Raw genomic sequence first — 141,412 nt, forward strand, 5'->3', positions numbered from 1 at the left:
GGGAAAATAGAATTTTAAAAAGACAAAAAGGAAAATTGAAGAGATGAGAAAATTAAAGGTTACAAAACAGTCTAATACAAGTTCTTTGCGGCAGTTACCGTTATCTTATAAATTCATTTATATTTCAAGGTATGTGATTGCTTGATTATAAATAATTCCAGTAGGAGGAACAATGATTTTTTTATATGCAGTAGATGGCTGTACATTTTATAAATTTAGAATTGTACTTCATCATTTCATGGTCTTAATACAGTTATGCCAGCTTTTAACATTTTTCCCCCAAATAAGCTTAATTATTTTTACTTGAAGAGAAAAAATTGCAAAATCACTCTCCACATTTGGGCAATCATATCCCCAAAGCTCTGTTCCTTTGCACTGCTCTCCATCACCATGGAGAGGATAGCTGGAGCCCTAACATGTGTTTCTTGCTGCCCATTTTTTTGGCCTTGAGCAAAAGAATGTCTAGGAACTATTAAGGTACCCACACCATGCACGAAAAGAAACCTACCCTGTTTTTGGACTCAGGATAAGCAAACTAGGATCAGAGTGACCATTAGCAAGACCACTTGGCATTTTAGCAAAGACACTCAGGTGTTTGTATTCAGAAAAGGGAGTTCAAGCGAAAAGAGGAAAGAGAAAGCTGATAAACACAGCTCAGACTCAGGAGCCCTCAGCTTGTCAAGAGGGCCTGAGGAAGTCACTCCCCCGGAATAGCGACTTCTAAGGATGTCAGTTGTTGCCTCTTTCTAGAGCTAGGTAGTGGTGTAGACTAATTTCAGTTTCTAGTTTCAGAGGGGGTTGAATGCAGCAAAACAAGTGTTTCTTATTTAAGCCCACCTACGTACCTACGGACAGCTGGAAGAGGTATTTTTCTAACAAACACTTTGCAGAATTAGTTCTGCCTTGTTAGGAGATGCTTGGTAAATTTGTGCGTGGGTGAGGCGCGTCTTCCCCGTTTCAGGTGTTTCTCTTCTGTGATTAAAGAAGGAGAAAGGTAGGGACTCTGACCACTAGAGGGAGCATGGTATTTATAGACCTTCCCAAGCGCGAGACTCTTCCAGCCGGAGCCGTGCTGATCGCTTCGTCAGGCCTTGCGGAGGCCACAGAATCCTGGAGCCGCCTGCGTGCCCTACAGATGGTGCCATTTATCGTGTGCCACGACGTGGAAAAGGTTGGAAAGCACGACTTTCGTGCCATTTTTGAGGCGCAGATTAAAACCAGCTATGGATGAGTAAAGAACAATTCACATTGATTTTTATTGCCGGGAGATTATCAAAAGGTAAAAATATCCTGACAATTTCAGAAGTGTTAAATGACAGGACGGGGTTTTTCCCTTCTCCTTAATCTCTTCCCAGCCCTACTGTTTTTCTAGAGGGTCTCTGGTAAGCCTGAGAAAAGAGACAGAGCCGGTTAGCGTGTTAACACATTGAAGTTCTGCTGTGTCCGGAACGACCTAGACTTTTCCTCTAAGGATGCAAAGGACTTGTAGTTACTGACTTAACCCTTCCAGGGGAAGAAGAAAAGAACTGTGCTTGCCTCTCTGTGTATAGTCAGAATAGTCAGAATCGTCGGGTAAATGCTACCAAGCTGCACTCCCAGGTGGCTGTGTTGATTGTGCGAGGTTAGCTGTCTCCCCATGCCCACTTCACACCCGATATTTTTTTCCCAATTGATAGGACAAAAATGGTTTTTGCATTTGCTTACTACCAAGGTTGAAATCTATCGTCTTATATTTATAAACCTTTTGGATTTTTTTTTCTTCTCTGAATTGCTGAATTTTCTTCTCTGATTTTTTTCTTCTCTGAATTGTCATATCCTTTGCCCATTTAAAATATTGGGTTCGGGGCTTCCCTGGTGGCACAGTGGTTGAGAGTCCGCCTGCCGATGCAGGGGACACGGGTTCGTGCCCCGGTTCGGGAAGATCCCACATGCCACGGAGCGGCTGGGCCCGTGAGCCATGGCCGCTGAGCCTGCGCGTCCGGAGCCTGTGCTCCGCAACCGGAGAAGCCACAACAGTGAGAGGCCCGCGTACCGCAAAAACAAACAAATAATAATAATAAATTGGGTTCTGTTTTTCTTATTTAATTGTAGGTATTCTTTAATCTGGAATTAAATCTTTGTCTTTCACTTGTTTTTTTTCACTTTATGGTGTCTTTTTTTTAAATTGAAGTTTTAAGTTTTCAGCATAATCAAATTTATTATAATTTTTTCCTTTTATGGCCAACATGAAGCTTCAGAAGAAAGTTGGACTGTGTTTATGAAAGTCAGGAAGATTCTGGAACATCAGGTGGAGTTCTTAGGAAGATCCCAATAGAAGGCAGACTAACCCCACCTCCATCTGGACTGACAGGAGGTAGGGAACAAATGGTAGGACCACTGAAATAGCCTGGGTGGAAAGCTGGTGGGTTCTGGAAGCAGAAAGTGGGTGCTGGGGGAGGGAGAGGCGTCTATAGAAACACGGCTAGACTTCTCAGAGACTAAGAGACAGAGGTGGATTTTGGAGGATTTACTAGGCCCTCCTGGAGATGTAAGAATTAAAAATACGGAGAGGGTACTTGGCCCAGGCACTTGCCTGCTAAAGGGCTTTATAGCAAGCTTTGGCTTTGCCTTATACAAATGATTCTAGTCTCATCACAAGCCAGAGGTCTTCTCTAGGAAGAGTCAAGAACTTATATATGTTTTTAAAGGCAGTGGAGATGGGGAGGCCTACTGGCTTCTGTGGGCCAACTTCAGGCATCTCAGGAAGCAAAAGAAACTCCCGAGATTCTTCTAATTGTTAATTCTGAAGGAAGGAGGGAAAGCGGGGACTATACTATAGGGAATCAGAGAAAACCACACAGGGCAACTCCCATCAGCTAGCAGAATACCTTGGAGCAGGTGAGGCAGAATTGGCCTTGTAGGTGTGAGAAGAGATGTTAATAATCCATTAAAGGCAGTAGGAATCAGAAACCTATAAGCCTCACCTGTCCAGAAGAGACCTTCCATTTGAGGTCATGGGGTTTTCTTTGGCGGGAATCCTTTATGACTGACTGGTGGCAGAGTCTACCTACACAAAGGTGCACTCCCTTGTTAACTGGAAGAGGTGCAGAAGTGCTGAGAGGCTGCCAGGAATGGACAGGGGGTCCAGACTGACCCAGCATTACCTCAATCTCTACTTGGCTCCAGGCCATAAAGCAACTCCTGGCTGTCTTCTAGATGGGGTGGGGGGTGGTGAAAAGCTGTCACAAGGGGAGCCATGCCAAGAGTTGTTGGTCCCAAATAACTGCCTTTTACTAGTCATTCTATGAGCTAATACTTATAAGGTCTCTGTGGCTTGAAAATAGAAAGTCACTGATACTTGGGATACCCTGTGATGCGCTTGTTAATTTCCAAGCACTTTGCGGAGGTGAGAGAAGTTGTAGGCATGCTGCATTGCCGTGCCAGGGATCCCTGGGCTCATAGCAACAGGGGAGCTGATTATAACCAGCTCCCAGAACTCGCTGTTGTTGGCAATAGGCTAAGGAAGGTATCATACACATGCTTATGTCCCCTTTGTATGGTACAGCCCTTCAGTGTTCCCCAGAATTCCTGGGAGCGGTGAGGTCAGGGTATTAAGAGCAGGGTAGTGCTTTGTGCTCCCCCAGCACCCAACCTAGAAATGGAAAGAAGGTTAATATGGAAGTTGAAGGCTAGGAACAGGCATGTCATCTCACTACACCTGGGAATTATAGAAGCATAGACATTTAATGAGTGTTGGAAAGAGTTTGGGCAGAGATCCATGGTTTAAGGTAGTGCTGTCCAATAGAACTTCCTGTGATGTAAATGTTCCACATCTGTGCGGTCCAGTTTGGTGGGCACTAGACACTATTGAGCTGTTGAAATGGGGCTAGTGCGACTAAGGAGCTGAATTTTAAATTATACTTAATTTTAATTTATTTAAATGTAATTTAAATTAAAATTGAAATAGCTTTGGCTGCCATATTGGACTGTACAGATTTGAGGGACCATATTAAGACATTCTTAATTAATGCCATTATCTGATTTTTTTTTTTTTTTGCGGCATGCGGGCCTCTCACTGTTGCGGCCTCTCCCGTTGCGGAGCACAGGCTCCGGACGCGCAGGCCCAGCGGCCATGGCTCATGGGCCCAGCTGCTCCGTGGCATGTGGGATCCTCCCAGACCGGGGCACGAACCCGTGTCCCCTGCGTCGGCAGGCAGACTCTCAACCACTGCGCCACCAGGGAAGCCCCATTATCTGAATTTTAAAGTTCTTAGGCATTTTAAATAGTCTCCCAGTGGTAGAGTCTGTGTATGAATTACAGGTACTGAACAAGCAAACTTAGATTGATCAGTTCATTGTGCCCTGAGTTCAGGATGCCCTCAACTGCCAAACAGAACTAGCGTGTCAGGAATAGGCGTTCCCAGATGCTCACGGTGGAGAAGAAAAGACAGCTCACATTTGCCGGTACAGGGAGTCGCTGGAGAGTGGTTGGGATATGACATAGTTGGTGGTGCTACTGTGGGTAACGATTCAATGATGTTGAAAGGGCTTTGGAAGAGCATGAGAAACAGGTCCCTGAACTGGTGGCTCTCCTGCAGGAAGTAAGAAATCTGTCACTTGAAAAGCATCATTTCTCTTGCACTTCAGAGAAGTATGTGAAACACATCACTTTTAATGAGCATCGGATTCGAATAGATTTCTTCCCTGGTCCATCAGCTGCTGAGAGCTAAGGCTATGTTTTGAGTTTAATGGGTATGATAGGTGGTTTGTTAGAGACAGTCCTGAAATCACCCACCATTCACCAATTTGACTCGAGTAACTTGGCAGCAGGAGGACCTCTTCTGGGTCTGGAAAGAGGGCAGAGCACGTGGCTGTGGATGAGGAGCAACCCCAGTGCTACCAGAGGCTTTGCAAACCCCCCAAAGTCTTGCTTATCACACACCTTTTTATTTCAGGAGGATTTGGGGGAAAGAAACCTGTCGCATTTGCCATAGTTGCTCATCTGACAGTGAGGAGGCCTTGTGTATCTTCTGTGAGGTTCAGACTAAAGTGGTCTATCCCATCTGTAAGCCAGGACCCGTGTGGGTGCCAACTGACTGCCCGGAGGTGGGGGCCTCATCGCCATACCAGGTGGGCCACAGGTGCAAGACACAGGTAGACGAGGAGGAGAAAACTCAGTGGGTATGTGGTTGGCTTGTTAATTTTGTTTATAAAATAAAGGACTCTTTTTTCAAGTTGTTTTTTTTAAAATTTATTTTATTTTTGGTTGCGTTGGGTCTTTGTTGCTGTGCGTGGGCTTTCTCTAGTTGCGGCGAGCGGGGGCTACTCTTTCTTGCGGTGCGTGGGCTTCTCATTGCGGTGGCTTCTCTTGTTGCAGAGCATGGGCTCTAGGCGCACAGGTTTCAGTAGTTGTGGCTCGCGGACTCTAGAGCGCAGGCTCAGTAGTTGTGGTGCACGGGCTTAGCTGCTCTGCGGCACGTGGGATCTTCCTGGACCAGGGATCAAACCCGTGTCCCCTGCATTGGCAGGCAGATTGTTAACCACTGCGCCACCAGGGAAGCTCTCTAGTCTTTTTTTTTTCCCTATAGGTTTTCTGTTTGGGGTGTCATTCTTAGAAATGTCTTTCTCTCCACAAGATGACAAAACTTTCCACTCATATAATCTAGTACTTTTATGGTTTTGTCCCCACCTTTTAAAAATGTGGTTAAATGTACATAACATGAAATTTACCATTTTAGCCATTTTTAAGCGTATAGTTCTGTGGCATTAAGTACATGGACATTTTTGTGCAACCATCACCACCATCATCTCCAGAACTTTTACATCTTTCTCAGCTGAAACACTGTACCCGTTAAATGAGAGCTCTCTATTCTCTCTCCCCCAGCCCTTGGTAACTGTCATTCTACTTTCTCTCTATGAACTTGAATTTGACTACTCATATAAGTGGAATCATACTGTTTTGTCCTTTGTGACTGGCTTATTTTACTTAGCATAATGTCTTCAAGGTTCATTCACGTTATAGTATGTGTCAGAATTTCCTTCCTTTTGAAGGCTGAATAATATTCCATTCTATTATATACCAAGTTTTATTTATCCATTCATCCATTGATAGGCATCTGGGTTGTTTCTACCTTTTGCTATTGTGAATAATGCAATGAACATTGGTGCACAAATTTCTGTTCAAGGTCCTGCTTTCAGTTCTTTTCAGTATATACCCAGATGTGGTGTTCTTCCCCTTTAAGTGTAAAATCCATCTGAATATAAAGGCTGGTACTGAGGTAGGATGAGGTGGAAACCCACCCTTGTTTAACTAAAAGGCTGACTAACCAGTCTGTGTCTCGATTGACTTTACTGAATAATTTTTTACCACTGTTTTGAAATGCCACCTGCAATGTCCACTCTGCTTGATTAGCACAGTGACTCAGTCCAGTGGGACACTCAGTCACAAGACCAATAGGCCACACCTGGCATCAGCCTCATTTAGATCTATAGAAGGATACAGGACAGGAATTACAGCATGTCAGCAGAACAGCATCAGATGTGTCATCACCAGGGGTCCTTACAGAGTCCAGGAACTAGACTTTTGGCCTCCAAGGAGCAGCACAGGTATAACGGAACAAAGCCACACAAGAACCAAGACCACCATAGGAACCAGTATTGTTTGTAAAAGCTCATGAACATCACTTCCAGGGCCCTGCATGGAAGTATGCACTCGCTCACAGAGTGAACCTCATAGTGAAGCCCCAGGGCCCTGCTTCCCACCAGGCGTTATAAGCCTCCCAGTCTAGGTGCAATTTACTCATTAGGGGGTCATTTTTACTATAAGCTATGCTGCCTGGTAACACAGCTGACACCCTACCCTATTAGGTTTCCAGGCAAATAATGCTGGGAGAAGGTGAATCCAAGGTCTTTTCCTTTTGGAAAAGGAGAAAGGGTTTTGTTAACTCTTTATTCACACCATCTTAATTACATAGCAAATTCAAATGGTGACTATTTCTGGACTTTCTGTTTTGTTCCATTGAACTGTTTGTTTCTGAGCCAGTACCAAATTATTTTAATGATTATAACTTTACAACACATTTATTTTCTTTTTTTGAACTTAATTTTTATTTTATATTGGGGTATAGTTGATGTACAATGCTGTGTTAGTTTCAGGTGTGCAGCAAAGTGGTTCAGTTATACATATATCCATTGTTTTTTAGATTCTTTTCCCATATAGGTTATTACAGAATACTGAGTAGAGTTCCCTGTGCCATACAGTAGGTCCTTGTTGATTATTTTATATATAGTAGTGTGTATATGTTAATCCCAACTTTCTAAATTATCTCTCCCCTCCACATGTTCCCTTTGGAAATCATAAGTTGGTTTTCAAAGTCTGTTAAGGCTGTTTCTGTTTTGTAAATAAGTTCATTTGTATCATCTTTTTAGATTCCACATATAAGTGACATCATATAATATTTGTCTTTCTCTGTCTGACTTACTTCACTTAGTATAATAATCTCCAGGTCTGTCCATGTTGCTGCAAATGGCATTATTTCATTCTTTTTTATGCCTGAGTAATATTCCATTGTTGTATATATGTACCACATCTTTATCCATTCCTCTGTCGATGGACATTTAGGTTGCTTCCATGTCTTGTAAATAGTACTGCAATGAACATTGGGGTACACGTATTTTTTCAAATTATGGTTTTCTCTGGATATCTGCCCAGGAGTGGGATTGCTGGATCATATGGTAGTTCTGTTTTTAGTTTTTTAAAGAACCTCCATACTGTTCTCCATAGTGGTTGTACCAATTTACCTTCCCACTCACAGTGTAGGAAGGTTCCCTTTCTCCACACCCTCTCCAGCATTTGTTGTTTGTAGACGTTTTGATGATGGCCATTCTGACCAATGTGAGCTGATACCTCATTGTGGTTTTGATTTTCATTTCTCTAATAATTAGTGATGTTAAGCATCTTTTCATGTGCTTTTTGGCCATCTGTATGTCTTCTCTTTTATTCCACTGAACTGTTTGTCTATTTCTGAGCTAGTACCAAATTATTTTAATATTTATAACTTGATAACACATTTATTTTCTTTTTAAAAATGGCTTATTTAGTGAAAGTATAATATACTTAGGGAAAAGGGCTCAGATCATAAGTGTAGGGGCCAGTGAATTATTTCAAAGTGAACACAACCATGAAATCACAACCCAAATCAAGAAATAGAATGTGACCAGCTCCCCTACAGGTCACCTATACTCATTGCTGGTCAGAATGTGCGGTTTGAACTGTGTCAATCTAATTACGCTGGAACTACATTTTCCAGAATTCCTTTCTCTGAGTGGTTCCATGTTAAGGTTGGCCTGGGGAGTGTGTGTGTGTGAGTGTGTGTGTGTGTATATATATATGTAATTTGTTTGTGCAGTTGACTGTTCCCCCTAACCCCACCCCACTGCATTAGAAAATCCATGTGCTGCTATCTCTGCCTCAAAGACAAAGGAATTGATAGATGCCTCACTCAAGGGCAGGAAGGTAAAACCGTTTGTATAGAATCAGGGCTCAAATCCTAGTTTTTTTGATTCCACATATTGTGATCTCTAATTGAACACAAACTTTTCCCCACACTTAGTTAATTTAAGGTTTTGTAAAATGAAAATACAGGTGCTATATTTATTGAAAATATTTGCATGCAACTGGACCTGTGCAGTTCAAACCCATATTGTTTAAGGATCACCTATGTGTATATATACGCACACATATATATATGTATATATAATTTTATATAATATATTTTATAAACATATATATTATAGATAAAGTGAAATCTGTATTTTTATATATATTTGCTCTTGTTAAAAACTCTCAATTCCTATTTTCTTGAGTATTTTTATCTTCAATGGATGTTGATTTTTATTGTAGGCTTTTTCAGCATCTATGAAAATAATTGATTTTTCCCATAGATTTTTAATATTTTTCCCTTTTGGTTTTTAATATGGTGTATGATATTAACAGATATCCTAATATTGAACCAACCTTGCATTCCTAGAATACATCCCCCTTGATTATAGTATATTGTTTTCTTGGTATGGTGTTGAATTCTGTTTGTGGATTCTTTAGTATTTTTGCATGAATATTCATGAGTGATATTGCTCTGTAGTTTTTTTTTTATCATCTTTATCAGGTTTAGGTATCAATGTTATACTTGCCTTAAAAAAGGTATTAGGAAGTTTTCCTTCATTTTAATGCTCTGGAATAATGATGAAGCATTTGGGTACCAGACTTTGAAGGTTTGGTAGAATTCCACGTTTATGTTAGGTAATTTCTTAATAACTTTCTCTATTTCTTCTACAGAAATTAGTCTGTTTAAGCTTTCTATAATAAAGGGCATCAATTTTGATCATCTGTATTTCCCTAGGAAATTATCCCTTTCATCTAAGTTTTCAAATTTATTTGCAGCAAGATGTGCAAAGTAGTCTCTCATGACTTAAAATTTCTTCTGTTTCAATGGTTATTTCTACCTTGCATTTTTCAGTATTTATGCCTTTTCCCTTTTTAATGATCAGATTAACTAGTGGTTTTGTCTATTTTGTTAATTTTTTAAAATAGGATTTTAATTTATTTACTAGATCTATTTTTTAAATTTTCTATCATCGATTTCTGCTTTTATCTTTATTCCCTTCTTTGTATTTTCTTTTGGTTTACTTTGTTCTTTCACTACTTTCTATGAGCTTGAAACTTGATTTATTGGTTTTCAGTTTTTCATTTTTAAATTCATTCAAAAATTTTAAATTCATTGATAAAAATGTTTAGTGCTATGAATTTTCTTCTGATCACTGCTAATATTTTGGTAAGGATTTTTGCACCTCTATTTATCAGGGATATTGGCTTGTAGTTTTCTTATGGTATCCTTGTCTAGTTTGGTATCAGGGTAAGGCTTGACTCATAAAATGAGTATTGGAAGTGTGCCTTCCTCTTGTAATTTTTGGGAGAGTTTGACAAGGATTGGTATTAATTATTCTTTGAATGTTTGGTAGAATTCACCAGTGAGGCCATCTGGTCCTGGACTTTATTTTGTTGGGAGGGTTTTGATTACTGATTCAATCTCCTTATTCTTCAGTGTATTCAGATTTTCTATTTTTCATGATTCAGTATCAAGAGTGGTATATTTCTAAGAATTTATTCTAGGTTGTCAAATTTGTTGGTGTGTAATTCTTCATCGTAGCCTGTTATGACCTTTTGTATTTCTGTGGTATCTCTTTTTTTCTTGGTGGGTCTAGCTTAAAATTTGTCAGTTTTGTTTATCTTTTCAAAGAACCATCTCTTAGTTTCATTAATCTTTTATGCTGTCTTTTTAGTCTCTATTTCATTCATTTCTGCTCTGTTCTTTATTTCTTTCCTTCTACTAACTTGGGCTTCATTTTTTTCTTTTCCTAATTCCTCGAGGTGTAGTGTTAGGTTGTTTATTTGTGATTTTTCTCATGTCTTGAGGTAGGTGTTTATTGCTATAAACTTCCTTCTTAGAACTGCTTTTGCTGTATTCCATAAATTTTGGTGTGTTTTATTCCCATTTTCATTTGTCTTAGGTATTTTTTATTTCTCTTGTGATTCCTTCTTTGACCCACTGGTTGTTCCATAGCATGTTGTTTATTCTCCACATATATGTGAGTTTTCCAGTTTTCTTCTTGTAATTAATTTCTACTTTTGTACCACTGTTGTTAGAAAAGATGCTTGATATGATTTCAGTCTTCTTAAATTTATTAATACTTGTTTTGTGGCCTAACATATGATCTATCCTAGAGAGTATTCCAAGTGCCCTTGAGAAGAAGGTGTATTCTGCTGCTTTTGGATGGAATGTTTTGTGTGTATCTGTTAAATCTATTTGATCTAATGTGTCATTTAAGGTCTATGTTTCCTTATTTATTTTTCTGTCTGGATGACCTATACATTGATGTAGGTGAAGTATTGTAGTCCCCTGCTATTATTGTATTGCTGTCTATTTCTCCTTCTTTTTAGTCTGTTAATATTTGCTGTATATATTTAGGTGGCTGTTATGTTGAGAACCTAAATATTTATACCTGGTATATCCTTTTGCTGGACTGACCCCTTTATCATTATCTCCTTCTTTGTCTCTTATTACAGTCTTTGTTTTAAAGACTATAATATTTTGTCTGATATAAGTATAGGTAACTCAGCTTTCTTTTCGTTTCTGTTGCATGGAATAACTTTTTTTATCCCTTCACCTTCAGTCTGTGTTCTTACAGATGGAGTGTCTTGTGAGCAGCATAGATGGGTCTTAGTTTTTGTGTTTTTTTAATCCATTTAGCCACTCTTTGTCTTTTGATTGGAAAATTTAGTTCATTTACATTTAAAGTAATTATTGATAGATATGTATTTATTGCCATTTTGTTAATTGTTTTCTGGCTGTTTTGTACTTCTTCTCTGTTCCTTTCTTCTCTTGATCTCTTCCTTTGTGGATTGGTGACTTCCTTTAGTGGTATAATTAGATTCCTTTCTCATTATCTTTTGTGTATCTACCATAGGTTTTTGCTTTGTGGCTACCATGAGGCTTATATATAACAACTTGTAATAGTCAATAAATTGAGAACAAGTTTGAACATATTTTGAAGTTCTACCTTTTTATGTACCCCCAAAGTTTTATATTTTTGATGTCACATTTTACATCTTTTAATCTTATGTATCCCTTAACTAATTATAGTTATTTTTACTACTTTTTTCTTTTTAGTTTTATAACTGAATGATCCACTACATTTACCAGTGATATTTATACTTTCATATGTTTTTCTGTTACTAATTGGTGCCCTTCCTTTTCAGCTTAAAGAAATCCCTTTAACCTTTCTTTTTTTTTTTTGACTGGCAAATACTTTCAAAGGTTTATTGTCAGTAAGCATTTCTTTTAAGGCTGGCTTCATGGTAATGGATTCCTTTAGTTTTTGCTTGCTTGGAAAACTCTTCATCTCTCCTTCAATTCTGAATAATAATTTTTCCAGGTTAAGTATTCTTGGTTGGAACATTTTTTTTCTTTTAGCACTTTAAATATATTGTGTCACTACCTTCTAGCCTGTGAAGTTTCTGCTGAAAAATCTGTTCAGAGTCTTATGGGAGGGTTCCCTTGTATGTAACAAACTGTTTTTCTCTTGCTGTTTTAAAGATTTTTTCATTGTCTTTCACTTTTGAAATTTTAACTGTAATGTGTTTCAGTGTGGATCTCTTTGGGTTCATCTTTTTTGGAACTCCCTAGGCTTTCTGGATCTGGATATCTATATCCTTCCCCATGTTAGGGAAGTTTTAAGCCATTATTTCTGCAAATAAGTTTCCTGCCCTTTTTTCTCTCTCTTCTCCTTCTGGGACCCCTTTAATGTGAATGTTAATATGCTTGATGTCCCATAAGTCGCTTAGGCTATCTTAACTTTTTTTCATTCTTTTTCTTTTTGCTGCTCTGATTGGGTGAGTTCCACTGCCTGGCCTTTGCGTTGACTGATCCTTTCTTCTGCTTCATCTACTCTGCTGTTGAACCCCTTTAGTATATTTTTCAGTTCTGGCACTGTGTTCTTCAGTTCTGTGACTTCTATTTGGTACTTTCTTATATTCTTCCTCTCTTTATTAAAGTTCTCACTAGGTTCATCCATTTTTCTCCCCAGTTTGGTGAGCATTTTTATGACCATTATTGAACTCTTTATCAGCTAAATTACTTATCTCTGTTTCATAGGTTTTATCTTCTTCCTTTATTTGGAACATATTCCTCAATTTCTTCATTTTACATGACTCTTTGTTGGTTTCTATATAGTAGATGAAACAACTACCTCTCTCAGTCTTGAAGGAGTGACCTTGTGTAGGAGATGAACATTATCATTCAGCCCTGCCCCAGCTCTTTGTTGTCTCTCAATCCTTTGTGACTGTCCACACGGCCTATTTTATTTTTAATAGTTCCCAGTAGTTGAGGGTGTGCCAAGACCTGTCAGTGTTCCAAAGAGGGGTATTTCAGTCAGCACCTTGATTCAGGCAGATCTAGAAGCCAGACCTTCAGGCAGCAGCTTTTAAAGCATGCAAATATATACAGTCCTGTGGAACTGCAAGCCATAAGTCCTGCTGGCCCCTAGAGCCAGGTGATCTGGAGGTGTCCCCTGGGCAACAGCTGCAAAAATCTAGGCTCCAGAGGAGTGTATAAGTTCCTTTTCTGGGGGTGAGGCAGAGGGAGAGAGTGTAGATGGTGTCCTCCTGCCCATATTTCTTGAGAGCACCTCCACATGCCTCTAAATGCATGCTATATCTGAATCCTGTCCCTTAGGCCAAAGCTCCAGGACAAGTAAATACCTCTTTCACAGGAAGACCAAGGGTGTGTTTCAGTCTTCTGTCTGTGCAGTGCCCTGGGGGTGGCAGTCTGCCAAGAATTCTCTCTTCTATTGTTACAGTCCTGTGGAACCCAGGAATGTGAGCCCCTGTGGCTACCAGAGCCAGGTGATAAAGGGATGTTTCCTGGGTGGCAGCCACAGAAACCAGGGCACCAGAGGTAAAAACTGGGGCACTAGTCATGTGTAAGAGCTCCTGCCCAAGCAATACTGGCATGCTGGAGTGCCAGTACATGCTCTGGAGGGAGAGCATGAAGGTAGTGCCTGCCCTCTGCAGTCTCTAGAAAGGTTTACAGTCAGCCCTTGGTGTGTTTTTAATTAGAAGCCTCGCCCCTATGCTGCATCAGTGATGCTAAACTTTTAGGCCTGTTTCATAAGAAGATTGAGCTCCTGGCTCTCCTGAGCTCCTTGCCTCTTGCTGTGCCCTAAGGGTGGTAGCTGTTTAAGAATTCTTTCTCCTGGCTATAGTTCTGTGGGACCCATAGTGTAAGCCACCAGAGCCAGAAAATGTAGAGGTGTTCCCTGGTGGCAGCTGCAAAAATTGGGGCACCAAACAAGGGTGGTATAAGCTCCTTTCTGGAATATACCAGAAAGCTGGAGTGAAGCAGGGGGAGAGCACAAAGATTGTGCCCACCAGCCTCTCTTACCCAAGATCACCTCCTAGAAATGTGCCAGACCAGTAAAGCCTGCCACTCAGGTCAGAGCTCCTGGACGAGCAAATAGACGTCTTTCTCAGAAACACTGTGAGTATGTTTCAGTAGCCTATCTTTGCAGTGCCCTGGGGGTAGTAGTCTGCCAAGAACTGTCTCTGATTGTTACAGTCCTCTGGCACCCAGGAATGTAAGCCCCCAGGCCTCCAGAGCCAAGTGATCAAGGGGCATCCTGTGGGCGGCACCCACAAAAACCAGGCACCAGATGCATATAAAACCTCCCCTCTGGGAGACACTGACACTCTGGAGCACAGTAGAGAGAGAGAGAGCGAAGAGAAAACAAAGGTCTAGAGTGGGGAGAAAAGATGGTACCTCTAGGTTTAGCAAAATTAAAGTTTTAGTGAGGATGGCACTCCCTGGTTGGAGGGTAGAGATGACACCTGCCAAGGGGTGAGAAAAAAAGGCACCCACTGGCTTTAGCAATGCAGAGGGAGAGTGTGCAAATGGTGCCCACCATCCTCCGTCCCTGGAGAGTATTGCAGCACATCCCACCTTCTGGTGGATGCTTTAAGATTGGCAGTTGAATCTCTTGTAAAGTTGAAGTGCTTTTCAAATGGCTGCTTCTGTGCTGGGCCCTGTGGTGAGTGAGTTCATGCAAGCCCTTCAAGGGCCATTTCTCAGATTGCTGCAGCCCTTTGGGTCTCATGGACATGAGCCCTGTTGGATTTCAAAGCCAGATGTTTTGGAGGCTTGTCTCTCATGTGCAAATCTTAAAAGTTGGGGTGCCTTTTTGGGGGTACAAACCCGTCACTCCTCAGGGAGCAGCTCTGGGTTTATAAGTTTCCTCCTGATTGTGGATTGCCATGCCAGGGATGGGGTTTGTGAGGAAATTGGATCTCAGCCTCTCCTACAGCTTTGATGTGGCCTTTTGCTCATTTTCCCCATGTAAAGGAGATGCTCAGCTAGTTTTCAGAGGAAATTGTCCCATATATAGCTGTAGATTCAGTGTGTCCGTAGGAGGAGGTGGGTCCAGAATCTTCTTACATCATCGTCTTGAACTGCTTCCCTTGCTTGTACTTTTTAAAAAGCTGTTAGTCCAGTTTCCTTATTTAACCTTTGGCTATCTGGTTTATCAAGTTTTTGTTTATCCTTTAATACCCTCCTGTGGCCTACATAGCAATAGTATTATTCGATTTTTGTATTTCCTTCTTGCCATTTTTGTAGTTGCATTTCTGCTTTGTCATAATATGTAACATTTGTACATCAGTTTTCCATTGTCATTCTGACCTTTGCTTCATATATTGCTTTATATATATATATATTTGTGTGTGTGTGTGTGTGTGTGTGTGTGTGTGTGTGGTACACAGGCCTCTCACTGTTGTGGCCTCTCCCGTTGCAGAGCACAGGCTCCGGACACGCAGGCTCAGCGGCCATGGCTCATGGGCCCAGCCGCTCCACGGCATGTGGGATCTTCCCGGACCGGGGCACGAATCCGTGTCCCCTGCATCGGCAGGCGGACGCTCAACCACTGCGCCACCAGGGAAGCCCTGCTTTATATATTTTTAAATGCTCACGCCATCAGTCCTTTGCCTGAAATTTTCCCAGTTATCACTGGTTGGATGAGGCTCATCCTTAATACAGAGGTTGTTCAAATAAGGCCCACAGGCCAAATATGGCCCATAGCCCATTTTTATATGGTTTATGAGCTAAGAATTTTTCTCCTTATTTTTAAAGGGTTGTATAAAACACACACACAAACCAAAGAATAATGAGTGACAGAAACCATATATGACCCTCAAAGCCCATAATATCTACCATCAGGCCCTTTACAGAAAAAGTTTGCTGACCTCTGCTCTTGCAAATTTCTTAAGAAGGGCTGATGGGTACAGAATTCTCTAAGTTTTTATATGTTTCTAACCAATTTTCTTAGTCTTGCTATTTGAAGGACAGTGTTGCTGGATATAAAATCCTTGGTTCACACATTCTTTGAGTTTTTTTTTTAACACATTCTTAGAGTTTTAAAAAAAACACTACTTGTATTAACTTTTTATTGCTGCTACCTTAAACCCTTAAAATAATACACACTCATTATTTCATAGTTTCTGTGCATCAGGAATACAGACACAGCGAGGGTAGAGTCTCACTCAGGGTTTCACAGGCTGAAAGCAAGGTATCAGCAAGGCTGTGCTTCTCTCTGGACGTCTAGGGAAGAATTTGCTTTGAAGCTCAACCTGGTTGTTGGCAGAATTCAGTTTTTTTTGCAGTTTTAGGAGTGAGGTCAACATTTCCTTGCTGATTTTCAGCCGGGGGCTGCTCTCAGCTCCTAGAGGACACCTGCATTCTTTGCCACGTGGCCTTCTCCATCTTCAAGCCAGCAAGGGCACGTGAAATCTTGTGCTTCAAATCTCTGACTTCCCCTTCTGTAACCAGGTGGGGAAAACAGTTTTTAAAAGACTCACGTGATTAGACCAGGACTTTCTTAAAGTCAGTTGTAACATATAATTGAATCATGAGTAAAATCACCATTTTCACAGTCCCAGGGATGGTGTAGGCATGCATATCAGAGTGTAGGAAATCTCAGGGCCTTAGAATTCTGCCTACCACACTGCTGCACTGTTGCTTTGCTTGGTGTGTTTGTTTTTAAATGTCTATTGCCAGTTTCTTTTGCCTTTTAAGTTATTTGATCTTTTTGCCTGTAGACTTTGATAACATTTTGTCTTTGAAATCTAATAGTTTTATTAGAATATGTCTCAAAGTTGATCAGTTTTCCCAGGGTACCCGCAGCATCCTTATTAATGTAGATTCAGGTATACATTTATTTTTTCTATTTTTGGAAAGTGTGCTTGGGCTGTAGGTTAAAATATTTCTTCTATTCTACTGTTTTTTCTTCCTCAGGGCCTCCAATAACACGATTATTATTCCTTCTTTGCCTATTTTCCATTCCATTTACATTTTCTCTGAACTTCTTTATACAATTTTCATTTTCTTGGTTGTTCTCCTGCCTTTCTTCAATGACTGTTATTTTCATCTGAATCTGTTCTCCCTTGAGCATCTTGTAACTTATTCCTCATTTCTGAGACAATTTTGTCTTTTTCTTCCATTTCTTTCCTGAGTTTAAACAACTTGCCTTTTACTTCTGATTTTTGTCCATTTCTGGTCTCAGTTTTTGAATTTGTTTCCCAGTGGTTTATCGTGTCCTCAAAAGTTTGTCTGAAATACATTTGTTTGGAATGTTCACTTTTCGTGTCCTCCTTCACGAATGCTTATTGGAAATTTTCCTCAGTTGAAATGTAGGGAATTTCACTTCCTGACTTTCTGCAGTAGCTCTGTACGGACTTAACTTTCCTCTTGTTCACAGGTATGGTATTTTATGCTTCTCTTTTTTCTTACTGGCCCTAAAATTTTCCTTTTTTCTCTTTCCCCTTAACAATTTCAAAAGAGGGCTTCTCCCTTTTGCCTTTTTTACTCCTCCAGAATCTATGCATTTTGATGACTGCCCCCTTAAATCATGCCTGTACCTTTTAAATCATGTATGTACTTTGAAGTTCCTTTCCTGTAGTTCATGTTCTGATCTGCCTGGACACTTTTTAGTATTTCCAGATTTAAGGTGCATTTAGTCTTTGTGGTGGCAGTTCCAGATCAACCTCAGACTCCTTCCCTAGTTTCCTTTTTCTGTCTTCACTGCAGTTATTCTGGTCTACCTTTGTCTGCCACAGAGCCTTTTATTGAGGGAAGTGGGGCAGAAGTGTGAGAGAGCCACGCATGGGGATTTGGTGATTTTTTTTCCTCCTCATTTTACTTAATTATTTTGAAGATTTGACATTATCTGCCTTCGAGTTATATAGAGTATGGTTTTGTGTAGAATTTACTTTTTCTTTCTTGTTTCACATTGCTTGTGAAGGGAATATTAGGAGGCAGACAGTTAAGTAGCTGCCACGTCTTTAGTTACATGAAAGCCCCTATACACAGGTTACTAACGAAATAGTTTTAAAAGCTTCAGGAAGAACATGACAGCTCGTGGCTGTCCCTTAGTGCTCTGGAGGAAAGCGAGTGTCAGTATGAGGACCCTATCTGCTACTCAAAGCTCTCTGGCTGTAGTGTAAATGAAGTTCACTAGTGACCTTGGTGTATTTTCTCCACTTACAAACTTTTGACATCTGTGGTTTTGATCTGGTCCACCTCCATTTCCCCTTTCTTCTGGAAATATCACTTAGATTTCCTTTGGGGACCACCCTCAGTTGCAGAGATAGACACATCTCACATTGAGACCTAACCAGTCAGTATATATATAATTCATCTTTCAATTCACAGTGATTGGTTGAAGGTGGCGTTGAACCAATCCTTCCAATGAGACTCAATCCTGATCTCTTATTAGAACTATATAAGAAAAGAAAAACACTCTGCTGGGGTTGGTAATCAGGAAATATTCCAGTCTGTTTTAGTCTTCTATATATTGTTCATCGTTTCTGACCATTTAGAAAAGGGATTACATTAGCAAATGGTTTACAGACTCCCTATTGCCCAAGGAAATCCAAGGTGGAGAAAATATTATAGTGTGGTGCCACCACAGAGCCACCTTGCTCAATGAAGTGAGAGATCACCAGAGACAAAAGCACAGAATAAACACTCTTGAGAGGAGAGATGTCAAATATTATCAAGTAGTCAAATTTCTTAGAAAATCTCCTCTTTTTTTCGAAAGTATTCTGGGGTAGACCCCACAGCTGAAGTAAAGGAGGACTAGTCCTCCCTTTTTGTTAACAGGCTCAAATATAAACTAGGGAACTTAAGAAGAAAAATTAAAATGTGAAACTATTTTTAGAAAATATATAATATGTGGCCAGGTGTTTTTAGAGAGGCTTAGAGAGTAAACAAACTATGGCTCTCTAGATAAAATTGACCCCTGAGATAAAAACTAGACCAAAAGGTCTTCTGTTAAGAATTGGAAGCCTGTAGGTAAAGAAGCCAGGAGAATAGTGCAAGTGAAAGGAGCACTGAAATAACAATGGTTCAATACTGGCTAAGAAGCTGAAGGACAGTCCAAAATCTGTCTCATCATGGCTGCTCTGAGGGAGACCTGAGTCCACAACAGTTCCTCGTCCTTTCTCTAAACTCCCAAGTGGAACAATATAGCATTCTTGTGGATGTTAGTGTTCTCTACCCTTAATCCTGCTACTCTGGAACATCAGATCCTCAGAGGAGTTTTGAAGTTGTCTAAAAAGCAAAACGACTTACAGTGAGAGAGAGAGAGAAGAATTTTGTCTTAATGTAAAAATGACTGACATGATAAAAGATGATGAAGAATTTGAAAATGTATAGTAATCATAGAAGCTTGAGAAGAAATAAACTTTATTTGATTTGGTCTACTAGAACCACTCTAAAAACTGAGAATTTACAATAAGTCTCAACCCATATCTGATACTTTGGGATCTCTGTTGGAGAAATACTCCTTTATTCTTTGTGGCACCTACAGATTTAATAGGCAGGATCTACTTCCAGAGAAAATATACTGCAGCCCTTTCACGTTATCAGATTTTAGCTGATGTGACATTAGAATACCTACACTAGCCTAAAGAAATGACTCAAGGAATTACCAAAGATACTTACATGTGGAATCCCCCCAAAAAAGGTCAAACTCATAGAAACAGAGATTAGAAAAGTGATTTCCAGGGGTTGGGAGGTAGAGGAAATAGGAAGCAGTTGGGAAAAGGGTACAAACTTTCAGTTATAAGATAATGTATAACATGATGATTGTGGTTGAAAATACTGTCTTGTATAACTAAAATTTACTAACAGAGTAGAAACTAAATGCTGTCACCAAATTTTTTTTAAAAGATGTGAGGTGATGGATGTGTTAATTAGCAAGATGAGAAGAATCTTTCACAGTGAATATCAAATTATTACAATGTATACTTTAAATATCTTATAATTTAATGTCAGTTATACCTCAATAAAGCTGATGAAAAAAATTACCAAAGAAATAGCTATGGTCTCAGAATCCCCAAGGGTAAAAGACTTTACAGACAGGCTAACTGGAACAAAGTCAATTAGAGTTCAGATTGATTCTTCCTACATTTTCATAAATCTCTTTTTGTACTGACATGAAAAAGTTAGGCCGTGCTCTAGGGGTGTTAAAAACATGGCACTGCCTGTCCCTTAAATCAGTAGAAGCCATGGCTTAGTCTCCTTGCTTCAGAACAATTACAGTCTTCAAGAAATTAGTCAAAGGATCTTCAGATCTTGTGTTAGGCTCACCTTTAAATCTGTTGTTACCACATGCAGTAAATCTCTATTGCTAAAGGAAATCACTCATCATTTTCCTACTAGTTAACTAAATAATTATAAACTATTGCCACTTTCTTTTTCCCATATTACCATCTACTGGTATAATATTCTTTGAATATACAGAATAGTTACAATAATTGTTTTAATGTCCTTGTCTGTCAACTCTAATATTTGTGTTAGTTCTGGGTCAATTTTGATTTTCTCATTATGTTCCTGCTTCTTTGCGTGCCTGATAATTTTGCCAGAAAACGTGATTCTACCTTGATGGGTACCATTTTTTTGTATTTTTCTAAATATTCTTAAGCTCTGTTTTGGAACGCAGTTGCTTGGAAATGGGTCATTTGGAGCCATGCTGTTAGGATTTGTTAGGAGCAGAGCTGTGTTGACTCCAGGGCTCACTATTCACTACTACTGAGGCAAGGGGCCCTGTTGTATACTACCCAGTGCCCGTAAGTCACGAGGTTTCCAATTCTGGCTGGTGAGAACTGGTACTGTATGTGTGTGTGTGTGCGTGTACGTGTGCATGCACGTGCATGCTGGGCACTGTCACTTCTAACCCTTTTGGATGGTTTTTTTTCCAGCCTTAGGTAGATTCCTCAAAGGCATGCGCTAACCAGTACTCAGCTCAATACTCAGAGAGGACCTTGTGGACATCTCTGAGATGCTCCCTCTGTGCAGCTCTCTCCTCTCCCATACTCTGTCCTGGAACGCTTGCAGCCTGTGTCTCCCTGGACTCTCAATTCTCGTTCCTTAACCCAGGGAACCCATCCTAATTTCCACTCCTTGCATCATAGCCTGAACTCCCTCAAGGCTGTAAGTTGAGGCAACAATAGGGCTCACCTCACTTGTTCCCTTTCTCTCAGGGATGAGAGTGCTTTGTTGCTTGATGTCCAGTCTCTTAAAAACCATTGTTTCATATTTTGTCTGTTTTTTTGTGATTTCAAATGAAAGTAGAGGGTCACAATAGAAGCTAGTATATATGATAGACACTCTAAACGTACTATAGAAACACTTCTAAAGTATCATAGAAATACTTTAACAAATCATCACACTAAACAGGCAGTTTTAACTATAATCTTGACTAGAATTGATCACCAATCTAACTCTATAATTCTCCTCTTGTTCTGGATGAGGACATAAATATTCTTGGCATGTGACTGTCGCGACAACACTCATTTGCAACCCATTAAGATCATCTCTCCTGTGCAGCAATTGGGATCTTTGTTCCTATGCATAATTCAGGACCAAGGTTTTCAGTGCCACCCCAGGACCAAGGTTAATTGTTCTATGGGGCTCTTATTAGGCTGTTTCAAGATTCTGACTCCCCAATACCATCAAATTGACAATACCTCCTTACCTCCAAAGGGATAAATACTATAGGAGTTAGACAACCTAAGGAGGCTTTTACCAGCCTGCCAGTCAGTGGGTCCCTCACTCTTGAAAGTCAGACACAGAAATGGACGCCCTCCAGGAAACTTGCCTCTGAATGTCAATTAATCAACAATAGTCTCACTCAAGTACTACACATCTACAGTTGATGTCAACCTACTTAAACCTCTGAAACTCTTCCAATGCTTGAACTCCATGCTTCCTCAAAACCCTATATAAGATCAGCAGTTTGCTCTGATCAGGGAGGCCACTGTCTGACTAACTTCTCTCTCCCCTACCACAGTAAGCAATAAATTCAGCTGTGTTTTTTTATTTTTTAGTATTTTGTTCTATTTTATTATATTTATTTATTTTGGGCTGCATTGGGTATTCGTTGCTGCATGTGGGCTTTCTCTGGTTGCGGAGAGCAGGGGCTACTCTTTGTTGCAGTGCGTGGGCTTCTCATTGTGGTGGCTTCTCTTGTTGCGGAGCATGGGCTCTAGGCGCGCGGGCTTCAGTAGTTGCAGCATGCGGGCTCAGTAGTTGCAGCATGCAGGCCCTAGAGCGCGGGCTTCAGTAGTTGTGGCACATGGGCTTAGTTGCTCTGCAGCATGTGGGATCTTCCTGGACCAGGGATTGAACCCATGTCCCCTGCATTGGCAGGTGGATTCTTAAACACTGCGCCACCAGGGAAGTCCCCAGCTGTGTTTTTTTTAAATTAGATATTGAGTGGTGGGCTCATCAACCTCTGAGAGTCTTATATTTGATATTCTAATTTTATAATTGCTCACTTGATTTAGGTCCTAATACTATTACCAGCAGCTACCATTACTTGAGCATCAATTAAGCCAGGTATTATGCCAGCTGTTTACATACTTTAAATCTGGATTACTTAATCTGAAATGAGAAGATAAAGCTGAATTTATTGCTCACTATAGTAAGGGAGAGCTACATTGGTCAGGCATAATCTCCTGGAACAGAGTTGAATAAACTTCTTTGTAAATGTCCAAGGAAGCTGCAAATACAACCTCTGAGATATCTTATATACCAATAGAGATATGGTCTTATAAAAGGTGGGCTAGTAATTACCCAGCATAGAAGGGTATATGTTTACTAGACAGTGGGAGAGTTTTTACCACTTTTCAGGTGATCGTATTTCCAGGGAATATCTACTAGATGTTAGACTAGGACATTTCACTGAAATAAAGTATCATATCATTTAGTTGCCAAATCATCCAGTACCTCATTAAATGCTTTTTGATAAAATTTACTTAAAACAATAGCCAAGTATCATGCAACAGCATCTCCTATCATACAACACATTAATATAAATTTATTGGGGGGAAAATGGGGAAAGGGACAAAAAAGATGGGGTGGTTCTATATTGATATCAAAGAGTACATAAAAGGATAAACTCAGGTCCAAAATCTTCAGTCCACATCAAAGACTTCATGTTCTGATGACGTTGGGAACAGCCCAGCCCTAGTTGCTGGGCTCAGGGAATCAGGGTGATGTAGCTGTTCTAAGTGAAGAAGCTCCTCTGTCAAGGACATCACTTTCTCTTTAGTTCAGAATGACACTTCTTGGGCACAAGTCTAAGATTCTGTTTATTCTCCCATCGATGTAGAGCAGACTGATTGGATATGCCGTTGTGCCTTTTGTCTTGGTCCTGTTGGAAAGAACACACACCCCAAAACTGTTAGAAACTAACTGCAGAGCTGAGGACCTATTTTGTCTTTATGGATGTCATTTTTCAAGATAGGTGGTTCTAAACTAGACAGCTTGGGAGAGGTAGAACTTTTAAGAAAGAAATTCAGTTCATTGGTTTTCCAAACAGTAGTTAAAAGAAATCTACAGATTAGTGGAGAGTAGCTGGATGAAGAGAGAACTTGTGTAGTTAGAAATCTGAGAAGGAACAAATCCAGAATTGCTTAAGACAGCCAAATATTCCACCTTTTCCTGCCACCTGTCTTCCCTCTGCAACCGGTTTTTGGTCAGCTCAAGTTGTAGGCCATCGAGTCTGCAGTTAAACCAGCGCTGAGCTTCTTCCAGGTTAGCTGTTATCTGCACATACAAATGTTCTCATTAAAATTTACAACAAAGGAACACTTAATCTTTTTGTGCATTAGTTCAAGAGACTCTTTCTTTTTTTTTTTTTTTTTTTGCGGTACGCGGGCCTCTCACTGTTGTGGCCTCTCCCATTGCGGAGCACAGGCTCCGGACACGCAGGCCCAGCGGCCATGACGCACGGGCCTAGCCGCTCCGCAGCGTGTGGGATATTCCCGGACTGGGGCACGAACCGGTGTCCCCTAGCATCGGCAGGCGGACTCTCAACCACTGCGCCACCAGGGAAGCCCGAGACTCTTTCTTTTTACACTGTATAATTTAAAAGCTTTATTTCCCCCCACAATTAGCAAATGGCTTCATATTAGTTAAACTGGAAGTTTTCTTCCTATAGTTGCCAGTTCAAGAGACTTTACTTAGGGCTTCCCTGGTGGCGCAGTGGTTGAGAGTCTGCCTGCCGATGCAGGGGACACGGGTTCGTGCCCCGGTCCGGGAAGATCCCACGTGCTGCGAAGCGGCTGGGCTCGTGAGCCATGGCCGCTGAGCCTGCGTGTCCGGAGCCTGTGCTCCGCAACGGAAGAGGCCACAACGGTGAGAGGCCCACATACCACACACACACACAAAAAAGACTTTACTTAGATATTAAAAGACTCAAATTCTAACTGCATGGTCTTTGCAACCTGTTTGCATAATACACATCCTCCTATAGATGAGAGAATAATTGCTGAATATGGAGTTAAACAATGAATGCAAACCTGATTTTCATGCATTTGTTAATATTTCCTGGATGTGAACTGAGATGAGAGGGCTCAGGAGAAAGTTACGATAGGAGTGAAAGTACAAGATGGCATTGAAAATTCATGTGGTAGTTCAAACCACACTTTGAGTTCTGTTCTCTAAGACTAAACACTTCTCCAAAGTCCCTGAACTGTAAAGCCTAGATTTTCCTGCTGTGCTTTATAAAGGTAATACAGTGAATTAGTAAAAACACTGGACCAGCTTAGTGTAAATGGTATTTTTTATTTCCTTTATAAAAATATTTTATACTTTAGCTCCTAAGCACAAATTTCCAAATGATCTGTGAGACTTGAAAACAGTCCCTCTAATAGTCTGCCTTTGAAGATGATCTAGAATCAGTATTCATTTACTTCACAGATGTTTATTGAGAGCCTATATGTGCCTGGCACTTTTCTATGTATTTGGGATATTTTGTTATTTTGAAGGTAGAGCCAACAGGTTTTTATTATATATAAAGGTTGCTTCAAAATAGCTGTAGAACATATCCTCTAGAATAAAAAGGAAAATGACTGTTTTTCCCCCTTTGATTATTTATGTTTCATGGACAGCATTTTCACGTTTTGACTCTGAGGTCTCAGAGACTACTGTATTTCTCTCTTGCTTGGGAGAAGGCAAGTTCGATGAGAGCAGGGGCTTTGTCTGGCTTATTCACTCTATATCTCCATCACCTAACACGGCACCAGCCATATAATAGGTCCTTTATAAATTTGTGCTACTATGTACTTGTCCCATATTAACCAGGTCACAGTGTGGCTAGAAAATAGTGAGATAAGAAACCAGAGCTCTGCTTGTCATTTAACTTTTAGAAAGCTACAAAGCTAAAGTATTTTCCAGGTCTGTTTGTGCATCCTGACGACAGACACACTCCCATCCACCCCCAAACCAAACCCCACTTTGCTCTATCAGAAGTTGAGGGAAAGATGCTTGAAATGACATTCATTGTACATCATGTCTCCTCTTGTATGGTGAATGAGAATAGAGCCAACATTTATTGAAACTTACTCCAAGCCATCTATCAGAGTAACAGTGGTAGGTAATAACTTCCTGACTACTATAGAAGTGGTACCTGATGAGTTACAGAAAGTAAATGTAACTTCCTTAAGGGCCCAGTAAGTGTCATTGTTGGCAAACTCACAAGAGAGGAGTCCATATTCCTTTTAATTAATTAATTTTTTAAAACATCTTTATTGGAGTATAATTGCTTTACAATGGTGTGTTAGGTTCTGCTTTATAACAAAGTGAATCAGTTATACATATACATATGTTCCCATATCTCTTCCCTCTTGCGTCTCCCTCCCTCCCACCCTCCCTATCCCAGCCCTCTAGGTGGTCACAAAGCACCGAGCTGATCTCCCTGTGCTATGCGGCTGCTTCCCACTAGCTATCTATTTTACATTCGGTAGTGTAAATGTCCGTGCCACTCTCTCACTTCGTCCCAGCTTACCCTTCCCCCTCCCTGTATCCTCAAGTCCATTCTCTAGTAGGTCTGTGTCTTTATTCCCGTCTTGCCCCTAGGTTCTTCATGACCTTTTTTTTTTTTTTATAGATTCCATATGTATGTGTTAGCATACGGTATTTGATTTTCTCTTTCTGACTTCACTCTGTATGACAGACTCTAGATCCATCCACCTCACTACAAATAACTCAATTTCACTTCTTTTTATGGCTGAGTAATATTCCATTGTATATATGTGCCACATCATCTTTATCCATTCATCTGTCGATGGACACTTAGGTTGCTTCCATGTCCTGGCTATTGTATATAGAGCTGCAATGAACATTGTGGTACATGACTCTTTTTGAATTATGGTTTGCTCAGGGTATATGCCCAGTAGTGGGATTGCTGGGTCGTATGGTAGTTCTATTTTTGGTTTTTTAAGGAACCTCCATACTGTTCTCTATAGTGGCTGTATCAGTTTACATTCCCAACAACAGTGCAAGAGGGTTTCCTTTTCTCCACACCCTCTCCAGCATTTATTGTTTGTAGATTTTTTGATGATGGCCATTCAGACTGGTGTGAGGTGATACCTCATTGTAGTTTTGATTTGCATTTCTCTAATGATTAGTGATGGTGAGCATCTTTTCATGTGTTTGTTGGCCATCTGTGTCTTCTTTGGAGAAATGTCTCTTTAGGTCTTCTGCCCATTTTTGGATTGGGTTGTTTGTTTTTTTGTTATTGAGCTGCATGAGCTGCTTGTAAATTTTGGAGATTAATCCTTTGTCAGTTGCTTCATTTGCAAATATTTTCTCCCATTCTGAGGGTTGTCTTTTGGTCTTGATTATGGTTTCCTTTGCTGTGCAAAAGCTTTGAAGTTTCATTGGTCCCATTTGTTTATTTTTGTTTTTATTTCCATTTCTCTAGGAGGTGGGTCAAAAAGGATCTTGCTGTGATTTATGTTATAGAGTGTCCACTTACATTTAGGTCTTTAATCCATTTTGAGTTTATTTTTGTGTATGGTGTTAGGGAGTGTTCTAATTTCATTCTTTTACATGTAGCTCTCCAGTTTTCCCAGCACCACTTATCGAAGAGGCTGTCTTTTATCCATTGTATATTCTTGCCTCCTTTATCAAAGATAAGGTGACCATATGTGAGTGGATTTATCTCTGGGCTTCCTATCCTGCTCCATTGATCTATATTTCTGTTTCTGTGCCAGTACCATACTGTCTTGATAACTGTAGCTTTGTAGTATAGTCTGAAGTCTGGGAGCCTGATTCCTCCAGCTCCGTCTTTCCTTCTCAAGATTGCTTTGGCTATTCGGGGTCTTTTGTGTTTCCATACAAATTGTGAAACTTGTAAGTTGCTTTGCGTAGTATAGTCATATTCACAAATGTTGATTCTTCCAATCCAAGAACATGGATCTGTTTGTATCATCTTTAACTTCTTTCATCAGTGTCTTATAGTTTTCTGCATACAGGTCTTTTGTCTCCTTAGGTAGGTTTCTTCCTAGGTATTTTATTCTTTTCGTTGCAATGGTAAATGGGAGTGTTTCCTTAATTTCACTTTCAGATTCTTCATCATTAGTGTATAGGCATGCAAGAGATTTATGTGCATTAACTTTGTATCCTGCTACTCTACCAAATTCATTGATTAGCTCTAGAAGTTTTCTGGTAGCATCTTTAGGATTCTCTATGTATAGTATCATGTCATCTGCAAACAGTGACAGCTTTACTTCTTCTTTTCTGACTTGGATTCCTTTTATTTCTTTTTCTTCTCTGATTGCTGTGGCTAAAACTTCCAAAACTATGCTGAGTAATAGTGGTAAGAGTGGGCAACCTTGTCTTGTTCCTGATCTTAGAGGAAATGGTTTCAGTTTTTCACCTACTTTCTGGAGGGTTTTCATCATCAATCGGTGTTGAATTTTGTCAAAAGCTTTCTCTGCATCTGTTGAGATGGTCATATGGTTTTTCTCCTTCAATTTGTTAATATGGTGTATCACATTGATTGATTTGCATATATTGAAGAATCCTTGCATTCCTGGGATAAACCCCACTTGATCATGGTGTATGATCCTTTAAATGTGCTGCTGGATTCTGTTTGCTAGTATTTAGTTGAGGATTTTTGCATCTATGTTCATCAGCGATATTGGCCTGTAGTTTTCTTTCTTTGTGACATCTTTGGCTTTGGTATCAGGGTGATGGTGGCCTCGTAGAATGAGTTTGGGCGTGTTCCTTCCTCTGCTATATTTTGGAAGAGTTTGAGAAAGATAGGTGTTAGCTCTTCTCTAAATGTTTGATAGAATTCGCCTGTGAATCCATCTGGTCCTGGCCTTTTGTTTGTTGGAAGATTTTTAATCACAGTTTCAATTTCAGTGCTTGTGATTGGACTGTTCATATTTTCTATTTCTTCCTGGTTCAGTCTCGGAAGGTTGTGCATTTCTAAGAATTTGTCCATTTTTTCCAGGTTGTCCATTTTATTGGCATGGAGTTGCTTGTAGTAATCTCTCATGATCCTTTGTATTTCTGCAGTGTCCGTTGTTACTTCTCCTTTTTCATTTCTAGTTCTATTGATTTGAGTCTTCTCCCTTTTTTTCTTGATGAGTCTGGCTAATGGTTTATCAATTTTATCTTCTCAAAGAACCAGCTTTTAGTTTTATTGATCTTTGCTATTGTTTCCTTCATTTCTTTTTCATTTATTTCTGATCTTTATGATTTCTTTCCTTCTGCTAACGTTGGGGTTATTTTGTTCTTCCTTCTCTAATTGCTTTAGGTGTAAGGTTAAGTTGTTTATTTGAGATGTTTCTTGTTTCTTGAGGTAGGATTGTATTGCTATAAACTTCCCTCTTAGAACTGCTTCTGCTGCATCCCATAGGTTTTGGGTTGTCATGTTTTCATTGTCATTTGTTTCTAGGTATTTTTTGATTTCCTCTTTGATTTCTTCAGTGATCTCTTGGTTATTTAGCTGTGTATTGTTTAGCCTCCATGTATTTGTATTTCCTACAGATTTTTTCCTGTAGTTAATTGATGTCTAGTCTCATAGCATTTTGGTCAGAACAGATGGTTCATACAATTTCAATTTTCTTAAATTTACTGAGGCTTGACTTGTGACCCAAGATATGATCTATTCTGAGTGGTCCATGAGCACTTGAGAAGAAAGTGTATTCTGTTGTTTTTGGATGGAATGTCCTATAAATATCAGTTAAGCTCATCTTGTTTAATGTATCATTTGAAGCTTGTGTTTCCTTATTTCTTTCCAGTTTGGATGATCTGTCCATTGGTGAAAGTGGGGTGTTAAAGTCCCCTACTGTGATTTTTTTACTGTTGATTTCCCCTTTTATGGCTGTTAGCATTTGCCTTATGTTTTGCGGTGCTCCTATGTTGGGTGCATAAATATTTACAATTGTTATATCTTCTTCTTGGATCAATCCCTTGATCATTATGTAGTGTCCTTCTTTGTCTCTTGTAATAGTCCTGATTTTAAAGTCTATTTTGTCTGATATCGGAATTGCTACTCCAGCTTTCTTTTGATTTCCATTTGCATGGAATATCTTTTTCCATCGTCTCACTTTCAGTCTGTATGTGTCCCTAGGTCTGAAGTGGGTCTCTTGTAGACAGCATATATATGGGTATTGTCTTTGTATCCATTCAGCCAGTGTATGTCTTTTGGTTGGCGCATTTAATCCATTTATATTTAAGGTAATTATTGATATGTATGTTCCTATTACCGTTTTCTTAATTGTTTTGGGTTTGTTTTTGTAGGTCTTTTCCTTCTCCTCTTGTGTTTCCTGCCTACAGAAGTTCCTTTAGCATTTGTTGTAAAGCTGGTTTGGTGGTGCTGAATTCTCTCAGCTTTTGCTTGTCTGTTAAAATTTCAATTTCTCTGTTGAATCTGAATGAGATCCTTGCTGCGTAGAGTAATATTGTTTGTAGGTTTTTCCCTTTCACCACTTTAATTATGTTCTGCACTCCCTTCTGCATTGCAGAGTTTCTGCTGAAAAATCAGCTCTTAACCTTATGGGGATTCCCTTCTATGTTATTTGTTGCTTTTCCTTTGATTAATGTGTCTTGGTGTGTTTCTCTTTGGGTTTATCCTGTGTGGGACTCTCTGTGCTTCCTGGACTTGATTGACTATTTCATTTCCCATGTTAGGGAAGTTTTCAACTATAATCTCTTCAAGTATTTTCTGAGTCCCTTTCTTTTTCTCTTCTTCTTCTGGGACCCCTATATTTCGAATGTTGGTGTGTTTAATATTGTACCAGAGGTCTCTAAAACTGCCCTCAATTCTTTTCATTCTCTTTTCTTTATTCTGCTCCCTGGCAGTTATTTCCACCATCTTATCTTCCAGCTCACTTATCCGTTCTTCTGCCTCAGTTATTCTGCTACTGATTTCTTCTAGAGTATTTTTAATTTCAGTAACTGTTTGTTTGCTCTTTAATTCTTCTAGATCCTTGTTAAATGCTTCTTGTAATTTCTCCATTCTGTTTCCGAGATTTTGGATCATCTTTACTATCATTACTCTGAATTCTTTTTCAGGTGGCTTGCCTATTTCATCTTCACTTATTTGTCTTGTAGGTTTTTACCTTGTTCCTTCGTCTGTAACATTTTTTTTTTTTTTTGTCGTTTCATTTTTTTTTGATGGGTGGTGCTGTATTCCTATCTTACTGGTTGTTTGGCCTGAGACATCCAGCACTGGAGTTTGCAGGCAGTTGGACAGAGTCAGGTCTTGGTGCAGAGATGAGGACCTCTAGGATGCCTCACTCCCATTAATATTTCCTGGGATTTGAGTTTCTCTGTTAGTCCAGCAGACTTGGAGCTCCCACTACAGGAGCTTGGGCCTGACCTCTGTCCTGGGAACCAAGATCTTGCAAGCTTTGTAGCACTGTAAAAAAGAAAAAGGAAAAAAAGGAGCAGAGCAGAGCAGCACAATATCAAAGAATAAAAAAGAAAATAAAATTAGAAAGATAAATATATTAGGAAATATAAAACTATAATTGAAACAACTGCAACAAGGTAAAATAAAACCACAACAGAAAAAGGAAATAAAAAAGGGGGAGGGTACAAGCCAAAAGGAGAGAACAACAAAGTATAAAGAATAAAGTAAAATTAGAAAAATAAGATTAGGAAATATAAAAATATAAGAGAATCAACAATGAGTCAACAAGGTAAAACAGAACCCCAATCTAAGAGAGGAAAAAAGAAAAAAAAAGCCTTGGCTACAGGGTGGGGTTTAGGCAGGGGTGGAACTTAGGCAGGGGTGGGGTTTAAGGTGGGGCAGGACCTAGGCTCAGGAGCCCCATAGCAGGAAAAGGCCCTGGGGGTGGGGCCTAGGTGGGGTGATGTTCAAGTGTGGGGCAGGGCCTCTGCTTAGGACCTGGGTGGAAGGAAAGGAGGGCCTCTGGAGTGTGGAGTTCTGGAGTTTGGAGGTAAGGCCCTGAGTGAGGGTGTGTGGGTGGGGTTTAGGCCCAGTGCCTTGGAGGGGGGTCTGAGTGGGTCTCTGAGTGTAGAGGTGGGGCCTTGGTCAAGTGTGAGGCAGGGCCTCTGCTTAGAACCTGGGTGGAAGGAAAGGAGGGCCTCTGGAGTGTGGAGCTCTGGAGTTTGGAGGTAAGGCCCTGCGTGAGGGTGTGTGGGTGGGGTTTAGGCCCAGTGCCTTGGAGGGGGTCTCAGAGCGGGTCTCTGAGTGTAGAGGTGGGGCCTTGGGTGGGGGTGTAGGGGCAGGGCTTGGGCTCTGCACAGTAGGAGAGGCTCCGAGGATTAGGCCCAGGAGCCCAACAGGGAAAGCACTGGCCCTGTTTCCCTCCATTCCTCTGTGCCCTCCCCCACTGTCTCCTCCAGGGTCTCCCCCTTTGCTGCTGGACCCCTAACCGTGGGTGGGTCCCACTGGGTGTAGGAACTCCTCCCCTCCCCCAGCCACCCCTCAGGGGTGCTGGTCCCACAGGTCCAGCCTTTACTTTTGCTCCCTCTTCCCTCCCACTCCCTCAGGACCTGCACAGCTGGAGGGGGCCTCAGTGGGCAGAGGGTCAGGCCCAGGATCTCAGCAGGTTCCCAGGGGCCCAACTGGGCAGGGGAAACCTGGCCCTGCTCCCTTTTGATCCTCTGCCCTCCCAGTGGTCCCCAAATTTCCCCCTTCAGGCATGGAATCCCTTCCCTTCCCCCAGCCGCCTCTCAGGTGCCAGTCCCATCCCACCTCTGCTTTTCCTTCCCCCCCCCCCCCATGCCTCATGTCCTACCTGGTCTCTGGGGGTTCCTCCCATCCCCTTAGGTGTCAGTGGTCCCCCACTGGTGCCTGGTAGGTGCCCTAGTTGTGAGGAGACGCGAATTCCACGTCCTCCTAGTACACCATCTTCACTCTGCCCCCCCCCATATTCCTTTCAATATACCATTCTGACAGTCATATTATCATGTAATTTAATGGCTACAAAAAGGATAAACTGGCAGCAATGTCACTGTGATACCTTTAGCTTAAGAATCTCTTCTTTTTTGAATTTTATTTATTATACAGCAGGTTCTTATTGGTTATCTATTTTATACATATTAGTGTATATATGTCAATCCCAATTCCAGGGACTTCTGGAATTTCAGGGACTTGGATTACCAAGTTAACATTTGTCAAAATCAATATTTTAGCGTTCTATGATGTCTCATCAAGACACAGAATCTTAATCTGAAACTATTCTTTATAACAGAAGCTATACTGAGTAAGGTATTGGTTCTTGCCTTTTGCACTCCTGACAACTATGTTACTGAAGGATATCACACTGACTTGTGTTTCAGGGTCATCGTGTCTGAGGAAGCTTGTCTAAGTCTTCATGTCCGTGGGTCTGGCTCACCTGCTCTGATTCCACACTAGCTTCTTTCAGTTTATTCTCTGTTGCCTCTTTACATTTCTTCAGATGTCTAATAGTTTCTTCCAATTCCTGAAAATGTGATACAAAGACTTTTTACAAACTCCCAATGTACTATATATGGAAGAAAAAGCTTCAATATTGTAGTAAATGAGCAACCAAATTATGAAAGTATGATGGGGTACTTTCTAACTCCAGGTGCTACCAGACTATAAGATAAAAACTATTATTTTCAGTTTAACCTACGGTATACATTTGTGTATATGATTACAGATTTTGATTTACAGATTCTGCTGAGAAAAGGTGATTAACATCTCTTTCCAGAACTGGGGAATACTTTTCATAGCAGACAATCTCTGTTGGAAAGCAAGAGCTTGATGGTCTCTTGAAGTCCCTTTTCCGTAATAAAATGTGCTTTTCATTAGGTTGGGAGTAGATAAAAGTCCTGTAACAGCAACAGATGTATCTGAGCTACGGGGAAGAACCAAGGGGTGTAAAGTTCCTGAAACACTATTAAGTTCAGAAGTCTTACTTAGTAACTAGTACTTTGCATATGTGAGCTTTAGCCGTTCTTTAAAAATGAGTATCATTTTTATTAAGTTGAACATGAAGACGAGGTGCCATAGTCAAAGCTCCAGGCTTCATTCCTAGATATGATTCTAAGGACTTAGCTAAGATGAACGACTTGTAAGCTTGTCTTCTACACAGCCTAGAAAAGCCAGGTGCCCTCATGCTGGGTTTTGCACATGGCCTTTGCTGGTAATCTTTGAGATGAATCTTAGGAACCCTTTTACCTGGCACCGATGCTCCAGCTCCCGCCTCCTCTTCCACTCTGCCTCGAGTCGCAGCTCTTGCTGTTTATTCCGAGCTGACAGATCATATTGGCTCTTGGCCAACAGCTGCATCTCCTTCTGTAGGTTAGTCATTTCAGATACAAATTTCTGGATACTCAGTGACTGGTAGGGCACAAAGAGGGAGACGGTTGGTGAACCTGTCCAAGTTTGGCATTTCATGTGAATGGTAAACAGAGTGTGTGGAAATCATCTACCTGTTCGTAGTTTTTTTTCTGATATTGATCCTTAATTATCTCCATTTGCCTCAATTCTGTTTCTATTTGCTGAAAGTAAATGTGGAAATAACATAGAAAGATGATCAGTGGAAAAACTGGCTTGCTCTTTTTGCCTATAGGCTAACAGAAAGAATCCCACATGAGATCCACAGTTACCAGTTCCTGCTGGGCTCTCCTTCCCATCCAGCCCCCTGACCCCGAAAGAGCAAAGTCTTGTACAATCACTGTGGAAGAGACAGCTGGGGAGCCAGAATGTGACACTGGCAGCTAATGAGAAACCAAACACTGATGCAGCAGTATCTCTGCGGGAAAAGTCTCCCCCCACCTCCCCCCAGGCAATCTGCCCACTTCCCAGGTGTAGATGTAATTCCCAGAGAACCCATGGTGGTGGTAGTGCTCTGAAACCATCCTCCCCAGACACCACTGCCTGCCTGGATCCTCATCAGATACTAAGGAGGTGAGAGGAGAGTTAGGGTTTCTCATACAACCTTCATCCTCTCTATATTCTGAGCATTATTCGCCTTAGCTGACAAGTGGAGCTTAATTTGGGCCTTTTGACTCTTTATTTTCTCCTTGCTGCTGTTCAGTGTCTTTTCCAACTCTGTAAGTTTCTGCCGCAGCTCTCGGTTGGTCCGGGATACCTCCACTGATCTGAAGTTGGCTTCATCAAGGGCTTTCTTCAGCTGTGGGATACAAAGGGAAAATTAGAACGTTTTAACCTTCCATTCAGTAAGAGAAGCTTATGTTTAGCTGTGTCCCTATATTTTGTTCTCTTTGGACCTTTCTTTTAAAAAGGAGGTTAAGTGATGGGACTTCCCTGGTGGTCCAGTGGCTAAGACTCTGTGCTCCCAATGCAGGGGGGCCGGGTTTGATCCCTGGTCAGGGAACTAGATCCTGTGTGCCACAACTAAAGATCCTGTGTGCTGCAACTAAGACCTGGCACAGCCAAATAAATAGATATTTAAAAAAGGAGGGTAAGTGAGGCAATAATAAGTAGATTTGTGGAGAAACACTCTCAGTGATTTTCATAGTTTTTAACACTAAAGAACACAATTTTTCTTAGAACAGATAATGTAAATGTATGTTCATCATTTGCTTTCTAAGAGCATGGCTTTGGAATCAGACAGAAGTTAAAATCTCAGCTTCACCACACACTAGTCAAGTAGTTTCCGATAATTAACTTCCCTAAGCTCAGGTTCATCACTGGAAAAGTATGTGAATAGCCTACTTCATAGGATTCATGTAACAGTTAAACAAGATGAGGCAGAGAAGGAATATAGAGCCTGGCACACACTAATTGCTCAGTGCTCATTGCTATGCTTTAAAGGTTTTTTTTTTTTTTTTTAAAAAGCTTAAGCTCGTCTCTTTCTGTCACTTGTGACCTCATGTATGGAGAAGTGGAAATAAATTATATGGCAGTTTATGTAAATACACCTATCAGTTATTGACTATCCTTGCATGTATTTTTATAATATTGCTTTTTTTTCTATTGAGGTATAGTTGATTTACGATATTATATTAGTTTTAGGTGTATGACATAGTGATTAAAAATTTTTATAGATTATACTCCAGTTATTATAAAATACTGGCTATATTCCCTGTGCTGTACAATATATCCTTGTAGCTTATTTACACAGTTTATAGTTCTTATGAATATTGCTTTTTGTTTAGAAATTTTAATAAACTTGTCTAGTGGAAAAATAACATAGTGATTACTATTAAAAACAAGACAACAGGCCCACAATGAAGTCACTTATGCTAAGCCTTATGTCACCAAACTGAGACTTAATTACAGTTTTGCCTCTTCCAGAAAAGGACTCTTAAACCAGTCAATCAGGAATCGCCCGATCAGCATTAGTTGAGTAATCTGCCTGACAGACCCCTGCCATCCCTTAAAGGAAGTAACTCTGCTGCTAGTAACTAATCTACTTTTTTGCCTATTTTGCCTAGTATAACTTCTTGTTCCTGCTTCCCTCTGCCTATAAAAGTCTTTCATTTTATACAACTCCTCAGAGCGCCTTTCTATTGCAATTGATTGCATACTGCCTGATTCAAATTGATTTTTGTTCAAATAAACTCTTAATTTTATTATTCTTCAATTTATCTTTTAACATTACTTAAATCATTTTACTGAGTTCCCCCTCCTCCTCATATGCCCTTAAATGAGTACCACTTGATTTTTAGGAAGAAGAGATGGCAGCTGAGAAGGGAGAAGATAGGAGGAGGGTGGTATTCTCTGTGGCTGGTAAGTATTTAACTCATGTCAAAGAAAAAAGTCAAAATTATTTGTTACATTTTCTTTTATACTAGCTCATTCTCTCAGATCCTAACCTCACACTACAGTGTTAGTCTTTTATTATCACCCAACTAAATTTCTGTTAGATATTCCACCATTACCTCAATCACAGCTTTGTCAAAACTGGGTAAGCCCTAAAAACTAACCCTCAAAACCACCCTGGAAAGCAATTGTGATGATTTCCATTTTGACTGAGGAAACTGAGACTCAGAAGTGAAGTCATCTGCACAGATAGTAAATTTACACATTGCTAATAAGAGGCAGAGCTGGGAGTCTTAAACAGTGCACCCTGAGCCCACTCCTGCCACTAACTGCTCAAGACATCACACTCATACTGTTCCTTGGTCGGTCTCTCCTGCACAAGTTCACCATCTTTACTGATCCCTGTTAAAAGGATTTAAACTTTTAAGTATTCTGAACAACTCTCTCTGAATAAAGGTACTTTTAATTTCAGTGCCCATTTTTGTTTCCCACAGAAATTATTTTTATAATATTTTTTAACACTTATATACAGTGCTTTTTCAGTTTACAAAGCACCACGTAAATAGTTGAATCTGATTTTGTGACTGTGCACTGTCAAGTGCAATTGCTAACTGCGCTAAATTTGGCAAAATACAGACCGGCCACCCCAAACAAGTCTTGGAATTATTTTAATTACTCCCTCCCCTTTGCTTATGATACATTTAGTGTCTGATTTTTCTATTAATTAAAATGGATTTTTGATGTGATTGATTGTTCTCTATTTTCAACAGAAACACTTTGCTTGGCTCTAATCATCTGAAGCCCCAAGTAACTGCTCTAGTTCCCTTGAGCCTCCATGTTTCCAGTTTCTCTTCATTCTTACCTACTCTCCACTGCTAATAGACTAACCTACCTAAAATCGTGCTCATAGCCTTCTCAGAAACCTACAGTGCTCTACTTTTACCTAATACTTTCCATCCAACATTCTGGTAGTCAAGGCCGTCTACCAGCTGGTCTCATCTAAGCTAACCCCTTTTTCTCAGAAATTTCCTAAAGTCTCGGCTCTGATCAAGAGAGGCAAATCCTTTTTCTTTGCTCACATGTCCTATTTATTTTGGAAACTAAGCTTTGTTCATCCTCTTACACAGAGAGTGTCACAGCCCTGTCAGCTCTGCCAGTCTCAACCCTGTATAATTTCGTCAAGCTTCCCTTCTTCTTCGATCACCCAACCAGCCTAAAACAAACTTTCCCTTACTTTTGAATTCCTTTAAAATTGTACACAGCTTCTAGCTATCCAAGAAACATCTTCTGCTGTCTTCCTAGTTGTCTCATGTAAAGAGTGGAGATGACAATTAAATAAGGGGTCATTTAGCACAGACCACATCTTCTGCTGTTTTTACTTGTGCCTCTCAGGAGGAGGTAGGTGCATGATGGATGCTAGTTAAGTGAATTGAGGAGACAGGTGACTTGCCATCTGTCTAGCAGATGGCGGTCTCCTCCTTCCTCTTTCCCACTCAGTTATTATTCTCCAGTGGGAAGGCTGTCATCAAGGCATTCCTTCATTGGGCAGATAACTGTATATCAGAAACTTTTTGTGTGTTAATTTACAAACAGCATAGAGATGTATCTGGCTTGCTGGCGACAGGGGGATTGGAAGAGCCAACAACTGTAGCCATTCTCGGAAATCCTGTAGCTGGTTCTCCTCTTCAAAGGCATTCACCTAGAGGGAGACTTTCGTCACTTGCCTCCATACCTCAGTCACTTCCCGTTGTGCTGCTTTCTTTGCAGTTTCTCTCTCAATTTGAAACTGCTTTCTTAGAGCATCTATGCGTTCAGCATGCAGTTCTGCTTCTATTTTGGATTCTTCACTCATCTGTTCTCTGTTTTGAAAAACAGAGATGATGAATCACCTTTAGAAAACATCTTAGTAGATGTCATTTACCAATGAGAAGCAGATAAGTCACCAGGTAAAAATCACTGATCTGGAACTCATTAACAGAAGAAGAAATAAGCATTTACCTACAGCATTAAAAAACAAAAAGTCATTCAATAGAAAGAGATCCACCCAAAAGAGTGAAACACATACTCTTGTTTTAACCAATACTGAGTAGTCCTGAGCCAGCAACATTTCACCAGAATATAAAATTTGTACAGATTACAAATATGAAAAATACCCTCTTTGCTTTAGCTTATACTTGCCTGCTATATCAGTATGTTCACTACGTGAAAGGAATAAAGATCCACGTGCACAATGCATTTCCCTTGGGTATAAATTTTCATGGGATGTTATTAATATCTAAATCCTATTTGCCTAGATAAAGTTTAACAAAAAACTTTAGTGGCTTGACCTGAACTTGATGGGTTTGACCTAACTAATCTCAGGACAAAATTGAAAACAATGAATGGTTTAGTAGCTGCTTAAATGGAATTATCCCACTCCTGGAGGGGTTATTCCCATCCATGCTTCTGTTTCTCCTTTTACAAATCATACTTTTAAAGGACGCATAAGCTTCTGATAGAAAAGGTTTGGCAGAAACACGTAAGTGTCCCTTCCAACTTGGTTTAAACCTTCATGTACGGAAGAAGACCGACAGTAGACGAGGGAAGAGCTGAAAAGGAGCGTACCCCGGCCAACTAATATCTGCTCTGCTCAAGTATGCCTGCTTCCTTCACATGGCTCTGCTGGGAGTACTAGCTCAATAGGGAAAAAGGCTTTAACTGGTTTATGTGAATTAGCCAAGCTTACTCTCCCAGAGGCTCTCCCTAAGTTCACTGCGACTGTACTGCCCTTACTTGAAGGTTTCCAAAGTCTGTCGCTCAAGTTCTTTGCTCTCCAGTTTCTCTTGAACACGCTCCAGCTTTGTTTGCAGATGATTATTTGTCTGGAGAGCTTGCTCCAGGCTCATAGCCAGTTTCCTGTTGTCTTCTCTAGCTACATCTAGAGCTTTCTGTAGAGGCTCCATCTGAAAGAGAGAAGAATGATTGTTTTTAATTCCACTGTAACAGACACAAGAAGTCCATAACACTGTATATTCACTCTTTAAACTGTGAAACAATAATTGTTTGGAACCAGAACCAAAGACTCCAGATGCCTGGAATATATGTGTGAGAACTTATTACAGACAGTCCTTAGGAGACTCCTAGAAGGTGATAGGAAGGGTATGCTCCACTGGTCACTAGAGAGTTTTGGAAAACAGAGCCAACTTATTTATCCTAATTTCTAAAGTTTTAAACCAGTTAAACTCCTCCCTTCCTGAGCCTATGACCCTCTGGTCTCACTGCCTAGACAGATAAGAACTGGCAACTGTTCCCTGTATATCCTTCTAGAAAAAGCTTTTTATAGGAAATATCTCTATTTTATATGTGTGCATACGTGTAGATACATATTCATGTGTGTATACACCTATAAACACATGTGAGTATGCCTCCTTATTTAGTGGGATCATTCTAGCTACTTCTGACTAAAGTTATGTTGTTTTCTAAGCCCTTTAACTTCACTTATGCATTAATACATGAAAAGAATGCAGACCATATAAGACAAAGAGAGTTAGGCATAATCATGGTCCTGGTTTGCCAATAAATGGTTCACTGTAAGATCGCAGACCCATTTCCCATTTGGAAATATGTCACTGTTCAAAACTCAGACTTGAATGGAAAGGAAATTTACCCGATTGTTTTACTCCGTTTTTCCAAAATAGCAATATCCCAATAAAATAAAAAATATCAACATTATCATCTATAAAAACCTGGCTTCTACCTCACTGTTGTGCTGGGCCTCCACGACAAGGATTCTGGCCTGCCACTGGTCCGCTTCTGCTTCCAGCTTCTGTACCCGCTGTTGATTTAGAGCCCTATAAATGAAGGGCACAGGGAGAGTGACCACAGAAAAATACCATCTAGGAATGATACCACTGGGAGTTACAGGACACCCTCCAGGAAGCCCAAATGGCATATGTAGTCGGCTACAGATGCTCAGAATATCTGAGAGTTGGCAGGTGACAATTAGTAGCCTCAGCTTCAGAAACTAATTTTCGTATGGATTAAAAACTTGTTCCATTTATGATTCAATTTGGCTTTATATATTAAACTATCAGTACATGTTAATGACTAACTTATGGGCTGGTAACTTTATACTATATATATTACTAGTACAAAAATATATCACCTCTATATGGACTGGCTTGCTGTTGAGATTTCTGCTTTTTACCTAGAATTTTATTGTGAATAGTAAACTATTTTTAATACCATCCCCTTGACTTTTTTTAAGTTCAGAGGTAATACAGATTCATAATATGTAAAAAAACAAGCACAATGAAGAATATAAAACTCACTTGTTCTCCCATAACATAGAGGCAATATGCACCACTAATGTATTACAATATGTCTTAGAGGTCTGATTAAACCCAAACCATTTGTTCATTAACCTAAAAGGGAAACTTTTATGTAATTTTTGAAACATTCAAAGGAGTTCACTTATAAAACATGGCTAAAAGTAGTTCTCAGAATGATTCATCTAAAATAAATAGGATACTAATAAATGGATAATTAATTCAAACAGAAGTAGACGCTTGGCTTTAATCTTGACAATTACCGTTCTGTAGACCCAAGGGCAGGTATAAATGGTGTAGAAAACAGCAAGGATAAAACAGCATATATCACATGAATTTCTAGAATACATACTTATTTACATCACTACAAAATATGAGAATTTTTGGATATCATTTTTATTTATAATTCCAGATTTTCCTGAATTTGCTAGTTCTTTAAATACCATTTTACTACTTTATTTTCACAAGGGAATCAATATAAAGTGACTGTTTCTTGACTGCACTCTGTTCTTTACTACAAGGCAGCAGAAAAATACAAGTACAAAGACAGAAAAATAATCTCTGGTACCTTTCTTTCTTGAGGCCTGCAATCTCTGAATCCCTCTGCCCAAGCTCTGTTTGCACTTTTTCCAGAGCGCCTTGCATCTTACTGTGAGAAGCCAACACATTCTCCAACATGATTGTAACTTTGCAGTTGTCTTCTTTAGCTTCTGCCAGTTGTCGCTGAAAGTTTCCCACCTAATAGAAAATGAAATAAGACAAAGATATTTGATCCTTTCTGGTTATTCTTCTGCTGAGTCCCATGACTTCTACAAGAGTATGGAAACCAGGTCTGGTAGAATGCTAAGAAGAATAATTAAAGTATATTTTATATTTATTTTGTTTAAGTTATTCTGACTTTGAGAAAGAGAAAACTAGACCCTAGATCATATGGATCCTATGAAGAACTCTGCAGTGCATCCTAACTATTGTCGTGTCCAGCACATATATCAACTAGAGACATAAGGACCAACAGCTTCTTGGGTCTAGAGGGGGGTCCCAGACTGGCCTGTGCTAGCCCTCCTCAGCTATCTTACCATGGAGTCAGAAGAAAATAACACATTTGAAGCCCATCAGAATTATCTGAGGAAAAAGGACCATAAGAGAAAGTGGAAGCTGCTGAAGAATGATGTGACTCACAGCCCTCTTCAGAGGGGCAAAATCTAGCACCTGCTGTCAAGAAGTTTGGGATGTTACCCCTCTTCCCACTAAGTACACACACTGTTAAGCAGAAAGCATTTGGTAATTTGACTTAATATAAAATCTTAGCAGTGTTGTATCACATTAATAGAACATAAGTAGGTGGTTATTAATACCAAGGTCAGATGTGTTTCAACAGAAAAAAATAGGACTTTTGATTAAGACAGGAAGAAAAAAAAAACCATTGGGAGTTAAATCATGTATTTTTAAGGGAAATATTTTAGAGCTCTTCTAAAGTTATCCTTTTTTAGGGAAAAAAAATCCTCCTCTGATCAATCCTCATTCCTTTTTTACTAAAGGTAACAAGAAAAGAAAGAATATGGCTCATGAAAGATTTCAGAAGCGCTTCATTTCAGTAACAGACTTCAGAAAGGACTGATGTCTTGCCTTCTTGTTCCCCCTGTCCTCCAAAGCTTCGAGGTCACCTTTCAACTTCTGAGTCTCTTTCAGGGCTGCAGCACGAACCTTCACAACTCGTGAGAGCTCCCCTTCATTCTTTTCAAGAATGGATTTCACCTTAGTGGAAAAAAAGAAATGATAAATGATTCTCCTAAAGCACAATCAATCAGCAATTAGAATAAGACAGCAATTTAGAAACCAAATTTAAAATGTTTAATTAAATATGCTTATATATTATTGTAAATAAAAACTAGCTTTAGTAGCTGTTTTTCCCCTTAAAACTACAAAGCAAAAAAAAATCTGTTAATAAACATGGGCAAATCTCTAATATATGTCAATCTCTATGAAAGCACAGAATGAAGGTGAGGGAGATAAGACAATGATGCTAAGATGAAAAACGGGAGAAACTGATTATCACAGAATTTGAAAATACAACGTAAATTAATATCATAAAAGCAAAGGTGAAGAAGCACTAAATAGTGTCAAGAAAACAGTGTTACAGAAGTGTTCTAAACAGTGTCCTAATCCTAATTAGAAGTATTAGAATTTTACATCTCTGAAATACTTTTAGCATATCTACAGTTATTTCAGATGATCATACTATTCTAAATACTACTCTTTTAAAAAATACTTTATCTTGAAATACAGACTCACAGGAGGTTACAAAATTAGTGCAGAGCCCCCATGCACTCTTTTCCCTGCTTCTAATGATGACATCTTATATTGTAGTTCAACATTAAAACCAGGAAACTGACTTTAATGAGATTAACTAGACTACAAAACTTACAATTTTCACCATTTTTTTAACCTGCATTCATCTGTGTATGCACACATACACACAGCTCTATGTAATCTGATCCCATGCACATATTCCTGTGATCACGACAATCAAGATACAGAACTGCTCCATTGCCGCAAAGAACTCACTGTGCTACTTCTCTGTGTTCACACCCTCCCCCAAACTCATCCCATGTCCCCTGGCAACCACTAATTTGTTCTCTATCGCAACTGTTTTTGTCATTTCAAGAATGTTATTTTAAACATTTAAAAATAATTAATTTCAGTATAATACATTCATATTTTTTAAAACAGCCTTACTGAGATATAGTTGACATACAATAAGCTATGTATATTTAAAGTGTACAATTTTGATATATGTATAAACCATAATCATGATAATGAACACTTCCATTATCCCAAAAGTTCCCTTATGCCTTTTTGTAATTTCCCCCACTTCTATCTCTCCCTGTTCCTACACATCCACCCAAGGCTACCACTGACCTGTTTTCTGTCACAATCAAATTCACTTTTATTTCCTAGAATTTTATATAATGAAATCATATTTTATGTACTCATTTTTGAATGATTTTTCACTCAGCACAGTTATTTTGAGATTCACTCAGTCTTCTTTATGTTGCTGAACAGTGTTCTGCTGAACACTTGAGCTGTTCCAGTTTTAAGCTATTACAAGTAGAGCTGCTCTGGGCAGTTGTATACAGATCTTTGTGCAGACATACGCTTTCATTTATCTTTGGTAAATGCATAGGAGTGGAATGGCTGGGTTGTATGGTAGTAATATGTATCACTTTTAAAGAAACTACCAAACTATTTTCCAGAGTGGCTGAGTGATTTTACATTCCCTTCAGCAATGTATGAAAGTTCCTCCACATCTTCACTAACACTTGGGGTAATCAGTTTTTCAATTTTAGACATTCTAATAGTGTGTGGTAGTATCTCACTGCAGTTTCAATTTGCATTTCCCTAATAACTGATGTTTAACATCTTTTCAAGTGCTTATTTATCATCCATATATCTTTTTTGGTGAAACGTGTGTTCAAATACTTTGTGCCTTTTTTTTTTCGGATTGTCTTTCCTTCTTAGTGAGTTTTGAGAGTTTTTAATAAACTGTGGAGACAAGACCTTTATCAGATATGTGATTTGCAAATGTTTTTTCCCCCAGCCTGTAGCTTTTCTCTTCATTTTCTTAACAATGTCTTTGAAGAGCATACGTTGTCAATGTTACATTTTTTCCTTTATGGATCATGCTTTTGATGTCAAACCTAAGAAATCTTTGTGTAATCCAAGATCACAATGGTTTCATCCTATGTTTCAGAAGTTTTACAGTTTTAGGTTTTACCTTTAGGGCTTTCATCCATTTTGAGTTAATTTTTATATATGGTAAGAGGTATTCTGTTTTTTTGTTTTTGCATATGATACCCAATTGCTTTAGCACATTTGATGAAAAGACCATCCTTTCTCTACTTTTACTTCTGTTGAAAATAAAGTGTTCATAAAATTATTCTGGATGGGTAGAACATTCACATTACTCTTAAGGTACAAAAGGATAAAGTGAAAAGTCTCCCAGCCACCCAGTTTCCTTCCTCGAAAATAATGTTGCCAATTTATTACGATTCATTTTAGAGAGACTCTATTCAAAAGTGAATACATATGTATACTTCATCGCCCCAATCCTTTTGCACACAAATATTAAAATACTCTGTATACTCTTCTGAGCCTTGACTGTTTTAACCTAATAATAGATATGTTATGATTAAGATAAATATATCTTCAAACAGTATTCCAGACTATGGGTATACCATGGTTTATTTAGCCAGCCTCTTACTGATGGAATTTTGGTTGTTTCTAGTCTTTTGCTAATAACAAACAATACTTCAGAAAGTAACCTTGTAAACATGTCTTATGTATAAGCTAGTGTATCTGTAGGAAAAAGTACAACTGTGGGCGTAAAGTGATAAACAAAGCCAAATTGCCCTCCACAGGAAAAGGGCACTCCAAACAGCAGCAAAGAAGAATGCCTTTCACCCACATCTTCCTCAATATTATACTTCCTTATAACTTTTAACGTGTAACATTAAAAATACTTTAATTTCTTCTGCAAGGATTCAAGAATAGTACAAAAGATGCTAACTTATAAGGTTTTGAAAACCTACTGGATTTTGTTCTAGAAAAGTACATTAGGAAGAATATAGTTTTTATAATTTTACCAGTGTTTATAAAATATTTATAAATATGAAAAGGCCACTAGCAAAAGTGCTTACAAAAAGGGTCTAAATAGTAGTTAACTCTAGAAGACAATCTATAGTACTTTCTATTTTTAAATATCAAACGAAGATGGATGCTCTAGTAAGTTTTCTTTGGAAAGTATTCTCCAGTGTTCAAGTTCTCGGGGCTTCTATTTATGTATTTCTACTTTAAAATCAGGCTTTACCCATTTTACTATAAATGTTAAGACTATTAGCATTAATTTTTAAAGTGAAAATTAGAGTAAAAATCTCAATGGTTACTCTTAAGCCAAATATGACATTTCTGTGTCCAAAACAAAAATTAAGTATGCAAGAGCCAGAATGATGGTTTTGATCTACATCATCAGTTTTTCCTGTTTGTGAAGAAGTTCTTTCCTTGTTGTTACTCACACCTCCAAATGTTATCTTTCTATATGTTACTACTTTTCTTCATCGTTGTATAAATCTGAAATTTCCTTATGATTTAATTTGTGGCCTTCACTTACCGAATCCCGGTAAAGAAAATTTGGTGACTCATCATTTAATGGTCTTGAGGCAAGAATGTCTATTTTACCTTCCAGTCTTCCCTCCATGGTTTTAATGGCATTCAAAAGAGTCTTTAGAGAGATCCTAGAGTCTCCGATCTCCTGAGAAGACCTCACAGAAGCCAGGGTAGGTGCAAAGGTCACATGGCGTGTAGGGTTTGGCCTAACACTGGGCAAACCAGCTGATGAAGTTCGTTCCTTTATATTGTTGACATGGGGCCTATAGCTTTCAAGGAATTTTGAAGATGCAGGCCTCTCTGGAGACTTCCTTCTTCTTGGAGGCATCACCAATTTAAAAAGACAAAATCAACTAAACCTAGAATTATTTTTCAGTGAGTGCCCCCTTTACTATGAGAAACAACACAACGTTCTAAATGAAGCTGGGATGGAAAATATACCTAAAAATGTGTTCGTTTGCTTTCAGAATGAAGAAAATACTAGTGTAAAGTATGTCCTAGTGAAGAAACAAAGCGTATCTAATGAGGTCCCCTTTACCAGTAGAGTCAGATTGTTAGAACCCTAGCAGCCTTCCATTTGAAGACACATTCTAGTTGCTTGGTTACCAAGGATATACATACACAAACATTATAGTTAAAGAAGTTAGACATGCTTACAGTGTTAAAAATTAAAAATAAATAATGTGATAAATTTGTAAATCATTGAAATGAATCACTTTCTTTTAGTAACATATTCCTGGATTATTTTCTTCACTAAATGTTTTATATATCTTCTTTGTCTAATTTTCTCTGTTCGTATGTTAAATTGTTATGTGACCTATGAACGGTTTTCAGTCTCAATAGCCACCATGCTAACAAGTAAGCACCTTCACTACTAATACCTCTTTCAAGTGCGCTATTGCAGGTATATCTTGTTGGCAATGAGTTCTGCGTTTGCCTGTAATTAAAAACCCAAAGAGGGCTTCCCTGGTGGTGCAGTGGTTGAGAGTCCGCCTGCTGATGCAGGGGACATGGGTCCGTGCCCCAGTCCGGGAGGATCCCGCGTGCTGTGGAGTGGCTGGGCCCGTGAGCCATGGCCGCTGGGCCTGCGCGTCTGGAGCCTGTGCTCTGCAACAGGAGAGGCCACAACAGTGAGAGGCCCGCGTACCGCAAAAAAAAACACAAAAACCCAAAGATACTTGTTCCTCACGTCTGCCGAAAGTTTTAAGGCTCAAATTAAAAAACCACTTCCTCTATGATATTCTCGATGCTTTCATCATGATGATGTTCCCTATACATGCTCACAATACAATCTATTTTGTCTCTGAAAGGCATAACCTTCTGTTCTATAATAAAGTCTGCTGAGTACATTCTTAATCCTGCAATTAGAGCATAAGCAACTTGAGTGTCCCAATACTGCTTCAGGCATCTTTATGAATTCTTCTGTGGTTGAGTGGAACCTTGTACATCAAGGGTGTTTAAAAATATTTTTGATAAATTGAGTCAAGTGAGAGAATATTCATCTTTCTGGGATCATATGGTGAGGTGGGGAGAAAGGCACCAATTTCTTAAAAGCTAATTAAAACAACATAGAAGCAATCTGTTTTATAGCTATTAATCACACCTGAGCATATTTGCCCTCTAGTGCCTTACTGAACTTGCATAGATGGTCGTTCTGTGAACTGGTTTCAGTAAAAGAATGTAGTTGTTCTTCTAGCTGCTTAACTTTTATCTAGAGAAAAAACAGAAGAATAAAAAAACAAGTCTCATTAATGAAATATATATATATACTCCAAAACAGAAAAAAAAAAAGATGTCACAAGTTATGCAAAAAGAAAACCCACAGAAAATCCTTAAAACTTGTAAAAAGCAATCCTAAGGTTTTCTAATGATGCTGTTTTGTTTTTGTTTTTGCGGTACGTGGGCCTCTCACTGTTGTGGCCTCTCCCGTTGTGGAGCACAGGCTCCGGATGCGCAGGCTCAGTGGCCATGGCTCAGGGGCCCATCCACTCCGCGGCATGTGGGATCTTCCCGGACCGGGACACAAACCCGTGTCCGCTGCATTGGCAGGCGGACTCTCAACCACTGTGCCACCAGGGAAGCCCTCTAATGATGCTATTTCAACTAAAATCGCTATTTCAACAAATAAAAGTAGGCTATAGCCCTATACATGTACTGAGATAATTCATTTGGTTTATAGCATTTATGGAAACTCCAAATTAACATGACTCATGAATATAACAGTGAGACGTTGTGGGTAAAATATTTCAATTTTAAAGGAATTGTGGTATCTAGTATTCAAAACCCTTTCTGAGTACGGATAATTAGAATTGTCAATATGTAAGGAGACAAGAGTCTTGTGTTTACCCACAGAGAATTACGAAAGTTGAATTAACAGAGTTCTTATAGGCTGAATTATATTTGAAAACTAACTCATAAAGCTGGCTACTCACATCTTTCACTTTAAAGAAAAGATGATTTGGGGGAATAAAATCATTAATATTTACTCACAAATCTCCAAATTGTGTGTATTTCTACATTTTCTTCCTCTTATTCCCAACCCTCTCAATACAAATCAACAGTTAACATTACTGAGCCTATCTCTGAATCAGAAAAAATTTCATCCAAAATTTTTAATTTAAATAAACTTTTTCCTCTCTCAGTATCTTTTCTTGTTTCCCACCTCTGAAGGGCAAACTCCTCTTGGTTGTAGCCACTGATTGTTGTCAAGAACTGTTAAAATTTGAGTGCTAATACTTAGTTTTTTTTAGAAAGGCTACATGAAAACACATTTTGTCTCAGGAAATCTCTCTTGTTCCATCAGAAGAATCCTTCTTTTTCTCATCTTTGCCTGTTTCTGGTGCTCTTTTCCACAGTGTACAGTATAAAACATGTTCCATGGCTCCCCCTTAAGTGTATTCACTTAAGGTTCAGAATTAGAATGGCTGCCTCTAAAGGGAGGTATTGATGCAACACTTATTCTCATTTTAAACGTAAGCAGGGCTTCCCTGGTGGCGCAGTGGTTGAGAGTCCACCTGCCGATGCAGGGGACACGGGTTCGTGCCCCGGTCCGGGAGGATCCCACATGCCGCGGAGCGGCTGGGCCCATGAGCCATGGCCGCTGAGCCTGCGCGTCCGGAGCCTGTGCTCTGCAACGGGAGAGGCCACAACAGTGAGAGGCCCGCGTACCGCAAAAAAAAAAAACAAAAACAAAACAAAAACAAAACAAAATAAACGTAAGCAAACTGCTGTTAACCTTAGAACTCAGTGGAAAATACTGATGAACACTCAAGAATTTTAGATTTGCCTCTCTTCAAACAAAACACAGGATATCCTTATTCCACAATATTTCTCAGGTAATTTACGCTACCCCCAGCCTCAGAGTACTCAATAAAATGCCCTGAAACCTGTCAGATGGCATGTTCTCATCTATAAAGCACTTTAATTTTTATACTGGGTTTATTTTTTGGAAGGATTTCTAATTCAGGACACTGAAATGGGGAAGAACACAAAAGCAAATAAATCCTGCTGCCCTCAGAGATCTGATGTTTCTGTGTCATTAAAATCCAAGTAGTTTCCATAGCTAGCATACCAGGCAGTCTCGGAAATACCAGTATTTCGGTCAAGGTCATATCCTCCTATTGTTTCAAATTATCTAAATATATATAGATACATATTTTTAAAAATTGAGGTATAGTTGATTTATAATATTATGTAAGTTTCAACTGTACAACATAGTGATTCACAATTTTTAAAGATTATACTCCATTTATAGTTATTATAAAATATTGGCTATATTCCATGTGATGTACAATATATCCTTGTAGCTTATTTTATACAGTGGTCTGTACTTCTTAATCTCCTACCCTAATATTGCCCCTTACATATATTTTCTAATATAAAATATAACACTATAGAAACTGTGAGACACCTAAGAATGGATGAAAAGGAACTTATTTTTATGTGTTTTATAATTCAAGTATTCTAAATTAATGCTATTAATAAATTTCCTAGGTTTTTTTCTTCTTCGATACATATAAGTTGGAAATAAAGTAGGACAAGCCTACAACGTTACCCCAAAGTTTGAAATGAGCTACAGAGTTGAAACAACCTAAACTGCCAGAGTTATGTATTTTGACTAGAAGTATGAAAATACATTCATAAAACTGATAATTTCAGCACAGCACCCTTAATAATATTCATATAATTCCATGAAGCAATTCAAACCAAAGAAGTACAACAACAAACAACATTGATGAATCTCTCAATTATAATGCTGGGTGAAAGAAACAAGACACACAAAAAGTATATACTGTATTATTATACAAAGTTCAAAAATTAATCTGGGGTATTAGAAGTCAGGATGATGGATAGTAACATCATGGGGAATGGTGACTGAAAAAGGCTATGAAATGGGCTCTGGGTGCTGGGAATATTCTGTGTGCTGGTCACATGTTTACCTCTACTTTGTGAAAATCCATTAACTGTACCCTGTGTACTTTTCTGTATAATATGTTATAGTTCAATAAAAATTTACTAAAACAAAACAAACAAAGCCTTTAAATAATCTCTAAATTAAGGTCATAAATGCAGCTGCTCCTAAGGGGCTAGGCAGCTAACATAATATTTGAATCCAGTTGGTATAAGAGTGATGGGGCCAGTGGTAGATTAAAGTGAGCATAAAGCACTAACTAACATATGTTTAAAGACAAGAAAAAGGTGTTGGGCTTCCCTGGTGGTGCAGTGGTTAAGAATCCTCCTGCCAATTCAGGGGACACGGGTTCGATCCCTGGTCCAGGAAGATCCCCTATGCTGCGGAGCAACTAAGCCTGTGCGCCACAACTACTGAGCCTGTGCTCTAGAACCCGCGAGCCACAACTACTGAAGCCCGCGGGCCTAGAGCCCGTGCTCCGCAACAAGAGAAGCCACCGCAATGAGAAGCCCACGCACTGCAATGAAGAGTAGCCTCAGCTCACCGCAACTAGAGACAGCCTGCATGCAGCAATGAAGACCCAATGCAGCCAAAAATAAACAAATAAATAAAATAAATTTATAAAAAAAAATGTTGGAAATCTTTCAGGCATATATAGCAACATCCCTTCTATTCATCACTCAACTTAAAAAGAATAAAACATTACTAATATAGTTGAAACCCTCTGTGTAGCCTAATCCAACTAAATCTCTTCCATCCTGGAGTTAACTACTATCCTGAATTTGATGTTTTATCATGCTTATTCCTTTTTAATAATTTTACTATAAATGTATCCCTAAACAGTATGTATTATTATTATTTATTATTTTTTTTTTTTGCAGTATGCGGGCCTCTCACTGTTGTGGCCTCTCCCGTTGCGGAGCACAGGCTCCACGGCCATGGCTCACAGGCCCAGCCGCTCCGCGGCATGTGGGATCCTCCTGGACCGGGGCACAAACCCCTGTCCCCTGCATTGGCAGGCAGACTCTCAACCACTGTGCCACCAGGGAAGCCCATGTAGTATTATTTTATAAGATTCATCCATGTTAACACATGTCACTCTACATCTTCTTATATAGACTGCTTTCTAAACTGGTATAATTACTTTTAGGAGAAATTTGACAAACTCTAGTAAATTTCAATTTATGTACATCATACAACCCAGCAATTCTCATCCTAAGAATTATACCTAGAATAGAGAATATTTTGGATGAGTACAAAGACATGTGCAAGAATTCATCACATCAGCATTATTTGCAAACAACTGAAAACTGTCTAAATATCCATCGACATAAGAAAGGATTAGCCAGAACGGTGAGAGGCCCACGTACCGCAAAAAAAAAAAAAAAAAAAAAGAAAGGATAAATACATTTGGGCATATTTAGATAATGCAATAGTATACAGCACCATATATGAAATCAAAATCATGTTTGAGTGTGAGGCGACAGTTTCTGACAGTCTGCATTAACACCTAAAACCCGGTATTTACATCATTAAGTTAATTTTGACAACGCAATATTTTATCTAATATGGTCCATATGTAATATTTTAATCGATTATAATCCAATTGAGAGAACACACAGCAGACTATTGTTTTGATTACATTTAATATGTAGCTCTTCTTTTAGATTATCTTGCGAGAGTAATATGCTATACATTTACAATAGCCAAGACATAGAAGCAACCAAGATATCCATCGATAGATGAACGGATAAAGAAGATGTGTGTGTGTATATACACACACACACACACACACACACACACACACACACACACACACACACACACAATGGTCTATTACTCAGCCATAAAAAAGAATGAACTGGGGCTTCCCTGGTGGTGCAGTGGTTGAGAGTCCGCCTGCCGGTGCAGGGGACACGGGTTCGAGCTCCGGTCTGGGAAGATCCCACATGCCACGGAACGGCTAAGCCCCGTGAGCCATGGCCGCTGAGCCTGCGTGTCCGGAGCCTGTGCTCCGCAACGGGAGAGGCTACAACAGTGAGAGGCCCACGTACCGCAAAAAAAAAAAAAAAATGAATGAACTAATGCCATTTGCAGCAACATGGATGGCCCTAGAGATTATCATACTAAGTGAAGTAACTCAGAGAACGAAAAATACCATATGATATCACTTATATGTGGACTCTAAAATATGATACAAATGAACTTATTTACAAAACAGAAACGGACTCCTAGGCATAAGAAACAAACTTATGGTTACCAAAGGAGAAAGTGGGGGGGAAGATAAATTAGGAGTTTGGGAGTGGCAGATGCAAGCTACTGTGTATAAAATAAACAAGGTCCTATTATGTAGCACAGGAAGCTATACTTTTTAAAAATAAAGTATAATGGAAAAGAATATGAAAAAGAACATATAGGGCTTCCCTGGTGGCACAGTGGTTGAGAGTCCGCCTGTCGATGCAGGGGACACGGGTTCGTGCCCCGGTACGAGAAGATCCCACGTGCCGCGGAGCGGCTGGGCCCGTGAGCCATGGCCGCTGAGCCTGTGCGTCCGGAGCCTGTGCTCCACAACGGAAGAGGCCACAACAGTGAGAGGCCTGCGTACCGCAAAAAAACAAACAAACAAAAGAACATATATACACACACATATATATAAAACTGAACCAGTTTGCTGTACACCAGCAACTAACACAAGATTGTCAATTAAAAAAAAAAAAGAATAAGTGCTATATAAGAGCACTTTCCCTTGGGCTGATGAGGTCAGTGCCTTTTGGAATGTGCCAATCCAAGGCATGACATAAAAACACCAGTGAATCAATAGTTTCAAAAGTGTTTCACCTTTCAAAGGCTATCAAAAAGCTTCAGCCCTTATTACAGGAATATGGGCAGAAAAAAAGGTATGTATTTTCCTTAAGATTATAAGGATGATCTCTAACATGTAATCAAGGTTTAAAAGGTTTAGATAGGTAACATCAGACTCACTAATAAATCTTAAAATGTATTCCACTCCTAGCTAAAATTTGGCTTCAAGGGTTTAAGATTCGGCTATGAGTATTTAAGATTTTTCTCACACACTTAAAAATATACTTCATTTCTCTTGGGAAAGCTAAAAGCAGGTCAAAATCATGGGCCACAGCTTCTACGAGATGATTAGTGTCACAAAGGAGAAAGTATATACCCAGCCTATTACACTGATCACCTTTCCCAGTGAGAAGTAAATAAGAGAGGTGTACTTCCCCAGCTCATTTCATAGGTGAATAAGATGAAACAAGAAAATTAAGACTTGTGCAAGGTTACACAAGTATAGATGATTATATTTAACTGCATCGCTGCCTCTGGAAAATATTAATTAAAATCACACAAATAGTGGCCAAATAGCTTTATCTTTTTATTGGACAACATACTGCTTCACAACCATGGTTTATCAACTGCCTTTCAGATCACCTGCCATTTCTGGGCTGGATCTTGTCTGCTAACCCTATGGTAAGTCCCTTGGGCAGATGAGATAAGATTAACACTGAGGTGTTCGGCAAATCTCTAGGGAGATTACTTATTCAGTCAGCTCTATAGCTGCCAAGCCTAACCAGACTTCACTTCATACCATTCAGTCCAGTGGTGCTCAACTATGGTTGCACATTGGAATCACCAGGGGTTTAAAAAGTATTGATTGAAGCCTACGACTTACTCCCTGAGATTCTGATTTAATTGCTCTGGGGTGCAAGCCCGGTCATGGGGAGTTTCCCCTTTATATTTTATTATGAAAAAATTTAAATATACAGAAAAATTGAAACGTGCATACACCTGCCATTCAAATTCAACCATTAACATTTTTATACTTACTTATCATATATCCATCCATCATTTTCTCTATCAATCTATCAAACTATTTTCTTTTTTCTTTTTTTAATGATTCATTGCAAAGTAAATGGCAGATATCATATACTTCCTAGCATGAAGAGTTTTTTAAATTCCCCAGGGGAGCCTACTGTGTAGCTAAGGCTGAGAACCACTAATTTAGACTTCAATGTTTCTACTGAAGTTGGTTTAAGGCAGGTCTAGCCTTATTAGTGGCAAGCTTCCTGCTCTGAGGACACTTTAGGGACAAAACTCACATGGAGTGAAAGAACAGTATCATCTCATGCACAAGTCAATTCTATTGCCTTGCATCTCAATTTCCAGGTTATTTCTTTTTAGGAATGTTATAAAAATTCTGCAAAAAGGAGAACATATGCGATGGAGGGCATCAAGATGGTGCAGTAGGATGATGCTGAGCTCACCTACCCCTACAAACAAATCAAAAATACATCTATATGTGTAGCAGCTCTCAGTGAAAACAAACTGGAGACTGGCAGAAAGATGTCTACAACCAAGGCTGCAAAGAAAGATCCACAGAGTTTGGTAGGAAGGGAGAAGTGATCAGGTCGGGACCTATGTCCCTAGTAGGGATACAGAAGAGGAGGGGATATCACAGGTTCAGAGATCCTCCCTGGGGATTTTGGGGCTTGAACCACATATTAGGAACCCCAGTCCTGGGGACCAACAATGGAAAGATGAATCCCACTAGCTGGTTTGAAAATCAGTGGGACATACCAGCAAGCTGTAAGAAACTGAGACTCTGCTCCTGAAGAGCGCACACATGCTTGCTTACTCCCAGGAACAAGGTAGAGGAAACAAATTAAAAATGGCCTGGGGCTCTGGCCGGTGTCCCAAGACCACCCCAATAGCTGCCCTAGCCTGCACAGATGCCAGCTCCAGCCCCTCTTGCTCTGGAGCAGCTCCCCACTAGGTAAAGGCTGCCACTGTCAAGGAGGATAAGCACTTGGGGGAGATGGAGCGGTTCAGACTGGGCCCTGCATCTGAATAGGGTGAGGGCAATCATTACCAGTGTGTGCAGAAGTGTTGGGGCAGGAGCTACTTGGAACTCCTACTGATGTGCTGGGACCATCCCAGTGCACACCCCAGCCCACACCAGGCACCTACTCTGGACCCTTTTGCTCCGATGCAGCTGCCCACTAGGGCGAAGGCTGCCACTGCTGGAGGGGAGAGGGAGTGCACACTTAAGAGGGAACAAAACCAGCCTGGACCTGACCCTTAGGGCTTCTGCTCCAGCACCTTGATACCTGGCCCTACACCTGATAGGGTGGCTATAGCCATTGAGCATAGGAGAAGAGCCAGCTCACACCTGGCTCTGGCTCTAGCCCCTCCGTCTTTGGAGGGTAGGAGGAGACCCTCCCTACCTCCCACCAAGGTGGTAACTGCCAGCACACCCTGGGGGAAGAGGTAACCTGTGCTCACTTCAGATTCAGCTCTCCCAACAAAGCCACTGGACACGAGCAGAGTGCACAGGGACTCCCACACAAGGACACCCCTTTAAGTTTGGGATAAGTAACTTTTACCTAGAGATACAGAAAGTTAAACAAAATGAGAAGATAAAAGAATTTATTTCAAACAAAAGAAAAACACCCCTGAAAAAACAACTAATGAAATAGAGATAAATGATTTACCAGATATAGAGGTCAAAGCATTAGTAATGAGAATGCTAACTGAACTTGGGAAAAGAATAGATGAACAGAGTAAGAATTTTAACAAGGGACTAGAAAATATAAAAAAGAACCAGCTGGAGCTGAAGATCATAATAACTGAAATGAAAAGTACACTAAAAGGAATTAATAACAGACTAGGAGATACAGAAGAATGCATAAGTAATCAGGAAGATACAATATTGGAAATCACCAATTCAGAAGAGCAAAAAGGAAAACAAATTTTAAAAAATGAGGATAGTTGAAGGAACCTCTGGGACAACATTCCCATTTTAGGGGTCCTAGAAGGAGAAAAGCAAGAGAAGAAGGTTAAAAATGTATTTGATGAAATTATGGCTGAAAAAATTTATTCCTGAGGATGAAGAAAGAAACAGATTTCTAAGTATAGGAAGTACAAAGAGTTCCAAATAAGATGAACCTAAGAAGACCCACACCAAGACATATCATAATTAAAATGGCAAAAGTTAACGAGAGAATTTTAGAGGCAGCAAGAAAAAAAAATAAAGAGTAACATACAACGGAACCTCCGTAAGGCTATCAGCTGATTTTTCCATAGAAACTTGGCAGGTCAGAAGGGAGTGGCATGATATATTTAAAGTATTGAAAGGGAAAAACCTACAAGCCAGAATACTCTACCCAGCAAAATTATTATTCAGAATTGAAAGAGAGATGAAGAACTTCTCAGAGAAGCAAAAACTAAGAGAGTTCATCTAACTGATGTTACAAGTGTTAAAGGGTCTTCTCTAAGTGGAAAAGGCTACAACAAGAAGAATTTATAGGAAAGGTAAATCCCACTAGTAAAGGCAAATATAAGGTAAAGGTTGTGGATCAACTACTTAAATAAGCTAGTACAAGATTAAGAGACAAAAATTATAAAATCAACTATAACTACAATAAACAGTTAAGGGATAGACATGAATATGTAAAATATGACATTGAAAACACAAAATGTGGGGGAGGGGAATAAAAAATGTAGCTTTTTAAAAGTGTATAAATGTATCTGAACTTAAATGACTATTGGTTTAAAATAAGCTCTAGGTCAACATATATGAACTCCACAGTAACCACAAGTAAAAAACCTACAATAGATACACAGAAACTAGAGAAAAGAATACAAGCACACCACTAAAGAAAATCATCAAACCACAAGGGAAGGAAGTAAAAGAAGATAACAGAGAAGAACTAGAAAAACAACCAGAAAACTAGTGACAAAATGGCAATAAGTACACACTTATCAATAATCACTTTAAATATCAATGGATTAAATGCTCCAGTCAAAAGACATAGGGTGGCTGACTGGATAAAAATGAAGACCCATCTATATGCTGCCTGCAAGAGACTCATCTCAGAGACACACACACAACCTGAAAGTGAGGGGATGGAAAAAGACAGTTCATGTAAATGGAAGAGGAAAAAAATGCTGGGGTAGCAATACTCATATCCGACAAAGTAGACTTTAAAATAAAGTCTATAACAAAAGACAACAAACAGCATTATATAATAATAAAGGGATCTGTACAACAATAGTATTAACTTTCATTAACATATATGTACATAATATAGGTGAACCTAATCAGGAGCATCTAAACACATAGAGCAAATATTAACAGACATAAAGGGAGAAAATGACAACAATACAATAATAGTACAGGACTTTAACACGCCACTTGCATCAATGGACAGAAAATCAATAAGGAAACAGTGGTCTTAAATGGCACATTAGACCAGTTGGACTTAATAGATATCTACTGGACCTTACATCCCAAAACAGAAGAATACACATTCTTTTTAAATGCATATGGGGGTTTCCCTGGTGGCGCAGTGGTTGGGAGTCCACCTGCCAATGCAGGGGACTCAGGTTCGAGCCCTGGCCTGGGAAGATCCCACATGCTACGGAGCAACTAAGCTCATGCGCCACAACTGCTGAGCTTGCGCTCTGGAGCTCGCGTGCCACAACTACTGAAGGCCGTGCGTCTAGAGCCCGTGCTCCACAACAAGAGAAGCCACTGCAATTAGAAGCCTGCGCACCGCAATGAAGAACAGCCCCCACGTGCCACAACCAGAGAAAGCCTGCACACAGCAATGAAGACCCAATGCAGCCAAAAATTGAAAAAAAAATAAATAAATAAAGTTTAAATGCATATGGAATGTTCTCCAGGATAGATCACATGCTAGGCCATAAAACAAGTCTCAACAAATTTAAGAGAACAGAAATTATATCAAGCATTTTTTCTGAACACAATGGTATGTAACTAGAAATCAACTACAGGAAGAAAAATGGGAAAACCACAAACATGTGGAGACTACACAACATGATATTAAAACCTATGGGTAGGTAAAGAAATCAAAGAGGAAATCAGAAAATACCTTGAAACAAATGAAAATAAAAACACAACTTGCCAAAATCTACAAGATGCAGCAAAAACAGTCCTAAGAGGGAAGTTTATGGCGACACAGGACTACCTCAAGAAAAAAGAAAAATTTCAAATGAACAACCTAACACACCATCTAAAGGAATTAGAAAAAGAATAAAGCCCAAAGTCAACTAAAGGAAGGAAATAATAAAGATCAGAGAGGAAATGAATGAAAAGGAGACTAAAAAAAAAACACCAATAGAAAAGATCAATGAAACTAAGAGCTGGTTTTTTGAAAAGATAAATAAAATCAATAAGCCTTTAGCCAGGCTCTTTAAGAAAAAATGACAGAGGACACAAATGAACAAAATAATAACTGAAAGAGGAGAAATTGCAACTGATATCACAGAGGTACAAAAAAACATCAGAAGAGAATACTATGAACAACTATATGCCAACAAACTGGACAACCTAGAAGAAATGGATAAATTTCTAGAAACATACAATCTTCCAAGACTGAATGAGGAAGAAAGAGATAATCTGAACAGACTGATCACTAGTAGTGGAATTGAATTAGTAATCAAAAAACTCCCAGCAAACAAAAGTCCAGGACCTGACAGCTTCACAGGGAAATTCTATCAATAACAAACATATAAAGAAGAGCTGATACCTATCCTTCTCAAACTACTCCAAAAAACTGAAGAGGAGGGAACACTCCCAAATTCATTCTATGAGCCCACGATTACCCTGATACCAAAATCAGACAAAGACACCACAAAAAAAGAGAAAATTATAGGCCAACATCTCTGATGAATATAGTTGCAAAACTTCTCAACAAAATATTAGAAAACTGAATTCAACAATTATAAAAAGGATTATATACCGTGATCAAGCAGGATTTATTCCAGGGATGCAAGGATGGTTTAATACCTACAAATTGATAAATGTGATACACCACATTAACAAAAGAAAGGATAAAAATCACATGATCATCTCAACAGATGTAGAAAAAGCATTTGACAAAATTCAACAACCATTCATGATACCAACTTTCATCAAAGTTGGTATAGATGAAACATATCTCAACATAAATAAAGGCCATTTATGACAAACCCACAGCTAACATCATACTCAATGTTGGAAAGCTGAAAGCTTTTCCTCTAAAATCAGGAACAAGACAAGGATGCCTACTCTTCCCATTTATATTTAACACAGTATTGGAAGTCCTAGACACAGGAATCAGACAAGAAAAAGAAACAAAAGGCATCAAACTGGAAGGGAAAAGGTAAATCTGTCACTATTTGCAGATGACATTATACTTATATATAAAACCCTAAAACCTCCACCAAAGAACTATTAAATTAATTCAGTAAAGTTGCAGGATACAAGATTAATATACAGAAATCTGTTGCTTTTCTATACTCTTACGATGAACAATCAAAAAGAGAAAGCAAAACAATCCTGTTTAAAATCACACCAAAAGAATAAAATACCTAGGAATGATCTTAACCAAGAAGGTGAAAGACCTACTCTCCAAAACTATAAAACACTGGTGAAGGAAATTAAAGATGATATAAGGAAATGGAAAGATATCCCATGTTCACAGAAATTTTGGTAAAATGTCCATACTACACAATCTACAGATTTAATACAATCCCTATCAAAATACCCATGACATTTTTCACAGAACTAGAATAATCATAAAATTTACATTGAACCACAACAGATCCTGAATAGCCAAAGCAATTCTGAGAAAAATGAACAAAGTTGGAATTAACATATTCTCCCTGACTTCTGACTATATTACAAAGCTACAGTAATCAAAATAGTATGGTACTGGAATAAAAAGAGACACATAGATCAACGGAAAAAAACAGAGTCCAGATAGAAAACCACACATATATGGTCAATTATTTTACAACAAAGGAACCAAGAATATACAATGGGAAAAAGGTAGTCTCTTCAATAAACTGTGTTGGGGAAATTGGACAGGCAGTTGCCAAAGAAAGAAAATGGACCACTAACTTATACCATTTACAAAAATTAACTTCAAATGGATTAAAGACTTGAATGTAAGACCTGAAACCACAAAACTCCTAGAAGAAAACACAGAACACTCTTTGACATACATTGTAGCAATCTTTCTTTGGTTCTGTCTCCTAAGGCAAAGGAAACAAAAGCAAAAATAAAACAAATGGGACCTAATTAAGCTTAAAAGCTTTTGCACAGCAAAGAAAACCATTGGCAAAATGAAAAGACAACCTACTGAGTGGAAGAAAATGTTTGCAAATGTAATGACTCATAAGGGTTTAATATCCAAACTATATAAACAGCTCATACAACTCAATATCAAAAAACCCAAACACCCCAATTAAAAAAATGGTCAGAAAACCTGAATACACATTTCTTCAAAGAAGATGTACAGAGGGCCAACACGCACATGAAAAGATGCTCAACATTGCTTATCATCAGGGAAATGCAAATCAAAACCACAATGAGATATCGCCTCACACCTGTCAGAACGGCTTTCATCAAAAAGGCCACAAATAACAAATGTTGGCAAGGATGTGGAGAAAAGAGAACCCTAGTGCAATGCTGGTGGGAATGTAAATTGTTGCAGCCATGTGGAAAAAAGTATGGAGGTTCCTCAAAAAACTAAAAACAGAACTACCATATAATCCAGCAATTTCTCCCAAGTATATATCTGGAGAAAATGAAAATACTAATTCAAAAACCCCAATGTTCAATAATAGTGGGGGACTTTAACATCTCACTTACACCAATGGACAGATCATCCAAACAGAAAATTAATAAGGAAACACAAGCATTAAATGACACAATAGACCAGATAGATGTAATTGATATTTATAGGACATTCGATCCAAAAACAGCAGATTACACTTTCTTCTCAAATGCGCATGGAACATTCTTCAGGATAGATCACATCTTGGTTCACAAATCAAGCCTCAGTAAATTTAAGAAAATTGAAATAATATCAAGCATCTTTTCTGAGCAAAACGCTATGAGATTACACATCAATTACAGGGAAAAATACATAAAAAACACAAACACATGGAGGCTAAACAATACGTTACGAAATAGCCAAGAGAGATCACTGAAGAAATCAAAGAGGAAATCAAAAAATACCTAGAGAAAATGACAATGAAAACACGACGATCCAAAACCTATGGGATGCAGCAAAAGCAGTTCTAAGAGGGAAGTTTATAGTAATACAATCCTACCTCAAGAAACAAGAAACATCTCAAATAAACAATGTAACCTTACACCTAAAGGAACTAGAGAAAGAACAACAAACAAAACCCAAAGTTAGCAGAAGGAAAGAAATCATGAAGATCCACAGCAGAAATAAATGAAATAGAAACAAAGAAAACAACAGCAAAGATCAATAAAACTAAAAGCTGGTTCTTTGAGAAGATAAACAAAATTGATAAACCATTAGCGAGACTCATCAAGAAAAGGAGGGAGAGGACTCAAATCAATAAGATTAGAAATGAAAAAGGATAAGTTACAACAGACACCGCAGAAATACAAAGTATCCTAAGAGACTACTACAAGCAACTCTATGCCAATAAAATGGACAACCTGGAAGAAATGGACACATTCTTCGAAAGGTATAACCTTCCAAGTCCGAACCAGGAAGAAATAGAAAATATGAACAGACCAATCACAAGTAATGAAATTGAAACTGTGATTAAAAATCTTCCAACAAACAAAAGTCCAGGACCAGATGGCTTAACAGGTGAATTCTATCAAACATGTAGAGAAGAGCTAACGCCCATCCTTCTCAAACTCTTCCAAAAATTGCAGAGGAAGGAACACTCCCAAACTCATTCTATGAGGCCACCATCACCCTGATATCAAAACCAGACAAAGATACTACGAAAAAAGAAAATTACAGACCAATATCACTGATGAATATAGATGCAAAAATCCTCAACAAAGTACTAGCAAACAGAATCCAACAACACATTAAAAGAATCATACACCATGATCAAGTGGGATTTATCCCAGGGATGCAAGGATTCTTCAACATATGCAAATCAATCAACGTGATACACCATAGTAGAAATTTGAAGAATAAAAACCATATGATCATCTCAATAGATGCAGAAAAAGCTTCTGACAAAATTCAACACCCATTTATGATAAAAACTCTTCAGAAAGTGGGCACAGAGGGAACCTACCTCAACAAAATAAAAGCCATATATGACAAACCCACAGCAAACATCATTCTCAATGGTGAAAAACTGAAAGCATTTCCTCTAAGATCAGGAACAAGGATATCCACCCTCACCATTATTATTCAATGTAGTTTTGGAAGTCCTAGCCACAGCAATCAGAGAAGAAAAAGAAATAAAAGGAATACAAATTGGAAAAGAAGAAGTAAAGCTGTCACTGTTTGCAGATGACATGATACTATATATAGAGAATCCTAAAGATGCCGCCAGAAAACTACTAGAGCTAATCAATGAATTCGGTGAAGTTGCAGGATACAAAATTAATGCACAGAAATCTCTTGCATTCCTATATACTAATGATGAAAAATCTGAAAGAGAAATTAAGGAAACACTCCCATTTACCACTGCAACAAAAAAAATAAAATACCTAGGAATAAACCTACCTAGGGAGACAAAAGACCTGTATGCAGAAAACTATTAAGACACTGATGAAAGAAATTAAAGATGATACCAACAGGTGGAGAGATATACCATGTTCTTGGATTGGAAGAATCAATATTGTGAAAATGACTCTACTACCCAAAGCAATCTACAGATTCAATGCAATCCCTATCAAATTACCAATGGCATTTTTTACAGAACTAGAACAAAAAATCTTAAAATTTGTATGGAGACACAAAAGACCCCGAATAGCCAAAGCAGTCTTGAGGGAAAAAAGCGGAAGTGGAGGAATCAGACTCCCTGACTTCAGACTATACTACAAAGCTACAGTAATCAAGACAATATGGTACTGGCACAAAAACAGAAATATAGATCAATGGAACAAGATAGAAAGCCCAGAGATAAACCCATGCACCTATGGTCAACTAATCTATCACAAAGGAGGCAAAGATATACAATGGAGAAAAGACAGTCTCTTCAATAAGTGGTGCTGGTAAAACTGGACAGCTATATGTAAAAGAATGAACTTAGAACACTCCCTAACACCATACACAAAAATAAACTCAAAATGGATTCGAGACCTAAATGTAAGACCGGACACTATAAAACTCTTACAGGAAAACCTAGGCAGAACACTCTTTGACATAAATCGCAGCAAGATCTTTTTTGACCCACCTCCTAGAGAAATGGAAATAAAAACAAAAATAAACAAATGGGACCTAATGAAACTTAAAAGCTTTTGCACTGCAAAGTAAACCATAAAGAAGAAAAGACAACCCTCAAAATGGGAGAACAAATCAACAGACAAAGGACTAATCTCCAAAATATATAAATAGCTCATGCAGCTCAATATTAAAAAAACAAACAACCCAATCCAAAAATGGGCAGAAGAACTAAATAGACATTTCTCCAAAGAAGACACAGATGGCCAAGAAGCACATGAAAAGCTGCTCAACATCACTAATTATTAGAGAAATGCAAATCAAAACTACAATGACATATCACCTCACACCAGTTAGAATGGGCATCATCAGAAAATCTACAAACAACAAATGCTGGAGAGGGTGTGGTAAAAGGGAACCCTCTTGCACTGTTGGTGGGAATGTAAATTGATACAGCCACTGTGGAGAACAGTATGGTGGTTCCTTAAAAAAGCTAAAAATTACCAGGTGATCCAGCAATCCCACTACTGGGCATATACCCAGAGAAAACCATAATTCAAAAAGACACATGCACCCCAATGTTCCTTGCAGCACTATTTACAATAGCCAGGTCATGGAAGCAACCTAAATGCCCATCGACAGACGAATGGATAAAGATGTGGCACATATATACAATGGAATATTACTCAGCCATAAAAAGGAATGAAATTGGGTCATTCGCAGAGATGTGGATGGACCTAGAGACTGTCATACAGAGTGAAGTAAGTCAGAAAGAGAAAAGCAAATACCGTATATTAACACATATATGTGGAACCTAGAAAAATGGTACAGATGAACCAGTTTGCAGGGCAGGAACAGAGACACAGATGTAGAGAACAAACATATGGACACCAAGGGGGGAAAGCAGCTGGGGGGGGTGGTTAAAAAAAAAAAAAAGAATTCTTTTTTACACTTCAAAAAGTTAAACATCATCCTGAATAGGAAAATCTACAGAGACAGAGAGTAAATTAGTGGTTGGCAGAGGCTAGGGGAAGGTGAGAATGGGGAATGACTGCTAGTGGGTACAGGGTTTCTTTTTGTCACGATGAAAATGTTCTGGCATTAGACAGTGGTAATGATTCCACAACTTTGTGAATGTACTATAAACCACTAAATTGTACACTTTAAACGTGAATTATATGTCAATAAACCCATTATTTTAGGGGGGGAAAAAAAACCAACGTTCATAGCAGCATTATTTACAATAGCCAAGATATGGAATCAACCTAAGAGTCTATCAACAGATGACTGGATAAAGAAGATGTGGGAATATATATATATATATTCTCTCTCTCTATATATATATATACATATGTGTATGTATATATACACACACACAGATATATATATATATATAGAGAGAGAGAGAGAGAGAGAATATTATTCAGCCATAAAAAGGAATGAAATCTTGCCATTTGCAACAACATGGATGGACCTGAAAGGTATTGTACTTAGTGAAATAAGTCAGACAAAGAAAGACAAATATTATATGTTAACACTTATATGTGGAATCTAAAGAATAAAACAAAGCAATGAAAATAACAAAACAGAGACAGACCCACAGAAATAGAGAATAAACTACTGGTTATCAGTGGGGGGAAGGAAGGTGGGAGGGGCAAAACAGGGGTAGGGGATTAAGAGGTACAAACTAGTATGTATAAAATAAATACGCTACAAGGACTGATTGTTCAGTACAGGGAATATAGCCAATATTTTATAATAACTTTAAATGGAATATGATCTATAAACTATTGAGTCACTCTGTTGTACACCTGAAACTAATGTAATACTGTAAATCATCTATACTTCAATAAAGAGAGAGAGAACATAGGCTTTCTACATTGGCAGCAAATGACCATGCATAAAATAATTATAATAAAGTTTTATACTGTCACAGAATGAGCCTTGGCTTCACAATTTTAGGTTTCAGTATTATATTATAGGTGTGTAGATAGAAGTCACCTGGATTTGAATGAGGGACCAAACTTAGGGAGGCTTAAAAACTTGTCCAAAGTTATCGAATTAGTAAATGACAGAGCTAAGTCCTCTCAAAATCCAGCAAAATTTAGCTTGACAACTGGCATTAAAAAATTAGAAAACAAAAATCAAAAAATGAAATCTCATTACCTGTAGTCTTCCCTTTTCATAGGCCAGTTTATTTTTACTCTCAGTAATTTTTCCCAAGACATTTTCCACCTGCTGTTGGGCAAGCTGATAAAGCAAACACAGGTATCAGTACCTCTAGGCATAGAATGAATAATCATTTTCTTTCTTAAACAAGTATTTATACCCTTACTATTTCTAAAGTAATGAATCCAGGATTCATATTTATTTGCTATTGCTACCTCTTAGTCTGTCTTTAGACAGCTGATCATAGTGTAATATGAAACATGTAGAGAGACTGCTAATGAAAATATGAGTGCCTTAGGACTCACAGTTGTTCTTTGTTTCCTAATTCTCTTTTTGCTATGTCAAGTATTCCTTTGTAGTTGCAACCTAACCCAGATGTGGGGTGGTTTTATCAGTGGTTGCAGATATGCAATTTGTGGATTATATGCGGTCGGCCCTCTGTATCCACAGGTTCCACATCCACTGGTTAAACCAACTGTGGATCAAAAATATTCAGGAAAAATAAATTTCCAGTAAGTTCCAAAAAGCAAAACTTGAATTTGCCACACATGGGCAACTGACAACTATTTAAATAGCATTACATTGTGTTAGGTATTATAAGTAATCTAGAGATGATTTAAAGTATATGGAAGGATGTGCATAGATTATATGCAAATATCACACCATTTTATATAAGGGACTTGAGCATCCACAGATTTTGGTATCTGGAGGGTCCTGGAACCAATCCCCCACAGTTACTGAGGGATGATTGTAGTTATTTAAGACAATGGGAGCTACAAATGATCACAACCATTTGGTCAATAGCAGACATCTCAGTTACCATAGTAAAAGGCAGTAAAAAAAGAAAAAAAAAAACTGAAAAAAACCAAAAGAAATGTTTGTCGGAAACTCCAACATTGTTCGATCAAGTACTCAACACAATGTTATCTAGGACAAACATTACTGAAGTCTCTATATTTCATGAAATTACGTATTTAATCATTCAAACAGCCTTTAATAATGAGTTATTTTTTTTTCCTCAGACTTTGTCAGAGGAAGTAACTATAAAATAGTTTTCCCTTGATTAAATTTTGAACCTTACTGGTACTTCAGGAACACTATTAGTGACTGAATATAGAAGTTTTCACCTTCCATAATCAATTTCAGTGTTACATCTTAATAACAGGAAATACTGATATTTGCCATATGTCAGAATCATCTTCATAAGTCCATTGTAGGAATAATACACACACAAGCAGATGTGACTAAGAACACGAATTCTTAATCACGTAGGCCAACCAGCTGCACTATGGGTCATTTCCAGTAAATTTTAAGTTCAAAGTCTTAATAATGTTGGTAAATATCCTAAGTTGACATAATCACTATTTCTGGTTTACATTTGCTTAATTTGTGAATAACAGAACAAAAGGGCCTTTTCAGCATTTAAAGCCAAAGAATTTAGATTTTTGTTTTATATTCAACTTTGGGCTAGTCTGTAAAGATGAAACCATGTATGTTGGGATATTAATTTACACAAGAGACATTCCTCACTATCTCCAACACTGTTACAGCTATTCTTTACTCATCTCTTTGTAGTGCACTTTATTTCATTTTAAATATTGTGAATATTTTCCAAATAAAAGTAAAAACACATTCCAAACTAGATTACTGTATAACATGTAACTCATTTCTTCCTCTGTTCAAAATATTTTCATGATAGCATATATTCTCTTAAGAGGTCACATTAATCTGGAGCATTGTTTTCTCCTTGGTAGTTGTCTTGGCTAGAAGAATTAAGCCATTTTAGACATTCTAGACTCGATAAAAACCTATGGAAAAATTATAAGTAGTGATTAGTCCCACTGTAAAATTATGCACATTCATTTTAAAATTTAAACCCAATATTAGATCAGTGGGTAATTAACTATTATGGCTATCTAGGCATTTGTCCTATCAGATCAATATTTATTTCATACTTACTTATACATATTCATACTTCCGGTTTTTTAAAGTTTCACTTTTTCAAAAAAAGTTTTTTTAAATAGATCTTTATTGGAGTATAATTGCTTCACAATACTGTGTTAGTTTCTGTGTTAGTACAACAAACTGAATCAGCCATATGCATACATATGTCCCCATATCCCCTCCCTCTTGAGCCTCCCTCCCACCCTCCCTAACCCACCCCTCTAGGTCATCGCAAACCACCGAGCTGATCTCCCTGTGCTATGCTGCTGTTTTCCCACCAGCTATTTTACATTCGGTAGTGTATATATGTCGATGCTACTCTCACTTTGCCCCAGCTTCCCCCTCCCACCCTGTGTCCTCAAGTCCATTGTCTATGTCTGCATTTTTCTTTAAAGGAACTAATTTATTTATTTATTTATTTATTTATTTTGGCTGAGTTGGCTCTTCACTGCTGCGCGCGGGCTTTCTCTAGTTGCGCTGAGTGGGGGCCACTCTTCCTTGCGGTGCGCGGGCCTCTCATTGTGGTGGCCTCTCCCGTTGCAGAGCACAGGCTCCAGGCACGCAGGCCTCAGCAGCTGTGGCACACGGGCTCAGCAGTTGTGGCTTGCAGGCTCCAGAACAGGGCCCAGCTGCTCCGCGGCATGTGGGACCTTCCCAGACCAGAGCTCGAACCTGTGTCCCCCGCATTGGCAGGCAGATTCTCAACCACTGAGCCACCAGGGAAGTCCCTCTATGTCTACATCTTTATTCCTGTCTTGCAACTAGGTTCATCAGTACCATTTTTTTTTTTTTTTTTTAGATTCCATATATATGTGTTAGTATATGGTATTTGTCTTTCTCTTCCTGACTTACTTCACTCTGTATGACAGACGCTAGGTCCATTCACTTTTAATCGTTGTGTGTTGCTCCCACTAAAGCAAAGGAAAATATTTTTTTAAAGCATTCAGGCCAATAAAGTATTGGTTTCAAAATAACCTAAGGAAAATGTAGACTGCTATCAATAAATAGGAGGCTAGTAATAATATATTATCATAACATTAGTCATCAATTTTCTGTCTGTGGAAGACATACAGTCCTCCTTTACCACAATATTTTTCATTTTGGAAACTATGATGTAAAATCATCCCATGAACGCAACATTTGGGATTATGTTTTGATCAAGCCTTCAGCGGAAAATATATCACAAGGATGGCCAATAATGCTACAAAAACAAAGCTACACCATAACCATAAAAGCTGAATTATTTAAAATTTAAAATTCAGTTCCAAGTCCTATAAATCAAAGTGCCCAATGTGTTGCAAAATGTAGGTATAGCTTATAAAAAGTCAAGAGCCAGATTTAACCAAAAATATGCTAGCTATTACAAATAAAAACACTCAAAAATAACTTTGCTTGCCTTCTTGGAATGTGGAAGCCTTTTTATTTTTTTAAATAACTTGGATAGTCTGGGTCTCTTATAAAATGTGTCCAAGAATTTTTCAAATAATGGCACTTTTTTCCTCAATAAAATTCCCTCTTTTAGGCAAAGGCATAAAGAATTCTATTACTCTTTCAAATACACTTTTAAAATAATTTCCCCTTTTTGCCACCAAAGAAAACACTAATGCACTGATAAGTGAAAACTAAGAAAAACCAAAATGTGATACTGTTTGACACAAAATCACTTATTTAAATTTATGACAAACAAAAATAAATTGTTCCAGTTGCTAAAGGAAAGTAGATGGTAAGGCAGTAACTTAAATTACTGTTTTCAGATTATTTAAATAGGCCCTGTACTTAAGAAAATTGATGGAACACCAGAAATTAGAGAGAGACCACTTAAATGAGTGAATATCTCAGATTCTGAGTTGTGGAATGCAGAACTCAATGTAACCTTTGCTTAAATAATCTTGGCAATATACTATAAAGATTATTAATATACAGAGCAAAACAGAAACTGGAGTATCACCTGAGAAACAGCATACAAAGAAAAATACTAATGGTTAGAATATACATTTTAACTCAAGCACAAAAACATCACTCCTTGGAAAAGCAGGAAGCTAACACAGAAAGAATTATCTTAAGATATGAAAGGTAGGTTGACAAGGATCAACAGTAAGCCACAAAGTGATTTCTAAAATAATTTTAAACATCTGGGTAAGCTCTAAAAGTTAGCAGAAGCTGTTAGAAGGATACATAAAACCAAGAGATAGTAGCATCTTGGTAAAGCTGTTTTATAAGTAGATTGTTAAGTAGGAATTTTATTCAAAATGTTTAACAACCAGTATGACATAGGCCCCCGCAAATGGAACCAACTCTGTCACCCTCACAAGTATACACTGACTGAATGCCACCCTAGTTTTGAGAAATACTACATTTAATACATTGTTTAATTTCAAGTCATTATAATCCTAGTTGTGTATGCAACTAATTCTACTTCTGTCTGGTGCTACCATTTGAAAATGTGTGTTTAAAATACAAATGAGAAGTGGGGCAAATAGTCATTTAACTTGAATCCAGGAATAATAACTTTTTCACATTTGGATCTTTTCTCATTGCATTTCCCTGCATGCCTGCCTGTGGTAACGGACTTAAATTACACCATCATTCATAGCAAACAGACTTGTGGTTGCCAAGGGGGAGGGGAGAATGGGGGAGGGAGGGAGTGGGAGTTTGGGGTTAGCAGATGCAAACTATTATATATAGAATATATAAACAACGAGGTCCTACTATATAGCACAGGGAACTATATTCAATATCCTGTGATACACCACAATGGAAAAGAATATTTAAAAATATAAAAGTATAACCGAATCACTTTGCTGTACAGCAAACATTAACACAACATTGTAAATCAACTATATTTCAATAAAAAATTTTAAAAATTACACAGTCATTAAAGTCTGAAATGGCAAACATAAACCTAAAATTAGGAAGTGTGAGAAAAAGAAGAAATGATATTTATACAAGTATACTGTATATGCTGGCCCTGTGAGGGGCACTTTACTCACAGTATGACATTTAATCCTCACAGCCTGGTAAGACAGACATGACCCTCTTTGTGCTCTACCGAATCAACATTTCTTAAACACCTATTATGGATTAGGCGCTATGGTAGGCAAGAGAGTATACAGATGAGTAACTACTCTTCTTGCATTAGAAGAGAGTGAAGGCAGATACATATGCAGGTCAATTTCTAACTTAGTAGTTAGAAATGTAGTAACTATTTTGATATGCGTATGCACAGTAGAACCCCACAGTTAGGGGAGATCCCCTTGGCGCTGAAGGCCATAGAGGTTAAGAACTTGCCCAGGTCACACAGTAAATGGAGCCAAGTATTGTAACCAGGTCTGAATTTAAATCTGTGGTGTGGCATACACAACACACTCATATGTATATCTCTAAAAATCAGTAAGAGGTTATACTGGAGGGTAGTTTTTATTGAGAATTTCAAGTGTTAATTCTCAAAGAACAAAAATATACTGCCGGCATTGAATGGCAATAGGTTTAATAACATTGCTCGGATTGAAAAAAGAAAAAAAAAAGTTCTTAACCTCTCAAGACTCATACAGCCAAGTGAAGCACTTCCAGGCAGGCTTGGTCAGAGAAGGTTCTATGCATAGACATATAAGCTGGAATTGAGGTATGGGATATCACTGGGAGACCTTAATCAAGAGGTGCTGTGGACAGGCAAGAATCAACATTGAGCAAATCACTTGCAAGACCCGTCAAAGTCACTAATAGGATAAGGCCACAGTCCTGCTCACTGGCAGTAGAGACATGAAAGAATCATGCAGACTGAGATATGGTCTTCCAGAGAGACCCAAACCAGGTGGGTGGATAAGCCCAGCTGAGGCCTGGCCAACAGGAAAGGACATGGATGAATCTTTAATCTTGGGGGAGGGAGGCATGGTTTGAGACAGTACCAGGAATTAGAGCTAATGCACCTTGCTGCTCTGATAGGAACTTATAAGCTTTCTTCTGAGACAGTTGAGATACTAAGAATTCAATAAATGTTAGCAATGCTCTACATGCTTTACATGTATTAACTTACTTAACCTCAACAACCTCCTAATAATAGTATGATTATCCCCATTTTGACAGATTAAGAAACTCAGGCTCCGAGAGGTTAAGGATCACACCCAAGGTCACAGCCAAAATTGAAACACAGATAGTCTGGCTCTAAAGCCATGAAAATGTAAGAGTATTTATACATATATTTTTAATTTTTATTTATTTATTTTTGGCTGTATGGGGTCTTCGTTGCTACACACGGGCTTTCTCTAGTTGCAGTGAGCGGGGGCTACTCTTCATTGGGGTGCATGAGCTTCTCATTGCAGTGGCTTCTCTTTGTTGCAGAGCACAGGCTCTAGGCACGTGGGCTTCAGTAGTTGTGGCACGAGGGCTCAGCAGTTGTGGCCCGCGGGCTCTAGAACGCAGGCTCAGTAGTTGTGGCGCACGGGCTTAGTTGCTCTGTGGCATGTGGGATCTTCCTGGACCAGGGCTCGAACCCGTGACTCCTGCATTGGCAGGCAGATTCTTAACCACTGCACCACCAGGGAAGTCCCAGGATTTAGATTTAGTCTCTGTAATTTTTTATAGTTGAAGCAATGAGCAGCTTATGACAGAGTTTGAAAGAATTTATTTCGGATTAAGGCAGACTTCACATCAGCGCCTTCTTTGGAATTTTGAAAGATGATTTGCATGTTACAGAAGCAATGGCTAATTCTTTCTCAAGTATTCAGAAGCACATGGGAAACTTATTAGCTGTTTAACATAACAATCATCTCTTTAAATCTCCTTCACCTGGCGATGTTTTAAGACTCCTACCATTTATTTGTAATGGATTGACCTTGTCAAATAGCTTTTAGGAATCCAACTTACTATTGATTTCCTAACGGATGGAACTGTCAGAAAGAGAAAAAAAATACAAGTTTGTTCCTCACAATTTATGGAAAAGAAAATATTTTAAAACGTTAGAAATATGGGTGCTTTTCAGCATTATAGATCCTCTGTGTAGGCAGACATTTAAAGGCTGTCTTAAACTCTTGTTTTCCTAAATCCTCTATTGTCTGAATACCATAGGGCTCTCTGACATATTTAACCTGCATTATTCAGACTTGTGATAATTATCAAAAAAAAAAAAAAGAAGAAGGAAACCCATCTCCTGATTTCTGATTGTTTTCTAAAACTCATAGTCATTAATTGCTACTTTAGACTGACTTTTAATACCCCCAATGGTAATCAGAAGTTGCTTGCTCAAGTTCTAGGGAAGCAATTTGATCTGCCAGTTGCTTATTCTTTTCCTCTAGAGTCTGCAGGTTGCAGGTTAATGCATTTATGTCTACCTTTAGACGAAAAAAGAGAAAAGAATTCTATGCCAGATCCAAAAATATTATCTTGTTTTTAAAATGACATTTTTAACTGTAAAATAAATGGCATCTTATGAACATGTTTCACTGCTTTTTAGTTGTCTTTAGCCGGAGAGTTATTACAAATTGCATAGTGTACATTTACTAGAAGTGAAAGTCCTTCTGGTACTTGGTACTTATTTATATATTAACTCAAGCATATAAATATAGATGCAAAAATACTCCAAAAAATATTAGCAAAATGAATCCAGCAATATATAAAAGGAAAACAAATCAGGACTAAGTGTAGTTTATTCCAGTAATACAAGGCTTGTTCAACATTCAAAATTAATTACTATAATTCACCACATCAATAGGCTATACAAGAAAAACCACATGACCATCTCAATAGACACACCCAGAAAAAGCATTTCACAAAATTCAAATTAATTTATGATAAAAACCCAGTAACCTAGAAATGAAAGGGAACCATCTCTATGTGATAAATTATGTCTGTAAAAACCTACAACTAGTATCAGTATTGGTGGAAGACTGAATGTTTTCCCCTAAGACTGGGAAAAAGGCAAGGATATCTGCTTTTGCCATTCCTATTCAGTATCATACGGGAGGCCTTAGCTGGTGCAACAAGGTAAGAAAAAGTAATAAAAAGCATAGAAATTGGAAAGAGAGAAATAAAACTGTCTCTACTTACAACAGACATGATAGTCTACATAGGAAATCCCACAGAATCTACAAAAGAAATCCTAGAATAAGTGAGTTTAGTAAGGTTGAAGGATACAAGGTCAAATCAATTGTATTTCTATATATTAGCAACAAACAATTGGAAACTGATATTTCTTAAAAGTTCCATTTATAACAGTACCAAAATCCATGAAATTCTTAGGTACAAATCTAAGAAAAAAATATGTCCAATATTTGACATGCTGAAAATTACAGTATGCCGACAAGATAAATCAAAAGCCTAAATAAAATGGTGAGACTTACTGTGTCCCTGTATTAGGAAGATACAATATTGCTAAGATGTCAATTCTCTTTAATCCCAATTTAAATTGTGTGGGATAATTTATCAGTGTCCACCCTTTGGTGGGGTCTAGACTGTGAGGCTAAAAAAAAATGCCCTGTAAGAAATGCTAAAGGGAGCTCTTCAGGCTGAAATAAAAGGGGATTAGATAATAACTGGAATCCACATAAAGAAATAAAGGGTACCAGAAAATGTAGCAACATAGGTACATGTAGAAGACATATAAATATGTAGTTTTTGTTTGTAACTCTGTTATGTATAAATCAAAAATATATAGTAAAAGAAAGGTTAAGGGAATTAAAATAGTGCACCAGAAATATCTGCTTAACACAAAGGAAGGCAGTACTGGAGAAACAGAGGAACAAATATCACATAAAACATACAAAAAAATAGTAAAGTAGCAGATGTAAATCCTACCTTATGGGTAATTATGTTAAATATTAATGGATTAAACACTCCAACTAAGAAGCAGAGACAGGCAGAATAAATTTTTTTAAAGACCCAACTGTATGCTGTTTATAAGAGACAGACTTTAGATCCAAAGACACAAATGGGTTGAAAATAAAAGGATGGAAAAAGATATATGATGTAAACAGTAATCTGAAAAGAGCTGGAGTGGCTACACTAACATGAGACAAAGTAGATATTAAGACAAAAATCTGTGAGATAAAGAAGGACATTATATACTGAAAAAAGGATCAACCCATTAAGAAGATAACATTTATAAATGCAGTTGCATCTAACGACACAACCCCAATGAAGCAAAAACAATACAGCAAAAACTGACAGAACTGAAGGGAGAAATAACAATTCAACACTAACAAAGACTTAATATCCCTCTTTCAATAATAGGTGGAACAGTTAGATGATCAATGAAGAAACAGCTGATGACTTGAACAACACTATAAAGCAACTGGACCTAACAGACATCTTTAGAACACTCCTCCAAACAATAATAGAATACACATTTTTCTCAAGTGCACATGAAGCATGCTCTAGGATATACCACATGTTAAACCATAAAACAACTCTCAATAAATTTGAAAGGACTGAAATTATATAAAGTATGTTCTCCAGCAACAATGAAATAAAATTAAATGAATAAAAGAAGGAAATTTGGAAAATTCACATATATGGGGAAATTCAACAACATATTTCTAAATAACCAATGGGTCAAAGAGGAAATTACAAAGGAAATTAAAGAATATTTTGAGATGAATGAAAATGAACATATAACATGATAAACAAAATGTATGGTATGCAGCTAAGGTGGTGCTTAGAGGGAAATCTGTAGCTGTATAAACTTATATTTAAAAAAAGAGAAATATCTCATATCAATAACCTAAGCATCCATCTTAAGAACCTAGAAAAAAGGGGCTTCCCTGGTGGCGCTGTGGTTGAGAGTCTGCCTGCCGATGCAGGGGACATGGGTTCGTGCCCCGGTCCAGGAAGATCCCACATGCCACGGAGCGGCTGGGCCCTTGAGCCATGGCCGCTGAGCCTACGTGTCTGGAGCCTATGCTCCGCAATGGGAGAGGCCACAACAGTGAGAGGCCCGTGTACCGCAAAAAAAAAAAAAAAAAAGAACATAGAAAAAGAAAAGCAAACTCAAAGCAAGCAAAAGGAAGAAAATAATAAGGATTAGAGCAGAAATAAAACAGAGGCTAGAGAAAAACAATAGAGAAAATCAGTAAAACCAGAAGTTAGTTCTTTGACAAGATCAACAAAACTGACAAACCACTGTGGTATTAGCCAAGAAAAAAAAATAAAGAATACACAAATTGCTAAAATTAGAAATGAAAGAAGAGACATTATACTGAACTTCCAGAAATAAAATAGGGGCTACTATGAACAACTGCATGCCAATAAATTACATAGCCTAGATGAAATGGACAAATTCCTAGAAAGACCCAAATGACTGAAACTCAAAAAAAAAAAACAACGTAGAAATATGAATTGAACTATAACAAATAAAGAGACTGGATCAATAATAATAATAATTGAAAACAAAACACTCCCCACAAAGAAAAACCTAGAACCAGATGGTTTCACTGTTGAATTCTACGAAACACTGAAAGAATTAACACCAATCCCTCACAAAGTCTTCTCAAAATAGAAGGAGAGGGAACACTATCAAATCATTTTAAGAGGCCAATATTATTGAATACCTTGATACCAAAACCAAAGACGTCACAAGACAAAAACCCAAAAAAACTATGGGATAACCCTTATTAATATAGATTTTTAAATCCTCAGCAAAATAATAGCAAGCCAAATCAAACAACATATGAAAAGGTTTATACACCATGATCAAGTGAAATTTATCCCCCAAAGGAAAACCTGGTTCAACATTTGAAATCAATCAATGTAATACACCTTAGTAATAGAATAAAGGACAAAATCCACAAGATTATTCCAACAGATATAGAAAAGGCAACTGAACAAGTTCAACATATTTTCATGATAAAAATTCCCAACAAACTAGGAATAGAAGGGAATTTCCTCATCCTGATCATGGGCATTTAGGAAAAGCACACAGCTAACATCATACTTAATGGTGCCAAACTGAAAGCTAACCCTCTAAACTCAGGAGCAAAACAAGGATGTCTGCTCTCATCACTTCTATTCAACCTCTCATGGCTGGAGGTTCTAGCCAAAGCAATTACACAAGAAAAAGAAACAAATGGCAACAAATTGGAAAGGAAAAAATAAAACTATCTCCATTTGCAAATGGCACAATCTTATATAGAGAAAATATATACTCTATTGTTAAGATCACAATACTCTCCAAATTGACCTACAGGATCAATACAAACCCTATCAAAATTCCAGCTCCTCTTTTTTTGCAGAAATGGGAAATCTGATCCTGAAATTCATATAGAAATGCAAGGATCCAGAATAGCCAGAACAATCTCAAAAAAAAAATAAAGTTGGAGGACTCACACATCTCAGTTTTAAAACTTATTACAAAGCTACAGTAATCAAGACCATGTGGTACTGGCATATGTACGGTCATATATATCAATGCAATGGAATTGAGAGTCCAGAAATAAGCCCATGCATCTATGGTTAACTAGATTTTGACAAGGGAGCCAAGATCATTCAATAGAAAGAACAGTCTTCCAACAAATCGTCCTGGGATAACTGGATATCCACAGGCAAAATAATGAAGTTAAACCTCTACCTCATACCATATATAAAATTTAACACAAAATCAATCAAAGATCAAAATGTAGTCTGTAAAACTATAAAATTTTTAGAATAAAAAATGGGTGCAGGATGACAGTTGCAAGATGGGGGAGTGGAAGGACATGAGCTCACTCCTTCATACAAAAACACCAAAATCACAACTAACTGCTGAACAACCATAGACAATAAAACACCAGAACCTACCTAAAGAGATACCCTACATCCAAAGACAAAGAGGAAGCCACAACAAGATGGTATGAGGGGCACAACTGCAATAAAATCAAATCCCATACCCACTGGGTGGGCGACCCACAAACTAGAAAGTAATTATACCTGAAAAGTTCTCCCACAGGACTGAAAGTCCAGAGCCCCATGTCAGCCTTCCCAGTGTGGGGGCCTGGTAAGAGGAGGAGGAGCCCCCAGAGAATCTGGTTTTGAAGGCCAGCGGGGTTTGATCGCAGGAATTCCACAGGATTGGGGAAACAGAAACTCCACTCTTGGAGGGCACAGACAAGGTCTCATGTGCACCAGGACCCAGGGAAAAATAGCAGTGACCTCATAAGAGACTGGGCCAGACCTACCTGCTAGTATTGGAGGGTCTCCTGGAGAGGCAGGGGAGGAGCTGTGGCTCACTGCAGGTACAAAGACACTGGCAGCAGTAGTTGTGGGGAGTAATCATTAGCATGAGCACTCCTGGAGGGAGGCTGCCATTTCCTCCCAATGACCTAGCCCCACCCAACAGCCTGTAGGCTCCAGTGCTGGGACGCCTCAGGCCAAACAACGAACAGGGCGGGAATACAGTCCCACCCATCAGCAGACAGGCTGCTTAAAGTCTTCCTGAGCATGGCCCTGCCCAGAGGGACAAGAACCAGCTCTACCCACCAGTGGCCAGGAAGCAGGAAGCCTGCACAAGCCTCTTAGACAGCCTCATCCACCAGAGGGCAGACAGCAGAAGCAAGAAGAACTACAATCCTGCAGCTTGTGGAATGGAAACCGCAATCACAGAAAGTTAGACAAAATGAGACGGCAAAGGAATATGTCCCAGATGAAAGAACAAGATAAAACATCAGAAGAACAACTAAGTGAAGTGGAGATAGGCCATCTACCGGAAAAAGAATTCAGAGTAATGATATCGAAGATGTTCCAAGATCTCAGGAAAAGAATGGAGGCACAGACTGAGAAGATACAAGAAATGTTTAAAAAAGACATAGAAGAACTAAAGACCAGACAGAGATGTACAATACAATAACTGAAACGAAAAATACACTAGAAGGAATCAATAGCAGAATAACTGAGGCAGAAGAATGGATAAATGAGCTGGAAGACAGAATGGTGGAAATCACTGCCATGGAGCAGAATAAAGAAAAAAGAATGAAAAGAAATGAAGACAGTCTAAGAGACTTCTGGGACAACATTAAATGCACCAACATTCACATTATAGGCCTCCCAGAATGAGAACAGAGAGAGAAAGGACCTTTGAAAATATTTGAAGAGATAACAGCTGAAAACTTCCCTAACATGGAAAAGGAAACAGTAACCCAAGTCCAGGAAGCAAAGAGACTCCCAGGTAGGATGAACCCAAGGAGGAATATGCCAGCACACACAGTAATCAAACTGACAAAAATTAAAGACAAAGAAAAGATATTAAAAGCAACAAGGGAAAAGCAACAAATAACATACAAAGGAATTCCCATAAGGTTATCAAGTGATTTCTCAGCAGAAACTCTGCAGGCCAGAGGCAGTGGCAAGATATATTTAAAGTGATGAAAGGAAAGAACCTAAAACCAGGAATACTCTACCCAGCAAGGCTCTCATTCAGATTTGAAGGAGAAATCAAAAGCTTTATAGACAAGCAAAAGCCAAGAGAATTCAGCACCACCAGACCAGCTTTGCAACAAATGCTAAAGGAACTTCTCTAGGTGGAAAAGAAAAGGCCACAACTAGAAACAAGAAAATTATGAATGGAAAGCTCACCAGTAAAGGCAAACATACAGTTAATGTAGGAAATCATCTGCACACAAATATGATATCAAAACCAGTAACTGTGAGAAGAGGAGAGCACAAATGCAGGATATTGGAATTGCATTTGAAATTAAAAGACTAGTAACTTAAAGCAATCTTCTTTATATATAGGCTGCTATATCAAAAGCTCATGGGAACCATAAGCCGAAAATCTGCAATAGATACACACAAAAAAGAAAAAGGAATCGAAACACAACATTAAAGTTAGTCATCAAATCACAAAATAAGAGAACAAAAGAGGAAGGAAAGAAGAAAGACCTACAAAAACAAATCCAGGGAATTCCCTGGTGGTCCAGTGGTTAGGACTTGGCACTTTCACTGCCATGTCCCAAGTTCAATCCCTGGTCAGGGTACTAAGATTTCACAAAACAAGGAGTGCAGCCAAAAAAACCCACAAAAAAAACCAAAATCCAAAACAATTACGAAAATGGCAAGAGGAACACACATATTGATAATTACCTTAAATGTAAATGGATTAAATGCTCCAACCAAAAGACACGGAATGGCTGAATGGATACAAAAACAAGATCCGTATATATGTTGTCTATAAGAGACCCACCTCAGATCTAGGGACACATACAGACTGAAAGTGAGAGGATGGAAAAAGATATTCCATGCAAATAGAAATCAAAAGAAAGCTGGGGTAGCCATACTCATATCAGACAAAATAGACTTTAAAATAAAGACTGTTACAAGAGATAAAGAAGGACACTACATAATGATCAAGAGATCGATCTAAGAAGAAGCTATAACAATTGAAAACATATATGTACCCTATACAGGAGCACTCCAATATATAAGGCAAATACTAACAGCCATAAAAAGAGAAATTGACAGTAATACAGTAATAGTGGGGGACTTTAACACCCCACTTTCATCCAAGAACAGATCATCCAGACAGAAAATCAATAAGGAAACAAAGGCCTTAAATGACACATTAGACCAGATGGACTTAACTGATATTTATAGAGCATTTCATTCAAAAGCAGCAGAGTACACATTCTTCTGAAGTGCACATGGAACATCCTCCAGGACTGATCACAAAGCGAGTCTTGGTAACTTTAAGGAAACTGAAATCATATCAAGCATTTTTTCCAACCACAATGCTATGAGATTAGAAATCAACTACAAGAAAAAACTGTAAAAAACACAAACATGTGGAGGCTAAACAATATGTTACTAAACAACCGATGGATCACTGAAGAAATCAAAGAGGAAATAAAATACTAACAGACAAATGAAAACCAAACCACAATGATCCAAAATCTGCAAAAGCAGTTCTAACAGGGAAGTTTCTAGCAATAAAATCTTACCTTAGGAAACAAGAAAAATCACATATAAACAACCTAACCTTACACCTAAAGCAACTAGAGAAAGAAGAACAAACAAAACCCAAAGTTAGTAGAAGGAAAAAAATTATAAAGATCAGAGCGGAAAGAAATGAAATAGAGACAAAGAAAACAACAGAAAAGATCAATGAAACTAAAAGCTGGTTCTTTGAGAAGATAAACAAAATTGATAAACCTTTAGCCAGACTCATCGAGAAAAAGAGGGAGAGGGCTCAAATCAGTAAAATTAGATATGAAAAAGAAGAAGTTACAACAATCACCATAGAAATACAAAGGATCATAAGAGACTGCTACAAGCAACTATATGCCAATAAAATAGAAAACCTAGAAAAAATGGACAAGTTCTTAGAAAAATATAATCTCCCAAGACTGAACCAGAAAGATATAGAAAATATGAACAGGCCAACCACAAGCACTGAAATTAAAACTGTGCTTTATAAACTCCCAACAAACAGAAGTCCAGGACCAGATGGCTTCACAGGCGACTTCTTTCAAACATTTAGAGAAGTGTTAACACTTATCCTTCTGAAACTATTCCAAAACACTGCAGAGGAGGGAACACTCCCAAACTCATTCTATGAGGCCACCATCACCCTGATACCAAAACCAGACAAAGATACCACAAAAAAGGAAAATTACAGGCCAATATCATTGATGAACACAGATGCAAAAATCCTCAACAAAATACTAGCAAACCAAATCCAACAATACATTAAAAGGATCATACACTACGATCAAGTGGAATTTATCCCAGGGATGCAAGGAATTTTCAGTAGCTACAAATTAATCAGTGTGATACACCACATCAACAAATTGAAGAATAAAAACCATATGATCCTCTCAATAGATGCAGAAAAAGCTTTTGACAAAATTCAACACCCATTTATGATAAAAACTCTACAGAAAGTGAGCATAGAGAGAACCTACCTCAACATAATAAAGGCTGTATATGACAAACCTACAGCTAACGTCATACTCAACTGTGAATAGCTGAAAGCACCTCCCCTAAGATCAGGAACAAGACAAGGATGTCCACTCTCACCACTTTCATTCAACACAGTTTTGGAAGTCCTAGTCATGGCAATCAGAGAAGAAAAAGAAATAAAGGAACCCAAACTGGAAAAGAAGAAGTAAAACTGTCACTGTTTGCAGGTGACATGATACTATACATAGAAAATCCTAAAGATGCTACCAGAAAACTACTAGAGCTCATCAATGAATTCAGTCAAGTTTCAGGATACAAAATTAATACACAGAAATCTGTTGCATTTCTATACACTAACAATGAGAGATCAGAAGGAGAAATTAAGGAAACAATCCCAATTACCATCGTATTAAAAAGAATAAAACACCTAGGAATAAACTTACCTAAGGAGGCAAAAGACCATTATTCTGAAAACTATAAGATGCTGATGAAAGAAATCAAAGATGACACAGATGGAAAGATATACCATGCTCTTGGATTGGAAGAATCAACACTGTCAAAATGACTATACTACCCAAGACAATCTACAGATTCGATGAAATCCCTACCAAATTACCAATGGAATTTTTCACAGAACTAGAACAAAAAATCTTAAAATCTGTATGGAGACACAAAAGACCCTGAATAGCCAAAGAACTCTTGAGAAAGAAAAATGAAGCTGGAGGGATCAGGCTCCCTGATTTCAGACCATACTACGAAGCTAGAGTAATCAAAACAGTATCATACTGGCACAAAAACAGAAATATAATTCAATGGAACAGGATAGAAAGCCCAGAAATAAACCGCACACCTATCATCAATTAATCTACAATAAAGGAGGCAAGACTATACAATGGAGGAAACACAGCCTCTTCAATAAGTGGCGCTGGGAAAACTGTATAGCTACATGTAAAAGAATGAAATCAGAACACTCCCTAACACCATACAGAAAAATAAACTCAAAAAGGATTAAAGACCTAAATGTAATACTGGACACTATACAACTCTTAGAGGAAAACATAGGAAAAACACTCTTTGACATAAACCACAGCAAGATCTTTTTTGACCCACCTCCTAGAGTAATGAAAATAAAAACAAAAATAAACAAATGGGACCAAATTAAACTCAAAAGCTTTTGAACAGCAAAAGAAACCATAAACAAAATGAAGACAACCCACAGAATGGGAGAAAATATTTGTAAACAATGCAACCGACAAGGGATTAGTCTTCAAAACATACAAACAGCTCATGTGGCTCAATACCAAAAAAACGACCCAATCAAAAAATGGGCAGAAGACCTAAATAGACATTTCTCCAAAGAAGACATACAGATGGCCAAAAGGTACACGAAAAGATGCTCAACACTGTTAATTATTAGAGAAATGCAACTCAAAACTACAATGAAATATCTCCTCACACCAGTCAGAATGGCCATTATCAAAAAGTCTACAAACAATAAATGCTGAAGAGGGTGTGGAGAAAAGGGAACCCTCCTACACTGCTGGTGGAAATGTAAATTGGTGCAGCCACTGTGGAGAACAATATGGAGGTTCCTTAAAAAACTAAAATGATCTAGCAATCCCACTCCTGGGCACATATCTGGAAAAAAACATGGTTTGACAGGATACATGCACCCCAATGTTCATTGCAGCGCTGTCTACAAGAGCCAAGACATGGAAGCAACCTAAATGTCCATCGACAGAGGAGTGGATAAAGAAGATGTGGTACATAAATATAATGGAATATTACTCAGCCATTGAAAAGAATGAAATAATGCCATTTTCAGCAACATGGATGGACCTGGAGATTATTATACTAAGTGAAGTCAGACAGAGAAAGACAAATATCATATCGCTTATATGTGGAATGTAAAAAAAAAAAAAAAAAGATACAAATGAACTTATTTACAAAACAGAAACAGATTCAGACTTAGAGAATGATCTTATGGTTACAGGGGGAAGGGTGGGGGAGGGGATGGATTGGGAGTTTGGGACTGACATGTACACACTGTTATATTTAAAATAGATAACCAACAAGGACCTACGGTATAGCACAGGAAACTGCTCAATATTCTGTAATAACCTAAATGGAAAAAAGAATTTGAAAAAGAATAGGTACATGTATAACTCAATCACTTTGCTGTATACCTGAAACTAACACAACATTGTTAATCAACTATACTCCAATATAAAAACAAAACAAAACAAAAAGGTGTAAATCTTTGTGACCTTGGATCAGGCAACAGTTTCTCAGATGTGACACTTAAAGCACAGGCAACCAAAGAATAAAGTGATAAACTGGACTTTATAAAAATCAAAAAAATTTCAAAAGAACCCACAGAATGGGAGAAAAATATCTGCAAGTCACATATCTGATAAGGGTCTACCATCCAAAATATATAAAGAACTCTTACAACTCAACAATTAAAAGACATTAAATAACCCACTTTAAAAATTGGTAAAGGATCTGAGTAGACAGCTCTCCAAAGAAGACATACAAATGGCCAATAAACACATAATAAGATGCTAAACATTATTAGCCATTAAGGAAATGCAAATCAAAATCAAAATGAGGTACCACTTTCACACTTACTAGGATGGCTATTATCAAAAAACAAAAAATAGGGCCTTCCCTGATGATGCAGTGGTTAAGAATCTGCCTGCTGATGCAGGGGACATGGGTTCGAGCCCTGGTCCAGGAAGATCTCACATGCCGCGGAGCAACTGGGCCCGTGCGCCACAACTACTGAGCCTGCACTCTAGATCCCACGTGCCACAACTACTGAAGCCCGCAAGCCTAGAGCCCGCGCTCCACAACAAGGGAGGCCACTGCAATGGGAAGTCCGCGCACCACAAGGAAGAGTAGCCCCTGAACGATGCAACTAGAGAGAGCCCACGTGCAGCAACAAAGACCCAACACAGCCAAAAATAAAATAAAATAAATAAATAAATAAATAACGTGTTGGTGAGGATGTGGAGAAACTGGAGCCCTTGTACACTGCTGGTGGGAAGAAAAAGTGGTTCAGCACTGTGGAAAACAGTCTGGTGGTTCTTCAGAAAGTTAAACATAAAATTACCATATGACCCTGCAATTCCACTCATAGCTATATATCTCAAAGATATGAAAACAGGTACTTACAAATACACATACAAGTGTTTATAGCAGCACTAATCACAACAGCCAAAAGGCAGAAACAATGCAAACATCAACAGATAAAGAAATTGTGGTATGTGTGTGTGTACATATATATACGTGTGTGTGTGCGTGTATACACACACACATACGTATATTGGGTTGGCCAAAAAATTCGTTTGGGTTTTCGGTAAGATCTTACCGAAAACCCAAACAAACTTTTTAGCCAACTCAACACACACACACAAACACACACAAAATGAATATTACTCAACCATAAAAAGGAATGAAGTACTGATACATACTGATACAAAAACATGGATGACCCTCAAAAACATTATGCTAAGTGAAAGAAGCCACATACAAAAGATCACATATTGTATGATTATATTCATATGAAATATCCATAATAGGTAAATCCATAGAGACAGAATGCAGAGTAGTGGCTGTCAGGGGCTGGGGGAAGGAGGGAATAAGGAGTGATTGCTTAATGAGTATGGGGTTTCCTTTTGGGGTATTGAAATGTTTTGGAACTAGGCAGAGGTGGTGGTTGCAAAATATTGTGAATATTGTACTAAATGCCACTGAATTGTTCACTTTTAAATGGTTGATTTTATAGTGTGTGAATTTCACCTCAGTTAAAAAAAAAGAACCTCAATGAGATACTTCACACCTACTAGGATGGGTGTAATTTTTTTTTAAGTTTTTTTAAACAAGTTTAGGTGAGGACGTAGATAATGGAATGCTCATACATTGCTAGTGGGATTGTAAAATGGTGCAACTACCTTACTTGTAAAACAGTTTGGCAGTTTCTCAAAATGATAAACAGAGTTATCACATGACCCAGTAGTTTTGTTCCTGGAGAACTGAAAACATATGCTCACAAAAAGAACTGTACACAAATGTTCATAGCATTATTCTTAATAGCCAAAGAATGGAAACGGCTTAAATGTCTATCAACTGATGAATGGATAAATGAAGTGTGTTATATTCATGCAATATTATTCGGCCATAAAAGAAATGAAGTACTTATATACACTACAATATGGACAAACTTTGAAATCATCATGCTAGGAAGCCAGACCCAAAAGGCCACATACTATTTGATTCTATTTACATGACGTGTCCAGAACAGACAAATCCACTGAGGTAGAAAGTAGAATAGTAGTTGCCAGAGGTGGGCAGGGGTAAATAGGGGGTGACTCCTAATGGGTACTAGGCTTCTTTTTAGGATGATAAAAAAGGTTCTAGAATAAGATAGTGGTGGTATTTGTGCAAACTTGTGAATATACTAAGAAATCACTAACTTGTATATTTGAAGAAGGTGAATTTATGGTATATTAACTATATCTCAATAATAAAAGGTACTGAAACAATCAGATGATCCACCTAAAAATAAATGAACCTTGGACTACATCTTGCATGATATACAAAAATTAACTTGAAGTGGATCATACATCTAATATTGAACAAAAAAGTTCTAGAGAACAAAGGAGAAAATCTATGTAATCTTAGATTAGGCAAAAATTTCTTAGCTACAACACAAAAAGTATCATCCATAAAATTTGAAAAATTGATAAACTGGACTTAATCAAAATATAAAACTTCTGCTCTTTAAAAGAGCATGAAAAGGCATAATATAGAAGAAAAGTAGGTAAAGCACATACAAAATTTGTTTATATACAAATAGCAATAACTATTACATGAGAATTAATATGACACTATTTTTAAAGCTCTGAAAAATAAATTATAAGAAAACAAACAACTGAATTAAAAATGGTTAAAAGATTTGAAGAGACACTTTAAGTTGCTGATGGCAAATAAGCAGATGAAAAGGTACTCAATATTACCAGTCACTGGAGAAAAGCAAAGTCCACCACAATGACATACCCCTACACACCAATCAGAATGGCTGAAGCTAAAAGAACTGACAATGCCAAGTGCTGGTGAGAGTGCAGAGAAACTGGGACTCATATATTCCTGGTAGGAATGCAAGATGGCACACATCCTTTGGAAGACAGTGGAACATATATTTACTGTAGGATCTAGTAGTCCAATTCCTGATATGTATCCAAGAGAAATAAAAATACATGTTCACATATGAATATTTATACAGGTTTTTTCATAACTGCCAACATCTGGAAACAACCCAAATGTTCTTCAATTGGCAAATGGGTAAAGAAATTGTGATATAACAGAACATAAACTACTGATACATACAGTAACATGCATGAATCTCAAATCTCAAATGCTCTATACTAAATAAAAGAAGCCAGACTTATAACGTTACATATTGTATGATACCATTTATATGATATTCTGGAAAAGATATAACTACAGCGATAGAAAAACACATCAGTGGTTGCCAGGGGATGGGGATGGAGGAAGAGGATGACTACTAAAAGGCACAAGGGAACTTTCCGGGGTGATAGAAATGTTCTATATTTCGATTGTTGTGGTGGTGGTTACATGATTGTGTTTGTCAAAGCTCACAGAACTGTACAGTAAAAAAAAGGGTGAATTTCACTCTAATTTATAACTCAATAAGCCTGACTTTAAGAAAACATAGCTTTACAATGAGTACACATGTAAAAAATATCAAGTTAGGCCAAAAAACGCAACTCTGTAGAAGCACTGTCATTTGGCTTAATAGAACCTCTCTAACGAGCAAGTATCTTTCAGCCCCATGAACATACACTTAGTCTACATTAAAACAAATGAAATCAGACAAGCAAAATAATAATACCATGTTTTAATCACAAATAGCATTTGCCTTAGCCATGAAATATTCACTAGCATTTTAAAGCAAAAAGTATTAATGAACTTAATAGTATCCACCAAATTCCCAAATTTTAAAAAACATATTTGAGGCCACATTGACACCAGCAAAGTCCTTGCCACAGGAAGTCAGCTTTATTTAAAAGATTTTTTGGGTGGACTGTTTTCAAATCACTAGATATGAGTGACTAAACCACAGAAGGTACCTGCCAGCTTAGTGAACTGTCTTTGAGCTCCAGCTCAGAATTTAGCTTTTCTTCTCTCCCCAGTTCTTAAACTAAAAGTTCACATATATGGTACTAAGAATGCTATTTAGTTGAGTCAAGAAACAGTCAAGGCTTGATGACTATATCCGACACCTGTTGCTGGGTTTATTGAATGGGGATGGGCTGATAGCCCTTGATGCTCCAGATATATTCTCTAGATGATAGTGATACATAATCTTTACCCTCTTCAAATTTTGAAATGCAAAGAGCAATGTCTTAAAGATTTTTTTTGTTTGAATAAGGATTTTATTTGTTTCTATGGCCATTCTACCTTCATAGAACCCAGAAAGGGGTATCTCACAAATAAAGTGGCAAGTGCTAACAAGTCAGGAAGCTTAAATTAGTTTTTTTTTTAAAAAAACAAAAAACAAACAAAGAAAAACACCAGCATCGTCAGCAATCATCCCTTTGCAGCCCACAGGCCCATTAGCTCACTCTCAGGGGACTCCCTGGCTAAGCTACTCGGTGAACACTAGGGTCCGAGGCAGTGATGACTCACTGGCAAACACGAGATGCTCAACAAGCAAACATTCCCCAGACGCAGCCTTATGCTGAAGTGACTGGAGTGCTCCAAGTGCATCCAGCTTCGTGGCTTCTCTATTTCCCCCATGTTTTGGTATTCAACAAGATAACCCATCTCCTCATTAAGATAAGCTGATACAGGAGGCAGCAATACAGAAGGAATTAAATATAATGACATAACAACAAATAAAATGTGGAATACCTTGCTTTTAGCTAATTCCTTTTCCAAGTTGCATTTTTCTTCTGCTATTTCTTTCTCGGTTTTATTAACCTGCCCAAGAGAAGGGAAAAAAAGAAATGGGTCATTTTAAAAACAGCTGACAGGCTCTACTATAGCAGATACACCGTGCATGTCAATTAATACCTACACTGCAGAGATAGCACATCCACTCAGAAAAGGGGCCACTCGGGGAGTCTCTGAGGCAGAGCAGACTTCACAAATAGCCCTGAAATTAGAGAGACACGTCTACATGTCAGACTCTGCTGGTTCTTTCCTAACTAGGAAGACAGGGCTGTTTCCCCTTACATTGTTTCCACTACACTGTCCCACTCCTACTGGGAAAATCGAGTTTTAAATCTGACTCCTTAACTAACATGAGGATGTGTGAATGGTTAGTTAACATTCACTCATGCTATATAAGGGTAACTATTTGGCACAGTGCACTCACATGCTAAAAGACACAGATTAGCCACCCAAAGATCTCTTTCATGGGCAACTCAGACAAACTGCATCTGGGTTGTATTTCTTGTCTTTTGCACTTACAATAAAATTTTAAAACAAGATCAACACCACAACCAGGAGGTAACATAAATCTGCCTCTACCTACCTCTCTCTGAAGTCCTTCTTTCTCCTCTAGCAGAGAGGTCTTCTCTTGTATTGATGCTTCCAGTTCACTTCGCAATCTTGCAATAGTTGATTCTAGCAGCTCTTTTTGCACAGCTGCCCTCTTCTCAGCATCCTGTGCTTTCTGGATACACTGGTTATGCTCAAGGACTAAATGGTCCCTGCAGGAAGAGAACAAGGAGATATGAAAGCTGAACGAGAGTTCTTCTTTAACAGAAAGACTAAATGTTCTTACAGAACATATCTCCTCCTGAGAGCAGTTACCGAAATGTTCTAACAAAACTAGTTCCTTTTGGGCAGAGTCTTTATTTTTGTGACTGGCCCAGCAAATGCAGAATTAAACATTTTCATTAAAGATAAGAAATACAAATGCAAAAACAAAAGATGCAAAAGTTGCCCACAGTTTACTTACAGATGCATTTGGAGTTGTGTTTTCTCATTCTGAACAGTCTGTAGCTCATTTGTGATACCGGCATGGGCTGCATCCAGCAGTAAGTTTTGTTCTTGAAATGTCTGTGTCATCATTTTCTGTTCTTCCTGAGTGTTAGAAGCAATATTAAAAGTTGAGATGCCAGAAGTCATTTGATAGGGTATCACTCTAAACAACTGATCAAAGATACTGATACTTACAAAAGACAAATTTAATTTATATAAATAAAACTCCTTTTTAAAAGAATTTATCTTAATGTCCAGCTTGCTCTTTGTACCTACCCTGACCTGACCACAATTCTATCATTTTATAGCTCTTCTAGCCAATAATCAAGATGCATTATTTATCCAGCTTGCTGCAAAATTTATAAAACTCCTAACATGAACAAATTTTTAGATACCATGTATAAAACAGACAACTGATAGGAACATACTGTATAGCACAGGGAACTCTACCTAATGCACTGTGGTAACCTAAATGGGAGGGAAGTCCAAGAGGGAGGGGATATCTGTATGTGTATGGCTGATTCATTTTGTTGTGCAGTGGAGGCTAACACAACATTGTAAAGAAACCATACTCCAAAAAAGATTTTTTAAAAACTATATTAAGTATATTTTGGTACTTTAAAATTTCAACATGATACTATATTTTAAAAAGTAAAACAATATCAACGTATATAAAGTGAAATGATCGCTCCATCTCTATCTCCCCCACATCTCTTCCAAATAATTCCATTCTCCAGGGACAATCATGTTTCATAGTTTAGTGTAAATTCTTTTGACAGTATCTGAAATTGCACTCAGATATTGCTACAGCAAAAGTCTATAACTGTTTTGCACAATTTTCTCTGGCTTGCTATTTTCAATTATCAAAACAGCATTTTTATGCACACCTCCTCTACCTACAATTTATAAAGCTTTTGTAAATATAGTACATATTAATAATTATATTTGTAAACATATTTTAAAACACTTCTTTTTGAACAATATTTGATTGCAAGGTAAACCTTCACACCTTCATACTTGGTAAAATGGGATCTCACTTGTGTCACATTCCAAAGTATTAAAATGTTTGTGAAAGTGTTACATACGTAAGTCACATTATTCAGTCTACTAAATTGTAAGTTCCATGAAAGTAGGGACTTGTCTTGTTCACTGCCATAATTCTATCTAGATCTAGCAACATACTTGCATGAGATAAACACTAAATGCTTGCTGAATAAAAAATACTCATTGAGTACCTGTTATGTGCAAAACACGCTTAGCCCTATGGGTAATAACAAAGATATGTAAGACAATGTCCTAGGAATGTAGTACAGGAAATGAGTCATGCACATAAACTACTACTATAGGATGCGAACAAGAGAAGCAACATAACATAAATGATTAAAAACACTGAGTCTGGAGTCAAATCTAGATTTAAATCTGGCTCCACCCTATACTAGCTGGGTGACTTTGGGCAAGTTGATTAACTTCTCTAAATCTTATTTTTATTATCTGTAAAACGAGGATGACAAATATCCCTTTACGTAACTGCTAGGATTAAAGAAGGTAATATATGTAAAATCCTTAGCACAATGCTTGGTATGTAGTAAGTATGCTCAAAAAAAAAAAAAAAAAAAGAGAGAGAGAGCCTTATTATTACAGCCTGTTTAGTGTCCTAGAAGTAGAAATTAAAAGACAAAACTGATTCTTTCTGATTGGAGTGATCAAGCTTCTGGGTGAAAGTGAGTCTTAAAGAATGAACACAATCTCAAACAGTTGAAAATGAAGTAAAGACCATTCTCAGCAGAGGGAATGGCATAAGCAAAATGGGAAAACACAGGTCTTTGGGGAAAAGGTAAATACTTTAGGGTCAGTCATAAGTATTCTCCATGATTCTATCAATACTGGGACAGGTAATTACTTTTCCTAAAGTAATGATATTTGAGAAGAAACCATTAAGAAAGCATTGAGTGTAAGGCCAAATGACCCCTCTGATGAAAACAGAAAACAATTAAAAAATAAAATAATTCAGAAAAATCCTTGAAACTAATTGCTAAAATATTTTATGTATCCAGTTGGCTATTTGTATTTCCTGATCTCTTAGCCAAGGAGGCTTTCTGATGACTCTACCAGAAATTGACTAGTGTTAAAAATGAATACCTGCAGAATGGCTTGGTGGTCAGCAATGATTCTGGTATTTTCCATTCTAACAGTCTGAAGCATTCTGTTCAGCTCTGCACACTTTCTAGTCAGTTGGTCATTCAAAACCTAAGACAACATATACAGCAAATCACAGATCTCTCCAATAAATAAGTCTTTTTACTCACGTATCATCATTTTTAACAATGGCATAGTATTTCACCATACATGTGAACCTAATTTATTTAACCTAATCCCAATTGATATTTCATTAGATTATAAAATACTTTCAAATATTTGCAGTCATCATCCTAAACAACTGTAAATTAAAAGGGGAAATTTGTTGATACAGTGGAACAACTGAAGCATTTGGCAGTTTACCAATCTTCCATTCTTCATAATTTTGAATGCTGGTCAATTACAGCAAGACATCTACAGAATGGAATTTACAATGTAGATGCATGGCCAATGTTTCATTCTCAAAACTGGATGATGAGCTTTCAGAATTGTTTAGCTGATAACAAAATATCTAAGCTCCTTCATCACCAATTACGGTATTCAAAAAAGCAAATACAGATCACTGTGCCATTTCACAAGATTAACCTTCCAAAATAAAACAAAAATCTTTTCTGTAACACATCTATCATACATGTAGTTAGTTTATAATTCTCTTGCCCTTTTGGTATTTTGAAATTTGTATTCCTGTGGAAAATATTTATCTTAATTCTCAGTTATTTTTGCAAAGTATATTTGGTAAGGATCTTATGTTTTAATGTATAAACTCTTTAAGGATGGGGCAAATAACTCTGAAGGGTTAATAGAAAAAACACTCAAAAAAACAGTAACAAGAAAGGAGAGATAAAGATTATCTGGACAGCATCATAAGTGGGACAGCATCATAAGACAGGAATACATTCATGGGCATTTTAAAGTTATAACCAGGTGCACAAACTACTTATCAATGAATACTTGGGGGTAAGACAGAGGAGAACTCTTGCTCCTTGAAAAGAAATAGCTAATTTTCTTTACAGCTAGATTGCTGGGCTCAAATTCCAACTGTGTCACTTACTAGCTATATATATATATTTTTTTTTTTTTAATTTATTTTTGGCTGTGTTGGGTCTTCTTTGTTGCATGCTGGTTTTCTCTAGTTGCAGTGAGCAGGGGCTACTCTTCATTGCAGTGCGTGGGCCTCTCATTGCGGTGGCTTCTCTTGTTGCAGAGCACGGGCTCTAGGCTCAACGGCTTCAGTAGTTGTGGCTTGCAGGCTCTAGAGAGCAGGCTCAGTAGCTGTGGCACACGGGCTTAGCTGCTCTGCAGCATGTGGGATCCTCTCGGACCAGGGCTTGAACCCTGTTCCTTGCATTGGCAGGCGGATTCTTAACCACTGTGCCACCAGGGAAGCCCTAGCTATATTATTAAACCTCTCTGTATATCAACTTTCTTATCTTTAAAATGGGAATAATAATAGTTCTAAAGAAGTCCTATTGAGAGGATTACAATTTGTTAGTAACATAAAGTGCTTAGAATTGTGCCATGACTGTAGTATGGATTCAGTAAATGTTAACTATCATTTATAGTAAGAGTAGTAGTAACTGTTATTATTTTATGAAAGATCACATTTTGTATTTTCTTTATCATAAAGAGAGCATAACAACACTATGATCCTAACATTGAAATAATCAAATTGTACTAACAAAAAATTCTTTTAAACGATGGATACTATTTCTTTGGGCCCTATGAGAAATAACTCGGTTGCTTGCATATGTGGTGACTCCTCTCCATGTACATGCATGTACATAAAACATCAGCTGAATTTGGGAACCACTATCCCACATAAAATGATTACACATAACTCCAAAATCAGCAAGTATTTATTAGGTTCCTACTGTGCTTTGCCATAGAAGATACAAAGAAAGTATAAGATAGCCCTTGGCATTGAACTGCTTAGAGTTTCATAGGGGGAAATAAAAGGCATACATTTAGTGAGTAAATCAGAAAGCAAACAAGGCAAAGTTTAAACTAGTGCATGTTTTAGCAGTATATCTCAAATACCTACGTATCACAGGAATTTAGAGGGTGAAATGGGAAATGTAGTTAATTTGATGATGTTTCACAAATGAAGTAAATCTTATGGAAATAAAAATTTTGGATGATGGCAATGGTATGAATTCATGTAACCAGGATTAATCTTGGTTCTTGGTTCTTTAACTGAACAAAATTAACATCTAAACACTAGAGAAATGGGAAGATTTACCTGTGCTTTTTCTGATGCTTCATGAAGGGATATTATTTCAGACCTCAAATATGCATTTTCTTCATGTTCCTTGTTGAAAGACATCTGTATATTCTACAGGAAAAAAAAAATTCTCTTTTTCTACATGTAAAAGCTATTACATGTATCTCTATCAAAATACCTGTTCTGTATTGTGGCTAGTACCAGTTCAAGTGCTAATATACATAGATAAGTGTCTTATAAAGGATTTTTTAAAATCTTGATATATCCAACTCCCAAACTTCTCTTAATTTATAAATTATTTATCAAAACTATTTATTAAAAATATTCTCATACTGGGACTCCAATTAGAAAGAATTTGCCTAAAAACAAACCTTGATATTTACCTAGTACCCTTATGTCAAAAAAATTCTACTTTCTAAGATGAAATATTTTTAGTTTATGTTACATACACATTTCTTCCTATTAGCAGTATGAGCTTATTATTTCAAAGAAACACATGCAAGGATCTTTTAAAATTATAAGTAGGGGAAGAGATTTTCATCAAAGAATACCTGAAGGTGGAGCAGAAGAAAGCACCTTTGTTCTGTGAAAAAAAATGTTCTCTTTGAGATGAGGGAAAGGCGATAGGGATGTGAGTTGTGGGCTGGGTTTTACCTAATAGGTACTTAGTCGAATGGGGAAGAACAAAGTCTAAGTCCTCTCCCTTCAGAGAGACAACCACTTTTCTAGCTTTCCGGAAGAAGCATCTCAAGAAAAGTTAACATCATATAACATCTACACCATGAGATTGATTTAGAAATGTCTTGATATAAAAGTAGTAACATTTATTCTATTTTTTATTTTTTATTGTGGTAAAATACACATAACAAAATTTATCATTTTAACCATTTTTAAGTCTTTTTAATGAAATGTCTTTTTTATTGAAGTATAGTTGATTTACAATATTGTGTTAGCTTCAGGTGCACAGCAGCGATTCAGTTATATATAATAATAATACTATTATTATATATTATATACAAATATACATTATATTATTATATAATTACATATAATAATATGTATTCTTTTTCAGATTCTTTTCCCCTGTAGGGGAAAGGGGCGGGGAAGGATAAATTAGGAGGTTGGGATTAACATATACACACTACTATATATAAAACAGATAACCAGCAAGGGCCTACTGTATAGCACTATACTCATTTTAACTATTTCTAAGAGTAAGTTCACTTAAAACTGTTTAAGTGTTAAGTGTTAAATTCAGTGGTAGTAAGTACATACACTCATGTTGTTGATAAACAATCACCAAAAATAGTTACTATTTCATAAAAAAAGCTTCACAACAATTCATTTGCAATAGGTATAAAATGCAAATAAGTCTCATTAGTTTTGCCAATTCACCTTTTTTCAAACTATAATAATCTGCATGAAATACTTCCTAATACCCAGTTGACAACAGCTCTGAATATACACTCATTTACATTGAAACTTTTTTTAATAAAGACTTTAGGAGAATCAGAAGGACTGTAAACCAACATGAGTGAGGAAATACTATTTAGTGAAGAGATGAAAGAAAACCTCTGTACTCAAAACCTCCCTTATTTTCTTCAACCAACTTGGAAATGAGGTCATCTCTAGAAACTAAAAACAAAAAAAGTCCACATAACTATGATGATAACTTACAACTATATTGAAATCACATGGTATTTTCCCTGAGAAACTTTGATTTAAAAAAAATTTGTTTTAGTCTGTATTTTGCAGAAATAAGGAGAACACGAGTATTTCTATCATATTTTTATAGACTGGAAACTAAATCCTGAAATTATCAAGAAACTAGTCCACAGTCACGTACAATGGTAAATGAGGTCACATTTTACTCAATGCACAGATGATGACGAGTCTGAGGGATTTCAAGACAGAGAGGCACACAATCAAAAAGATCAAAATGCCTTTTGTTAGATTACTCTGACCAAGGCTCAATAAAGACAGGGAGATCAGTTTAGTAGCTGTTGCAGTAACCCAAGTGTAAAACAATGAGAGCTGGCTCTGAGGTAATGATGCAGAAGGAAAAGACTTGTGAAAAGCAAGCAGGGAGAATTGTCAGGACTTGGTGACTGACCGGCAGGGTAAAGGCAGTAGATGAGTCAAGGAAAATATCTAGTGTACAGACCTGGACAGTGGGGGTGGTTGGTGGATTCTAACAGGGAACTCAGGGCAAGGAGCAGGTTTGGAGGATATAATAAGTAAAAACGACTGCAACACTTAAGCTTTCATCATGTGTTTTGAGGTATCTGCAAAGCATCTAAATATAGATGATTAGTTGGCAGTAAGATACCATCTGGAGCTCAGGAGGATGATTTGGTGTGGGAAAAATAAAAGATTTGAAACCACTCAGAGTATGTATATACAGTGAAAATAAAACCAAAGGCAGAAATAGGAGAACAATTTGGCACTGTATACTAGCAGCCAAGAGATATAAACTTTTCTGAGATTAATGTTTGGCTTCATAGAAAATTCATAAAGGTCTATTAGTTTTGTTTCACTTAAAAATTCTAAAGCCAGAAAATTATAACACACATAAAATCTCATTTTATTTATGATATACTCAGAAAAACTGTACTTCTTGAAAATGAGTCCAAGACTCATTTTAAATAAATTCTAATTTAACATATGTGAAGGATCAAAAAGATAAACTACATGATGTATTTTGAAAATTCCACTAATCAAAGAAAGACTAAAAGGGGAATGTTTATCCTACTTCGGAGAACAATTTACTCACTTTAATTAATGTGTGTGTAATACACACACATATACACACACATATATATATGTTTATTGCTAATAAATAAAATAAACAATTATTAATAAATAAGTACTTTTAAAATTCATTGAAGCAAATATCTAAAGGCATTCCTTTGATTAATCTAGTTAGAATAACTATTTGTACCTTAAAGTAATAAAATTGCATGCATGTAAAGCATCTATTATTCAATATGAAGCATATAGCTGGTATTCAGACAGGCTTCCTTTTTTCAATGTTAATTTGAATTACTGTTATTCTAATCTCAATGTTTTTAATGGTCTTCCATATATTCTTACAAAATTCCAAAATGAAGAATTAATCCATTAAGAAAGTCACATTTTAAAAAAACCACTTAATCAGAAGGACAACTAATATAATAGAAAGAGCTGTGTTTTAGTCCCAGCTATTCTGTTTACTGTGGGTCCTTCACTATAGATCTTTTTATCCTTTTGTAGAATGGGGTATATTTTCTTATCTTTCTCACAAGTTTGCTGTAAGACTCAAATGGGATAATGTGGTAGTACAATAAAATGTAACATGTATTTTTGTAGGCATGCCGTCACAGGAAGGCAGAAAACTATTTAGGGGCATTATCAGTGGGAACTTCACAGAATAATTCATTACTCAATAACTATATGGAAAAAGAATACGTTCTGCTAAAAGCAGTAAGGAAAAGCATTGAATGGATTACCCTTTATGTTTTTTTTCTTTAATTTTCATTTCCCTTTTGGTATTCCCTGTCCTCATTACAGCCACAGAGCAGGGAAGCCACAGTGGCAAGAACACTGGGTTTGGAGTTAGAAGATCTAGGTTGAGGCCTCACCTCACCATTTATTCATTTTGTAACTTTAGGAATTACAGATAGTTTTGTGTATTACATGAGATAATGTATGTGAAAGCCCTGTGTAAATCATGAAGTGTTATTCACGCGTAAAGCAGTGCACTGGAACTCTGTGTGATCTCTATAGTGAGATCTACCTGAAAACTGCTGTTACAATTATATATTAACAAACAGTAGTCTGATAAGGGCTGTTGGGTTGGAAGAAGCATGTCTCTGAGCGACCTGGGATCAAGTCTAGACACTTCCATTTCCTAGCTCTGTCACCTTTTAGGACTCTTTTTTTTAAAAACAGATGTTTTTTTCCTCCTCAAACGAGTAGTTAATCTAACCTCTCTCTATGGTACCTTACAACTATCCATTTCTACAAATACAAGTTGACCACAATAGGTTGATAACCTGAAGAATGGAGAGTCTGACATGATAAATCATTAGAATCAGTAGGAGAGCAAGGATTAATGACCTCATTTCCTTATTAGCATTCTATTATCCAATATTCAATCTAGATTTATAGAACCCAAATGTTCCCATGTCCACAGTTAAATAAACCTGAAAAAAATCCACATAAGTTTACAATTAAGAGGGTCAAATTCTATTTTATTACCAACATTCTCTGTCTTTCTCAGTGCCACAGATAAAAAGGAAATCAGCAACTTTTTACATTCAGGTCTGTGGGAAATACCAGTAACACTGGCCACTTCGAGAATTTGGAATCTTAAGAGTTTTCGCATGAAATCTCAAAAAACTAACAAAAGTGTAATTTCTAGCATCTGTTTTCATACCTAGATCAGACTTGAGCTGTGAGGTAGCGGTCTCCAACTCCCCTTTCTGTTGTCGCTCCTGTGCCAGTAGTTCTTGGTTGGTCTGAATAGAAATGCGTTAGGGCAACACAGTTTTGCTGCAAAATTTGCACCTGAAATCGTATAAGAAAAACTCCTTTTCTGTAAGGTAAAGATTTCTACTAAGCTAACTTATAGCACAGGCGTAAGGCAGATTTTTCTGATCTTAATGTTCCTGGAGGAAGAAGTGGTGTTTATGTGTTACAGTTAAAGATCTCAACAGAGTGCAGTGTCTTACAGCAGCGCTGTCCAGGAGAACTTTCTGTGCACTCTTCAATAGCACTCAAAATGTGGCCAGAGTGAGTGAGGAATTGAATCTTTAATTTTGTTTAATTTTAACAAATAAAATTAATTTTTATTTAAATAGCCACACGTGGCTAGTGCCTACTATATTCGCACTCTAAAGTACAGTAATAAAGGATCATTTGCAAATTCTTTAAGTAGAATCCTCTATATAATTCCATTGTGAAGGACAGCACTCATTAAAATAATAAAAATTATGTAATCCAATAATAGGTATTATGATTTGAAACTACTAATTGCCTTGGTACTTAGAATTTAAAATATTCTAAATTACATATAGATATTTCAAATAACAACTTTGATGAAAGCAAAAATATTATGCTAAAATAAATAATGAGCCTTGAAAACAGCAATGTAAACACATTCCTGATTATTTGACTTATTCCTTGCTTCAAATGTCAGCTCAGTTTAATCTTTCTTTTCTATGCACATCATATACAATACATATAACAAGAGACTAGGTCAGTGCCTTCCAAAATCAATTCTTGTAACAGAGATTATATGGTGTAGAGGGAAGGATTCCCTCCCAGGAACTAAGAGTTCACTTCTGTAAAGCCTGAGACAAAATAACCTCTCTGTCCTTAGCTCCCTCATTCATAAATTAAGAGCGCTGGACTAAATGGCATCTGAGTCCTTTCTTATTTTGCACTAAAATTTTTAAAATTGTAGTAAGAATGTTAATAGAGGAATACTAAAGAAAAGAATTTAGGGCTTCCCTGGTGGCGCAGTGGTTGAGTCCGCCTGCCAATGCAGGGGACATGGGTTCGTGCCCCGGTCTGGGAAGATCCCACATGCCGCGGAGCGGCTGGGCCCGTGAGCCGTGGCCGCTGAGCCTGCGCTCCGCAACAGGAGAGGCCACAGCAGTGAGAGGCCCGCGAACCGCAAAAAAAAAAAAAAAAAAAAAAGAAAAGAATTTAATAAATCTAGAGGAAATAAGCAAAACTATAGGTTTGTAGGTAAAACATTAGCTTTTCCCTTTTGGTTTCACTTTCCCAACATAAACAAGGAGAGAAAATCTCTCTACCTGTTTCCGTTCCACCTCCACTGTTGATCCCATTTCTTGTATTTTGAGTAGCATGGCTGATCCAGGTTTCTCAAGAGATTCCCTTAGGTGCTTTTCTTCAGACAGTCATCTCCTTAGCTACAGAGCAACACTGCAGTTAGGCAAGACCAAGGGAACTTCATAGCAGTTTAACAAAGATCAAAGTCACCATGAAAAGTTTACCAGACATGCCATCTCACCCCCATTCTTCGTTCATTTATGACTACTCAGAAACATGCTTTTGTTTCTCCCTAACGGATAACCTTCTAAGAAATGCAGAGTCAAATTTTTTACCCTCATCTTCCTACTGTGTAAGTCTGTTTTCCAAACTGTGGGTCAAGACGCATTAGTAAGTTGCAAGAAGCACTTGAAAAAGGCAGGCTAGAAAAGAATAGAAAGAAAATATCAGAGCACATAGCAAGTAGTAAGGAAGGGTAAGTACTGCTTCATGAAATGTTTGTGTATATGCATGTATGTATGGTGTTGCAGTGTAAAATATTATTGCTGTCAAGTTTGAAAAACACTAATATGTCTTAGTATATGTATTTTCTGTATTTCTCTATTTTCTAACTTTATTTTTTAACTCTTTATTTTCCTGTATTTTGATTTCTTCACCTATATATATATATATATATATATATATTTTTTATCCCATAGTATTATAAACATTCCTCTGAAAGCTGTTTCAATTATGTATTGGAGTTTTTTTTTCATGTATTGGAACTTAAAGATCAAAACAAATAATGAAGTAGTTGTTAAGCAGCAGACAAAAACAACACTCAAGAATTTGGGTACACTGACCTTAATTCTATCAATAAATGACTACAAAATGAGTCAGATAAAGATAAAAAGAAGGTTAAGAGTCTCTTTTATCATGAAGTAAAGAAATCCTTTCTAATTTAAATGGGAACTGAAAATGCTGTTCCTTTTATGAAGTGACGTTAAATTGAAAGAATTTCTTTTTTAATTTATTTACTTATTTATTTATTTTTGGCTGCGTTGGGTCTTCGTTGCTGCGCATGGGCTTTTTCTAGTTGCGGTGAGTGGGGGCTATTCTTCATTGCAGTGCATGGGTTTCTTGTTGTGGTGGCTTCTCTTGTTGTGGAGCACGGGCTCTAGGTGAGCGGGCTTCAGTAGTTGTGGCACAGGGGCTTAGTTGCTCCACAGCATGTGGGATCTTCCCGGACCAGGGCTTGAACCCATGTCCCCTGCATTGGCAGGTGGATTCTTAACTACAGCGCCACGAGGGAAGTTCCAGAAATTCTATTTGTAAACATGATGTAAGAGTACACTTTATAACTCTTCTCTACATTGTACATATGTACTTTATATGTGTTTTCTTGAAGGATGATATATTTAACAACTTCAGAAGTTTTTAAAAAGTGAAATGAGATGAAAAATATGTTGACATGAAATAGTTACAAGATAGCCCGTTCTGGAAATGTTCTATGATTTTCTTAACCATACACCTAACACTGAACATTTGGATATTTCCAGTGTTTTGCTATTCTAAATACTGTTCTGAACATGCTTGTGAATCAATCTTTCATTGAATTTCTGATTATTTCCTTGGGATAAATCCTACAAAAGGAATCACTAGGTTAAAGGTATAAACATTTTTTAGACTTTTGATACATTTTGTAATTCTCCTTCCAATTTTACCTTATCAGTAGTATTTGAATAAATATCATCAGCACTACAGATTATCACTTCCTTAAATCTTTGCTAATAAATGAAAAACAACTCCTTAATATTTTTTTCATTTCTTTGGTTCCTAGTGAGATTAAACATTTTCTAATATGGTTATTAGTTCTTTATATATTTTCTGAACTGTTCTTATCCTTTGCCCTCTGTTTTTTTTAAGTCAATTTAAGTTCTTTAAAAGGGAAGATTATTAACTGTCTAGTTTTGTTATGTTTCATTAGTTTTGTTTTATACATGTATAAGATTTTAATTTTTATATGGTCAAACTTATCGAGCTTTTTATAATCTTGTTCCTTCTTTTCAAGATTAGAAATTCCTTCTTTATCCAATAATCAGTTAAATATTAATATTAGAATCTTATTTAAGAATGAGCTACAGTTTTTGCTTTGGGCTATATTTTTCAGGTTTTATTTTAGTATCAGATTATAATCACTTTATAATTTAGAGTAGCATAATATACTTTTCTAAGCTCTACATCGAATTATATAATTTTCTCAAGATATAATTTAAGTGCCTTATAAAGGGAATCTTTATTTGATAATTATACTACTAAAATATTCATCCCTAAAGCATTATGAAGGGCTATCAGTTAATCTATTTCATGTTCATCAGAACCAGATTTTATATATATATATATATATATATATATATTTCTTATCTCTTAGAAAGATATATACTGCATTTACTTTATCTTTGTATAGTCCTTTATTATGGGCTGAATTGCATCCCTCTGAAATCCATATGTTGAAGGCCTAAACCCCAGTATCCCAAAATATGACTGTGTTTGGAGATAGGGCCTTTAAAGAGTTGTTTAAGTTATGAGGCCACTGGGGTGGGCCCTAATCCAACATGACTGTTGTCCTTATAAGAAGAAATGTGTACACAAAGAGACACCAGGGATGTGTACACAGAGAAAAGACCATGTGAGGACACAGAAAAAAGACAGCCATCTGCAAGCCAAGGAGAAGGACTCAGGAAAAAGCCAAACCTGCTGATGATATCTTGATCTTGAACTTTTCACCTCCAGAATGGTGAGACATAAATTTCTGTTGTTTAAGCCACCAGTCTGCAGTACTTTGTTATGGCAGCCCCAGCAGACTAATACATCCTTCCTGCTTCACATACCCTCAAAATGTCCCCATTTGACTAGCACAGTCCTTCTTCAGGTCCTTGACAAGTTCAATAAAAATTCAATATTTTACTATAGCACCAAGAATTAAGACTTTCCCAATAAAAAAATAATGTTAAGTGGCAATCCAAAGGATAGTCTTTTCAACAAATGGTGCTGGAACAACTAGACATACACATACACAAACTCACCCAAAGAATCTTGATACAGACCTCACACCTTTCACAAAAAGTAATTCAAAACCTAAATGTAAAATGCAAAGCTATAAAACTTCTAAAATATAACATAGAAAAATCTAGGTGACCCTGGGTTTGGCAATGATATTTTATTAATAGATATAATACCAAAAGTACAATCCATGAAAAAAATGGATAAATTGTACTTCATTAAAATTAAAAGCGCCTGGGGCTTCCCTGGTGGCGCAGTGGTTGAGAGTCCGCCTGCCGAGGCAGGGGACACGGGTTCATGCCCCGGTCTGGGAAGATCCCACATGCCGCAGAGCGGCTGGGCCCATGAGCCATGGCTGCTGAGCCTGCGCATCCGGAGCCTGTGCTCTGCAACGGGAGAGGCCACAGCAGTGAGAGGCCCGCGTACCGCAAAAAAAAAAAAAAAAAAAAAAAAAAATTAAAAGCGTCTGCTCTGCAAAAGACACTGTTAAGAGAATGAAAAGATAAGCTACAGATTGGGAGAAAATATTTGTAAAACACAAACTGGATAAAGGATTGGTATCCAAAATATAAAAAGAACTCTAAAAACTCAACAATAAGAAAAAAAAGCCAGCTGCAAAGTGGGCAAATGATCTAAGATACCTCACCAAAGAAGATAGACAGATGGCAAATAAGCATATGAAAAGATGTTCAATATCAACTCTGTAGAAAACTGCAAATTAAAACAAGATACTATACACACGCCTATAAAATTGGCAAAAATTCGAAACACTGACAACACAAAATGCTGGTGAGGATGTGGAACAACAGGAACTCTCATTCACTGCTGGTGGGAACACAACATGGCATAGCCACTGCAATAGGTTGGCAATTTCTTAGAAAGCTAAACATGAGCTTATCATAAATATGAATTGTACTCCTAGGTATTTATACAAAGGAGTTGAAAACTTATGTCCATACAAAAAACTGCATATGAATGTTTACAGCAGCTTTATTCATAACTGCCAAACTTGGAAGCAACTAAGATGTCCGTCAGTAGGTGAATGGATAAACTACAGTACATCCAGACAATGGATTATTGTTCATTGATAAAAAGAAATGAGCTATCAAACCATGAAAAGACATGGAGGATTAAATGCATATGCTAAGCGAAAGAAGCCAGTCCAAAAAGGCTACATGCTGTATGATTCCAACTAGAGAGACAGTGAAAAGATCAGTGGTTGCCAGGGGCTTGGGGAAAGACAGGGGGGGGGGAGGGAGGCGCGGGGTGATGTGTATGTAGAGCACAGGGCATTTTTAGGGCAGTGAAACTATTCTGTATACTGTGATGACCAAAAAGTAAAACTTAATCTAAACTGTGAATTTAGTAATCATGTATCAAAGCTGGTTCATCACAGACTAATACAGAATGTGAATAATGGAGGAAGCTCTGGGGGTGGGGAGAAAGGATATATGGGAACTCTTGTTTCTGTGCAATTTTTATAAAAACTTAAAACTGCTCTAAAAAGAATCTATTAAAATAGCCAAAATATTTTTTTAAAGCATGAAACAATATACTCCAACTAACAATGAACAATCATGCTTTTATCAGTAACTATTGGCAAATAAAATACTCTACATGAGAGAATGTCCCAGATAGCTACACTCACCACCCTAAACACACTGAAATTCATAATTTTTAAAATAGTATATCTATTTCTCTGTTTTGTATAACAGGATATTTTAAATATAACTTGATCCTTTTGATTTGGACTAATGTCAACTATTATTCTGTCAGGGAATATTGAGGTTTTTAGGCCACTGTCAAGGTGTATTGAATTGGTAATTCTTCTGACTCTTCCACTGTTTTCAGCTGCAAATTTTTAGTCCAACAACTTTTAGCAGCCACCTACTCCATAATTCCAATCTGTTATCTACTTAAATTTAGACTGAAATGAAAGTTTTAAGGTAAAATTAGATGAGCAGACTTATTAAAAGCTTTTTATTTTAAACACAACTTTAGTGTAAAAGGTCTTTGTATGTCCACTTAACTCTAGTATATGGGCAACTGCATGAGTTTCATGGTAACTGTTTCCCTCCCGGCTCAGAAAGCATTTATTTTTTATTTCTGGTTTTGTGGCAGTATTGAGGTGAAAGGAAGTCTTAATGTCACATACGGGCAGGTATAACTTCATGTGGCATATTTTTAAAATCTTCCTAATAAACAGCCACATATTTTCTTCTTCAATGGTTTCTTTTCATTCTATCCACTTCCTTGACTTCCCCCTCTGCAATTCCAACGCCCCCTTCACCTTCCAGCTTCCTTTTTATCTTACCTCCTGAATTTTAAGGTTCATTTTACGTTTTGTGGTCTTCAGTTCCTCTTCAATAATGGCTGCATTCTTCTAAAATAGAAGGAGAAAAGGTTCTAAATAATCTGAAATGACAGGAAGAAACTGTCTATGGTATATCACAGTTCAAATCTAGACTTTTTTGGGGCAACCTATAAATGCTATTCTGAATACAGTTATAAACACTTCTTATTATGAGTCTAAAGTAATTATTACAATGAGATATTTAAAGTTATTTTATTACTTTGATTCATGACTTCTATCATTTTCCCTTTCAGATAATTAAAAAATGATTAGTCACATGTACCTCCTATGTAAAATTCAATAATCAGAGGAAAACCTAGTAATTGCTATACATTTTTCTTACAGGGTATATTCCTTTTTTTTTTAAGTACTCCATTTTTTCTAGCCTCAAATATTATCTATGCTTAGGAGTTGAGGATGAAAAACACAGCTTTCACTATTCATTCTCTTTTATATTATTATTAATAGCACTACAATCTAAGATGTAAAAAATCAAAGCTGTCTTTGCCTTATTCTCTACCTTCAGCCCCTATCCAATACCACATTCTAACATATCTTTCCTCTCAAAATGTCACAACCGTAATTCAGACCTAATAAAGTCTATGTCTCAAATAAGGCAATGGATTCCTAATTGGTTTTCCTATCTCCAATCTCTTCTCCTATAATTGATACTCTACACTACTGCTAGATTAGTTTTCTTGTTTTCATTATGTCACTTTCTTATCAAAAACTTAATCACTCCCCATAGGATCAAGCCCAACTACTTGATTATTCTTGATTTTGAGATCCTCTATGAGGTTATCCCTAGCCAATTTCCAACTTATTTTACACAAACAAATCCTCACTCCTGTCCAGCTAGTTTATGCATTTCCTCCTAACTGCACCCAAGGGAAAGATCTAGGTTCAAATCTGACTTACAGGAAGAAAACAGGCAAGTGTGATCTCAGAGAGGTGACTTCTCTCTGAGCCCCAGTACACTTATCATTAAAATAGAGACAATAGGGCTTCCCTGGTGGCGCAGTGGTTGAGAGTCTGCCTGCCGATGCAGGGGACACGGGTTCGTGCCCCGGTCCGGGAAGATCCCACATGCCATGGAGCAGCTGGGCCCGTGAGCTATGGCCGCTGAGCCTGCGCGTCCGGAGCCTGTGCTCCGCAACGGGAGAGGCCACAACAGTGAGAGGCCCGTGTACCGCAAAAAAAAAAAAAAAGAGAGAGACAACAATATCCTACATCTTGAGGTTTTGCAGAGATTAAACAAAACATGTTTTAAACAAAATAACATCTGTTACACTGCCTGGCCTGTGAAGGGAAAACAAAATCATTTGTTTTTTTCCCCAGTCTTATTTTTTGCTGCCCCTGTGTGTGGTCTTTTAAATGTCCTCACCTCACTGCTTTGCCTTCTAAAGGTTCATCTCAAGTCCCGTCTCTTCCTTGAAGCCTAGCCTAATCTATTCTAGACAGGACATGCGCACCTTCCCAAACCCACCTGAATACAGAACACTTATTGGCAATATTTGCTTATTGTCCTATACTGTCCTTTAATATTTCTTATACCCTTATTTTCTCTCTTTAGTTTGTCCTGCTATGCCTTGTTCTCCCAGCTAGCATATAAGCTCTTGAAGAGCACAGACTCCCTCATATCTCTGGATCCGCACAGTCACATGTAGAGGGTAGGAATCTATAAATACTCAATTACTGACAGCACACAATGTTATAGGCTATCGATGTAGATAAATTTCAGATGTCAAGAATCCTCACACCGACATCACCTATTTTTAAAAGTCAGTTTTATGGGTCTGTTGCCTCCTCCAGCTAACACAGTAACAGTGCGTTTGTATTCAAGAACTCTGGACTCAAGCCTTTGTCTCTGAGGCAAGCTGCAGAGTCACAGTCAACCTTTGCACCTCATCTTGTGCCTTGTCTTCTTTCTCTTTTACATCTCTTAGTTGCTGGCGCAAATTCATCACTTCCAGTTGCAATAGCTTCAGATCCCTGGAATGCTCCTCCTGTATTGTATTCAATCTTTCCTTCAGAAAATCTATCAGACAGGACAGGAGGGTCATCAAGCAGATCAAAGAAGGTCAGGAAAGGAAAAGAATCATGAACTCATCAAGCACCCACACAGGACCGAATTTCTGATGATTCTCTTCTCTCTATACCTGTTTTCTGTGGGTTCAAATCTTTTTCAGTTTGCAGACGAAGATGTTCATCTTCAAGGACTGGATGAGGCTTTCCAGACGGCACATTCGATTTACCAAAACTCACAGTTCTTCCATAAAATATCTGTTTTTCCTGAACAAATTATTTCATTCTGGATAGGGGCTAATGACGTTCTGGCTCACAGGCTCCTCTAAACGTTTCGGAATTTGCAAGTGGCCTCTGGACAAAGATCCCAATATAACAATATTATAGGGTAATCCCAACCATCGAATCAATGTAACATTTCTACTGAGTATAAAAACTATATTCTTTAGTTAACCAGTATCTGATAGCCTCTGCAAATTTAAACATAGAGAGCACTATTAGGTAAAGAGGATGAGACCAATGTGGGATGGGTAAAGACCACTGATTTTTTTTTTTTTTTTTTTGCGGTACGCGGGCCTCTCACTGTTTTGGCCTCTCCCGTTGCGGAACACAGGCTCCAGACACGCAGACTCAACGGCCACATCTCACGGGCCCAGCCGCTCCGCGGCATGTGGGATCTTCCCGGACCGGGGCACGAACCCGTGTCCCCTGCATCAGCAGGCGGACTCTCAACCACTGTGCCACCAGGGAAGCCCAAGACCACTGATTTTTTAATGGTTATTTTAATTGGAATTTTTTGTAAACTTATCTTGTATGTAAAAGCAAGTGATATATAAAACATGTTAAATGCTAATTCTATAATGGTAAACTAAGAATTAAAGTTAGCATGGAGGCAGTATTTCACATCCTTTTTAGAAAAGTTTTAAACAAGGTGATAATAAACATTCCCATTTTGTTCTAACATACTCAACACTGGTACAAATTTAATCTTTGCTGAAGAGTTATTTATTCTATGTGTGCTATACCAACTATACTAATTTTAGGTCTTCATAAGAGACATTCAGGAAATACATACGTAATTTTAAAGAAAATCACACCAGTAAATTCAGCATTGGCCACTTAAGCACCCAGATTCCTCAAGGCCTTTGACAATCTAACTTTTAATGGCAATAACTTCTTCAGGAGCACAAAGGAAAAACACAGTTCTTCTTTTGAGTACTTCATTCTAAACTATGAATTTTTTTTAAGACTTATAACCTCTCTTAATTTACAATAAATCTGGAGAAAGAAAATAAAGACCATATTAATGCATGAATCAAGTTGTAGATGTTCACCTTAACTAATATCAAAATCTATTCTTATTTTTAAAAAAGGACCAAATTTTTTTTCTAATTATATAAAAAATTACATTTGTTTTTAATCAAGTATTGAGGGAGAATAGGATATCGAAGTTTGTACACCTAATTAACACACTTTAAAAATCTGTTTAGAATAGTGGTAGTAGGACATTACAGCAGGACATTACAGCAGGACAACTCTTTATCTTGCAAATATTTTCTAATTAATATTCTAATGTTATTTCTCAATTCTTTTCTAAGTACCTATTTCACCTGCCAAACCACCCACACTGTGACTCCTTATGAGTAACCAGTGAGGCAAAATTCTTCAACCTACAAAGATATTGTGACACAATTTTTTAATTTCTTACCTTTTTTCACCAAAGTCCAACATTATTAGGTCATCCCTCAGAGAACTGGTCTGTTCCTCAACTATTCTCATCCTTTGCTGAAGTACCGTGACTGTTTCAGAAGCTGTAGCATTGATGCGGGCTGGAGAGAGGACTGGTCTGGACATTGTAGTTTCCATATGCACCTGAGATTAAAGTCACAATATTAATGTAGTTGGTTCTATTATTGTTCAAAATAGCCACTGCCCCTTCCTGTGGAGGATTATACATCCCTGTCCTGTTGAGCTTGGAAATGGCCATGTGTCCTGCTTTGGTCAATTAAATGTGGGTAGAAGCTTTAAGAGCCAACTTGTCATTCATCATCTCTTTTCCCTTCTCCATGCGATGACCAACATCCCAGATAGGGCCTGCTCTATGTGCCAAAATCCCAGAGTAAAGACTACATGAGCAGAGCCATGGCCCATCCACGACATACAGTGTGAGTGAGCAAGAAACTAATGTTGTTATAAGCCGCAGATTGTTAGGTAGTTTGTTACTGCAGCACAATCTAGTCTACCCTGTCTGCTACGATTAGACATACACTAGGACCTATGACTTGGCTGAAGGAGTTATTACCTCTTTTCATTGCCAGCCATTTTCATTTTAACATATTCCCATCCAACCTTTCTGAAAACAAAACAACACTCTACAGTACTTGGATCTCCGAGCAGTTGTCGTAAAATAGATTTACCAACTACCTTGAAGCAGTGACTTTTAAAAATAACTTGCAAACATAACTCCATAGCAAAGACTCTTTTACACCTACTGACATCAAATTTCCAGGCTCCTCCCGCAAGATCACGTGAGAGTAAATGGGAGTAGTGAGACTACTCTTTCAGGTATTAGTGACAGAAGCAGAATCAGCTTATAAGCAGTCCCAACATTTAAACGAATCATGTGCCCAAAGTTCAATGACAAGATCATTGGTGGAAACTTTAAGGACATTTTCCTGCAACTCTATCCTGTACAGACATTTCTATACTAATCAAACAATAAACCTTAAGCATCACTAGCAATAGTGTATCTGTGGGAATGTGTTCACAAAGGCCCCACCTGGGATATTCGTAATACACCTTTCTCTCCCACTTACTGTGTGATTAGATACCTCCCTGAGGTATCCCAGGCAATGGAAGTGGGGACTCCCTCAGGTTCAAGTCACTGAAGGTGGTCCCCAGGACCCAGGGAAGGAATTAAAGAAGTCTTAAAACTGGTGGCAGGATTTAAGGGGGCACCAGCGTAAAGGCTGAGCTTCTTGCCAGTGTAACACTGTTACAGCCACTGAGGACAGCTCTTTAACCATCTCCTATTTTTCCCCCACAGGTCCCAGAATATGGCCTGTTTCCCTCTTTTTACTTAAAACAAAACAAAACAAACCCCAAACAAACAAACAAATACTTTACTGAGGAATAGTTGACAAATATAATTGTATACATTTAAAGTGTACAACATGATGATTTTATATACATATACCTTGCAGAATGGTTACCAAGATCAAAATAATTAACACATCCACATAATTAACAACCTCACATAGTTAACATAAGTAACTTTTTTTCTTTGTGGTAAGAATACTTAAAGATCTCTCAGCAACTTTCAAGTATACAATACCATATTATTAACTATAGTCACCATGTTATACATTTGATCCTCAGAATGTCTTATTTGAAAAGGCAACCTACAGAATGGGAGAAAATATTTGCAAACCATATATCTGATAAAGGGTTAATATCCAAAATATATAAAGAACTCATACAACTCAGTAGCAAAGGAAGAAATAATCTAATTAAAAAATGGGCAGAGGGCCTGAATAGACATTTTTCTAAAGAAAATATACAGGTGGCCAACAGGTACATGAAACGATGCTCAACATGACAAATCATCAGGGAAATGCAAATCGAAATCACAAGATAGCAGCTCACACCTGTTAGAATGGCTAGTTTTAAAAAGACAAGAGATAACAAACGTTGGCAAGGATGTGGAGAAAAGGGAACCTTATGTACTGTTGGTGGGAATGTAAACTGGTAAGCCATAATGGAAAACAGTATGGAGGTTCCTCAAAAAATTAAAACTTGAACTACCATATGATCCAGCAACCCCACTCCTGGGTATATATCTGAAGGAACTAAAATCAGTATCTTGAGATATCCACATATCCATGTTCACTGCACCATTATTCACAATAGCCAAGAGATGGAAACAACCTAAACGTCCTTCAGTGGATGAACAGATAAAGATGTGAGATATATATATATATATATATATATATATATATATATGGAATGTTATTCAGCCACATGAGAGGAAATTCTGCCATTTGCAGGATGAATCTGGAGGGCATTATGCTAAGTGAAATAAGCTGGACAGAGAAAAAATAGTGTGTGGTATCACTTATATATGGACTCTAAAAACCAACCAAACAAAAAAATCTGATTTCATAGAAACAGAGAATAGAATGGTGGTTGCCAGGGGCTGGAAGATAGGGGAAATGGAATGATGTAGGTCAAAGGGTACAAATTTTCTTTTTATTCTTATTTTATACTCCTGACCAAGATTTCTCTCCTTTGTGCTCCTCTATAAAACAGAATGCATTTCTGACACACATAACCTTTTTGAATTCTTTAGATTTTCTGTTAACAATCAGCTTAAGGACAGGGGGTAAAGAAGTTCTCTTCTATTAACTGCTTTTCATGCTTTCAATTCATTCTTGAAGGGAATGACAAAAGTAGACACAGATATAAATAGAGTCTCTAGATACACAAAGATATGAAGTAAGGTTCATCTACATTTCTGAAAAAAGCCAGGTTTGGAATTTCCTGCTCAGGTTACCACAGGGGCCAGGATAGTGTCCCTCAGGTAACAGAAAGAAGAACCTCAAAGACAAACCTTAGGGCTGGTTCTACTGCCATGAAACCAGGGCTAGGGTTGGGGGGACCACCAATAGTGTGGGGTGGGAAGAAAATAGAGAGGTAACAGTGAAGAAACACCAGATGGGTTTACCCTCCATTCCATTTTCTGTCACCTGCTGTCTGGCTACTGCCAACATAGAAATAAACCAGGCCTGGGGTTGGGAGAAAAAGTACGGAAAGGGTGTTTAATGGGGTTTGTGACAGGCAGTTGGCTCCTTTGTCCTCCCTCCAAAAGAAGTTGAAAAGTTCATGTCTCCACCCTCCCTTACAGCTGGCACATCCATGTGACATATCCTGGCCAGTGAGATTTTGGCAGAAGTTTGCAAGAAGCTTCTGGGAAGACTTTTTTTTTTTCCTGATAAAAAGAACAGAAATGATGGCACCTGTCCTTTCCTTCCCCTGTATGATGCCCGGAGCTCTGAGGGCTCTCTTTAAGTCAGCCATGCAGTACCTCACTGTTAAATGTAAACAAAGAGTCTGGGATCACCAGCATCTGAGAAACAAGGAAAAGGCCAGAGAAGCCCAGATTAACCTGACTTACTAGTAACCTCCAAACTTTGCTTATGTGAGAAATATAAACTTTTGTTTAGTCATGCTTTCCTGTTGCTTGCAACAAAAGCAGTCCTGGAATACATAGTAGTCCCAGATAATAGTTGGTAGAGAGATGGGAAGAAGAAGGAGGTACAGAAAATGACAAGCAGTGCTGGAGGTGGGAGGGGAGGGCAATTTCTGTGGCAACTTGTTAGGCCCAGGGAGCTGGTTATAATATAAAGGACTGTCTAATTAATTTATGTCACAAGTCAGATACATAATACTAACACAAATATAAAAGTTCATTTTTGGTGGACAAGTTCAGTCAGGTATTGGGCATCTTTCCTGTTTTAAATTTAACATTTCCAAAACAACTCTTGATCTTTCCTCCTGAAACTTGTTCTTCCTAATAGGCTTTCATTGTCTCAGTTAATGGCAACACCATGCTTCCAGTGCATCCTTTCTCATCTAATCTATCAACAAAACCTATCTTTAAAATATGTCTGGACTCTGACCACTTCTTACTGTTCCGTTGCTAGTACCCTGGTGCTAGCCAGCGGCATCTCCCCAGGTTATCGTAGTAGCTTTACAACTGGTCTTCCTACTTTGCTGTTGTCTTTCTACCATCTCTGCCTGGCTACCATCTAGGCAGACTGATCCAGTTAAAAGTTAAGGTAGATCACAACACTTCTCCACTCTAAACCTTCCAATAGCTGTGAAAGTAAAGGCAGACCTTTACAATAGCCTTTAAGGCTCTAAGTAACCTGTCCTGTTATTACTCTCTGACCTTATCTCCCACTATTCTCTCCCTCACTTTGTGCTTCCCAGTCAAACTGACCTCCTTACTGTTTGTGGACCCATCAGGCCTTCTGACTTAGGGTCTTTGCACTCTCTGTTCACTCTTTCTGGACCTTTCTGTCCCATCCAGATGTCACTCCTGTACCTCCTTCACAGGTCTTTGCTTAAATATCATCTCAGTGAGGTTTCCTTTGACAGCTCTGTTTAAAATGGAAGCCTGCACCACAGCCTCCCTCCCATCCTCTTTCCTACTTTTTCTCCATTGTACTTAGCACCAGTGAACAAACTATATATTTTACTTATTTCCTCAACTGGAATATAAGCTCCAGGAGGGCAGGGAATTTGTCTCTTTTGATCATTGCTGCATTCCCTGGTGTCAAAACAGTTTCTGGCTCATGGTAGGCATTCAGGAAATGTTTATTGGACATATGAGTAAATGAAGAAAATATTACTGACCAAATTATTTTCCAGTGGTTGTGGTAAGCAACACTGAGTTCCTGGCCTGTTACTTTGGAACCAACAGCATATAGTTGTAGCTATTGCCAGATATAAGAATGGAGCCTGTGTCTACAAAAGCAAGTGTTGCCTTTTCAAAGCCACCTGGCTTTTACTAGTATATTACTTATGACATTTGTCTTATTCATGCCATGCTTTCAGTGAGGTAACCTGAGCTCTCTGGAAATACTTTCCCTAAACATAGAGACAGCACTGTATTAATTTGATAATGATATATTTATGAAAGTAATTGTGAATTAACTTTTTTAAAAATAAAAGCTTAGGGCTTCCCTGGTGGTGCAGTGGTTGAGAGTCCGCCTGCCGATGCAGGGGACACGGGTTCATGCCCCGGTCCGGGAGGATCCCACGTGCCGCGGAGCGGCTGGGCCCGTGAGCCATGGCCGCTGAGCCTACGCATCCGGAGCCTGTGCTCCACAACGGGAGAGGCCACAACAGTGAGAGGCCCGCGTATTGCAAAAAAAAAAAAGCTTATATCTTAGTATTTTTATTATTGTTGCTATCAAGCATCAGGGCTTAGGTTCAAGGCTGCATTCAATGATATTTACTCCTTTTCAAAAACAGCAAAGCACAGATATGTTCAAGCTATAGTCTCTTTGCTGGAATATTAGCAATTAGAGCTAAGTTCTCTTCTTGTAAGAAGAGTTATGGCTTCTATCCCCATAAGTTATAGATAGAGTTGAAAGTCTGTAACTTCTTTTTTTTTTTTTTTTTTTTTTTTGCGATACGCGGGCCCCTCACTGTTGTGGCCTCTCCCGTTGCGGAGCACAGGCTCCGGACACGCAGGCTCAGTGGCCATGGCTCACGGGCCCAGCCGCTCCGCAGCACTTGGGATCTTCCCGGACTGGGGCACGAACCCGTGTTCCCTGCATCGGCAGGCGGACTCTCAACCACTGCGTCACCAGGGAAGCCCTGTAACTTCTTAATAACATATAGAGTTATAAGTCTACTGAGCATGGAAGTCATAGAGTTACGGCCACTGGCCTCCAGGTGGCCTGCGGATTGTGTGTGGAGGCATGGTGTTTCTGTTACCCTTGCTTGGACCTGCCGGATAAGGGAGGAGAGGCAGAAGTATGAGCAACTGCAGCGAAAATGAGAATCTCTCCTGACTCTAAACCTCAACTCAACGGATTCACTGGATCCCAAGTTCTTACTTTACTCTTCCTTTAACAGGCTCGCAGGTACTCAGGGACTCCCTGGTGGATATTAAGGCTGTCCTCCTCTTGCTACAGGGTCACCATTGTTTCCATTTTTGTTTCTGAGGGCTCTCCTGACCTTGACATTGTTTTTCTCCTCACGTGGAGAGGGGGTAGGGAAGAATTTTCAACTAACCCTGAGACCTGTTTGTAATAAATCCTCAAAGGTAGATTGTCTTGTTTAGTTTTTGAATCCACTTCTTTGATGACCTGAACCTCAGTGATTGACTAAGAGGATATTTCAAGGACAACACCATGTATTTCACTCAAAAGCTTTATCCTCTGCCAACCGTCAGTCAGTGTCCCAGGCACCTCGATCTCTCCCTCCTTAGGATGAATCTTCTATAAACCTCCTCTCCCGCAGAGGCTGGGGGCCAAGTTTATTCCTTTTTGTTTGAGAGTATTTTTTCTCTCCAGAAGCCTGAGACGCTCCAGTATAGATGAGGTTCAGGTGGGTGTGAGTGATGATGCCAATCAAATTCTTACCTAAACATATATAGACTTACTTTCTCTTTTCTGAGAAAATGAAGCAATTTAATTTGTGTTGTTTTCCATCTTGTTTTTATGGCTGAATGCGCACACATACCCTGTAAGGTTATGTAAGCATTTTATATCTATTTTGGGTACCTTGGGGAAATAACAGCAAAACTATGACATTTCGACAATCACACGAAAAAATTTTAGGTGGGAATCTGCATCTTATTAAAAATATGTGGGAAACTTGTACTCCATTTGTACTCAGTGGACCTTTCTCCCCTGACTCCAAATAAGGGATATAAATTCTGAAGTTGTCAATATATACATGGCTTTTAAAGCCGCGGAGACTGGCTAACAGAGAACAGAAAAGATTCAAGGACCTAGTCCTGGGCGCTCCAAGATCAGTGTGGAGCATTCAAGCCAGACTAACCCGAGCTTCGCCTCAGTAAGGTCAGATTCTTAATCATTTTCTATCTTCAGAGCCCAGACAGTACATGGGACATTTGTGGGTGGCAAACAGCGGTATAGTTCAACAAAAATTTAACTTTGTTCCAGCCTAATTGGTAGGAGCTGGGGAAACAGTAATGAACGAATGTAAATTCCTGACACCTGCATTCTAACGAGTGGGCCAGGGAAGATAACCGGTGGCAAAACCAGAAAACGAAACGGCTTTCCCAGGAACCTATAACGCCAACCTAACATATAAATAAAGAAAAGTCGAACTGGGGCTTATGCGCGGCCCTGTCTGGTGGCTATCCTTCCCCCGCTGGGGCCAAGTCAATGCAAACCTCGCTCCTAAACGGTTTTCACCGGCATCCAGCGCAGAAGCGCCATAATTCAGGGTCCTGAGGTCCAGAGGGCAAGAGTAAACTCCGCCAGCTACGGGAGAGGGCGGCAGGGAGAGATGACTGGGACCTTATCTGAACCGCCGACCCGCCCCCGCGGACTCCCTACCTCCCAGGGTCCCGCAGCCTCACCCCACAGTCCGTCTGTCCGCCTGGGGCTTTGTCCGGCAGCGGGTGGGCTGGTTTCTATGGAACTAAGACAGCGTTTTAAACCTACCCGCTCTCCGGCGCGGTAGCTCCCGTACGCAGGCGCACCCGTGGCAGGGCATGCCGGGAATCGCAGTTTTCCCGGCCCTGGAGGGCCCTCCGCCCCGGGCGGGACCCAGGCCGCTATCCGGAGGCGCGCACTGAGCGCGCAGCCCCGTGACCCGGACGACTACAGATCTCCATTGAGCTCGCGAGCGGGGCACGCCGGGATAGGTAGTTTCAGCCCACTCACGTCCCGGAGGTCCTGCGGCGTCCGCTTTGCGGAGTTACCCATCCCATGCCGGTGAGCGTGCAGCGTTTGGCTCATTTGACACATACCCTGCAGCCGGTCAGAGTCCAAGAGAAGAAAATGTTTTTAGTTTTAGAAGGATGAAAGTATCAAGTAACTTATGAACGACAGGAGAATAAGATTTTGTTAATGAGCATAAAAAATGGTAAAAATACCGAGCTCAAACATCCTTCTCATTGAAGAAAAAAACAAGCCCCTCTTCATCCTCGTTCATCATGACCAGACCGAGAGTAAAACACATGTCTGCTCCCTGGTTTTTTGTCTCTTCAGCATAATTTATTTCTTGCTTTGTCTACAGGTGAGTAGGTATTTCTCAGTTTGACTGTAAGTAGCTGCGAAACGAGAGAGAGCACCGAGAATAAAACTGCAGTCGTTTCTGAGTTTTGCCGTAAGACCGGGAATTCGCCCTTACCGGGAAGTCTTCTACAGTGAAAAGGCAACACGGCTTTGCTTTAGGTAGCTGGACAGAACACCTTTTACCAGCACCAGGGCAATTAATGTATTCTTCTCGTCTCTCTGGGGTTGCAGCTGAGAATAACTTTAGCCCTCAAGTGAATGCAGTCAGATCCGAGATGAGTCCTCCTTTGCTTAGCGAGTGGCTGGCTGAATTGATCTGGCAATTCTTATTCTGATAGACGAGACTCACGTGAGATGGAGAGAATGTCCAAACCACAGCTGTAAGGCATATTCATCAAACTGCAGGGCCATCCGGTGAAGGAGAAATGAGCACCGCAAACGTTATTCAGGTGAAGGGGCCAAATAAAGCTTTTAATATGAAAAGTGGGAGAGTATTTTAGAGCGTCAATACAAAGAGCCAAATTACTCGTAGGTTTTCTCTTGCAGTGACCTCTGATTTATGGATGAAGTTGGGGGATATGTGTATGCACTCGGTAGATAATCTGCACACTTCAGTGTAATGAGAGTTTTCACCTTCTCCTTGGCTCTCCATATTAAACAGCAGTCAGGGAGCCAAATTGATTAAATTTAGTGTTTTTAATTTATTTTCCTCTGTCTACCATTTGGTAAACCACATTAGAACTTAAGTCAGGCAATTACAGAGTTAAAGAATCTGAAGTCGCCAATAAACTAATTCATCTGTTAGAGAAGGGGTTTCTGGACACCTGAGAATTTACTATATTAAAAGTCTGTTTTTATTCTAAGTGCCTGAACATATTGATTTTTTTTTCTGATTTCCCTCTTGATTTTCAATTGATAAATAGTTTCACACTTGTTGACCCCACTCAAAAACAAGGTCTTTTCAGCCATGGAAATCCTAGGGATTCCATAAGGACCATCCTCTCTCATGACTACTATGATAGCCTTCTAACTGGTTTTCTGATCACTCTTCCCAAAGCATCCTTCATATAGCTCCTAAAATGATCTTTTGAGAAAGTAAATCTGATTATCTTATTCCTTTGCTTAAAAACATTTAATAGTTCCCCACTTGAACTTTTAGTTTTCCATTGAACAGTATGAAGCCCAAATTTCTAATGGCTTCAGCCTAATCCACCAGCCTCATCTGCATCTGGCCCCCCAAGGAAACCTTGAATTCAAGCCTACAGGCACGTCTTTGTGCTTGCAGGCTCTGCACCCTCCGCCAGGCATGCCCTCCCTCTTATCAGTCTGGTGAATTCAACGGAAATGTAACCTCTTCCGTAGAGCCATTCTGTTCCCTCCCAAAATATTTATTGTACAGCATAATTGTCAGTGTGCCTTACCTCCCCTTGATTAGGCTGTAAGCTACTTGAGGACAGGACCTTTGTTCTCTTTATTTTGATTTTTAAATTTTCAGCAGCAAGCACAAGGCCTGGCAGACAGTAGAGGCTTGGCAAGTCCTTGTTTAGTGCATGAATTAATGAATAAATTTTGAATGCTTCTGCAGAGGCTATGTCTCACTCTCCTGACTAATCTTATATAATCATGGTACAGTGATCAAAACTAAGAAATTAGTACTGGTATGATACAGTTAATGAAAGAACAAACTTCATTTAGATTTCATCAGTTTACCCACTAATGTCTTTTTTCTGTTTCAGGATGCAATCCAGGATCCTACATTGCATTTACTTGTCCTGTCTCCTTCCTCAGCCTTTGTCTTTCATGACCTTAGGATCTTTGAAGACTACTGGTCAGTTATTTTGTAAAATGTCCCTCAATTGGGGTTTGTCATGATTTCTCATGACTAGATCGAGGTTATGCAATTTGGGAAAAATACCACAGAAGTGATATTGTGTACTTCTTGGTGCCTCATATTTGGGAGTACATGATATGCCTGCCTTATTACTGTTTAAGTTAATATTCATCTCTTGCTTATGGTAATGCCTGTTACATTTCTCCAGTAATCTTACTGTGTTCTTCTCTGTAACTAATAAGTATTTGGGGAGAGACACTTCAAGCCTGTGCAAATATCCTGTTTCTCCTTAAACTTTCACCCACTAAATTTAGCTGGTTTTTCTTGCTAACAGCTTTTATGGTGTGTTAATGGTGGCTTTCTATTTTCCTCATTTACTAATTGGAGTTCTTTTGTATAGAGGAGTTGTATGTTTTCTCCCATTTATTTATTTATTCAGTTATTTACATCAGTATGAGCTTATGGATATTTATTTTATTTTTTGGGCTATAATTCAATACCATTATTCTTTTATTGCTGAAATCGTTCCAGCTTTGGCCATTCAGAGACCATTAAGGAGCCACTGTGTCTCATTTTTTTTTTTCTTTAAGCACTACCCTACTTTCTATCATTGCAAGATTTCCAGGCTCATCTTGTATTTTCCTGGCCCAGCCCTAGATTCAACCACTTCTGCAAGGAGCCCTGTTTCTTTTTATTAAAGAATGGTATTTAAAATCTGAATGCTAGGCTATCACTGCTTCTAGTTCCTCTCAGAAGACATAGATAGGAAATATATGTATAAATACCACCCCATGCATATACACTAATATATCTATATTTCTGTATCTATCTGTGTATATATATATGTTTTACATGTATGTAAATGTGTGGACATATAAACAAGACATGAGTTCATACTGATATTCCCACTCAAATCCAGCACCACAGTTTATTCTAACTTTTGCCCTTTTCTTTTAACTTCTTTCTGTGACTGTGGGAAACCTGGCTCTCATTATCCACAATACATCTACTTGTTTGTTCAACCCTAGTACACATATAAAGCAGTTTTAAAAATTGCTAATCCATACCGGATAAGAAACACATTTAAAACTAGAGCATGTTGCTTGGGCACAGATCTTTTTGTCTTCAGCCTTATAGCACCCAGTCCAAACACCATTTTCCAAAGTTACTTGGGTCACTCCTTTCTTCTCCACCTGCTTCAGGGTGGCTATTTGATTTATTTGTAATACGGTTAGATTTATATGTCCCAGTCTGCATTCCAGCTTGTGTTCTGTCCAAATCCTTGTTGGTTTTATCTAATTTCCATATGGTAAAATGTACTATTTGTGGTGTACAGTTCAATGAGTTTCAACAAATTATTAGAGTTTTCTATCTCCCACCACAGTTGTATACAGAAGTTTCCTCACCCTCAAAATTCCATCATTCTACCCCTTAATAGTCAGTCCCTCCCCCCCACCTCCCAGCCTCTGACAACTGACATGTTTTCCATACCCATAATTTTGCTTTTCCAAAATGTCATGTTAATGCAGTCATATCCTTTGGGTCTGACCTCTTTCATTTAGCAAATGCATTTAAGATTTATCCATGTTGTTGCATGAATCAATAATTCATTTTTATAGCTGACTAGCATTCCACTGTATTGATATATCAGTTTGCTTATTCATTCACTGGTTGAAGGACATCTCAGTTGTTTCCAGTTTGGGGGGGGGGTGCTTGTTAATAAAGCTTCTATAAATATTTGCATAGAAGTTTTTGTGTAAAAATAAATTTTTCATTTTTCTTGGATTAAACACTTAGGAGTGGGATTTCTGGATTATATAGTAGGTATATGTTTAAATTTGTAAGACACTGCCAAACTGCTTTCCACAGTGGCTCTACCATCTTGCATATACATCAACAATGTATGGCATTCCTAGTTGCTTCTCATCCTTGTCCACACTTGATAGTGTCAGTATTTTTTTTTCTTTAGCCATTCTAGTAAGTGTATAGTGATATCTTGTGGCTTAATTCACATCTCCTCAGTGACTAATGATGTTGAACATGTTTTCATATTGCTTATTTGACATGAATGTATCTTTTATAATAAAGTGTCTGTTCATACCTTTTGCCCATTTTAAAAATGGGGTGGTTTTTTCCTGATAAATTTTTTGAGATACAAGTCCTTTATCAAAATGTGATTTGACAACATTTTCTCTTAGTCTGTGGCTTGTCTTTTCATTCTCTGAACAGTGTTTTGCAGAGCAAAAGTTTTTAATTTTGATAGAACCAACTTACCAGTTTTTTTTCTTTTATGTATTTGCTCTTTAGTTGTCATACCTAAAAATTCCTTGCCTAACCCTAGGTCATGCAGATTTTTTCTTATTATTTCTTCTGGAAGTTGTACCATTTTGTGTTTTACCTTTAGGTCTATGATCTAGAGTTATTTTTTAAAATAAGGTATGAGGTATAAGTTGTTTTGTTTTTGGTTATGGACATCCAATTATTCTAGCACTATTGTTGGAAAGATTATCCATCCTTTCTTCTAGTGCAACACTGTCTTTGGTTAGTGTAGTTTACAGTATTTCTTGAAATCAGAAAGCGTAATCTTCCAACTTTGTTCTTCTTTTTCAACTTTATTTTGGCTATTCTAATTCTTTTGCCTTTCCCTAGAAATTTAAAAATCAACTTGTTGATACCTACAAAAAATTCTGCTAAGGTTTTGATGGGGAATATGCTGAATCTGTATATCAAGTTGGGGAGAATTTAGGATTAATATTATTGAGTCTATCAATCCACGAACATGATATATCTCTTTACTTATTTAAGTCTTCTTTGATTTATTTTATCAGTATTTTGTAGTTTTCAGCATATAGATCCTATTCATAGGTTGATTTATATCTATGTTTTCTTTTTTTTTTGGTGCTATTGTAAATATTGTTTTAAAAATTTTTTAATCCAAGTTAGTTTATAGAAATGTAATTGACTTTTGTATTTATCTCTTATCCTGTGACTTTGGTAAATTCACTTACTAGTTTTAGGAACTGTTTTTGCTATATTTGGGGGGATTTTCTATGTAAAAATCCTGTCACCTGTAAATAGAGTATTTTCACCCCTTACAATCTGAAATGACTTTATTTTTCTCACCTTGTTGCACTGGCTAGGACTTTCACTGTGGTGTTGAGTACGAGTGGTGAAAGAAGATTATCTTTACCATGTTCCCATTAAGTTTGATATTAGTTGTAGGCTTTTTATGGTTATCCTTTATCAGGTTAAGGAATTTTCCTTCCATTTCTAGTTTGTTGAGAGTTTTTATTATGAAGAGGTGTTGAATTTTTTCAAATGCTATTGAGATAATCATGTTTTGTTTTGTTTTTTTCTTCTTTAGTCTGGTAATCTGGTGAATTACACTGAGTTTTCAAAAGTTGAACCAACCTTGTATTCCTAGGCTTTGCCCGACTTGGTCATTCTGTATTATTTTTGTTATATACGCCTAGATTTGATTTGCTAATAGTTTTTCTTTTAATTTTTATTTTATATTGGACTATAGTTGATTTATAATGTTGTGTTACTTTCAGGTGTACACAAAGCGATTCAGTTATACATATATTTATTCTTTTTCAGATTCTTTTCCCATATAGGTTATTACAGAATATTGAGTAGAGTTCCCTGTGCTATATAGTAGGTCCTTATTGATTATCTATTTTATATATAGTAGTGTGTATATGTTAATTCCAACCTCCTAATTTATCCCTTCCCTTTGGTAACCATAAGTTTGTTTTCTAAGTCTGTGAGTGTTTGTGTTTTGTAAATAAGTTTATTTGTATCATCTTTTCAGATTCCACATATAAGTGATATCATATGATATTTGTCTTTCTCTGTATGACTTACGTCACTTAGTATGATAATCTTTAGGCCCATGCAGGTTGCTGCAAATGACATTATTTCGTTTGTTTTTATGGCTGAGTAATATTCCATTTATATATGTACCATATCTTATTGCTAATAGTTTATTGAGGATTTTTGTATCTATGTTTGTGGGGGGATACTGGTATTTATTTTCAGTTTATTATAATGTGTTTGGTTGTGATATTAGGATAATCCTAGCAGTATAAAATACATGAGAAGTGTTTCCTCTTCTTATATTTTCTGAAATGGATTATTTAGAATTGATATTATTTCTTCCTTAAGTGTTTTTTAGAATTTGCCAGTGAACATTTGGGCCTGGAGTTTTCTCTGTTGAAAGGTTTTGAACTACAAAGTCAGTTTCTTTAATAGCTATAGGACTAGGTTTTTTGTTTTGTTTTGTTTTGTTTTTGGTATTGCAGTGTTCTTTAGTGAGTTTAAGTAATTTTTGCCTTTTAATAATTGGTCTCTTTTATCTGAGTTGATTTATAGGCATAGAGTTGTTTGCAGTCTTCTTTTATTATCCTTTTATTCTCTATGGGATCTGTTGTGATAGTTCCTCTTTCATTCCTAATATTGGCAATTTTTGTCTTCTGTCTTTGTTTTCTTGGTCAATATGGCTAGAGGTTTATCAATTTTATTGATTTTTTTTTCAAAGAACAAGCTTTTGGTTTCATTGATTCTCTCTATTGATTTTCTGTCTTCAAATTTATTGACTTTTTTCTCTCATTTTTATTATTTAAACCAGAACATTTTCAAGAATAAAAAGGGGGCACTATTAATAATTAAACCAAGACAAAAAGCACAAACTGGAAATGTTCCAGGAAAACCAGGGTGTATGGTCACCCTACCTATAGGGTATATGGGATGGGGAAAATGGTAGCTGGGAACCTCTGTGGGAATAAAACTTTATAGTGTATACCTTTTAGTATTATTTTCATTTTTAATCATTTGAATGTATAACCTATTAAAAATAAAATAAATGTACTTCTTTAAATATCTGGCATAAAGTAAGATCTCAGTGTATGCTGTTGAATAAATGAATGAATCAGTCAATTAGTTAGCATTGGTGATTACCTGAGTTTCATTGGAGAAAATAGGATAATCATTATATATCCAACTCTGAAAGTCTACAACATATATATCAGAATTGAATGATTAGTTTGCTCTGTATTCCTAACCTGCAGGTTTGGTGACATGAATATTATTATCTCAGACTTGGTTATATTGTTCTCATTATTTATATCTTTCTTTGCCTGTTTTTTTTTTTTTTTTTTTTTTTTGCAGTACACGGGCCTCTCACCGCTGCGGCCTCTCCCGCTGCGGAGCACAGGCTCCAGCCGCGCAGGCCCAGCAACCATGGCTCACGGGCCCAGCTGCTCCGCGGCACGCAGGATTTTCCCGGACCGGGGCACGAACCTGCGTCCCCTGCATCGGCAGGCGGACTCTCAACCACTGCGCCACCAGGGAAGCCCCTCTTTGCCTGTTTTTTGATTTATTTGAAGCATCTTACATATGAAGAAAGAGTAAACTGCAACTTACTGTAGAAAATTGGGAGAAAAGAAAGGGACATCATTGAGGTCCTGTAGAGGGCATCATTGAGGGTTTCCTCAGCGCTGTTCCTTTTCCTCAGAACCTGTGCCTCATCTCCATGGTTACTGTGGGGATTTCCATTTTCGTACATTGTTCTGTATATATGTCTCCAGCACAGCCAGAGTCTTTTCCACATAATTTTTGGCCAAGAGAAACTGCACAGTAATGGGAAAATTGATGAGAAATAAAATTTATAAAGTGGTTGTTTAGAATTCAATGGGTGAAATGTTATAACTGCAGCAAGGACCTTAGTTCAGTTGTTTCTGAAATTTAGCTGCATTATTGTATATTCAGTACATCCTTGAGTTCCATGAGTCAATAAATCATATGAATAGAATAAAATTTTTATTTATGGAATGAAAAAAGGTTCTTAAAGAACTGATCTGATAAGTTAAATGTAAGTGATGAATTCAGATAAGTGTTCCTATAAATAATAAGAATGCTCCTATTTTTAATAATCAAAGATTAACTCAGCCCTTCAAAACACAAGGCTCTGGAATAAGCTACAGGTCAGTATTACAACAGGAATGTGTCTCATCTAAAATAGAGGAAATTTCAGGTGGGTGAAAAAGGTGGAAATCAAAATAATGTTTTACCCAGACATTGAATTCTAAACAGCCAATTTATAGATCTCATTTCTCAGAATCTGTTCCATTATTGCTAAGGTTCTATGATTCCTTTATAGACCTCTCATAATTATATTTGGACAGAGATGACACCTTGTTACAATAGTGATAATCCCTACAGAATATAAATATATTTATTCCACTAAAAACATTCAAATCGAGATCATGGTATCACTTGGATATCTCGGTGAAACAATGATCAAATGGTAAAAGGTTAAATCTTTATAACACATTATTTAGGGCTTCCTTGGTGGCGCAGTGGTTGAGAGTCCGCCTGCCAATGCAGGGGACACGGGTTCGTACCCTGGTCTGGGAGGATCCCACGTGCCGCGGAGCAGCTGGGCCTGTGAACCATGGCCACTGAGCCTGCGCATCCGGAGCCTGTACTCTGCAACGGGAGAGGCCACAGCAGTGAGAGGCCCACGTAACGCAAAAAAAAAAAAAAAGAACATTATTTAATAAGACTATATGACAAAGTAGAACTGTTTCTCCTCTGGCACTCAACAAATAGAAAAATCCATATTCACATTGCTTTCTTCTTTGTTTCCTCCATAACAATCAGTACTGAAAACCCACAAAGATAGTAAATTCAGTCAAACATATTGTTGATAAAATCAAGCTTCTATATTAGCTCTGAAGTGCATACTGTCTCTTGAAACCTTTGACAACTTGGCTGGTTTCATTTTCTACCCCCATGTATTCTCTTCCTGGAAAGCGTCCTGGCTTCTTAAAATAACTGTTCGTGGAAAACATTCTCTCTAGATACAGTGCTATGAAGATATAATATTTTTCCTTATATAAACTCAACAGCTTAATAAAGTCAAAAGGACTACTATTTAATATGATAAAGAAGAAATTGAGTTCATATATTCCTTATTCTAGAATTACAGTATTAAAGATTTTTCTTAAACAGAAATCTATCTTTGTTCTAGAAATATTAACCAATATGCCTGACTCTTTAGCTGTATGATCTTGGGAAAGTTACTAGACTCTCCGTAATTTAGTTTCCATATTTGTAAAGTAGAGAGGATTAAGTAAGTTAATAATACCACCAGGAGACAATTGTCTATAGGTCTCTCACATTTCTCTATGACTTGTGAAGAAAGGCACTGATTGCTCTTTCTCTGGACTCTCTTTTCAAGAACATTTTTAGAGGGAAAATAGAGATAGAGTCTGCCTCTGGAGCAAAGGGAAGGCTTGCTTACCATCCATTATAAAAGACTTGGATTCCCAAAGCTCAGGGATCCCCTCCTGTAACACCATCCACTTCATATGCAATGAGGCCCCTCTGGTAATTTGAGGAAAAGGGAACAAATGCAAACATGCTGACCCTTATGCTGCTTGCTGTGTCCAGAGTAACAAAGTCCTTTGTCTCTTACCCAGGAGTCTCGTGTCTCTGTCAAACTCGAGTCTCTGCTCCGTGAAACTGTGGCAGGATAACTTGTTAGCTTGAAAGTAGGGTATAATCTGAGACCCTTTACAGTTTTTGGCACATATGACAGTCTTGGAGTCTGGAATGTAGAAAATGTTCAACAAATATTAATATTTATCACCATCAACATTATTTAGCATCAAAAATACTAAGATTTGACCTAGCAATTATACTTCTGGGAATTTGTCAGGCTGAAAGTTGTGAGATATGTGTAAAGTGCTAGATATTAATTGTAAATTTTTAATAAAAATTGGAATAAACATAAATGACCATCCTATAAAAATGCTATCACCACAGTAATACCATCAAATACAGCCATTCTAAAACTCAGTGTCATAAAGCCAAGCATTTATTTTCACACTCATGATGTCTACAAGTTAGCTGGGAAAACTCTGCTCCATGTGTCCCCTTCTGGGGCCCAGGCAAAAGGGGGCAGTGACTATATGGCCATACTCTTCTTGGGAATGATGGAAGAACAAGAGGGCAAGCCCAATTGCACAAGCACGTTTCAAGCCTCTGCTTGTGTCACATCTGATAATATCCTAATGGTCAAAGCAAGTAACACAGCCAAGCCGGAAGTCAAGACATGGGAAATTATACCAAGACCACCACAAAGCCATGGTAAGGATGTTCAACGTACTATAGAAGAGTGAAGAATTGGAAGCCACAATTTACTCTACCACAATCAATAGGAAAGTGGTTAACTAAATACAGTGTATTCATACAAGCAGCCATCAGAAAGAATGAGTGAATCTGAATGTTCTAAAATGGAAAATGTACACAATACAGTACTGAATGAAAAGAGCAAATTGTGAGATATGCATACGATCCTATTTTCATTTAAAGAAAAACCTTTGAATACATGTATTTCTTTTATATGGACAATAAAGAGCTTGAATAGATACGCAAACCGTTAGTATTTATCTTCAGGATTGGAATTGGGAGATGAGGGATAAATTCCTTCCACTTTATGCTTTATGTACTTTTGTATTATTAGAAAAAGTGTTTTATCAATATGTATTGCTTTTGTAAAAAAAACCTGATAAAGATAAGATAAAAAATACTAAAAGAAAATGACAAAAATGTTTTTATCTTCCAGGTATTTTTTAGTTGATGACTCATTTTCCATTCCCTTTCCCCAGTATACATAAGAATAAAATAATTCTAATACCTAGAAGATTTAGGTCTTAGATCCTGCCCCTACAAAACTTCATTCTGCTTCAGAAATGATTTGTTTCATTCCACATAATCAACCTTAGAATTATGTGATACATTTTGATCCTGTTGGGTCTCTCGGTAGAGCAGAGAATTCCTAATAATATTTAAGGATTTTCTGAGTTTCTTGACATTTATTTCAGATATGTAGTTTTTCTGTTTTAAAATTCCCATTTGGTTCTTTTTTTATTATTACTATAGTTTCTATTTCTTTTTTTCTAAATAAATTTCTTTATTTCTTTATTTTTGGCTGCAGTGGGTCTTCATTGCTGCGCCTGGGCTTTCTCTAGCTGTGGTGAGCGGGGGGCTACTCTTCGTTGTGGTGCACAGGCTTCTCGTTGTGGTGGCTTCTCTTGTAGCGGAGCACGGGCTCTAGGCGCACATGCTTCAGTAGTTGTGGCACGTGGCCTCAGTACTTGTGGCTCACGGGCTCTAGAGCTCAGGCTCAGTAGCTGTGGCACACAGACTTAGTTGCCCCGCGGCATGTGGGATCTTCCTGGACCAGGGCCCAAACCCGTGTCCCCTGCATTGGCAGGGGGATTCTTAACCACTGTGCCACCGGGGAAGCCCTAGTTTCTATTTCTTAGTTGAGAAGATCTCTATCTTTTCATCCATTTCAAGTGTTTACCTTTACCTCATGGCGTATTGTTAAACTAGCTACTTTAGAATCTTTGTCTGATGTTTCCACCATCTGTATCAAGAGCCAGCAAGCTAAAGCCTGTAAACCAAATCCAGCCTATTGTCTGGTATTGCTTGGTTCATGAGCAAAGAATTGTTTTCACACTACAGTTTTAACCAAAGCTAAACTTTTAAATGGTTGGGAAAGAAATAAAAAAAAAGGCTAATATTTTGTGATGTGAAAATTACATGAAATTAAAATTTCACTTTCCATAAATACAAATTTATTGGAACACAGCCATGCTTATTCATCTACATATTGTATGTGACTGCTTTTGTACTACAATGACAGAGCTGAGTTGTTGTGACACAGATCATATGGCCCAAATAACCGAAAATATTCCTTCCATTTAGCTGTTTACATAAAAAGTTTGCACCTGATCTGGGTTATCTCAGGCTTTGCATCTGTTGAGTGTCTTTCCCGTTAAGAATTGGCCACATGTTCCTGGTTTTTTGTATGTTGAGTAATTTTGGATTGTATTCTGGACTTTTTTTTTTTTTTTCTTTGGTACGCGGGCCTCTCACCGTTGTGGCCTCTCCCGTTGCGGAGCACAGGCTCCGGACGCACAGGCTCAGTGGCCATGGCTCATGGGCCCAGCCGCTCTGCGGCATGTGGGATCTTCCCAGACCGGGGCACGAGCCCGTGTCCCCTGCATCGGCAGGTGGACTCTCAACCACTGCGCCACCAGGGGAGCCCCTGGACATTTTGAATAATATATAGTGAGACTCTGGGACCTGTTAAAGTCCTCTGGAGAATGTTGATTACTTTTTGATTTAACAGAAATCAACCTAGTTAGGTTCACACTTCAAGCTCTGTCTCAACTTCTGTGGGAGTGGCTCCAATATCATTTCAATTTGTGAAGGCTTTTCTATGCTACTTTACATCTATTCTGTGTGTGTACAGCTCGGTGGTGAGCTTGTGACTTATGTTGGTTCATACACAGAACCAAAGGATCTCCTTTAGCTCTCTCCTCTCTGATATTTCCATCATTTTCTCCAACTTTTTAGGGCCCCTTTTCCCAGTCTTCTGGCTGGAAAGATGGTATTTCTCTCAGAGTTATAGTTGCCCATGGTACTGCACAGTTACACACAACTGGAGTTTTCCTTCGGTTAACACCAGCAGATAAAAGAGAAAAAAAGAAGAAGAAAGGGAAATTAACCCCTGCACAGGCCATTCTTCAAGTTTTGAGTCCTCTCCATGGTCCACCTGTTATTTTTCTCCCTGAAGTCCCCAGGTAGTTGCTATTCATATACTGTCCATGGTTTATATTTGTATAAGGCTTTAGCTCCTGCATGGAATTAAGGGGTTGAGATTTCCAGGCCATAAACACATCCTAAGCAATATCTTAATAATCCATATAGCACTATTTGGTAATAATTTTGCTCTAAAATTTTGGACTTCTTGGGATTCAGAATATGCAAAAGGCAATATCATGTTTGATTTACCCAAGACCATCAATCCTCATGAATCCTGAGAATTTATACTAGAATGTAACAGGTGAATGAATTCCTATGATGAATCCTCATTGACCTGGGTGAAGAGGTTTACAGACCATGATAAATCCAAGTGGGCTCAAACTATTTATTCTGTAAGATTTAATATGAGTTTTGTGGTCATTCAGTGAGGCCAGGACTCTTATTTGCAAGTGACAAGAGGAAGAGAAGAAGAAAATAATTTTTTACAAGTCCAGGGGGGATTTAATGGCCCCCCCAAAGATGTCCACATCCTAATCCCCAGCACCTGTGATATGTTACCTTGCATGGCAAAAAGGGACTTCACAGATGAAGATCTTGTCATGGAGAGATTCTCCTGGATTTTCTGGGTCCAAGTAATCACAAGGGACTTTATAAGGGAAAGAGGAAGGCAGGAATGTCAGAATTATAGAAGAAGATGACGTAATGGAAGCAGGGGTCAGAGAGAGAGAGAGAGAGCTTTGAAGATGGAGGAAAGGGCCATGAGCCAAAGAATTCAGGTAGCCTCTAGAATCTGGAGAAAGCAAGGAACCAGATTCTCCTCTAGAGTCTCCAGAAGGAATAAGTCCTGTCAATAACTTGACTTTAGCCCAGTGAGACTGATTTTGGATTTCTGCCCTCCAGAACTGTAAGGTAATAAATTATATTGTTTTAAGCCACTAAATTTGTAGCAATTTGTTATGGCAGCAATAGGAAACTAATACAGTTAGCTCAGCCACAAAATGGATCCATTGACTTAAATTATTATTAGCAAGGCTAGGGCCCAACTCCTCCCTCTCTCTCCCTCCCTCCCCCACAACTTCCACCAACTTACTCTTCCGTTTATCTCTACTAGACCTCATTTCTATTGCAGATACAGGCTTTTCCCACATGGTAAGGAACATGGCTGTAAGCAGCACCAATTTCACCTCTCTCTAGCCCTGTGTCTTCGGAGTCAAATGGGACTTTATGCCCTAGAGCCATTTAGAACGATCTCAGAGGAGGACTTTAATTGGCTTGGCTAGGGTCAGGCGCCCAACCATTGAACCAATTATCCCAATAAATGGAAGAGGGAATGATGATAAGCCAGAACTGCCTAAGTCACCTGCAGACCCCTCCCCCGCAGCTATGTGGAAGGTAATGAAATGGCAGTCCCACTAGAAGCACGTGGAAAAAGTAACAAATTCTCCGAAGGAGGACGGGGTGCATTCAGACAAAGTGAACAAATGTCCACAACAACTAGTCATTTTACTAGCTAGACCCAGCAAGGATAATGTCAACACATAAACCTGCATTTCCATTGAGATTACCAACTAAGACCACAGTCCATCTCCTTTTCTATCAACGTGGCTGCACTCACTTGCTCACATCCCCAGATGCTCAGTTAATGTTAGATTTTGTGTTAAGTGACAGTAAACTGAAAATGACAGTGGCTGAAATAAGATGGTGTTGGGGGAGGGATTGTTTCTCTGTCATGTAAATGAAATCAGGAGGTGGACAGTTCAGGGCTGGCAGATGCTTGGTGCCAGGGTTCTAGACATTTCTTGACTACCATCCTTAAAAGGGACCTCCATGTTATGGTTCCAGATGGCTCCTCAGGCTCTAGCCATCGTTTTTGTACAGCACAAGGCAGAAAAGAAGAAATAAAGAGGAGCACCTCTCCTTCCTAAAGATATTCCCTGGAAGTTAAACACATCCAGTTGATCAAATTATAGTCACATAGCCTGGTTCTCAAGCCACAGGCTTATTTCCTGAAAGCTAGTGGAAAATATAATTTTTTAACATCGTTATTGGAATATAATTGCTTTACAATGTTGTGTTAGTTTCTGCTGTATAACAAAGTGAATCAGTTACATGCATACATATATCTCCATATCCCCTCCCTCTTGTGCCTCCCTCCCACCCTCCCTATCCCACCCATCTAGGTGGTCAAAAAGCACCGAGCTGATCTCCCTGTGCTATGCAGCTGCTTCCCACTAGCTATTTTACATTTGGTAGTGTATATACATCAATGCTACTATTTCACTTCGTCCCAGCTTATCCTTCCCCCTCCCTGTGTCCTCAAGTCCATTCTCTATGTCTGTCTTTATTCCTGTCCCGCCCCTAGGTTCATCAGAACGATTTTCTTTTTTAGATTCCATATATATGTGTTACCATACGGTATCTGTTTTTTTTTTTTAACAACTTTATTGGAGTACAATTGCCCCAAACTGGTGCATTAGTTTCTGCTTTATAACAAAGTGAATCATCTATACATATACACGTATCCCCATATCTCCTCCCTCTTGCATCTCCCTCCCATTGTTTTTCTGTTTCTGACTTACTTCATTCTGTATGACAGACTCTAGGTCCATCCACCTCACTACAAATAACTCAATTTCGTTTCTTTTTATGGCTGAGTAATATTCCATTGTATATATGTGCCACATCTTCTTTATCCATTCATCTGTTGATGGACACTTAGGTTGCTCCCATGTCCTGGCTATTGTAAATAGTGCTGCAATGAACACTGTGGTACATGACTCTTTTTGAATTATGGTTTTCTCAGGGTATATGCCCAGTAGTGGGATTGCTGGGTCATATGGTAGTTCTATTTTTAGTTTCTTAAGGAAGCTCCATACTGTTCTCCATAGTGGCTGTATCAATTTACATTCCCACCAACAGGGCAAGAGGGTTCCCTTTTCTCCACACACTCTCCAGCATTTATTGTTTGTAAATTTTTTGATGATGGCCATTCTGACTGGTGTGAGGTGATACCTCATTGTAGTTTTGATTTGCATTTCTCTAATGATTAGTGATGTTGAGCATCTTTTCACGTGTTTGTTGGCAATCTGTATATCTTCTTTGGAGAAATGTCTATTTAGATATTCTGCCCATTTTTGGATTGGGTTGTTTGTATTTTGGACATTGAGCTGCATGAGCTGCTTGTATATTTTGGAGGTTAATCCTTTGTCAGTTGCTTCGTTTGCAAATATTTTCTCCTATTCTGAGGGTAGTCTTTTCGTCTTGTTTATGGTTTCCTTTGCTGTGCAAAAGCTTTTAAGTTTCATTAGGTCCCATTTGTTTATTTTTGTTTTTATTTCCATTTCCCTAGGAGGTGAGTAAAAAAGGATCTTGCTGTGATGTATGTCATAGAGTGTTCTGCCTATGTTTTCCTCTAAGAATTTGATAGTGTCTGGCCTTACATTTAGGTCTTTAATCCATTTTGAGTTTATTTTTGTGTATGGTGTTAGGGAGTGTTCTAATTTCATTCTTTTACATGTAGCTCTCCAGTTTTCCCAGCACCACTTATTTAAGAGGCTGTCTTTTATCCATTGTATACTCTTGCCTCCTTTATCAAAAATAAGGTGACCATAGGTGCGTGGGCTTATCTCTGGGCTTTCTATCCTGTTCCATTGATTTATATTTCTGTTTCTGTGCCAGTACCATAGTGTCTTGATTACTGTAGCTTAGTAGTATAGTCTGAAGTCCAGAAGCCTGATTCCTCCAGCACCATTTTTCTTTCTCAAGACTGCTTTGGCTATTTGGAGTCTTTCGTGTTTCCATACAAATTTTGAAATTTTTTGTTCTAGTTCTGTGAAAAATGCCATTGGTAGTTTGATAGGGATTGCATTGAATGTGTAGATTGCTTTGGGTAGTATAGTCATTTTCACAATGTTGATTCTTCCAATCCAAGAACATGGTATATCTCTCCATCTGTTTTTATCATCCTTAATTTCTGTCATCAGTGTCTTATAGTTCTCTGCATACAGGTCTTTTGTCCCCTTAGGTAGGTTCATTCCTAGGTATTTTATTCTTTTTATTGCAGTGGTAAATGGGAGTGTTTCCTTAATTTCTCTTTTATAATTTTCGTCATTAGTGTATAGGAATGCATGAGATTTCTGTGCATTGATTTTGTATCCTGCTACTTTACCAAATTCACTGATTTGCTCTAGTAGTTTTCTGGTAGCATCTTTAGGACTCTGTATGTATAGTATCATGTCATCTGCAAACAGTGACAGTTTTACTTCTTCTTTTCCGATTTGCATTCCTTTTATTTCTTTTTCTTCTCTGATTGCTGTGGCTAAAACTTCCAAAACTATGTTGAATAATAGTGGTAAGTGTGGGCAACCTTGTCTTCTTCCTGACCTTAGTGGAAATGGTTTCAGTTTTTCACCATTGAGGATCGTGTTTGCTGTGGGTTTGTCATATATGGCCTTTGTTATGTTGAGGTAAGTTCCCTCTATGCCTATTTTCTGCAGGGTTTTTATCATAAATGGGTGTTGAATTTTGCCGAAAGCTTTTTCTGCATCTATTGAGATGATCATATGGTTTTTCTTCTTCAGTTTGTTAATATGTTTTGTCACATTGATTGATTTGCGTATACTGAAGAAACCTTGCATTCCTGGGATAAACCCCACTTGATCATGGTGTATGATCCTTTTAATGTGCTGTTGGATTCTGTTTGCTAGTATTTTGTTGAGGATTTTTCATCTATGTTCATCAGTGGTTTTGGCCTGTAGTTTTCTTTTTTTGTGACATCTTTGTCTGGTTTTGGTATCAGGGTGATGGTGGCCTTGTAGAATGAGTTTGGGAGTGTCCCTCCCTCTGCTATATTTTGGAAGAGTTTGAGAAAGATAGGTGTTAGCTCTTCTCTTGCCTTGCTGGAGCACCAAGACCCTGCCAGCCACATGGCTCAGAAGAAAAGGAAGGGGCTTCTTAGTGTGTGGAAACTTTTCCCTCTTCACAGCTCCCTCCCAGAGGTATGGGTCCCATCCCTATTCTTTTGTCTCTGATTTTCTTTTTTCTTTTGCCCCACCCAGGTACATGGGGATTTTCTTGTCTTTTGAGAAGTCTGTGGTCTTCTGCCAGCATTCAGTAGGTGTTCTATCAGAGTTGTTCCAAATGTAGATGTATTTTTGATGTATTTACGAGGAGGAAGGTGATCTCTACATCTTACTCCTCCATCATCTTGAAGGTCTCCAGCTGGAAAATAATTGAACTTGAGGGAGAAAAACTTTCTAGATTTGTAACTTTGGGAAGTCATAATCTAAGACTCAGTTTGAATTTGAGGGTGTGACAGTTAAAATAATTTTTAACTAAAAAAATACATTATTTCTCTTAGTTTGCAATGGAAAGAATGTTCTCAACTGATTGTTTTCCATTTCTCTTATCTCTCTTTAGTTATTGTAATTGGGTGACTAGCTTCAATACTTTCCTGTAATGGCCGTTTGAAATGACACTGTTGACCTCCATTTTGTAGAATCCCAATGGCTTTTATTTGCCTCCATTCCTCCTGACCTCTCTGCAGATATGACCCCATTATCACCCTTATCCTTTGGACATACTATCTTCACTTGAATTTTAGAATAGAGCACTCCAAATCAAGCACAAACTTAAATCCTCAAAGCTGAGCTTGAAGCTAGACTCTATGCTGTAAAAAAACTTGACTGAAGTCTCAGAGGATATGGAAGGGAAACCCAGTACAGACTACTGGCTACTTGGTGTGGCTGTTTTTGTAACCCTGGTTCATCCATACAGCCTCTCTTCTGCCTAGTTACCACATTGCTTCTGTGGCAGAGACTGGTTTCCTTCACCTCTTATGAATAGCTTCATGTACTTGGAACCCAGGCCTGGAAAAGGGGGGAAAATTCCCTTCTCACCCTATTTAAGGTCTTTATCTTCCGAAGATGATTGACAGTGACAATAATCACACCGTTCATAACAGCTCGAATACCCTCCCTGACATGACAGCTCAATGCACAGTATCTGATATGAGTACGGGAGATGCACTCCCAGCAGCAGAGAAATTGCAACCTTAAATTCCCCACTTCCAAATAGCAGAGAGACAGGTTTTTAAAAACATTTCTCAACCCTGTGTTATTATATTTTAAATAATATACATGAGACAGCAGCAATTCAGTCTGAGATGAGCTTTGTCAAACCCAGTCTAGTTCCTTTTATGACCTCTTCTCCAGTGTGAGATGAAAATGTATGCACATGCTCCTGCCATTCTTAGGATTACGGGGTCTTATCTGTGATAACCACTCAAGTGAGAACACAGCCATCTCATCAGAACCCAGCAACATTCTACAGGCACAGTGCAGTTTAAACCTACTCACAGTAAACTTTTCTCCAAAGAGGACACAGATTGCAGAGATTCAGTTCTGGCTCAAGCAAAGAGACAAATCCATGATCACAAATTCAGTTCAGCTTCTTAGAACACACAGAGCAGACACTTGGGTGCCCCATGTCATATCCCGTTAGCTCATGTGATTCCAGCACAGAGGTGGTGGACAATTCCAAGCACAGTGCCAGTGTCTAGTCTCAATGTGGGCAGTGAAATCTCTCCACCTTTCTAGCTCAAGGTTTTCTCTGAAGCCACAGAAGGCCACTCAGAACAAGCAGGCTCAGCTGGAAAGTTGGGGGAGGGGATAGTTAACAGCCCTGTGGGCAACCATCAACCAATGGTGGAGGGAGGTCAGAGAATAACCAGCCCCCCTCCAGTTCTTTAGGAAAATGATTCTGGAGCACATTCTACATGGTTCTTCAGAGGGTTCCCAGGGGGAATCAAACCCCAATTGCCCACAGGTCAATGAGACGCTCTTTGTTGGCTCTTCTCCTTTCTCTATTTCAGTCTTTCCACCCTTTTATTTCAGCTTCCTGGGATCACCTCCTAAATAAACAAAGTGCACCCAAATCCTGATTCTGTTTCAGGTATTGGGAAAACCCGAACTAAAAATCACAGAACTCCAATTCTACACTGTTTTATGTGGGCTCCTGTTTTCTTTTGTATATTTAAATGTTCTACTTGGGTGGCTTTTTTTCAAATTAAAAATAACTCGTATCAAACCTGCATTCAATTCTCTGTATCTTCCAATACTCAGGCTGATTGTAGCTCTGAGATGACATTTTGTTCTATCTCCAGATTTCTAATATTTCCATCAGTGCCTCAAAGATCTTAGAAATGTGTTGAGCCAAGACTGAATCTTAAAGAACCACGTTCAATCCCCCTCCAGCTCTCTCTGCAAAGACGAAGTGCCTGTGAAGCACATGCCTTAGAAATGGGAACTTAACCTTGAGCTGAGGGCAGAGGAAAGGCTACTTTTCTCTTTCACATCTTGCTCCAAGAGTCAATACCTTCTCACTGTGTAGTTAACTGCATTCTCTGCCAACTTTCATGTATCTTAAAAGTGCAAGCATATTGATTCATTAATTAAACAACCACTTATTGCTTGGGTCAGACACAATGCTAACTACAGGGGGAACAGAAATTAATAAGACAAGAATCCAGAAGACAAGGGGATCACTATCTCATAAAAGAGACTGAAATGCAAACAACCCATCTGCTGTGATCAAGCCTAATAAGGCCCAGAGAGTACATAGGAAAGGCATCTCAGGAGGACATCTCACATGGATCCAGGTAGTGAGGTCTGAGAAAATTTTCTGGAGGAAATAATGCCAAGATTAAGTGAAAAGAGATGAGTAGGAGTTGTCCTGTTGACTTAAGGACAGAAAGGGAACTCCAGGATGGAAGAACAGTCTGTGCAAGCGTGTTTGTGGTGAAAAGTAAGATGTATATGGGAACTGAAAGTGCAGGTGAGTAGAGCAGAAATGGTGAGAAATGAAACTAGACAAGGGTAGTTGGATCAATGTTATGCTAAGGAATTTGGTCAGTAAATATGAAGTTATTTGCCTAGGGAGTGAAATGGTTAGATTTACACTTTAGAAAGATAGATTTGTAGTTCCATGAGAACAGATTGGAAACAGGAAAGGATGGACATAGAGAAACTGATTAAAAGGCTATAGCAATATCCAGGCAAATGATTGTGAAGATCTGAATTTATATATGGCATACATGATATACCACTGAAAAATTTTTGTGTGTGCAGTATCTACTTACAGTCCGTGGAACAGAGTTTTAGAATTGTTAAATTAAGAAGCTATTCAGGAGGCAGAAATGGTGGCCCACAGAGACTGGTTGAATGTAGAGGTGAAGAGGGAAGACTTCAAGATGGCTTGGTCAAGAGGGTAGAATATATAGCAATAAGGAGACAGAGAAAAGCAGAAGTGGATGAGATTCTGGGGTATATTAGTTATCGCTGCTGTGTAACAAATTTCCACAAACTTAATAGCTTAAAAAACACATTATCTCACAGTTTCTGTGAGCCAGAAATCTGGGCATGACTTAGTTGGGTCCTCTGCTTAATGTCTCACAATGCTGTAGTCAAGGTATTGGCCAAGTTCTTATCTGGAGGGTCAACTGGGAAAGTATATGCTTCTAAGCTCATTCAGATTGTTGGCAAAATTCATGTCCTGTGATTGTACAACTGAGGGCCCCAGCTTATTGATGATGACAGCTGGAGGCTGCCCTCAGCTCCTTGAGGCCACTTGCAGTTTCTAGAGGCTGGCCACAGATCCTCGCCACTTGGACTCTCCCAACATGACTACTAACTTTGTTTAGCCAACAAGGAGTCCCTAGAGGAAGTCTGCTAGCAAGACAGAATCTAGTATAACTTAACGCCACAGGAGTGCCATCCCGCCAACTTTGCTGTATTCTACTGGTTAGAAGCAAGTCTCAGGCCCCACCCACTGTCAGAGGGAAAGGGTTACACAAAGGTGTGAACACTATGAGGCTGGAATCAGGGGCCACAGAGGGGAAAGATGAGTTCAGTTTGGACATGTTGAGTTTCATGTAAGATCTAAGTAAAGATGTCCAGTGAGATATGTGAGTCTAGAACCAAAAGAGAAGCTTAGGGCTGGAGCTATAAACCCACAATCCATGTTGAATATAAATGGCAGGTGAAATGATGGAAGTAGATGATGTTGTCCAGGAAGAGTGCATATGTAAGGGTCTGTGGAGATGGAGATGAATTAATATCCTCTCTGTAAACTTGAAGACAGCCAAGTTGTTCCTCAGCCTTCTTCTTTTCAGAGTGAAACAATGCCAAACACCCATTTCTAATTTCTCCATACCTACTCATTTTTATAATCCTTTATTTCCTTTGTTCCCCTCTGGACATTCACTTGTTTTTGTACGTTATGCTTAAATGAAGGAACTAAAATAAGAGGTGGTGCATTAATAAAGGTTATGATTAATCCCCAACAAAGCAGAACTACCTCCAAGGAATTTCAATATCTTTTTTGTTTGTCCCCGTTAATATATTCAAAGATTTTAAATAATTTATTGTATCCTAAAAGGTATTTCACTTACCAAAGACGATACTGAAAGAAGCAAAAAATAATTGAAGTCTCCTCAAAGTAATTAAAAACCTCAGAGCGTATCTAATCGTAATATAAAGAGTGAGAAGGAACATATAGTTATTGACAGGTTTGACGAATTAATTTGGGCATCTGTGTTGAAGGGTAATAAATAAGGGAAGGATGTTAACGATGTTTCCAGTACATTCAATAGGTTACTATAATATATCTGGTCTAGCTCTTTAGATTTCTGGAGTCAGAATTTACAGGAAAATTGTAGATTGTGTAAGTTAGGGAGTTGCATAAATTAGATAACAATATTACTTTTTTCAGTGTTACAGCAAGTGACCAAAGAGTTGAAAAAGAGAAAGTATTGGGGTGATGGCTAAGGGGTGTGGACTTTCTATTTGGGATAATGAAAATGTTCTAAAACTGGTTGTGATGATGGATACACAACTCTATGAATATACAAAATAATTGAATTGCACAATTTTAATGGGTGAATTGTATAGTATTTGTATTATATCTCAACATTTTTTGTTTGTTTGTTTTGTTTTTAAGATGGGACAATGGTGCTTATTTGCTTACGGCCTTTTTTCAGATGCTATATCTCTATTCTCCACTAGGGCAAGGTGAAGGGTGGAACCCGTAGTGATTCTGAAGATGCTCAGTTGACAGGAAATAAGAAACTTCTGTGCTCTTGCTGCTTCTCTAAGCCATCATAGAGGAAAAATAAATCTACCCCTTTCTTCAACGAACTCTGGAATCAACCAACCTCTCTGTGTCCCACACCCCCCCACCCGCCTCTCATCCTCCCTCTCTTCCCTCCCTCCACCTCAACCTCTTTTTCTCTTCTTTCTTTTTTTTGATTATCAAATGCATATTGATGAATAACTGTAGTGCTCAGAGATAAAACTTGTAGTTTAGTAACTTGGTTTTTTAACTTATGGTTGAAGGAAACAGTTTATATATCATTTAAAAATTAGATTTATGTACTTTATGATAGTCTTTATGTTAACTTTTAAAATACAGAACCATTGTGTTATCTGTTTGACTTTCCACATTGCATTTTCACCCCTCTATTCCCTGTTCTGTGCCACAGGAAACTGACCTTTATGGAGAGCATCAGACAAGTTATCTTGGCTTTTAGTTGGTTGTGGCCAATGGAAGGCACAGGCAAGCGATCAGAGGAGGGAGGAAAGAGAGCCTGGTATTGATTTTCTCTAGAAGGCCTTGGTTTAGGCAACAACTGAGATCCTCTAATTCCTCTACTGCAGGTCAAAGCCCCATCAGACCCCTGTCCCAAACTGCAGCTCACACCAGGTTCTAGAAACATGACTCCCTCCCCTTGCCCTTTCAAATGCACAGGTGGTCGGGACTTCCCATCGTTGCTACTTCCTGGTTGCTTCACCACATCTTGCTTTTCTTTATAACTGCCCATCCCTCCGTGAACAGTCCCTTTTTACCCTCCGTAACCTCTCTCTAATTACTCCTTTGAGTGTGCCATCACCTTCTTGCTGGTATCCTAACTGATTTAACCATAGCATATCTTATTTCTGGACATATACACAGGGAGAAAGATGTTGCCAACCCCCTTAAAACAAAACAGAATGGGAATGATGTACATCAGCTTCAGGGTAGTGGTTGTTTTTGAGGAAGAGAGGGAAGGAGGAAAGTGAGAGTTAGGGGTTTTATTTGTTTGTTTTTGTTTGTTTTTAAGCTATTTCTAAACTGTCTTAGTTCTGAAACTAATATTTAACAATAACAACAAAAAAGTAAAATAAATATGGCAATTAATTAATGCTTGTTTAATCTCAGTCATGGACACATGGATGTCTTTTTTCTGTATTTTTGAAAAATAAGAAATGAAGTAAAATTTACCTTATTTTAAATTTAACCTGTTTGTAAAAGAATCTACTCTGTATGGCAGGTTGGATGTACACATGAATGCAGATTTGTGTTCATGGACTAAGGAAAGGGAAAACCATGCCTGAACATTTAAGGTCCTAGACTGGTTGAATTGCACACAAAAACTTAGCTGAGTCTATACACATAGTAACAAAGATAAGTTCCTATTGTTCCCAGGAGAAGTGATGACATTACCCATCTTAGAGTTCTCATGGAAACAGTATCTCAGAGCCACATAATCTCCTGAAAAATGTATATACAGATAAACTTGGAGTAGATTTAACCTTGAGGCTACTGCAAAGAGAAATCTTTACTGGCCCTGGCAGCTTCTGGTTTGGGGAGGAAAAGAGTCCATGAGCAATAGTATAAGCAGAATGGAAGACTGTGAGGATGGCCGGGGACTAGGAATTAAAGGTGTTTGCTTTAAATCCTCACTTTCTAACCTAGAAACATTTTTTGCTAATTATTATATGGCTCAAATTCTTCTAGGGCCTTGGAGAAGTCTCTGATGAAACTGATGGGCTGACACATTAAGTCTTCTAGACTGCTTCTGAATACTCATTGTCTCTATAACATACACCCTCCCTTGTTCTCAGCCATATTGTATGTGGGGGATGGACCCCACTCCCAGCCATAAGGGCAGGTCCTGATTGGTGTAAACCAATTCAATCAGATTATCCCAACCCTCAGTCCCCACAGCAGCAACTGGCTCAGGAACATGCACATAATCTAAACAGAAGTAATGAGGCCTAATAAGACCTTGAAGGGACTTCAAGAACAGAGAGGCTTTCACTCTTCCTCTGGGTTTAGGGAATTAAGGATATGAGGAAGATGGGATTGCTGCAGCCGTTGTACCATCAGGAGAGCAACCAGATTGATGATGAAGCCCTGAGGGGGCAAAGCCAACATGGATCCTAGGGTTCTAGTTTGGCCTGAAGTCAGGCTGTGCCTGGTGCCAGCCCTAACTGAAGCTATGGGGGCTGACACATTTTTCTTTCCTTCCTCCTTCCCTCCCTCCCTCCCTTCTTTCCTTCCTTCCCCCCTCCCTCTTCCTTCCTTCCTTCCTTCCTTCCTTCCTTCCTTCCTTCCTTCCTT

The 141,412-nt window shown here is 38.2% G+C and overlaps 1 protein-coding gene and 1 pseudogene across 4 annotated transcripts; both read right to left on the bottom strand.

Annotated features, from left to right (window-relative positions):
- Nucleotides 1-22,939: 22,939 nt before the first annotated feature.
- Nucleotides 22,940-97,975, bottom strand: CCDC150 (coiled-coil domain containing 150). 4 transcript variants are annotated; one of them, XM_029225433.1, is made up of 19 exons: nucleotides 97,955-97,975; nucleotides 93,556-93,648; nucleotides 91,320-91,427; nucleotides 89,158-89,282; nucleotides 88,729-88,906; nucleotides 88,104-88,172; nucleotides 65,361-65,444; nucleotides 47,191-47,298; nucleotides 42,051-42,179; nucleotides 40,993-41,162; nucleotides 39,854-39,947; nucleotides 38,890-39,059; nucleotides 37,850-37,976; nucleotides 34,328-34,522; nucleotides 33,819-33,887; nucleotides 33,565-33,726; nucleotides 32,756-32,842; nucleotides 23,583-23,693; nucleotides 22,940-23,298 (listed from the first exon to the last, which is right to left on the bottom strand). In XM_029225433.1, exons 2-19 carry the CDS (start codon nucleotides 93,637-93,639, stop codon nucleotides 23,182-23,184), a joined length of 2,187 nt encoding a protein of 728 aa, XP_029081266.1. In that variant the 5' UTR covers nucleotides 93,640-93,648; nucleotides 97,955-97,975; the 3' UTR covers nucleotides 22,940-23,181. The 4 variants fall into 4 exon arrangements, with proteins under 4 accessions (XP_029081266.1, XP_029081267.1, XP_029081268.1 ...); XM_029225434.1 differs by lacking the exon at nucleotides 65,361-65,444; XM_029225435.1 differs by lacking the exon at nucleotides 47,191-47,298.
- Nucleotides 97,955-116,931, bottom strand: LOC114896558 (annotated as a pseudogene).
- Between the last annotated feature and the right edge of the window lie 24,481 nt (nucleotides 116,932-141,412).

This window comes from Monodon monoceros, unplaced genomic scaffold (genome assembly GCF_005190385.1).
Source record: "Monodon monoceros isolate NGI ecotype Baffin Bay Population unplaced genomic scaffold, NGI_Narwhal_1 Super_Scaffold_16, whole genome shotgun sequence".
Classification (NCBI taxonomy): domain Eukaryota; kingdom Metazoa; phylum Chordata; class Mammalia; order Artiodactyla; family Monodontidae; genus Monodon; species Monodon monoceros.

Bases quoted from the DNA above. Each gene is read 5' to 3' on its own strand.
- CCDC150 (XM_029225433.1), bottom strand. From the start codon at position 93,639: ATGTCTTTCAACAAGGAACATGAAGAAAATGCATATTTGAGGTCTGAA. The intron at 91,428-93,555 runs GTAAATCTTCCC...ATGTTGTCTTAG, and splicing joins AAGCATCAGAAAAAGCACAG to GTTTTGAATGACCAACTGAC. The intron at 37,977-38,889 runs GTAAGGGCAGTA...TTTTCAAAACAG, and splicing joins CAGACTTTGGAAACCTTCAA to AGAACAGATGAGTGAAGAAT.